The 134,435-nt window shown below is 49.1% G+C and overlaps 1 protein-coding gene across 7 annotated transcripts; it reads left to right on the forward strand.

Annotated features, from left to right (window-relative positions):
* Positions 1-12,365: 12,365 nt before the first annotated feature.
* On the forward strand, positions 12,366-111,673 carry PAX7 (paired box 7). Of its 7 annotated transcripts, none has more exons than XM_057416256.1 (11): positions 12,366-12,499; positions 12,604-12,869; positions 14,702-14,937; positions 15,561-15,690; positions 16,698-16,832; positions 60,480-60,679; positions 74,604-74,769; positions 75,148-75,350; positions 99,905-99,970; positions 106,972-107,218; positions 111,149-111,673. In XM_057416256.1, the coding sequence occupies exons 2-11, from the start codon at positions 12,785-12,787 to the stop codon at positions 111,262-111,264; spliced, it is 1,584 nt and encodes a 527-aa protein (XP_057272239.1). In that variant the 5' UTR covers positions 12,366-12,499; positions 12,604-12,784; the 3' UTR covers positions 111,265-111,673. The 7 variants fall into 7 exon arrangements, with proteins under 7 accessions (XP_057272239.1, XP_057272241.1, XP_057272240.1 ...); XM_057416258.1 differs by having other exon boundaries at positions 16,704-16,832; XM_057416257.1 differs by having other exon boundaries at positions 15,564-15,690.
* Positions 111,674-134,435: the final 22,762 nt, after the last annotated feature.

The following is a 134,435-nucleotide window of genomic DNA, read 5'->3' on the forward strand; positions in this document are numbered from 1 at the left end:
GGTGGGTAAAGGCACCATGGCCAGGAGGGCACCAAGCCACCCATCTCCTCTGCTCCATGTATGGTCCTTTCGGACACAGTTTGCTGCCAAGCCCCTGGTGTACCCAGATGCTTCACCACATGCTTGTACCATTAAAAGGTCACTGCTCTACTCGTAATGCTACAGAGGGACTTGAACTGGAGCTCCATCTTCAGTGGTCCAAGAGGAGCAGCAAGGATATGGCAGCCTACAGGTGTGCCAGGCGCTGCAAAGGGGTGGCCTTAGGGGCAGGAGGCTCAAGGAGGCTCTCAAATGCTCCTCCATCCCTTGATGGAGAGCTGTGTCCAAGCTCACAGCTCTCGGACCACCTGTTGATCCTATATGAGCCACAGCTGCAGGTATGTGCATCCCTCAGGTAGCAATATGGGACGGTGAAAGGACATCAGGCTGGAGATGATGGGCACAGTCAATGAGGGGCTGCGAACCACCACTGAGGAGGTCAGCGGATGTACTTGATGGTGGTTGAGTTGGCACGGGAGACAGCTGGATGGACCAGCACATTTCACCCCATTGCTCATCCCATCACCCCTCTCCTTGAGGATACCAGGGGATTGGGACCCCCCCGAGTCAAGAGGGGAGCTGCCAATCCTCCCCCTCCCCATGCTTCCCAGCAGGACCACACGGGTCCTGCCTGCTGCTCACCACAATGCCGTGCTCATTGCACAATGGAGACCTTTAAACATCAAGGCAACGTGACATTTGGGAAAGGAGAGATCTTAATAACACATCTGAGCTTCACCACTCCACCCTGTCAGAAATACACTGTGATTTATCACCAAAAGTGTGAGGACAACATGGTGCAATGCCGCTGAAGTCCATAAGAACAGATGCCAGGCCCCATTCCCATGGCATCCCCTACAGTGTTTATTAGCAATTGATTTCCGATTCCACTCTCAATGCATTGCTTAGAATAATCTCTTTTGGCTTCACTGGGACTGGGCGAATCCTGCCATAGGGGAAAGGAGCATTGCAGCCACTCCCAGGCTGAAACCAGCTCTATCCACAGACCTTTTTGAGTTACAATATAGTAAATACACTTCCAAGTGCAGGTTTCCCATATAGTAAATACACTTCTTTTGCTCAGTGTTGTTCTTTGACCCAATAGGTCTTGTCTCACTCAGGAAAGCATCTTTCCAGGGAGGTGGGGTGAATTAAGCCTTCATTTCAGAGTGCTTTTCTACATGTATTCCCAAACCTGATGTTGGGGGGGAGAGCAGATGAAATGCTGGGCTGAGTCACCTTCTGACTGCAATAAATCAGCCAAAACAGCTGATAACAAAGCAATCCTGCCTTCTAGATTTAAAAACTTGGGAAACAAACAGATTTACAGGGAGCAGCGGGATGCCACGTGTGCCTCCATGGCTGCCCTCCCTTCACTCTCCTTCATGCCCTGCAGCCACAGCATCCCTACCTCCAGTGGGCTCCCTCCACTGCTGGGTTCCAACCGCTTGAAGCACAGCTTAAATCCTCCTGGATTTCAGAGGAAACCCTGGAGGCATCCACAGCTGCTGAGTGAGCCGGGACAGAGACCCAGTGTTCTGCTGAGCCAGCACTGGGTGAAGGCAGGGTTCTTGGCAGGGCTCTCCGGTGCCCATGCAAGGTCTATGTGGGTTTAGCAAAGCCCAGGAGCCAGTTTTAGAAGGCTCAGCTTAAAGCTGCACCCTGGTTTCAGGCTTGCTCTATAGCAAAGAGGAATGCAGCAAGGTGCTGGGTGCTTACGGCAGTGGCACAACCCCTCAAGGTCAGCCCAAAGACACGCTCCAAGCAGCCAAGGGTCACGATGCAGATTTGCATCACCTTTGCAGTGCGTTTCTAGGGTCTGATCCATCAGAGCTTGAAGGCTTGAGGGAAGGGGGGGAAAACTTGGCCAACCTGAGGCTTTCAACGCGCCCAGGAGCAGAGCAAGACCAAGCACGAGGCTGGTTTCCATTCTGTGCAGATCCCGAAGCCTTCTCCTCCGAGGATTTCCACCCTTTAGAAGTTAATTCCCCAGCAACTTCAGTTTAGAGCAATTTGCGGTTCCCATTACGCCCGCTGCGCTGGGCGATAAGTGTGCGGCTCCGTGGCTATCTGGCTCTCTCCAGCCTGGGAAGATAGCTCTCCCTCTGCCCACAAGAGCAGAGGTGATGCTAGGGAAGTGAGGCCATGGATTATGATAAGGCAATGGGTGGTTTTATATGCTGAGCAGCCTTGTAACTTCCCTCCCTTTACCCAGCCCGGCGCAGGCTATTTTCCATGCTGCTCTATCTCCTATCAATAGGAAACAGTCAAGTGCAGCCAGCACGTTAGAGCAAAAGACCTTTCTTTTACAGATACTGCATCTTCCAAGACTAATGTAACCATGGGCTTAAAAAATTGGCCAGGTAATGGCTTCAAGAAAATCCAAGTCGTGTGTCGTGTCCGTCCCCCCTCCCCCAAAATAAAGGGTCCTGAAGACAGAACAATTTTAGTTTTAAGGGACAAAAAGTGAAAAGAAATAGCAATTTCACCATTCCAGGAGAAAAAAAAGGGATGTTAATTGAAGGGATGTTAATTTGTTTTCCCTAATGTTGAGAAGTTGTGAATGTTAAATATCTGCTTTTAGGAGAGGGCCCCCAACCCTGCTTTCCATTACACCGGGCATCCATCCAGCCCCAGTAACTGCACTGAAGTCAATGGGTTACTTTGGATTCGGGCCAAAATAATTCAGATCAAAATCTCCTCCTGTGTTTACGTTATGGGGACCTGATCCTGCCCCACTGCTGCCCAAGGAGTCAGGTATTACCATCACCATGCCCTCTTTTACATGGGCACATCCCTTCTCCTGCTGTAGCAATGGACATCACAGGCTGCAACAGTGCCAGAAACAGGAGACCACTCCTCAAATACTTGAGCAGATTGAAAGCAAAACAGTTAAATTACCTTCTTTCAACAGCTTGTCACCTATGTCAAGTATTAAAGCAAAACAATTGATTATGGAGAGGAACTAAGAGGGAAGAAGAAACCCTCTGCCCTCCTTCCTAATGGAAATTCAGGAAATGAGAATTGACTCTTGGAAAGAAATACCCTCCCGCCTCTTTTACTGGGTTTGTCAGGGGATATTTTCTCCCTGCTTTACAGGGCATTAGTGGCCAGATTGTCTTTCATCTCGGGCCCCTGAACTGGTCTTGACTAAAAGAAATCATGTTTAGAAGTCAGCATCAATTTCAAGCGAGCCCCCGCAGGCTGCGCACCGAAGGGGCTCCTCTGAGCCAACATCCACCCTTTGCTTCCTTACTGTTAAATACAATAAATAATCAATACAATACAATAAACTCAACACTTCCTCAGATCTAAACCAGTCTGCAAAGGGCCTCCTGAGCTTTGTACACAGTTCATATCTCACCATCAAACTCAATGAAGTCAAGAGCATCTTGTATGTGCTCCGGTACAGCAGCATAACGCAGTTCAGAGACCTGGCATCCAGGTTTGGCTACACACAAGCAAACCCCTGAAATATATGGACTCCATCTGGATTAAGAGGATTTATCCTACAGATTGCTCCTATGGACTCCATTAGCTGCAGAGCTCACACCAATGCAAGCCCCACCAGGGCTCCAGATCCAGGTTTTTGCATTAGGGATGGGGAAAACCCACCCAGGGAATACGCATTTCTCAGACCAGGGTTTTTTCCTCCCCCCTTTTAATGTTTTGTCTCACTGTGAGTTGGTGCAACCACTATTACAGGATGAGAAAAGAAAGGCTGGGAAAGCACATATTAAAAGGGAGACCAACCACCAGTCTCACATTAGAAAAGCAAACAGCTCCATCTGAGTTTAGCAAGGTCTCACAATAGTATTCAGAGAAAGCATCTTACGGAAGCAGGATGTATGGGAAGAAAACAATCCTCATCCCAAGCACTTCTGGATAGAAATGGAGACAGTTTTCAGGCACCATGTGCACCAACAATACAACCAAACACAGCTCCAAGAGCTCTAAAGTACAGCTCTGCTCTTCTCCACACAGCACCACCCAAGCTCATGGCATTGCATTGAGCTGAATTGAAATGGAAATCGCAACCTCCTGTTAAAGCCCTATAAACCAAACCAATATGGGGACGTTTTTCCACTTTAAGATAATACCTGGCCTTCAAAGGTATCACCTACAAGGAACAGCTCGGCATTGCTGAGAGTCTTAAGCCTGCAGAGAGTAGCAGGGTGCAGGGGTAGCGTGGGCAGGGGGTGGCAGCCCTTAACTTAGTAGCTAATCAAACATTTTCCACCCTATTGTGGCAGCCTCCTCCCACCTCCTGACCTTTTTCCTCTTGGAGTAATTAGAAGCTACCTGGTGGGAATGAAAGAGGGGAATTGGAGGCTTGCTCAGTGGGATTTAACCTTTTCTTCCCCTGGGCTTGGCGTTTCTCTCTTCCTTAACGCTGGAAGCATCCCACATTGAAGCTGGCTTTCAGGAAGAGATGCTTCAACCTCGTGCAAATCAGAGCAGGGAAATCAAAGAACCATCAACGTCCTACAGAGCTTGTGCACAAGACAGCAAGGAGAGAACAGAATTATCACCCTGCTTTTACTAAAAGGTCCCACCGAAGTTAAATTAAGAGAGAAAAAGTAAGAATTAAACCAGTTATTTTAAGGCTAAAGCCAAGTCATTCAACCAGGAGTTCATCATCTACCACCGCAGCTCAAGTTTGCAAACCAGCCTCCTTAGGAGTAAATCATGCTTAGTAACAACAGCTTGCATTGGTTTAAAACCACCTTGTTTCAGGCTCACACTCCTCACCCAGGGATGTTTTGATTAATATACAACTGATGTAAGAAACATCCCCAAGGGGCTCAGTCTATTCCTGCATCCACATCTTTATCTGCAGTGCTGATGGAACACCCCAAATTCCCCCCTAGCACAGGGCTCAGAGCAGAAAAGGCCCTTTCAGCCTCCCTAAGTCCACTTGTAGAGACTTAACCTTACTTACTACTGCCTTACTCGCTGTCAAGTCACTTCACACAGCATATTCCTTCACCTCTGCTGCTCTATCAGCACGAACCTCCCACCATCCATCTCACACCCTCCTACAGCAAACTACATAGCACCTACCTTGATGCTGAAAAAGCCAATGCGAAAACAAAATGAAGCTTTCCAGAACTTGTGAGATTTGATCCCTTCTATTCCTTTACGTACACCTTGCTTTAAGTTTTCTAACAGCTTTACAACTAAGTTTGAGGGCTATATTAGCACTCTCTGAGAGTCTCCTTCACCTACTTGTACTCCTTATGAAGGACAAAGCAACTGAGCCTATCTCTAATCAGCTCCATGAGTAATCACACATGGAGCTCACACAGCCAAAACGTGTTGGCCCACCTTCTATAAGATGGGATCCAGAGAAGGCTCCAGCCCTATAAAAGTCAATGGTTCCTCAATTTCCTTCCTTTATTCCTAGGAAGCATCCTGGTTAGCAGTCCCCGGTATGTGCTTTTATCCTCCAACCTCAGCTATTTAAGTAAGATAATATTACTACATTGGGTTGCTATGTGTGATCCAGAGGGGTTTTCCCTGTAGTGAAGGTATATTATGGGGATTTTAATTCGCAGTGCTATAATTAAGCACTAAGAAAATGTTTCCAGCTCGCTTATTTTTTCCTTTATATTGCTATAACAATGCATTTATGCAGTGTTATAGTTGGCAACAAAGCAGCTCCACTTATACAATACCAGAGCTAAATCTCTGACCTCAATTGAAACAGGAAGAAAAAGCAGATACTAAAAAGCAGATACTGCCCTCAGATACTAAATGATTTTAAGTGAAAGGCTTTAAATGAGAAGGTTCTAAGCAGTCTGACTAACATTGGGGTTACAACCCAGCAAGCAGCAAGCCTGATAGAATCATGTAACGTTTCCTGAAGGCTGATATGGTCTGTGTGAGTCCTGTGTTATTGTTATTGCTTGATTTCTATCAATATGTGGGTTGGCTGAGTTGTTCCTGCTGTTTCCATAGAGCATCGGGTAAAGATGGGCTGGTTTCAGAGCACCACATGGTTATAATCACCTTCTGCGTTACATAGAGATGTGAGAAAACACAGCCCTGAACTGCTTCCTTTATTCAGTACCTGTCTGAATCAGTCTGTGTATTAATTCCTCTTAAGGAAAGCCTTTTTGCATCAGAAAGGGAAGCATCTGACACATTCAGGGAAGTCTGGTGCCTCTGAGCAACTGGTGTTGCTAAAATCTGTATGTTTAGTGAAGCTATGCCTTAAAATCTTGCCATTTCTTTGCCTTCCTCATGGAAATCCAGGGTTCTGCTGCTGTCTCAGCTTTCCAATGCAATAGAGGCCAGGTCTTACCTGAATATACATCACCTGGTGAAAGAGGTGAATTGTATCTGCAGCTGGGATCAATACTTAACCTTATTGCTCCCAGTTAGGGTGAAATACCCCAGCTGTGAACCGCACTGGGACAAAGAGAGCTTCTCCTGCCCATCCCTTTCTCCTCTGCAGTAACAGGAGCTGGTGGCTAACAGTGCAGTGGCTTCCAATCCAAGTCCTTTCAGGACACAGGTGAGCTGGGAACTATAAGGGAGAAGGGGAAGAAACCTTTGCAAATGCACTTTTTGATCTACCTTAACAACTGCTATAGAGAATTAAATGGAATTCATTGCTGTGATGAAGGAATTAATGGCAATACGGAGAATCAGGCTCAGGTAGGAGACCAGAATCCAAAGAAGGGAATAAAGCCTTGAAATTCAAATGGAAAAATTATTATATAGGCATAAAGGGAAGCTATTTTACACCTGTAAAACTAAATGTATAAATACGAAGCAACCGCTCCCTCTGGGAAGAGCGGATTGTGCTTTTAATTCACCCAGACAAATATGCAGCTTGGCTCCATCTGATTCCTTCCATTTCAGGGAAGACCAAACCAAACCTTTGTGTTCCCTCCCCTCTGTGCTCACCACTTCTTCCAAGGACTTCTTGCTGCTGCAGTGGCAGCATCCAGGGCCAGATGAGGCTGTGAGATACAAGCCCTGGGTTCTGGTTAACCTGGTTCTCCAAGCTTGATGCCCCCCTTGCCTACATAAAGGGCTGCCTTTACAGTGGATTCAGCTCCCAGAAAAGCCAGACAGCTGTGGAAGCACTGAGAGTGGCTGTGCTGTTAGATCCAGGCATCTCTGTGTGCTTTCCTTACCCCCCAGTGCAAGGAAGGAAGAGTGATGTCTTTATGGGGGTGAGAAATGTTCTGCCCCTTAGTACTGGAGTGGGACTAATCTGGGAACAGGTGAGTTATGAGCCAGATAACAGGGGATTTGGCTGCATATCCAGTGTGGAGGCAGCTTGAGTTATTTGAGGGCAGGTGCTCTGCTCTCTTTTGTCAATCCATCTTTAGTGTGCCTGAAGCTGGGGGTTTTGAAAGGCACCTTAAAATCATGACACCCCCTTATTCCCATCCTGTCTTCTTTCCTCTTACAGCATGTCGGTCCCTGGGTGCCCAGGCTCAGTTTTTGCCCCTGGGATGAGCTGCGTCCTTCCCACCTCCTCCAACAGCCCATTCCCTTGAAATATACCATTTGCAAATCCCCTTTTGCATCGTCATTGTGCCCCAGCAGCAGCTCTCGCTGTGGCCAGGTCCTGTTCCAGGGTGTTATTTCTAACACTGAACAAATCAAATACATGGAGAGAAGTGTTCCCCTTGTCTCGAAAACGCACATGGAATGGGAAGCGAGGCCGGGAGCAGGAGCATAGGAATCCCGTTGTATGCAGGGAAAACCCAATTAGTGTGTGCACCCTGACAAAAGTAGAACTGAGCCTTTTAGCAAGGAGTAGTTAATCTTCTTTAGAGAAACTAAGCAGGGACTACCAGTGGAACAGAAGTTGGTGCGGGACTGTTGAATATCTCTAAAGCCACTTAGAGGTTCAAAGAAGGAACAAGGCCATTGCCAGCCTGATTATTTTGATTTGTTTAATGAAAATACTCTGCTCATTCCATAGATGTTATGCTTTGATAAGGTAATTGTTCAAGGGTGCAGCTTACATCCTAGTAATGCTGCACCCTGGGCAAATTAAACCTGACCCAGTGCAGAGGCAGATCCAAGGAGCCCGGTGGTGTTGTGACACTCAGCCTTTTGTTCAGCACCCTGATGGGGAGCGGGACTGGGGGAGTTTTAGTCTTGGATTTGGGTCTTGCCTTCCCTGGATAAAAGAGACCTGAATTCCTGTTGCGTGCACGAATGAAGAGCAGGGTTAACCCAGATCCGTGCGGAGCTGTAGGGTCAGCGTTGATGGTGCAGGAGCACCCTGCATTGGGGCAGAAGTGCGAACTTTTCCTTTGGAAATAGTCCTGGGAGTGGAAACTGCTTCGTTCCTGCTCCAGGGCTTCAGAAAGGGACTTCTTTCCTCCTTCAGCAGTGAAGTTAAGAGCACCTCTGGCAAATAAGCAGAGCCTTGCTCCCCCAACGAAGAGGAGGAAGGAGGAGAATTGCAGACGAGCACCCAACCTGAGGGCCGTGCTAGGAGCTGGGGAGCCAGGCAAAGACCTTAAATCTCCCTTCCCTGTCTTTGCTTCTTCGAGCCCACCTGCAACCAACAGCAGCTCTTGGCGATGAACGTGGTTCATTTTTACCCCAGGACACATCTGGGGTCTTCTGGGACCCGGAACATGGGAGGGCTCGTCTGCAGCAGCGGGCCGGGGATGCTGCGAGAGGCTTGAGTGGGATCAGGCACCAACTGTCTGCACCCACATCCCATCTGCTTCGTGTCTGGGCTTTAATGGGAAGGAGGAAAATTCATTCCTTTGGATTTGGCTTCCCCGGTCCTGGAGCCACCTTTTTAACCAAGCAGCCCGTTTTTCCTGAGCCTGCAAATATTCCTTTGCTCCCTTGTGGGTTTCCTGAAAAGAACCCCCAAACACTTGAGGCTCAATGTGGTGCTTTTCTTTTCACGATCTGTTCAATGGTCACCTAAAAAGAAAATAAATGCAGAATTCCCTCCTAAATATTATCCTAAACAGATATTTTTTTAAATCCACGGTTTTCAAGGTGGATTTATCGCCCTTTAAAGAGAGATTTATTGGATAATCGCTTAAAAAAATAATGCTTATTACTCCGGGATCTCAAATGGAAAACCTTCCCACATTAGTAATCTGCTTGTAATTGCAGAAAGTAGCAACTTTTCATTAAATCATTCATCCCCGGGCGGTTTTCCTTTTGCATCCTACTTGTGGAGGGGAGGAGAGGAAAATCGGGATCAAAACCTGCAGGTTTTAGTCGCCCAGATGAGACGCGTTTGACTTCTAAGGAGATTTCATATTCCTGGATCCGCACGGCTCTGGAAATGGGATGGCATCCCGAAAAAAAAGAAGAGTGTGACTTTCTCTTGAGGAGAATGAGGAGGACCAGTAATGGGTGGTTGGGGCTGCTCGCCGCCGGCACAGCGCTGATGCTCCGGCGATTTTAGGGACAGGTTTAGCCAACCTGTGTGTATCTTTCTCAAGTCGAAAATTGCCCATAGAGCCCCCTTTCCCCCCCCACACCGGGTACTGTCAGCCCCCTCCGAGGAGGTATCCGACGTGAGGAGCCACTTCCTCCTGCAGAGGATGCAGGGGATGGATGCTGGGGAGAGATGCTCCTAAAACATCAAGCCAAGTCCATTCCCTTCTGCTTATGAGTTGGCTTTCAGCGGCTGCTTCACAAGCCGTTTCTCCAAAGGGAATAGCGATGTACGGCATTTATCAACCAGAAACATACCTTAGGAAACCATGGAGATGGGCAGGGAAAGGGGGAAAGCGGGGAGGAATTCTGCCCCTGTTCCTTTAAGCAGTTACTTGCTCCTTTCCTGATTGATGCTTGTTTTAATCTATTGCTCGCTGCTCCCAGGAGAGAAAAGAAGGGGTCTCTCTTTTGTGAACATGGGTAATGAAGCAGAGCACGGGGGGAAAGGGGGAAAAAGAGGGGGAATGTTAAAGATAGGCTAAAAGAGGGGTTCCCTGTTTCTCTGCTGGCTGCTTGGGTGCGCAGGTACCACCCGGCCCCCCGATCCGCATGTGAAATCGCCATTTCACCCCTGCACACTCCTTAATTGTTAGAAAAATGATTTGTGAAATTGCTTTCCAGCAGGAGGGTGAGTGTGTCCCCTCCGTCCCCCTCTGTGACAGCCCCGGTCACCCCGCGATGCCCCCCGAAGCCCCATTCGGGGCTGCTGCCACACGCCAGAGCATCCCTGGAATTCAAAGCAACACCAAAGAAATGACAAAAATCAAAGTAGCTCTTTGCGTGGTGGCTGGAGGAGAAAGTGAAGGGGTTTGCCTGAAAGTGTCAAATCTTACCCCAGTTTGGGGAGGGAAACAACTGCTCTGTTTGATGGGGGAAGGCAGGGACCGGCCCCGGCTTCTGCGGTTTAATCTTTCCCCGGTGCTGGGAGAGCAGAAACGTTGAATTCCCAACTTTATTCCCAGGCTTTTTCCCCCCGTTTCATCCGAGCAAATAATTGAATTACGGCGGCGCTGGAGGAAGGCGCCGGCCGAGGGGCTCCGCTACGGTCCCGCGCGGCTCCACCCGCGGTTTTCCTGCCGAAAACTTCGGGAATGCCGAGGTTTTGGGGAGGAGAGAGGCGTTCTTTTCGTTTGCCGGAGCCCCGAAGTCGGGGCAGCGCCGGGGCTGCGGAGACTTTGGGAGCAACTCGACACCTTGGAAAGAATTCCAGTATTGCGGGGATTTGGGGCAGTTTTCCCTCTGTCCCGTCCGGTTTTTGGTTGTGTTTTTCTTTTTTTGGGGGGGAGTTTGGATGAATTTTAGGCGTGGAACCGGGAGAAAACCAGCTCGGGGCCACGCAGCCGGGGTTAGGCTGAGCTTGGCGGCGGCGGAGGAAGAGGGTGAGGGATGAAGATGTGGCCGGACTGGGAGGGGTCCAGGCAGGGCTTTAATTTCAAAGCAAAACCCAGCCCTGGTGAAGGGAGGGGGGGATTAGGGGTGGCGATGCCCTCGAGGGGGGACAGGGAGGGGGTTTAGGGACCGCATTTTGGGTCCAGCCGGGTCAGAAGCTTCGGTGGCTGCTTTAACACCCCCCCCCCCCCGTATACCCCGGGATGTTTTAGGGGAGCGGGGGGGGGAGTTTCCAGCGGTTTGCACGGCGAGTCCTTTTACAGCTGCAAACAAAAGGGGCCGTGAGCCCTGGCGTCATGCCCCGCTGCGAGGAGGATTCCTGCCCCGCTCCTGTTTTGGGGGGAAAACATTGGCTATTTGTTCAGCTCGGCCCGGCGAGCGAGCGGGCAGCGAGCGGGAGAACCGCGGGGAGCACCGGAGCTGCCCCCCCTAAACATCCCCCCCCATGGTACCAGCTGAGCAGCTCCGAGCCTGTCTCTTAATTAAAGATGGGATGTTAATGAAGGAGGCGCTCAGGGAGATACCTGGGGCTGGGCGGAGGACGTGGAGGGGGCTGCTCCCGGACCCGGCCGGGGGGGGAGAAGATGCTCCGAGCCCGGGTTCGAGCGGGACAGGACGAGCCGGCTTCCAAACTACGGCCGGGAATGGGGTGGAAGGGGGTCCCACGTCGCCTAGGGGGGAGCGGGCTGTGAGGTGGTGGGTGCAGGGCTCGGGGGAAAAGCTTGGGGGGGGAAGGTATTTTATTGTGTTAAATTTTAGTATTTTATTTATTTATGATATTTTTTAATTTGTTCGTTCTAGGTATGAATTTAATATTTATAGATTTATTATTATTATCCATGCTATTATATATATTATAACCCACCCCTTCCCCGGGCCGGTCTCACCCCGTTGGGACGCGCACTAATGTTCAACTTTTTTAGGCATCAAAAAAAAAAATCAATTTATATAAAGAAATAAATAGAACAAAATAGAAAAATGAACACACACACACCACTTCCCTAAACTTTCCCCTCGCTTCTTTCACCCCAATGTATTTCCAAACCGGGGAAGCACCCCCCCTTACCCCCCCAGCTTCCCACCCAAGGGAAGCCGAGCCTCGTTATACATAACAATATCTTTAAAAGTGATGCTAATAAATAAAGCGATCCAACCGAAGGCGAGCCCGTTGCTTTCCCTGCGCGCTGGGAAGCTCCTGCCTCTTATTGGTACCCCCTTCCCCGGCCGTGGATAAAGGAAAGGAGCCGGAGCCTATCGCCGCCCGCCCCCCCCCCCCCTTCACCGCCCCAACTTCGGCGCTTTAACAACTTCTAAACCTTCCATCTGACGTTCTCCCCCCTCTCTTCCTCCTCCTCCTCCTCCTCCTCCCCCCCCTCCCTTCCCCCCCCCCCCCCAATACCAGCATCCTTTAAGCGACAGCACCAACCACTTAAGGAAAAAAAGAAGCCAACAACAAAATAAGGGGGGACTCGCTCCCCCCTTCCCCCCCCCCCCCCCAAGCCCAGCCCAGCTCCGAGGCAACTTGGGCCGCGCCTGCCTCTCCCGGCAGTCGGGTTTACATTCCTGCGGAGCGCCCGCTCAGGCCGGGCGTGACATAGCCCTAAAACTTCACGAAGACTCGCTGGTGGGTGCCCCCCCCCTTCCCCACCCCCCACCCCCCCTCGTTATTCCATATATTTTTCATTTTGGACCCCCTTTTGGAGCAAAGATTTCTCCCTTGTTTTGCAGCCGCGGGCTGGAAGAGAAGCGCTTCGGCTCCGAGGAGACGCATCCCAGCATCCCACCCCCTCCACCCCGCCCCGGCTCTCTCTCGGCTCTCCCGGGGCTCAGGGGTACCCCCTCCCTTTCCCCTCTCCCCTCCCCGGTTTGAACCGGACCCTCTCCGCCGCCCCGATCCCTCCCCAACGCCATGGCAGCTCTGCCCGGGACGGTGCCTCGGATGATGCGCCCGGCTCCAGGGCAAAACTACCCTCGGACCGGCTTCCCGCTGGAAGGTAGGTCCGGGAAAGCGCCTCAATGAACTGCTCCTTCCCCAGCACCTCGGGGGGACCAGGGGGAAAGGGGGGGGGGGTCCCGGCCTCAGCATCCAACTTCTCCCCAATATTCAGCTCCTTCCCGCTGTAAACGCTCCATCCCTGCGAAATTACCGGGATTTGCTTTATTTCCCCCCCTATTTATATAGTAGTTTCAGGCATCCCGCAGGTTTAGGGGGGCAGGTTCCCACGGGTTAGTTTTTCCTTTTCTTTTTCTCTTTTTTTCCCCTTCTTTTTCCCTTTCTTTTCCCCCTTCTTTTTTCTTTTCTTCCTTTTTTTCCCCTCTCTTTCCTCCTTTTTCCTTTTCAACCCGCAAATGTCCCAACGCTTCCACCATCCCGCAAAGGTGGGGAAAAGCAACCGAACTGGTCGTGTTCCACTTTTCCAAGGGGAAAATAAGGGCGGAAAAAAACCAAACACCCTTAAAGTACACTGTAGCCAGGGTCTCCTTGGCCGGGGCTGACGAGGGGACAGGGGGGAACTTCGTAGCTGTCACCTCGCCAAGTGTCATCCCAATCTCGCAGCGCATCCACTTCCCCATCATCTGCTTTCCTTTATTATATTTTCCCTGCGTTATGGGTTATTATTTCCAGGCATACACCAGGAATTACATATATGTAAAAAAAAGGGCAAAATCCAAGCGGGACCCTTCTCCCCGCATTTATTAAACAGGGAAATTTCCTCCTGACCGTGATCAAGTGGCGAAACTCAAACCTGGGCAAAACCACGCAGGCTGCAAAACACACAAGCTGGGGGGATTTGGTGAAGTGCTTTTCTGTAGCAAATGAAGTAAAACAGACGGCAAGGGAAAGGATCAAAGGATTACAACAATATTTGCACAACATGACTGGGAATAATGAAAAGAGAGAGCGGCCGGCGGTTTTAGTACCTCTTGAATGTAAAATTGGCCACTCGAGTGTTATCTGTCGATAATGATATATCCAGGGAGTGCTGGCCGAGTGACTTGGAATTAGTGGTGCATGATTCTTGTTAAATCGCGAGGCAATTTCTGGAATCGACTTTTCTTTGTATAAAGAACAGTCCCTCGCCCCCTCCAGCCTGCCCGCAAATTACCCAGCTGAGTTCGCTCCCCCTTTTTTCCCTATGTTTTCCTTCTTTTTTTTTCCCCTTCCCGTATTTTCCAGCCTGTGAAATCATCTTAATCTGCAAGATCTCCATTGCGAGATATTAAATACATTGGGGAGAGGGATTAAGGAGCCGCCGCTCCGGATGGGAATGCGCTGGACAAGGTGTCGGGGAGCCGCGCTTGTACCGCGCTTGTTCCGCCTTAACCAAACCCCTCCAAAACCACAGGAAAAATCAAAAGGGACAAAAGCCCCTCGAGGGTGTTTCCTGAGGTTATTTCCCGAAAGTTTGCTTGGAAGCAGCTGTAATTCGGAACAAAAAGTGGGGTGGGTTTTAGGGGGGAATGGGAAGTTTCTTTAGGGGGTTGCTATGCGGTTTTCAACCGTTCCTTACTCCAAACGTTAAAGCCTTTAAATCAGAGGTGTGGAATGACAGGAATTATATAGAGAGGAAGACACGGGCTCAGCGGCGTGGTGGGCTACGGGCTGGTTCAATTTCCCCTCTACCAACGGGAAAAGTCTTTCCCCATGATAAACGCGGAGGCTAGGGGATGGGTGAGAGGTTCCTCCCTTCTTTGCAAGCTTCAGCACCCCCGAGAGAAGCCGAAGGTGCGGGGAGGGATGTGCCCCGTTTTGCCGGATTTTCCCCTCTTTTAACTTTTCCCCTCCCAACTGTTGGGATGGTTTTTCCCCTCTTTTGCTCTCCAGTCTCCACCCCGCTGGGCCAAGGCCGGGTGAACCAGCTCGGAGGGGTGTTCATCAACGGCCGACCGCTGCCCAACCACATCCGTCATAAAATCGTGGAGATGGCCCACCACGGCATCCGGCCCTGCGTGATCTCCCGGCAGCTGCGGGTCTCCCACGGCTGCGTCTCCAAAATCCTCTGTAGGTACCAGGAGACGGGCTCCATCCGTCCCGGAGCCATCGGAGGCAGCAAGCCCAGGGTGAGTGTAATGCTGGGGCCGAGCTGAACCGCTCGCCTTAGGTTACAGTGAAGGTTTCTTCAGGGGGATAGAAGTTTCTCAGGTGGATACGCAGGGAAAAGAGGGAGGAGAGGGAAGGGCTTTAATAAAGCTGCGATTTGCAGGCTCCGATGGGTAGAAACTGGCGCCGAGTTGAAGGCTATGAATAACTTAAAGTGATTCGCTATCCCCCTCCATGTGCAACAAGTGGTGTGAATTCAAGCATTTGCTTCGGCCCCGGGGTTGTGGGCAGGAGGAGAGCTGATGCTTTAGAGAATAATAAATCGCTGGGTGTACATAAAGCATCCCCTGCACTCCCTCCCTGCCTCCTTCTCCCATAAGGCTCAGGATAAACCCATCCTGGCTGGTCTCTGCGCTCCCCAGGGACTCTACTTAAAGGGTGGCCAACATTTGGCCTTTTCCCTGCTTTCTTTTCCTCCTTTCCCTTTCAGATCCCTATTTTCAGGCCCCCCAGACTAGCAGCCAGGGTAAGGAGGATTGAACCGAGCTGAGCAGCTTCTCTTTTCAATTAAAAGCGCTTCTTCTCTCCCCTTTCCCTCTCTCTGCACACGCGGGCACGCACCGGTGTCCCTTGATCACAAAAGCAGGTTGCAACTCCTGACGTGGAGAAGAAAATCGAGGAATACAAACGGGAAAACCCCGGGATGTTTAGCTGGGAGATCCGAGACAGGCTCCTGAAGGACGGGCACTGCGACCGGAGCACTGTGCCCTCAGGTGAGAAGGCAGCTTGGCAAGAAGGACACCCCGATTCCCATAGGAAGACGGAGGGAATTGAGGATTGCCACCATAAAATGTTTCCAGGGGCTATAAACATCTTCTCGGCCTTTGCTTTGATAGAGGAGAGGGGAAAATAAATCACCCCAAGCAAAGCCACAGCAGCAAATAAACATCAGGGGGGTTGTGCCCCGGCCACCCTGCGGTCTGCTGGGAAAACAAACACAAACACAACGGTTTTCCCAACTTATCCCAACTCCCATGAAAGCAGGGAGGGATGTCCCGGTGCAGAGGGAGCCTGCCTGGGTGCAGCCCCCAAATCCAGGGTTACAGGGACCCCGGTAGTTCTGTTGGGATCTGCTTGCTCAGTGGGGGTTGCAGAGAAGCATCTCCATCAGCAAGGGATCCCCATCGCCCAGGGAAAGCGACCTTGTATCCCGGTATCGGGCCTGCAGGGATGTGCTTGGGGTCTGATGAGCTCTTTAGGTCCTGTCTGTGAGCTCCCCTCTATTTTTTGGGGGGGGGGTGAGCCTTCTCTGTAGGGCACATCTCCCCCAAAGCAGGACAGGGCCCAGGTCTGAACTCAGCTTTCGGGGTCCAATTTGGAGCTGGGGTGGAAGCTGGGTATTGGGGACCTTTTCCCTGTCACAAGGTAGGCTGTAGTCCAGGGGGTGTATGCCTCAGGGTATTGCACTGGCTGTGATGCTCTTGGGGGTTGTTGTGCACAAGCGGGTACTGCTCACGCCGGGAGTCTCAGGGGGATAGTGATGAGCGCATCCAACTTCGGGTGTCCACTTTAGCAGCTCGGTGACCTCAGGAGTGTTTTGGAGGGCACAGAGGACCAGGCATGGTTGTGTACCCCTGGGAAAAGGGGGTGTGGATGCCCTTTGCATGTGCGCAAGGCCTCCTGCCCAAGTCCTGCAGCCCCAGCTTGGGTTTTCCCAGCCGGCTGCCACCTCGCTTTCCCAGGCAGCTTATACTTGCCTTTTTGTCTTTGACTGTCTGAGGTTTAGTGAGTTCGATTAGCCGTGTGCTACGCATCAAATTCGGGAAGAAAGAGGAAGAGGAGGACTGCGACAAGAAGGAGGAAGACGGGGAGAAGAAGGCCAAGCACAGCATAGACGGCATCCTGGGCGACAAAGGTAAAGGCGGCCGCGAGTGTCCCAGGGCTTGGCTTGGAGGGGACATTGAGGAGAGGGGACATGTTCCCCCCTATCAAGAGTAAGATGGGATGATGGCTTCAGAGCCTCTTCTATTTGTCCTGTCTGCAAGCGGAGTCGAGGGTGCGACGCAGGGCCCTGGAGGGGATGGTGGTACCCAGCCCCTCGGGCTGCGGATGCTTCCCCAGGAGGAAGAGTTGCTGGTGGTTTGCTCTGGATTAATTATATATAAGAAGGGAAAGGAGATGGCTGGGGGGTGGGAGGCATCTCTGATTCCTAAATGAATTTGTTAAACAGATTTCTCTCCTGCTTTCTAAGTGGTCCCCTGAAACTCCAACTGACAGTTGACCGATTTGGCCAATCAATATCAATTAGAGGAGCCGGGATCGGCGCTGCCGCAGAGCCGCCCGCGCTGGGAAGCATGGAGGGGAGATGGGGAGTCCTTGGATGGGGGGAATAGGGGGTCTGAACCCCCAAATCCCATCAGGGGCAATAAATGTGGCGTTCCTGATGAAAGACATGAGGCCAGGTTGGTGTGAGGGGAAATCTCGCTCTTGTCACCTCCCATGTTTGGCACTTACCTTGTGGGAGGAAAAATGAAACTCCTTAAAGGCTGTAAATGTGAGGGATGAGGCGCGGCAACGTGGCACTTGTCATCTGCTTTTTGGCGAGCTCGGTGGGGGTGATGACTCCCTTTCGCCCCCCCCAAAAAAGAGGGAAAGGCGTTGGTTTTAGGGGGCATTTTTGAGGTTTATCGATGAGGGAAGTTTGGAGCAGCGAGAGGGAGGAGCTGGAGTATCGGTTTAAGCAGAAAATTATTCCCTTGTGTAGCAGAGCTCAGCGCTTTTGGGGGGGGGAAACAGCAATTATCCAAGTCTTGGGGATGGGCTTCAGGAAACTGGGGTTGGCTGCTTTCTTCCCAAATTGATGGTAAAATAGCGATGGCGGTCGGAGTTCCGGGATGAGAGGTATTTTCCACATCCCCAATCCGGGTGTGGGAAGCAGCGGGGGAATCGCTTCCAAAGTTTCTCCCTAGCCGCAAAGTTTTCCCTATTTTGGGACAATGCGGGTGAGTGGGGAAATATCGGGAGGGCACAAAAAGAAAAGCTTCTCCGTGTCGCCATCAAACGTTCCTGAGAGTTTTAAATGAAGGTGCACAAAAGGGGTTTATTTAAGGATCCGATCCCCCTTTTTTTTCCAACCTTGAAGATGAACTTCACTTACAAAGACCTTCAAGTCTATTGAAGCTTTATAAGTAAAAGATTCCTGACCACAAAAGCAAACAGTAGAAGAAGAGAAAAAGGGGGAAAAAAGGGGAGGGGGAAAAGGGGGGAAAACCCTGGGCTGCCTTAAAACGGGAGTAAAGGGATGGGGGAGGGAGGGCTTGTCTATTCTCATTCAAAATTCGGCAAGGAGGAGAAAAAGTTTGGACAAAGGGCCGAGGAAGGGAAGAAAGGGAGATAAATTATTCAAAACTCCCTGCTGTTAGATAGTTTTGTAATATTATAGGACCGTCTGTTGGAAAAAGGGGAGCCGTTGGACGTTGCAAAATGTTGCTTGTGATTTGGAAACAGGCGATGCTCATTTGCAAATCGGGGCTATTGTGTCCGCTAAAAGCTCCCCCCCCCATCACTTCGGGGTCACTTTATATATGGGGGGGGGGGGGAGGAGGGATTTTGGGGTTCGAGATTAATTTTATTCGAGCCTCATCACTTGAAAAAAATGCAGTTTTTAAGATCATTGATTTACTTTTCTTGTCCGTGCGCGTTTTCCCCGTCACCACCCCCAAAACTCAAACGCGTAGGGATGGAGCTGGAGGCTTTTGATTCCTTAAGACCAGGCAGAAGCGCGTGACAATAAGCAAACCGAAACGCTCTCCCTTCATGGGTAATATCGCGGACAAATAAATCACGGTCCCTCAGTTCTGTGTGAAACCAGCTCGGTTTGAATCCAGGGCAAATTCCTGACGCCGGAGGCCGCGGAGCGCCGCGGTACCCCCGCAGCCGCGCTCCCCTCGCGGCCCTTCCGATAAACCCCGCTTTATCCCTAATATTTCCAATCCTTTTTTTTTCCTCCTTTTCCATCGCGTCCTGACTCTTCTGATGGGAAATTTACCCCCAAGAAGCTCCGGTCTGGGGGCAAGAGGGTTGGGAGCATCAACCGCGGCAGCGGGATGGAGCCGGCGGCTGCCGAGCGCTGCCGCGATCGCAGCAAGATCCAACGCGATTAAAAACTAACCCTTAGAAACTGATAATCATGAAAACGAAACTCGAATTTACCGCCGTCGATGCGTGTTTTCACGTCCGGAAAAGTTGCAATGGCCCCGATTAGGCGAACGGGTGATTTAACTTGTCAGATACTCAGGGGCGGTGAATGTAGGCTCGGGTTTGACTTTTAGTTTTGGCTCGAAACTGATCATATTCTTTAGAGATGCGGGTCCCTCCCCATCCATTTTCCTTGGGAAAATAAAAACACAACCGCGCTCCTGCCACTTGCTCTCCAGCTCCGCTTTTCCTGCTCGGCTTTGGGTTGGGTTTGGGGGGTGGGTGTGTGTGTGTGTGTTTAAACGCATTTGTATTATTCTCGCGGATGGGGGGAGAGGGGAGAAACTTTGTTTTGGCCTTTTTCCTCTTGACAAACGCCTTTGCTCCATTTGCGGGTTCTCCTTGCGGGGAGCCGGAGGAAGACAGCCCTAAATGCTCTCTCTTTTTAAGTGTTAAAGAAAGCTTCCACCCTGCGCCTGTTTCTTTCTATCGTCTGCTTGGCATTTAATAATGTTAAGACTTATTAGAGCTGGTAATGAAAACTGTGGCTGTTGAATAGGGAGCTGTGTTGGAGAAGGGTGTAATAGCTCCAAGGCATGCTAAGAAATGTATTTATCCCCAATCAGTACTCACTCTCTGAGTTCCCAGCACAAACGTTAAGTTGAAGGGTTTTAAGGCAGATTAAATTGAGCCTTTATTTCTTTGCACTTTCATCTTTAAACGGCTCACTCCAGCTCGCCCTGGGCATATATTCATGAGGCTTCACTTTATTTTTTTTCCCCCTTATTTTATTATTTATTTATTCCCCCCCCCCCCCCCATCCTTGTTAAAACCGAGTTATTATTATTTGGGGCTGTTGTTATTTATTATGACTGGGGGGGGTTATTAGGGAGGGACACGAGTGGGTGATGCGCTGCTCTTCCGTGCTGTTCGATGGGGATGGAGGAGGAAAAGGGGGGAATCTGAGCACCCCCAAATCTCAGGGGGTGCTGGGGAAGGTGCTCAGCCTTCAGTGCGGGAGGAGCAAGGAGGGGTCTCATTCTGGCGGCGTATTAATTGCAACCAGACGCGGACGAAAGGGGGGAGCTGGGGTTATGCGGGAGGAAAGGGAAGTTCAGAAGTGTGCCGTGTGTGTGTCCCCACCATGCGTCACCCCACGATCACGAGTGGGGCAGCCGGTCCTGGTGCCCCTGTACCGCCGCGGGATGTGGGGCACGATGCCCGCGGAGGATGCTGAGGGTTCTGGCGGTGCTCGCAGGGTGCGGGGAGGGGGCGCTGGGGGGGCCCGTTGGGTGATACCTGGGCTGAATTCAGGGAGTTTTCATTCATTTCCTTTTCTTCTTCATTTCGCCAAACTCCGCTTCCCGACGCGGAGTGGTTTCCACCGATCGTTGCTTCGTTCCCCACCCGCGGGATGGGGAAACCCGAGTGGGAAAACCGGGAGGGGGGATTTTTATTGCGGATGGGAACGGCGTCCAAGTGTGAACAACAACTTGAAGGGGGCGATATGTGGACGTTTGGAGGTGATAATTTAATTTCGTAGCGGTCATTGATACTTATTGGGGGGGGGGGTGTGGATACAGAAGGAGGCTGGACTGGCTATACAAGGTCCTACAAATTGAATTAGGGGGAAAGGGAGAAGGAGAAAGTGGGGAACCCGCCTCCGGAAAGGCGTTTTGCTTCCCAAGCTGGGATGGGGGGAGATGCGGAGTCAATTTATCAGCAAACAATCTGCATTGATTTAAAACCAACAAGCGCTGTCTCTGTAAATGTATGTTTAGAAGGGAGCTGGGGGGGGGGGGAAGGAAGAGACACTTCATCAAATCAAGGGATTACGAAAGGTTGGCAATCTAATCAAACAGAGCCCAGGCGGGATTTGTGAGTGTTGCGAGTGGGATCAGCTCTAATAATGGGGGGCAGGAAAGAGATAGGGTAGTGTCAAGCAATTCATTGGCTTTAGGCTGAGTTATTCTGTGCATATTTCAGTGAGAAGAGGGAAAAGGAGGAAAAAAAAAAGGGAAAAAAAGAGGCAGGGAGAGGGAGAAGGAAGGGGGGTGGATGTGAGCACACACGGAGCTTACATGGCACAAAAAAAGCTGAGACAAATGAGGTACAACAATAAACACAGATAACAATTACAAAGGCAAACAGTGGCTTTTGGGAACAAGTAGCTGCAGAACCTGGTCTACATAAACAAAGTAGGCAAATGTTTGCAAGATAAACTCCTTCCTAAATCAAGTGTGACGGGAAGGAGAGAAGAGAGGAGGAGAGATAAGGTTGGAAGGGGGAATAAACGAGTATAATCTAATACAAGACGTTTTAAAAAACAAACTTAAGACAAGGATGCGGGGAGAGAGGTTCAATTATACAGTAGGGAGTGAAATAATATAAGGGAGATGTTTGTGATCCAGGGTTTGTTTGAGGTTTTTTTCTTTCCCTACATCATTCCCCCCCCCCCCCGCTTTGCTTTGGGGGAGAAGAATCAGCTCAATCATAGACCGAGGAATAGGAAAGGGGAATGCTGGTAGCGGAAGCGCTGGCTGGCAAGTGGGGTGCCCGGGGTTCAGCTCGGATGGGAAAGGAAATACGTTCGGGACGTTATAATCTCCAATTCGAAGGTGGACGGCAGATTACATTGCCCTGGGAGGGGTAGGAAGCAGACATTTGGCGATGCTGGAGAGATGAATGCCGTGATAGGGGCGCAGAGGAAGGAAGCCGTAAAGGTCTAGTTCTAATCCGAGGTTTCGCCCGTAATTGGGCAGGAGAGAGAAGGCAGAGATTGAATTAAGCGGCAGGAAAGGCTGTGAGGGGAACGTGTGATCCAGGTGTGCGCGGGGGTTATTCGGAAACAAACAGACCGCCCCCCCCCAAAAAAATAGAACCCCTCTCTTAACCCCCAAATAATGTAAAGAAATAGTTTAAGGCTGTGTTGGGGCTTATTCTCTTTTATAAAGCCATGTATATATGGCACTCTCCAAATGAGAATTGTATATAAGAGGGGAGAGACGTGTCTGCAGTGTGGTTAAAGGAATTAGATATTTACCAGTTTGAAATAAGCCTGGTTATAAAAAAGAAGGGGGAGAGAGAGAGAGAGAGAGAGACTGAAAAGATGAGACGGGAGAACACTTCAAACGAATTCATCATCTGGAGTGGTGAAGGGGAGATTTAGAGACAGTATTGGGAAGTTATTTAGATATTAATAACATATTTTCCTGAGGCGTCAGGAGTGCCTCCATACGCACTTTTTTCTCGCAGCTATTTGGCTGGGTGAAATATGGGAGACCCAAATGTTGGGAAGAGATAACACAATCAGCCTAGCCCTGGTCCTGTGACTGCATCATAGCATTAAACCCGGATTAACCTCCCCTTTCTCCCCCTCCCCTTCTCCCAGTTACTTCCCCCCCCCCCATCCCAAACCCCCCCCCCGCTCCCCTCCCATTCCAAGAAGCTTTCCAAATTTTTCAGGGGAATTTACATGGCAGGATTTTAAAGCACATATAACACTGGCCTTAAAGCTGTAAGGTTCTTACTCGAGCATTAGGGTAAAGCGGGGGGGGGGGGGGAAGTATCTTTCTAAAAATTACGTTTGCTACAAAAGAAATAAGCAAATAAGGGACCCTCTTAGGACCCGAGCTTTGCAGATATTATATATTTATAGAGCCTATTAAAAAGGAAGAAGAAAAAGCCCGTTTCACTGCCACGTTACTTCTGGTCAGCAGCGGGTTTTGCCTTTTAAAATGGTTATTATTTAACCTGAACTTCAATCTGATTTAGGCTCTGGTGGGGTTTTACTGGGGGAGAGAAGATGCTGGGCGGGTGGGTCCCAGGCCGGGAAGCAGCGAATGGGGATGGGAAGAGGGATCCTCGCGTTCCCGGGTGGGAGCTGCCCCCCGGGCACCGCTTCCACCTCCCTAGCTCGGAGGATGCAGATGGAGCATCCAGAGCCCTCGGGGGCTGGATTTTGGGGGGCTCCTTGTCCCCATCTCCCCTATCAACCCAGGAAAAATAGGAATTAAGGGGTTGGGAAGCGCAGGTGCAGCTTACGGAGGGAGGAGAGGTTGGGATGGGGACACGGCTTTGCGGCGTTCCCGGGGGTGGGAGGTTTGCTGCGTCCCTCCCCACTCCCGGCATCTCCCCATCTTCCCCAAAACCCCTCCTCTTTCCCAGCTCATCCCCACCCGGGGCTGGTACCCACCGGGGAGGGCTCGCACTTGGCATCATCTTGCCACAAAAGAAATTAGATGTCAGCTAATGCCTGTTTATAAAGACATTTGTCATGTGGAGTTGGGAGAGAAGCGGGGAAGAGCTGAGGGGGGCGAGAGCCGGAGCTGTTCTCAAGGCAGAATATGAAGGTGCAAGTGATGATGATATTTTGGGGGCACGGTCTGGGACTGACCCTTGCACTTGAGCAGACCTCAGGGCTGTCGGAAGGGAGAAGGGGGGATTACAACTCCTTGGAGAGGGGCTGTAACTCCTTGGAGGGGGATTGCGACTCCTTGGAGAGGCTGGGAAAGAGAGAAGGAGGGGAGGAAAAAAAAGAGAGAAAGAAAAAGTAGGTGAGGAAAAGTAGAGGCAGCTTGAGGAAATTGAGAAGCTTATAGTCTTTGATCCTTGGATGCTTTTCCTTATCAGAAACATTTGTGGTGACACCGGTACAAAGGAAGTTCATCATATTACAGACTGCTAGGGCTGCTTGCAGGAATCACTGTCTATTAATTAGCAGGCGCTCTGTCTTGTGGGACATACCAGATCTGAGGCTACACATTACTTGCTTGGATGGCTCTGGGTCCTGTGATGAATTGTTGTGCAGAGCCGGTGCTGTTTATAGGCTCTGCAGGGACGGCCGAGGCACGGGGGAGGCGGGGAGGACCCTCGCTTCATTCATGAAATATATCTATATCTATCAATCTATAGCCGGGGATGGGGGGGAAAGGGGTTGCTCATTCATGAAGCCTGCAGCTGAGGACACATTTTAGCCCATCCATTTTGTGCGTGGCTGCAGGTCCCGGCCGGGCTGCGCTGGTCGGGGATTCCCGGAGGGGTTTGCGCTTGAAACGAGGGGAAATAGAGTCAAAAAGAGAAAGAAAAAAGACCAGCCGAGTCTTCCTAACGAGAAGGCGAATGAGGCGAGGAGGTCGCGCTGGAAGAGGAGGGTTTCCCTTCCCTCAGCATCCCACGGGATGCTCCCCTCTCATCTCCACCTGCCTACGTGGAAAAGGGGCAAAAAGTCTTTTTGGGAAGGAAAAAGCTTGGATTCAAAAGGGAGGGTTGCCTTTCCTATGGCTGGTGCCCCCCCCCCCCCGGCCCTGCCCTGCTGGAGATGGGCTGGGGGGCACGGAGGATGCTCTGCACTCCATGGAGGATACTCGCACCCCATGGAGGATGCTCTGCACCCCAAGGAAGATGCTCGCACCTCGGGGCTGGGGGGGCTCAGAGGAGGCAGGGGAAGCACGAACTATTTTTACACCCGCTGTCCCCTTCAGGGTGACTGTCCTTGCCCTGGGCTCCCTCCTTCTCTTTGGAAGAGGGAGGAAAAACCCTTCTTGGTTTTCACTCGGCTCTTGCTGGCTGTTTTTAGGTGGGTTTTTTTTGGTTGTTGCTAAAATTGGAAGGCAGCACTCTGCCTGACCCTGGGGAGGGGGCGAGGGCAGGGCCGCGGCTGCCCCCCCCCCCCCCCCCCCGGGGGGGTGCGGGCAGGAGAAGGGGGGAGACAGCCCGCAGCCTTCAGTGCTGCCTTTGTCCGGAGACCCTAAAGCCCGTGGATCAAAGTGACCTGGTGGCATCTTTAAAAGAGGGCGAGGAGAAGAGGGGGGAGGAAGTTAGGAAACTGCCCAAATCCAAGGGAAGGAAGAGGGGAAGGCCAAAAAAAAGTGTTATTTTGCTATTTCCCAAGGGAAGGGGGAAAATCTGCCCCTGCTCTGCTGCCATTTCCCTCGGTGTCCAGACCTGGACCGGAGGGGAATGTCCGGAGCGACAACAAGCCTCTAATATGTATATATGTGTGTATATACATACACATAGTATATATATAATTTTTCTTTCGTTCCCATTATAGGGACGAATTGATTTACATTCTCATTGGGAATTAAAGGCGAGCGAGGAAAGTTGCCTCGACAGGATTGCTGCTTTCGAGCAACTCCCCTCCAAGTAGAGTTATAAATACCCGGGTGCTTTTCGCCTTCCTTAAAGTTCGAAGGGGCTTTAAATCGCCCGTGAAACTTCCCACTGTTAAACAACTCCGTAAAGATGATGATGGTTTCTTTTTCCTTGTGAGAATCAGCCCAAGCAGAGCCTCGCCTTACTTTATATGCTTTATATGCTTTAATAAGCATCCACCGGCTGCTTTACTTTGCATTTTTAAATGTATAAGCGTCTTTAAAAGAAGAGGGTGAAGGTACAAAGGACACTGCGATGTCGAGGGATATTCAGGGGACAGTCATGTTTAAATTCGCTACAATTGTCTCCGGCACATTTGATTGCTCGGGAAAAAAAGAGAAAGAAACATTGACATGAATGGGAATGGGGGCCGGGGGGGGACGACGGGATTAATAGCCCCCAGCCTTTGTATGGTGGAAATTATCCAGGAGAGGGTACAGAGCCGGAGCTGGGGATTTTAAAGGAGTCTATGGATATATAAATACATATATACCCACATAGACGCGCGCCTGTAGCAAAAAGCTTGCGTTTTCCAGTGGGATTCGCTCTTCTCCTGTGCAGTAACTTAGTGATTTTGAAATTCATCCCCCACTTCTCAGGAAGATGCCTGTTTGATGCTAAATAGCAGCAAATTGAGCTATTTGAAGCCTCTTCTTTTGGTTGTTGTTGTTTGAGAATGGGAATCTTCGGGTTGTACCTTGTTGCTCTTGTTTCTTTTTTCCTGGAGTTTTCCCCTTAATCTCCTTCCAGCCACAAACCCTCCCTTGTGCGTGCGGCTGAATGTGCTCGCAGTGGGTAAACTGCGATTTCCATTCCTGAAAGTGCAGCAAAAGGAGGAGAAAAGTTTTCCTTTGGGGGGGGTAACAAATGGGGTTTAGTTTTAAACAAACAAAATAACGCAGTTCTTGCCACCCTCTTCATCGGAGACGGGGTTGCCAAGAGAGAAAGACGCTACAACCCCAGATTAAGACGCATCTAAAGGACGAAGGGAACCAGGATGATTAAATCCAAGTGATGTTTAGGGGGGAAATTAGATATATAAAGTCAAAATCTCCGTGCTCCTCAAGGGAAAATGCTCAGGGGTTAATAGTGCAGAGATGGACAATCTTCCCTGTTTGTGCTTGGCAAGAGCAAATCTCCGTCAAGGAGCAAAATAAGGTGGTGCTTGTGATCCATGGCTGAGGAATCAACTAACTCCAGCGCGAAGCAGAAAGCCGGGTGGGTTGAGAGTTCACTTGCAAAGAGTCAAGTGTTCCCCGCGGAGCAAAAACTACCCCCGGCAGCAGGAAAACCTGAATAGTGGCAGGATTTTTCCCCCTGCGAGGCAGGGAAGGGGAAAAGTAGAGCCGAACCCCCCGCTCACTCGCTGTGATTTGCGAGTTTTCGCTCCGATTTTAAACTTTACCCAGGCTGAATTTCATCTTTTTTGACTCTTTTGCCACCCCCTTCTCTTTTCCCCCTCCTTTTCTGCCGGTATTTTTTTGCCTCGCTCTGTTTTCTCCCCTTCACCTCCTTTTTTTTCCCCTCTTCTTCACCCCCCCCTTTTTTTTTTTGTCCGCCTTTCATTTGAAGCGAGGCTTTACAGCTTGCTACACTTTCTAAGTGCATCAATAGCCACTTTAGAAATACAAACAACTTTTAAAGATAAAATAACCAAACCAGAATGGGACTTTCAATGGGGGAATAGTTGTTGTCCTTTACCATGGAGTGTGCAGCCGCCTCTGCCTAATCCAGCTTTCATTTTCACCGACAAATGCCAAGAATCTATATCTGTCTCCCAACCCCTCGGGAGCTTGATTACACGACAAAAGGCTGCCATTATCCGCAGGAGAAAACAGGGAGGGGACAAGGGGGCTCGGGCCTCTGAGGATGAGGGCATCTCCAAACTATTGACTTAGTGGATGAAGTCAAGAGCAAACACGCTGAGATCTAAAAGGGGGGAAGCCGCTGGGAGGGGGGGAGATGCTCAGGGAAGGAACGGAGGGAAAGCAGCAGCAGCAAGTCCTTGAAAGTAGCGCGGAAGGGAAAGGAGAGGGTTTTGGGGGGGATTAATCCAGCTGTGGAAAGGTTTTGCCCCCCCCCCCCCGACCCAAGAGCAGGTTGACTGGGGAAAGCTCCCATTCCGACCCCGTTATTCCCATCCCCGCCCTTGTCTCCCCTCGTGGTGAGATTTAATTCCTTTTTAAAGCTCTTCTCCACCTTTCCCATAGGGAATTGGGGTCTTTCCTTCCGCTGAGAGAGGAAAAAAAGGAGGTAACCCCAAATCGTGCTTCTGGTGGGTAGGAATGGAGGGTGCGGGGTCCCCATGCAGCTGAGTTGCGCATCCTCCCCCGGTTAGCGGTACCCCGATATCTTGTCCCCCCCGAATCTGGGGGGCATGAGTAACACCCTCCCGCTGCCTTCGGAAGCGGCGGCCGAAGTCTGCTTTTCTCCCCAAACTGGGAATAAACTGGGTCAAGGTCTCGGCTGCGCGTTTGGCCGAGGAGCCGCGTTGCTCTCCGGGCTCGGCCCCGCGGAAGGGCTGAGAATTAAGGGCTGCGAGGGATGGGGAGGAAGGCAAATAAACCGCCTGCCAAGCCTTCCTGGCTCTGGCAGGGGGGAGAAGTGTCGTGTCCGTGTGTCTGTCCCCGTTCCCATCGCTGCTTTCCAGGCTTGGCTGCCCGCGGTTCGCACGAACCGCCGCAGCAGCCGCTGCTGAGCGGGGTTTGCAGTCCAGGCTCATCCCGGCCAGTCGCGGACTAAAGTTATGCCAGCCCTCTGTAATTTATCTGGGACACTTAGGGAGGAATCCTCCGGGTGAGGGGAGCCCTAGAAGCGGTACCAAACGAGTTCCACTGGCCTTAATTACTCTTTAATCAACCTAACACTGCAGTCCCTTTAAAGAGCTGCTTTGGGTGCAAGAGCTTCGGTTAAGCATCTGCTTCCCAGCCGAGGAGCCAAAACCCGGCTCCAGTGTAAGGGATTTAAAGGTGTGGAGTGTATGTTTCGGGCTGGGCCCTGCGAGCATCCCTTTTGCTGTGTGCACAGAAGTATTAAACAAAGGAAGAGGGCGGCTGGGAGGTGGGAAGGACCTGGAGGATCCGCTTTGTAGTTTACAAAGGCACAAAAGGAGCCTAAATTCAGCTTTGGAGCAAAATTCATCTTTGGGGACAACGGTATGGGTTTGCGGCGCTCCAAACCCAGGAATGGGCTTTTTTTCTCCTTGCAATAAACCCAGCCGAATAGTTTATTTGAGGTTATTTTCCTTGTTCCCTCCCTTTCTGATATCTAAAGGCAGGCGGTGAGCCTGCTGTTGGCAGCGGGATGCTGACCTAGGGCCGGGGTGCTGAGATTTCCTCGCCGACACGTTGCTTTGCTTTGGGAAAGCTGCACGGCTTTGCTGTCCTATGGACAGTTCAGTGCCTGGCAGGGAAAGAGCAGCTGCTGGGGGAGAGAATAAGTGTTAGAAGAAAGAAAGAAAAAAATCCTCGCAATCTTGGGACGTATATAATCTACGTCTCCCTGAATCCCAAAAGGCAGCGGGCCCGTCTGTGTGATTTATTTTTACGCTAGCCTAGTTTGCATCCCAAAGAAGTAAACTGCTATTTTTAACCACTGGTTTAAAGCTTAATTAAAAGCCCCTAAACTGATTGTTTTGAAAATTGATTTCCAGGACTGGCCCCAGGCGCGTTCCGAGCCAGGCGGCAGCCCCAGCTCGCCGCCGTTAACCCCGGAGTGCCCGGTTCGGGTGGCCAAGGGGCCACCGGGGTCCTCACGGCCTTTGGAAAGAAAGATCCTTTGTTAGGCCCTGCTGCTGGCTTGCTTGGGTGGATCTCCGCTGGTTTCCTGGAGTTCCGAGCTTTAATTGAATTAAGGGAAGCTCTGAGATGCTCGGGACAGCAGGATGGGAGAGCGCTTCCTTTCATCCGCACATCTCAGGGAGCGGACCATACTCCCCTTCCCCCCGGGGGTGGTGGGTGCAGGAAAGCAGGGCCACACCATCTCCAAAGGTGGGCTGGATAACAGGGTTTTTTTGGTGCCCAGACACTTCCAGGCTCCCTTTTTCCCACCCATCTGGGCCCGGACAAGCTGCTGCCGAGCTACCGCTGTAATTATCTTCAATCGCTTCCCCGGGAGAAGGGGCTTTACCTGCCTAAAAGGGGTGAAATGAAAGTTGGGATGAAGGCTTGAGGGGCGGGGGTGTGGGGTGGGAAGGGAAGTGGCATTTCAGCCCCGTAATTAGATGTAAACAAGAATAGAGACGGGGCTCGGTGGTCAGACAACTTGATTGTTAAGGGATTAACACCCAAGTAAACCAATAAAGCTCCGCGTTGCTGGTTGAGAGGGTGGCGGGGCTGTGTAAGACTATCGAGATCTAATGTGTTATGTTCCTCCCCCCCAACAGTGGGGACGCCTCGGGGGCACCCCAGCAAGTGTAGGAGCCCGGTTTTTAAGGCTTTTGGCACAGGTTTGAGTCGTTAGTGATGTTTCTGCTGCCTGGGAAGCGGGGGGTGATTCCTTTCTCCCCTTCGGGGTGCCTCATCCTTACCCGCACCTGTCCTTACCCGGCATCCATCTATTTTTTCCCATTTCCTCATTTATTCCCTCTATTTATTAGGGGAATACGTGAGTTAAATGGGATCTCCCACCCACCCGCGCGGGGCAGAGCACTCTTGTCTATCACCACTTCCACACGTGTAAGTAGGACGGCTTCCTTTACACAAGGGAAACTCCAGGTTCCTTCAACCCTTTAGTTTCTCCATCCCTCCTTAATAATAGCTTAGGGAAAAAATTACAAGCCTTCAGAGCCAGCTCGACCAAAACCCTCCTGGGCGTAGCTCTCCAGGTTTGCCTCCAACTGGGCTTTTGTCGCCGTTTCTTTTCCTCCCAGCTCGCCCTCCGTTGGTATTTGTCCTCCCTCCCCTCTAGCCCTGGCCAGACTTTGAGTGGCTGGAGGAGTTTAACCTTTGGAAAAACTACAAATAAAACGAGATCTGGCTTTAAGTGATGCGGTGGTACCTATAAACCTGATTTCCATGGCTTTCTGCCGGCGGATTTGGGATTGAGAGGTACCTGAAAGGCTCAGAGTCAAACTGAGTTCAATAACTTGAGTCTGTTTTGTTTTCCTCCATCTCCCCAGCTTCCAGGGCTGTCTTTAGGGCTAATATCGGAGCACTCTAGGGTGTGGGTATTTCTTCCTCCTGATTGCAAATAACCGAAAGATTAGCACCAGCAGCTGTTTGGAATTGGAACAATGGAGAGACCTAGGAAGTGGAGAAATTGAAAAAGGAGAACCCCCCTCCTAATCACCCAGCTCAAAGTTCACCAAGTCAGACGGCATGACTTAACGTGACCTCCACCTCGGCTTCGCGGGCCTGTTTGCTTATACGGAGGTCGGGGGGAGGCAGAAAGGGGGGGGGGGAAATAGAGGGGAAAAAAGGGGGGATAACGGGCAGTGTAATGAACTTTCCTACAGCGCCGCGAGGCCGTGGTGTGGCTGGATGCTCCTCTCTGGCCGCCGGGTGCTCTCGGTCCTTGTCCCGTAGGGTGGGTTTCAGGGGTTCCTTATCCACCCGGGGGGAGTGAGCCCCGTCCATCCTCTTTAGGGGCAGCCCCTAGGTTCGCCCCTTCTCCATCCCGGTTTTCGTCCCTGCAAGAGGCGCTGGGGATGGGCTGCTCTCCCCGGCCAAACCCCTCTCTCGGCTCGCGGCATCCCGGTTAGGAGGACCAAGGAGGGGGGGTCCTGCTGTGAGGCAGGGGGTCGGGCTCACACAGCAGCCCGGCCCTGCGCTGGCTGGTGAAGTGTGAGAGCGGCTGAGCTGTCAGGAGAGGGTTGAATGGGATCCCCTAATGGATTTGACTCGGAAATCTCGACTTGACCAGTTTTTTCCTCTTTAAAACAAACTCATTAAACTTGTCAACACTCATTAGGGCCTTAAAACGCTGAACTGGAGTCACTGGGGAGAGCGGTTGGTGGGGGGCTGCCTCGGGAAGGAGAGGAGAGGTGGGGGGGAAGCAGCCCAGCATCGCCTCTGTGCCGGGCTCCCCCGGCTTTGCGAGGCGGGAGGAAGGGGCTGCTGCCAGGAAAATAAACGCCTTAAAAGAGAAATCAAGGGAGGAGAGAGGGAGCCGGCACGGGGAGGGGGCTGTGCCTTGGAAATAGGGGCATCTCCGCACCCCCCCGCCTCCGGGCTCGCCTACAAAAGAGGCGCCGGGGCAGGGGAGGGTTCGGCGGGCTGCGGGGGGGCCGGGCCAGAGCCTCCGGCTTGGGGACGCTTCCCTGGGATTTGAGAGTGTGTGCGGGGAAATATATCTGCTGGGCTGTGATTTCAGCAATTGCCGAGGGAAGAGGGAGAATGGGGGGGAACGGAGGGGGAAAGGTTAGAGCCAGCTTTCAGCCCTAAATCCCCTGGAAATGAGCCTGGTCTCCGAAATTCCTTCCCAATCCCCCTACCCCAAATATTTTGAGAGCTGTAAAATTAGTCGGAGATCGTCTTAATTCTGTCGTCAAGACGAAAATTGCTTTCGGAGGGGTGTGTGGGGCAATTAAACGTTGCGCATTTCCCCGTCTCTATTGAATAGAGGTTTTGTTTAGGGTTGATTCAGATTTCTTTTAGGGGTTTATTCTGATGCTTTTCAAGTCTTGGTTCGCCTTTAAGGGGGAAAACCCCACCCCTATTAAAAAACAAAACCAAAACAAAAAAAACCCTTCGAGACCTTCTGTTATTCCCCTCTCTGAGAATGAGAACATCAGCTATTCAAGCGTATTGATGAACTCCCCCAAAAAGTTTATTAAGAGAAGCGAAAACAAAAGGACTAAAGGCCGCAGGCAACTGGACAGACAGTTTATAAACTAAGGTCCCATTGTCCCCCTGAGGCAGATGCATGAATACCTCTGAATGGGTCCCTTTGGAGTGACAAGATCAAGCCAGACAACAGCATGTTAAAAGGAAGGAGCGCTGTTTCTCTTTCTCCAACCCAAAGATCTGCTCCCCCTACTCCTCCTGCATTAATGTACATCTGCAGGGGGAGGAATAAATAGCTCCTTAGGATCTGCGGCCTTCGGGGTTTTTATTCTTCCACCCCCAGCACCGGCTCTTTGCACCATATGCTGCAGATCAGCGCTTTCTCCGCAGCCTCCAGCCAGGCAGTCGCCTAAAATGATCCCCAGCAATCGCAAACTTTCTTCCCTCTTTCTCTCTTCCTCCTCTTTATCTCCTCTTTCCTTCCCCCTGCCGATGTTCAAATCGCGATTTACGGCCCTGCTTGTCTAAGAGATCCCTCGTGGTCAATTAGGTTTGCACAGAGCAATTTCACTAATAGGCTTTGATGGATTTATTTGATTTTATTTTCCCTTTCCCTGGGATATCAGCCTTGTGCTATCAAGATACGGTGCTGGGGAGAAACATCCCGAGCATCCCTATGGAGAGGGGCTGGGACAGCAAACCTGGCAATGGGTGCCTGGCAAAGTCTCCAAATGAATGCTGTGGTCCCCTCGCTTTCACCAATGGCTCCAAACTCCAGAAGGGGACGGGGTTTGCAGCGTTTGGGTAAATTTAAGTAATACCAAGCAGCTTTGGTTTCTTTTTTTTTTTTGTTGTTTTTTTTTTTGGTGTATGAGTGCCTGGTTCTCCCCCTTTGCCTCTTTCAGATGTTTTCGACCTTGGTTAAGGTTAATTCATAGAAGTTTCGCAAAGCCTTAGAAGGGGAGAAGGGCTTTATGTGCATTTGCAGTTGATGGCACTCTAGCTTTGAGATCTCGGGGAATTTTGTTGCCTGGACAGTGAGAGAAATAGGGAAAGAAGTGAGTTTCTCCTCACTTTGTCGCTGAAATAACTTCTAGAGGTGCAGACTGCACCAAATAGCCCAAGCAGGTGTGAATTTGAATGCAGAGGTTTTTCCAGCCCACCTAAACACCTCTGTCCTTGCCTTCACATCCCAGCCCTGAACGTTCATGGGTTCCCACTGTCTCTGCTGTCACATGAAGGGGAGCCCTCCGAGGTGGGAGTGTCTCTGGCTGCTGCAGTGGCTGCGAGGGCATTCTGGGGGCTGATAGCTCATGTCTAGCTGATTCCTGGTGCTTGCAGAGCCTGTCTGTACACTCCTTAACAAGAGACAGTTCCCAGCGCTGGGTTGGGAGGTCAAGCGACGATAATAACAATAAAATTACCCCCCTTTCCCCAGCCTCACCTTCCCCTCCACAGCGGAAGAGTTGCTATTTCATGGCTGGCTAAAGCCAAGCTTCCCTCAGGGGGGTTACACAACTTACGACCCTCCTAACCTGTACTCAGTGCCTTCCAAAAGGAGATGTGCTCCTGGAGAGGTGACCTCAATGGAGACGGAGCCACAAGAGCAAAAACAACCTGTTAAAACCCCCTCAAACCCAAACCCCAAAACAGCAACAGGGAGAAGACACACTGAGCAAAAGGAAGAAATAACAACTAAAGCAGAAGGATTTCCCAGCTAGGGAAATACCTGCTTAATCAGCTAGAGCAGTGGTTTGTAGGGAACTGTAGGAACCCAACCCGGGGTTTTAGTGGCAGTCTTGGATTTAACTCCTTGCAAGGAGGACATCAGCATCAGACAAGCATCCCCATCTCCAGCTGCGGCAGGTGGTGGTGATGCTTTTCATGAAGGGATGGTGCAGTGATGGCATCTTACTGCCTCAGACCAGCTCCAGAACAAACCTATGTATATACTTAGTGCCAAACCCTAATTTTCAGGGAAGAAGGATAATTTGGTCCCATGCTAGAACGAATTAAGCCTCTGACCCTTCAAGCAAGCACATATTTGATTTTACTGCTACAAGTAACCCCGTTGGCTTCAATGGACCTACCAATGAGGCCAGGGTTTTGCACCTTTGGAATATTATGATTACTTCCTTTTGGGAAAATGCACCCTAAGGTACATCTGCCTCAAAGCATCACAAATGGGGCCAGGGAGAAGAAAAAAAGAAACAGATGAGGAGCTGACATGATGAAAGACCAACAGATTTTGGGTCATTCCTGTTCCTATAGTGGCTCCCTGAGGCATTTCAAAGGCAAAAAAAAGAAATGGGAAAACACAAACACATAATCAAACCAAGGAGGCAGTTAACCAGGCCAATCCCTACAATCCCAAAGTCCCATTTAGCTGCTCGCAGGATTATCACTTGTTGCCGATTCAAAACCAGCAGGTGTTGTCAGCTATTTATGACCACTGTTATTTATACGGTGGCACTGGTGTGCCTGGCGCTCAGCAGCCACGTCCAGATGAGAGCCAACCTCTCCCCTGAGAAGATACCAAACGAAATTAGACTTAACACAGCATCAGACGTTAATACACAGCATATGAGGGGAAAAAGAGAGGTTCAAATCCACAAAGATTGTACAATTGCCAAGCATTAAATCCTGCACCTGCTGGATTGTTAGTTCCCATTTGAGAGGAAAAGCAAAAGGAATAGATCTGTGTTTATGTGCAGGGAATCTGTGGCATGAGGGTAGGGACCAAGGCAGGGCATCATGGATGACTGTTATTTGCTTTATGGGTCAGTACTGAGGTTTGCAGTGGGTGTTCAGTGGTGTAGGGATGTGTAGCCAGAGCCAGCTCGCAGCGCAGGAAAGAGCCAGGGATAACCGAAGTGAAGCAGCTTGCCCAGGTTTATCAGTGGCAAATCCAAGACTGGAACCTAGTGTAAAAATTACTAAGCAGAGCCCCATCCAGAGCCTTTTTTCTTCAAAACTTAGTGGGTTTATGCAGGAGAATGCCCCTGGTATCTGCAGGAGTTTTACCCAAAGATTAAATATGGACCTGGAGATTTGGCTTTTTCTTTTTCCTTTTTCTTAAGAGGCAAATCAGCTCACAGAGCAAACAAGTAGATGCACCTTGGAAATAAAACACATTTCCAGCTTAGGCCTGCAAAGGCTTACGTTTGTGGGCGACTTTATCCAAATGAGTCATCCCATCCCATGTCTGTGAGAGGATTCCCCGTGTAAGCAAAATTGACCAATACGACATTTATAGGGATTGGGCTGGGCACCGGTAAGAAGCATTCCCCAGCTGAAGGAGGCTGTGCGGGGAAAGAAATCAGCCCTGCAAAACTTCAGCAGCCTCCTCCCATCTTCTGCCTGAAAGACAAGAGCCATGAACCAAGGAACTGGTCACCACTTCTCTGGCAGTGGTGTAAAATGCAAAGTGACCCCCTGTAGCTGTTTGAAGAAGGCTGACCCTGTTGTAAAGCTCCCTAAACTGCACCCCCCAGCAGGTCCTTTCCCCCATCCTCTCCTCCCCAGTGTGTTTTAAATGATTTTGGATTTTAATGCAGGGCCTGGAGCTCATTCCTTCATATTCATGGCATCAAACAAGAGGCTGCTGCCCCCAGCTGGGTTCCTTGAACTTAGAAGCAAAGCTCTCCTCAATATTACCTTAATTAATTAACTAAAGAGACAATGGCTTTGGAGGTGTCACCTCTGTTTCCAGGGAGGGGGGCCTTTTGACAGAGCCCTGCCATAAACTAATTCCCAGTTCCAGCAAGGAGTCCTAGGGGGAAGAGTTAAGTAACACTATTTACTTGTTTACCAAGACAATTTATGTCATATTTGTTTTTCCCCACCTTCTGTCTGCAGCCCTGAAAACTCTGCTGGGGGTGCAGGGGGAAGGAGGAGGAGGAAAGAGTATTATTTGCATGAACCATTGAAATCAAAGCACATTCCCATCTGCAAAATCCCACTTCACAGCTTTTGGTATCTTCTCTTTTTTTTTTTTTTTTTTAAGAAAATAATTTAATTTACACAAACTTTTTGAAGCTTTCCAGGTTCAATATAACAAATCGGAGCTTTGATGCTTTAAAAGTGCCATAAAGAGCTACAGGCAACATCACAGTTAACCAAAAATATATATATTTAAAGGCTCGTGTGAGCACTTGTCTCTCTTCTGAATGTTGTGGCTGCTTTTATTTTCATTTCCAAGCAAGCACTAAAGAGATGTTTGCTGGTTTATTCCACTCAACAGCAGGCATTTTGTATTTTGAAGAAGCAAGAATCATGCTTTAAAAGGTCACAGTGAAATGTGACCAGCTGGAAAATCTATCCGGGAGCACATGAATTATATACCCACCGGTGCATCATTACTGGAATTTGGGTCACCATACACCAGAAGAAGGGCAATGTGGTTGTGTTTTAATAGGTAAGGAAATTAAAGTGCAGGTTGGACAGATATGTCACCTGATGGGAATTCAGAGTTAAAGGAGGAACAGAACTGTGTCTTGTGGAACTCCCTCGTCCATCTTCACAAATCATCTCCATGCTGAGGCTCAGCCCACTCATGGGTCCAATTCTCAAATGGCTTCACTTCATGGAGGTTTGGATTTGAGGAAGGGCTTTTGGTGTCTGGGGTCTGGGATCCACAAGCGCTGAATCTCCCATTTTTTAATACACTTCCAGGTGTAGCATTTTGATTATGTGGCAAATGATTCCCCCTCTGTCCAACTGTGTTGGTAAGAATCATCCATTCCAACGCATCTGAAATCTCACTAGGACTGATCTAGAAAGATGTTCTGATGTGCAAAGAAAACAGGGTAATTCATAGGAGATTCCTCATTTGGATGGGAGATCCCTTGCTCAGACTAGAGAACGGATCAGCTCCTTTCTCCCCCCCCCCCCCCCCCCCCCCCCCATTTTTCGGTCTGGGTTTCATTGCTCAGAACTTAGGTTGGTGCATGAAAAATAGGTTTGTATGTATTTCACAGCTCTGGGGCATATGAAAATGTGATCACTCATAACCGCATCTCCCAATTTAAGGCATGCAGTTCTGGAGGCCTAGGCTTAGCCCCTGAAAATTCAGTCCTTATTGTCTCATGTCCCAAATCTGCAATTACTTATGTCTATATTTAATCTTATACATGTGTGTACCCTCATGGTATGAAATACTGACATGATTAAGAAGATACTTCCACTACCACCTCCTATAAAAGTGAATAGCTAAAGAAGGGATGGTTCACTCAGCAGTAAGCGTTCCTCAGAACATGGATCTCTCTCTATACTCGCTGTAGCAGAGTTGTGCTCACACACAAGGTTTAAGGGAGAGATTCTACCATAAACCAGTGTAAACCAGTGAATTTGATGGACCTACTTTAGCTTGTACCAAATAAGGACCTTCATTTGTTAATTCTAGATACTGATTTAAGAACAAATCTGATTTGTATTTCACCACACCAAGTTAGTTCATGTGCAGATACGTGACCTGGGCTTTGCATATGCTGTTGGTTTTGTTGAAAGACGATGGAACTGAACCACGGCTCTGAAGACTTAAAATCTGGTTCTGCCACTGGGTTGCTTTGCCTTTGACTGAGCTGCTTCACCTCTTCATGGCTCTCTTTCTGTTCCCACCTCTGTCTCATCTGACCAGGGGTAGTCTCTTACTGCGCATTCATTCAATGTGTAGCACAATGGGGAACCAACATGACCAAGCTGTCTCATTCTTGAGATAATAACAGAGAACACCGCTGCTCTGGTTTAGCTAAATGTTTCCTGAAGCTGGAGGATGTCTAAGAAGCCTTTAAGTGCTGCAAGAGCTGCTGTTGATAATTCAGTAGGTCAACGTGAACCAGCTTGGGACTTAGAAATAATGAAGATGACATGTCAAGGCTTCAAGGAGATCATCCTTAATAATTATTGATCCCTTAGGTCTGCTTAGAAGATTAGGCTGTTGCCATTTTGGGTGTTGAAGAGTCTTCCTCATGGGAAGCTGCCCTACTGCAGTCAGACTCTCCTCTTCTTGCTTGTTGCACTAGCTCCATAGCAGTTGGGATCTGCAAATGAGCCCTTTCTACAACTCACAAGGTGATGTGCAACTTGGTGATGTGCAAGGAGTGTGTTGATATTCTTTGTGAAGTTGTGTTAGTGTTTCATGATCAAGGTTATGTGTCACGGTGAGAAGCGGTTCATTCCTGTCTAATGACAACAAGCAGTGGTATCAAGGGAAAACACAGGCTGTCAGTGATTTGTAGGGGGCTTGGCTGGCTTTGATTCCAGCATTCCCTCTAGTTGCTTGCATGTTCTTGCAATTCAAGCCTCTGATCTTTGCGGGGGGCTTGGAGGGTTGGGCAGGATTGTCTACTTGAAACGCATTAGAACAAAAAGTGACATCATTGGCGCCGGTGTCACTTTGTCCCTCCTCTCTCTGGGAACTGTAAGCCTCGATTAGAGTTGTATGACTTTACAATTTCCATTTCCTCACTTCCCAGTCACAAATATGACAACAGAGCAAGTGATGGTGCTTCAACAGAGGCAGAAAACACTTCCGGTGCTGTTGGTCAAACTGATCTGAGTCCATGTTCCCCCAGAAAATGCAGTGGCACAAGGGACCTGCAGTAAAAATTGATGGGCATACGCCTATCCCATTTCTTTGACACCTTCTCTTTGATCCTGATTAAGGCAGAGCTGCCCATGAAAACAGGGAACTTACAGCTTATTCTCCACATTACCGGGACTACAGAATGATAATTGCTCAGACCTCTGGGTTCAGGACGTAAGTTGGATTTCCTCAGGGCTCACCTGAGCCTGACCTGCTCGGTGCACATAGGATTTCGGTCTGGAGCTGAGCCAGGGACCTGAGGCAGAGAGCAGCTCACTGCTAGGAAGAGGGCAGTAGAAAGGATGTCTTGTGTATCAGAGAAGCCACCTGGCTCCCTTTACCCAGGCGGCACTGCCTGTGATGTCCCTTTCAGAGGGGCAAGAGGGTGAAGGGACTGGAAACACTTCAGAAATGGAAATGCCGTCCATTTGTTTATAATTTCATCCCCTGACATGTAACCTGAACCTGATGGAGTCAATAAAGAATTAAAGCTCTGCATGTTTCCTATCTCAAAAACACTGGAGCAAATCCAGGCTTCTTGAAGGCAAATTATTCCAAAGAGCTGAAAGGAAAAGCAGAAAAAAAACAAGCTTGACTTTCTGTATTTGTTTTTTTCTTCTTTCCTTTTCCCAAAGTTTTGATAAAGTGCCCGTATTTGTTCTCCCCCATCAATGGGCATCCAGTGCCTTTTCAGGAGCATGGCCAGCGAGCTGTGAAGCAAACCCCATGATTTACAAATAATGACATTTGTTCAGAGGAGTTTTGAAGACAGAAACTGATTCTGGGAATGAAATCCCTCACTCTGAGGAGGAGTCTCATTAAGGACTTTTCATTTTCCATTCTTTTCTCAGGGAGAAGAGTTTTCTGCTCATAGAATCTAAGTTAAGCAACTGGGGATGAGCTTACTTGTTGCAATGATGCAGTTTGGGTTATTAAATAAGCTGTGAATATCTTTTGCCATTAGCATTCCTGCACAGGGAGTTATTCTTTTAATGTAGGGTATAATCAGCTTACATAGGGTAAAACTGACCGGGCTGTAACTCTAGTATGTGGATTTTGCATGCCACATATTGAACAGTCATATGGAGATAGAGGTGTTGATTTGGCCAATGAAATCAAATTAAAACTAGTTATCATGTAGGACAGTGTGATGCTGCTCTGTCCATCTCTCCTTGCTCAGTATCTCCAATGGGTTTTTATATCCAGCTCCTGCCAGTGGTGAGCCAATTCTTTTGAGGCGTTGCCTGAAAATTTGTCTCTCTTCTACTGGAGTGCACTGGTTTAGATTGGGAAGAAAATACACCAACAAACCTACGTGCTCAGGTTGTAAGATTTTAGTGCAGATACCATGCTTTGGGTTAGGATTTGTACAGCTCTGGGTAGAGAGCAATGGAGAGGATGGTAGTATTCTGGCAAATCTACACACATGTATTATGTAAAGTAACAAAACTACAACTTGTGGGACTCTGAGCCTACGTGATATATAAGGAACTGTATATCTGAGATACCTCCAAGTGAGATTTTTATGTATAGACTATACATGATCAAAGCATACATATAATTGATGATAGCTAGATAGATAGATCCGGGAGTAGGGAATTAGCAGGTTGATTGCTCATGCCCTACCTTACCCACGTTATGTCCGGGCAAAGTGATCAATAGAGAAGTGGTTGCCAGCAACTGCTCTCAGGGCACAGCAGCTGAGAGGCGGCCCCAGGGAAATGCAATTCAGATCCCTGGACCTGCAGAGGAAGGAGGGGTTGGTGTCCTGGCAGGACTTTGAACAGCTTTGCACATAAGCCAGGTCAGCTCTGTAGCCACTAGAAATCAGAGGAGCTGTGCTGAGACAGATGATATGTGGGTTTGCTGTACTCCATCATCTACCCATGTACATCCCTTGTCGGAGCTGAATTCTACTCCCAGCTATAACCTTCGGCTCTGAAAACAGTGGTCTGGCTTGGTGAGGCTAAGAGGAAAATCCAGCTCTTGCTCCTTCCAAACAGTCAGACAGCAGGGACTCTCCCCTTCCACTGTCCTAGTGCTACTGATCCTCTCAGCTCCTTCCAGTCCCCTATAGCTTTCTTGCTCAGCCAGCTGGAAGGCTCCCAAGGATTTATTCCCTCCTGCCCTACGGATCTAGAGGTAAGGAGAGCATGAACCCACTACACCCCTTTTTGGGGGCCAGCCTTGCCTTTTCCCAGCGCCAGCCATGACCCCCACTAGCACGCTTTAAACACAGCCTCTCAGAACAGTAAGGGTGCTTTGGTTGGGTTGGCTGTTTTTTTTTTTTGTTGGCTAACTTTATCAGTGCCCGAGCACGCCTTGAAGTGTCAGCTTGACATAATATGTAACAGTAATTAAGAAATAAGCCTCTTGCCCGGTTTCACAGCAATCATTTAGCTAAGTAACTACCATGGTCCAGTGCCTCAAAAATCACCATTAGCCCACGCCACTTATGGCCATAAAATTTCTTGTTTTCTGCTTTTCATCGGACTCACCCTGGAATCTTCGTTTTGCTTTATTTATACATTTGCACTCAAACAATGGCAATAAACCCATTCCCAGAGTGTTGCAAATCAGAAATTTGTCCACATTTTTTCCACCACCTTCCTGGGTGAAGCTGCCTTTTGCTTGGGAACGGCGGTGGCTGGAGGCAGCTGGGAGAGGGGGGAGCAGGGTGTCGCCTGGAGATTGATCGGTGCTGTTGGAAGTCGCTGGGATGGGGCAGAGAGGGGGAGCCGGAGGAATCTGGCATGAAAAGGCAGTTTGTGGTGACAGGAGTTTCTTTTGAAAGACCTGATTGAATCAGACCTGAGGCGGGAAGAAACGGCTGTTGCCTTCATTGAGTTCTCGCTAACTTTTCCCCCCCTCCTACCATCGAGGTTTTCAGTCTGGGCTTTTTTGTTTTGTTCTGTTTTAATGTGTCCTATACTGTTTAAGCTGGAAGGAATAACCACGAGGTCCTGCCTGCAGAGTGGGAGAAAAAAAAAAGATCAAGGACATCTCACTCAGTTCCTAGCAGCCTGTGAGACATATTTTTAACCATTCTAAACCAGTGGACCGCTCATTTCCACAGTGATTTTTAAACCCGTTCCCTATTAGGCACTTAGCCTCCATAAATTACGATTGCAGACAACTCAACGGAGCAGATCAGGATGCTGAGACATGAACTGAGTTGTCTTCATTGGCATAATTTATGGAGAAAGCTGCTTGCCTGGCCTTATTTCTGCACTATCTGCAAACTGCCTTTCCCTGGGGATTCAGCTGCGATCCACGCTCCCAAACACAGATGCTAAACAGTTCTTTAATTAAACAGAAGTCTATTTCCCTCAGTATCAGGCTTGCCCCTTTACCACTGCATCTCCTGCGGGCCAGGTTCAGGTTTTACTGGGCAGTCGGCTTAGAGTAATGACTGCTCACTCAAGCAAGCGCCAGCTGGCATGATGGAGATTTACCCCCAGTGACATCTGAATTGAGCTTTGAGTAAATGCCCTCGTATCTGGTCCCCTCGACTTCAGAGGGAGTTTTGTCTGAATCAAAAGAAATAGGGATGGGGAGGGAAGAAAGAAGATTTTAAGACTTAGCGGTTGGTGAAGTCGGATTTCCCTCTCTTGTGGCATTTGGACACTGGGGAAAGCATCAGGACTTAAACTGAACTATCGACTTGAGAATGAAAAATTCCTCCTGGCAAGCACAGCCTTGTGCTGACTGACGTGTGCAGGAGGTGACCTACTAAATCTGGGTTTTATTTGCTGTTTTCTCCCTCCTTGCCTTCTTGGTTATTCAAAGTTATCCTTCTAAAATCCACCTTCTCCTCACGCGAGCATCTCTCTTCAGGGACCCATCAGAATCCCGCTCTTCCTGCATAAGGAGCTGTGTAATCTACCCCGATGAGAACCGCCTGTCCTTGCTGCTGCACCCCCAGCCTTTCACCCTTCTTTCCTCTCTTCTTTCACCCCTTGTGAACCATTTCCCAAATCTCAGACTTTAACCCCCAAAACTCTTCTTGGTTTTATCTGGAGTGCCCCCCATCAAGCTGCCATCAGCTCCTGGCTGCCTGCAACCCCTCATCCCACTGCAATACGCACAGCAGCCAGAGGTTTATGCACAGAACACAAACTCTCCCTCAGTGAAACAGCGCATATACGATGATATAATGTGAGTTTAACCAATCTGCCAGGGCCCCTTCACCATCACCCTCCAGGTGTGGTGCGCTGAGGGGGCTGCGTGCTCTGCTCCCTCACAGCAAACGGATGCCTTAGGTGCTCCCATCCCCTTTCTGCTTTTGGGCTGGAGGGAAGCTACAGCAGAGCCCTGCCTTCTTTCCGCTGAGGGGAAAGGGACTTTTTCCTACCACCTCAACCCCTCTCCAGGCCACGGCGGCCACAAGTGCCCGCAGCAACAGCCGCTGCCAAAATGGCTACGGGGCACCTCTGGTACTCCTCCTTCTGGCACCTTCCACCACGCCCAGGTGCCTGCTGGGTCCTGATTGGCTGGGATACCAGCAGGAGGCGGGCCTCCCGGGAAGGGAGCCAATGGGAGCAGAGCTACTTACGCCTCAGGTGAGGAGCTGCGCGCCAGGGGCAGTCTGTGCGTAGCCATGGCGGGCGGTGGCCGTGTGTTGGTTCGTGTGTTAGGGTTAGCTCTGATTAACAAGTCAGGGTGGCTGTGGTGGTGTGAGTCATTGTGGTCAGCTCACACACAGCGCTGTGGTGCAGTGGTGAGGACAGCAAAGCAGATGAGATGCGATGCGGTGAGGTGCTACGCCAGCAGCCTGTGGGGACCCGGCGGCCTGCTGCTACCTTGCCAAGGTCAGAGGTCTTCTTTGCAGCCTGTGCTGAAATAGCTGCCTGCCTCCAAGCAGTGCTCCCTGAGGTGCCTGGGTTTGTTGGTGCATTGGTTTAGCCCTTTCTGTCCTTCCCTTCACGTGCTGCTGTGCTCACATATCTATACAGCCCCAGGCAGTACTGCAGCCCAACGTTTGTGCTTTGCAATAAAAGCAGTGCACAGTAAATACTACATTGGATTCAGCCTCTAGTTCTATCCCCAAAGCACATCACAGGGACTGGGTTTGCTTTTTAATGCTCTCTGAGGGCATGCCTCACTGAGAGCTGATATTCATGTGCCCTTCCATCCTTCTCCATCCCTTTCACTCCCGCTCCCTCACCCACCATAGTGGGGCAGGGCAGCTATTGGTCTGTTTTCCAGTGCCAGCATTCAGGTACCACCACATTCCTGCTTGTCCTTGTAGGCTTTCTTGTCCAGGAAAAACTGCCACCACACGACCTGGCTCCTGGTCCCATCTCAGAATTTGGCAGGTGCACAACAAACTTACATGACTCTACAGCAGCAGATCCATGGGGAGGGAGAGGCTGGGGCAGTCCATCCAACAAAAATAGTGGAAGTGCAGCTGAGTTGTTGTTGGGTTTGTTTCAGAGGAAACTGAAGGGTAAGAAAAACCAGCCCCTTCTTACTGAGCTCTCTTAACTTCTTCATCTCTGACTGATGGGCAGAAGGAACCATAGGAGGCACTTTTCACTTGGGGAAGGGTCTGCCCACAAACAGGTTTTCATCCAGATGGACATGTGGATCAATGTCACTACTTGTAGTCACCCTTGCAGACAATCCCGATCAGTTATTTCACAATGTCACTGCTGGCCTGTGCTGACAGATGTTCTCATCCCCAAGGACTTTCAGACTTCTCTTGCCTCTCCTTTCCCCTGTTTTTTCCCCTCCTGTTTCATTTCAAGGTCCTAGCACATTTCTGAAAGTACATTTCTTGCCTTTAGTCATTCCCACTTTTTCTCTTCCCCATCTAGTGACGAATTTTAGGTTAAGAAGGAAACTTTCCCATCGTTTGTCAGCCCACCAGGCATGCAGTCCCCTGTGTCTCTCTTTCTGCCTACACTCACACCTGATAAGTGACAGCTACCTTGGAGCAAGGCTTTCTAACTCCTGAACATTTACTAGGATAAATCCCGCTTGTTGCCAGGCATCAGCAGAGCCCACTGGGTCAATGCTATGACACATGATGAGTGCTATAAATGCCACTGTCAGTGGCACTTAGAAGTCATAGAATGCACAAGAATAAATGTGCTATTTTTATTTATCCCTTTTGTTACTTACCCCAGTCCTTTTTCTGTTCTTTGTGTTACCAGACTTTTAGGTACCAAACACAGAATATGTAATCACATAAGAAGGTTCATGTATTCTTTGTATATAGTTTATTAACCTTTATCATGCTTTTTACCATCTTTAGGTGTGTGCCTTTGCTAGTAAGACATATGTATTGCTATATTTAAATTTCCCGGTCTGTTTGGACTCACTGAGTACCAAATGAAAGCATTTGAATACAATTTCCATTCTGTCCTGCATTAAACCATGATACATCTCATAATTTGCTTATGAAACAGGGCTTAGAGACTAGTGCTAAACCAGTGCTTTTTAAAGACAAAACAATTTAGTGAGCATCTTCACGCAGTGAGTAGCCAGGGATGAAGATCAGTAGGGAGACTAAGGCCTTGTTTCATGAATATGAAAGCTTTTCTAATAAAGAATGGCTCTTCATGACCTTACTTAGATAGCCTCTAATTCCTCTCAGACTTTCAGGTTTCATAGCAGAGTTTTGCTGGCAAGTAATGAACTGTTTGTGGGGTGTCCCCATCTCTTTATTTATGTCAGTGTCTTTCAAATATTGACTTTGTATTCTTGGGAGACTTTTTCCAGCGCAGGTTTTCAGGCTCAGGTTGTCTTAAATAGCAGCAGAACTTTTGGGTACTGACCCAGTTTGATCCTATGTGTTGAATTACTATTTGTAGTGAAAAAAGGAACCCATGTTTTTGCACAAGTCAGCCATGAATTAATGGCACAGGGAAGATTACTCTGCACTCAACAGAAGTAATGGTGCAGGAGAGAATTACAGAGCAGCCAATGGCTCCGCTGGGAAGGATCCAGCATGGGAAGCTGTCAGGGGCAGGAGACTGGATTAAATTGACTGTTTATCTCTCTTGTTATAAAAACTTCTCTTTGAATGCGTCAGCAGAGGGTGACATTGTGCAGGTTTGGGAAATATCTGGAGTGCCATCAACAAAAACTTGGGAGTCCCAGTGTTTAGAATGGATTAAAATTTAAAGCGAGTAAGTGGCATTTGGTGAAAATTGGTGACACGTTATAAGGAATTATTTTAATGTACCATTGCTATGGGCTAAAAAGTGCTTTAAATCTAAATAGAATTATTTCAGTGCCTAATTTATTTTGTTTGAGAAATCCCATGTAATTATTTTAATATCTAAACTGATGCACCTGATAGAAGTTTGTAAATGTTTTTGATGGAAATTTCAGGGTTTTTGGAAGAGAAACTCTTCTGCCCTCTGGGAATGAAATTGATCCAAGTGAAATTCTGCAAGAATATAAAATCATACAAACGTTAGATTGTCAGGAAACATCTGTGCCTATCCTATGGGGTTTTTAAGACCCGTATGGATGGTTGTTATGAACTTAACTAAAACTAAGTGTGAATGTTTTTGTCCCAGCTGTTGAAATGTGTAACACTGGATTTTGCTGGCATTTGCTGGTGGACCAGGTACTACGCATGTTTTCAGGGCTCTGTACAGCACCTACTGTGACAAAGCTCCATGGAGGCAGCGGCATGAGGGAAAATCTTTAATAATCAAGGCAAGGGGTACAAAGGGAGCACTTGATCTCCTCTGGTTTGAGATGGGTGCCTCCACCTAATGCTAAGTAGGTGCAGGGCATGCAGTTTTTCCCAGAACTATCAGCATCTCCCCCAGATTGCAGAGACACAGTGTGCAAAGCAGCCTTTAAAAGACCCAGTCGTGGCCTGCGCGACAAGGTTCAAGGCTTACTGGAACTTCTTGAGTTGTGTGTGTGTCAGCTGTCCCCGAGCCCAATACCAAACAGGGGACAATACAGACAGATAAGATAATGGATGAGAAGGGAGTGGAAAATCTAGCCTGTATTCTGGTGGCATTTCTAATAGTGATAGCGCTGGCAGCATTGGACCGAAAAGCGTATCCAGCACAAAGGGCTGGTAAGTCCTCTCCAGCTCCCACTGTGACGCTAAAGCCGGTTGCAAATATCCAGTGCTGGGGCCCCTCACAGTGGGGAGTGGAATGGTGGCTACGTGACCTGGGGCAGCCCTGCCATTCCCAGAAAGGGGCTCAGCTCCTGCTGAGCCAACTGGAGCCCCATCCTTGAATATCCCGGTGGGGTTTCTCCCCACCGAGGCCACAGCACACCCAGGGTTGAAATTAATATCCAAGGAGCACGTACAGCTCTTCGGCTTGGGTTTTGCTGAGGTTTCGAGTCTGGGTCTGCTGCTTACTCTGCTGGGTGTCCCAATGCAGGGCTTATTTTGTGTTGTGGAGCAGGTTGTTCTGATGTTGGCTTGTCGTGCTATTAAGAAACATCCATTAGAACAAATAAACACTCTAGTTTGGAAAGGGCACCTTCCATTTCAAGCTTTTGCTGACCTGTTGGATTTGCTAGGTGGCATCTGAATGCTTTGCTTGCTGGTTAGTAGAGGGGTCTGCTTTGTACTGCAGCTGACAGCTTCAACATTGTCCAGCAGATTCGTACAACATAAGAGCTTGTTCTCTCTGGGATTTTTGAAGCATGAAATGGGAATCTTTAGGCATGGAGGAAAGTGTTGGAGTAAGAAGGGCAGGCTAATCAATTACCTGAATAATGTGTTAGAGCTGCAGGTGATACTCAGCAGTGTGGTGTCTTGCAAAAGGTACGTTTTCACCTAGCCTGGAGTTTGGGACTTGACACAGGAGTTATGCAGTACATCGGATAAAGTGCAAGGAGTCAGACCAAGTCATGATTTACTTTTGGCATTATAATCTTAAAAGGAATCAAGCAGTGACCCAGCAGCCACCTGGCAGTCCAGACATCCACATTTGATTTCCAGTATTGACTCAGACCAGTAAAAGCGAATTTGCATCATCTAGTTCCTCCTGCTATCATTTGCCCATGTTTGCTTTGGTACAGTGCAAACCCCCCATCTAATCCTAGTTATGGTCTATAGGAACTACAGAAATACAAATAACAGTTAAAACTGTTTCACACTCTGAAACACAGAGAATTTGGGCAATTCAGACAACTGCGTTTTTGAAGTGCTTTAGATTTCAGGGGGAGGTAATTTCTTAATTTAGCTAAACCAGCTTCTCCTCTCCCAAGAGGAAAATCTCCATGCTTGCACCCTGAATGTCCTCAGCGTGCAGAATGAAATTATTTACCAGCTGAAGAAGTATGAATATCAAAAGGTTCATTAAACATTCCAGCTAATTTTCTCTGGTCTGTAAAATTTGGTGGGGAAGAAGGGGTGGATGAAAGGGGTTAGGCTTTTGCATGGTCAGTGCTCAGCTTTCAAAACTGGATGTGGTGTGGAACTAACTTCCATATTACCGGGCCCCTTGAAGGGTGAGGGATTCTCATGTGGGCTCATCAGTAGCTGGAAAAATATTTTTCCTGTGACACTTTGTGCACTTGTTCTGTCTGTTCAAGCTGAGGGTGAGAATTTTCTTCTTGTAATACTTCACTGCTTGGTTTTCAGGTTGTTTTCTTTGGGTTGCTGCCCTTTGTTATTTGAATGAGAGTCATTGATACCTATTTTACTTGCTGATTTTTCTCAGAACCTGGTTTTGTTACTTGCCAATGTCAGTTCTATGTGTGGCTCATGGGATAGATTTCAAGTGCTTGCCGCCTTGCTGGCCTGCCTGCCAGAAATGAGCTCATGCCACAGAAGCTTGCATGTGTCTGCAGGTTCCAGCGCCAGGCACACAAATCCTCTCCCTTTTGCACTGCAGTAGTCATTGGGAAGCCACAGCTTGATGTTAGAGACATCATGTCCATAAGCAAGCACCACAGTACCAACTCCTCATTCTCTTGGTTTCTGCAACTGGCAAAGGGTGTCAAAACTGAACTAGAGCAAGAGAGAGGCCTCAGCAAGGATCCCAGCACCTTTGAAAGAGAGCCAGAAAATACAAGGGGTTTTCAGTGTCTTCGCAAATCACAATTTCATGTTGAAATGAAGCTGCTTCCTAATGGAGGAAGAAAATCTAATGAAATAATATGAAAACAAACCAATTTCTTTTCAGGTCAGTGAAATGTTTCTACTCCCTTAGATTAAAATCTTTTGATTCTCTATTAAAAAAGCCCCAGTATAACAGTCCAGTCAAACAGAAATTATTTAGGATTATCCTGAAATGCTCTCACCTCCCTGCATCTGGGGGATCTGAGGTTCAAACTGGAAAACTCAAGATCTGCACCATTCTAACCACTGTAGATCGAGTGGCAGAAGTACCTGTTCCTGGCTGTGACTGACAAGCTAAAACATTATTTCCATGTATTCAGTCTGTCCATCTGTGAAGCAGAGCTGGTTGAACGATGGTGGGAAATGTTGACTTTGCTCCTCATCTTGAATTCCTGAGCAAGAAGTAGTTGTGAAATGTTTCAGCTTCTACTGTGTGTCTGTCCAGGCACAGTTGCCTCATAGGATCACAATCCAAGAGGGAAAGAGATCATCACAACCTCCTGAAAGATCCCTTGTTACACTGTAAAATACCTAAAGCATGAAGTCATGTGTCCTGAGAAACACTTGGCACATAATCCCACAGACGACAATGAATCTATAGCTGTCCACCTCCTGAAAAACTCCTTTACAGGGCTGGAGACTTTGAGGCTTACTTCTGTCCTGATTGTGGCCTCACAGGACACTTGTGTCCTGCCTTCATCAGGGTGAAGGACATATTCAGCACTTCTGTTCTGGTGGTGGCATTGTTCCACCCTGCCCCTTCAGAAGAACTGGCATCTGAGACTCCAAGTATTTCATTTGAACAAAATAGGTTCTAATCTTTACCAGAAAAATACTACAGAGTTGTGATCTGAGTGGAAATGGAGGCTGTGGGCAGCATGTAGCCTTCACAGAGCCTGAGCTTGGATCTGAGCTTAATACAGCTCAGCTCTTGTGGAGTGAGCTGCCTCTTCTATTTCAGCTGGGCATGTTCACTCTGGAACCCAGTGGTGGAAGGTGTCAGCAGAGGAAAACAAGTTGTAGCCAATGCTAACAGGCATGGAAGATGACCAGTGCTTGTCATGGTGCTGCGCTTACTCTTCTGGGAAAGCACCTTGTTAGAGTGTCTGAAGTGGCAGAGAAATTGCTACTGAGCTTCAGTGTTCCGTCAGTAAAGGAGGCACTTCTGGTGCCTGGCTTGTCCCCCTGGCCTGGAAGTTTTGCTGGCAGCACAGCCGAGGCTCTGTCACTGATGGACACCTTTGAGCACTATCATACAACGAACAGCAGTGTGTGAAGAGGTGTCTGTTTGCTCACTTGCCCATACACTATGTCCATCAAGCAGGAGGCAGAATGGAGTACCGAGCAGGTACCCCAGGCCCTGTAGCAGAAGCTGTCAACATAAACCCGTATGCTTCTTGTCCTTGCCGGTGGTCAAGAATAAAAGCAAAAGGGCACTGAACAGTTACTGAGACAGCAGGTAGCAGATCCGTAATGGTGGCTCTTGTTTTGGCTGCTTTGCCCCTCACTTGTGCTAGCGCAGCCCCCTCGCCCGTCGACCTCATCTTGCTCTGAGCCACCTCCTCCCCCCTCTCCTGCCCCAGCTTATTCCCTGGCCGCTGGAGGTTTTAATATTCAAGCCGTACCTTCCACATGAGCTGTGCTGAAGAGTTGACGTGTCGGAGTTTATTGATATCACATCGGGCTGCGGAGGGCTGTCAGCTGCACATTCAGCCTTGAGCGACCCCCTAAGGTGCGGGCTCTGGCAGCTCTAAAGGAATCTGCACAAAAACGCCTTTTTGTTTTGTCCAAGGTGAGACAATGCGAACAGGGCCCTGCACCAGATGACAGGGCTGATAAAGGACCAAGCGGCGCAGGGATATCTTTCTTTCTTTTCACTCCTTCTTTCAATCCTTCTTTCTGTCACTTGCATTCTCTCCTCCCTATACTTTTCTTTCTTCTCTTTCTTCTCCCGGCTTGGTTAGCAGAGAGCAGCAGAGACAAGCAGAGGGGTTCAGTTGCAGGCGAATGTCACAGTCCAGCTTCTCAACGCATTTTCAGCTGCAGCCGGAGTTGCTGTTGGCCTGCTTGTGGGTCCTTTCCCCTAGGGCTGTTTACAGTCATGTACCTTTGGTGTTTTCTCTGTGGGCTGAAATGAATGTAAAGCTGTGAGTGTGTTAGGGGAAAAAGTACATAGGAGAGGGGTGCAAATAGGAAGAGAAAGTTGGAGGAGCTGGCAGAAGGGCAGTAGAGCAGGAAAAAAATGGAAGTAGCAGTGAAACAAGGGGATTGTGTATATACACATACGTAGTGTGTGTGTATACACATAAGTAAAAAAGCATAAACAGGAAAAGGAAGGAAGCAGAAGAGGGGAAAAGAATCAGATGTTCTCCAGGGATAGCTGCCTTAATGTCTTTTGCTGCATCCCTCTTTTCACACACATAGTAGAGGACAAAGTGAAGGAGGCAAAGTGGCTGCTCGTGCCCACTCTTACACACCTCTCGGCTTCAGGCAGTCGGTTTGACATTCAGATAAATGAAGCAGGGCTTGCAAACAGCAGGAGGAATGTGTTTCTCATGTGTGGTTAAGTGGTCTCTGGTGCCTCATTCTCACGGGCTGGTTTTGCAGGATTGGGAAAGGTTTATGAGGTTAAATTTGTTTATCTTTCCTGAAAGAGTCTTATATTGAAAGGTCTTTAACTTGATGTATCCAGCCAGGGAGGCCCTGGGCTGGAACAGCAGAGGAACTACAGGACAAGATTAAGGGCCATTGGCAGAGCTATATAGGGGTTTAGGATGAAAATAAAAGAGGGTGTTGCAAATTGGGATGGAGGAGCAGTGATAGAGCTGTGCAGGGACCCCAGGGTAAGAATAGCAAGGCAGCTATCGGCCAAGATTGAGATGTGCTGGCAGAGCACATGGGGCCCAGAACTGGAACAGAAGGGGTGGCAGTACTTCAAGTACATGAGTAGAGCTTTGCTGGGACAAAGCCAGGGGGAGCAGAGGTTGTCACAATGAGAAACTGTGAAACCTGGATTTGTGTGCCTTGCTAGGATGCTAGACATCTGAGGTGACATGTCTGTGCACGCATGACGTGCCAAGGAACACGGTGCACCAAGTGGAATCCAGCCTGGATCTGGAGAAAGGTAACTTTTGCTTAGGTATCACCAGCATCTGAGACACAGCTATGGTGCTTCTGTTTAGTCAGCTTTGGGAAAATTAGTAAGAAGTACTGGAATAGATTAGGGATGGAGGATTGGGTCTGGGATGGAAGCCTACATGTTTCTCAGGATGGAAACTGAAGTATAAGGATAAAACTGCCCAGAGGTGCCTGTAATCTGGCCAGAGAAAGTTCCGAGCATCTTTCTTGTGGATTTGAGTGTTATTTGCACAAAGGTGTGTGAATAGTACAATGTCTTTTCTATTACGGTACTGGTACCTCCAGGCACCCTCAGAGGGTGGTTGTAATGCACATGGGGAGCAGTTAGATATTGTATTGTGCTCAGAATGAGGAGGCAAACTGGCGTAACGGGCTCCTGGAGGTTCACCTCCTTACTATAGCAGCCATACATGTTATGTACTCTTGTGCTGGGGGAAAATGGGCATGGCTGAAGCACAGAGTGGGATTACAGCAAGCTGGGCATCACCAGGGTTTCCTTGCACCTCCTTGCTGGTGCTTCAACCTGGTCAATGAATGGCATGAGCTCAGTGGGTGAGGGTCAGGGACTTGAGCTCAGAGGCTGCTTGCTGGGTTTGGGCTGTACCTTATCACTGCTAAGGACCTCTGCCAGGAACAGTGCTGAAACAAAACACAGAGCTAAAGATGTACATTTAGTTTTTCCCTTTGGTCAGTCACCAGCCTCCTCTCCTCCTTCTTACCTGGGTAAATGCCTGGCTTTGTACATTGCAGGCCAGGAAATCTGTCATGGCTTTACCTGCTTCTTTAACTTTTCAATCAAGGACGTTACCAAAGGATGAGATTCCCCACCTTTAATGCCAGCAGGCTTCCAGCATCCTGGGTATTATACTTACATATATACTCTACTATATGTACTTATGCCCAGTTCTCCTGCACAGCTCATACCCTTGAGTGGGACGAGTTTGTGTTGCTCTGTCAACTTTCTTATGTCTATGAGAAATCTCTTTAAGGGAACTGGAAAGGTGAAGCTGAAAAGGGCAGAAAGCAAAAAAGGGAAAGTAAACAGTCCTTCTCCCTGCATCTTTATCCCCCTGTGTATCCCAGCTGGTCTCCCTTTGCTTCCCAGTTTTGGGAGCACTATTGATGCCTCTCTAACGCCATCGTTTCCATTCAAGTAGAGGAGCCAGCAAGCCCCTGCGGTCCCTCTCGTGCAGGCCTCTGCTGGATCCTGCGCCTGCCACAAGCACGCGGCTATGAATATTGAAGTGAAAAAGGGGCCTTTTATGGACTTCACAGATGTGCTGGGGAGTTGGGGCAGGCCTCATTACCTCGGGGTTCTTTAAAAGGCCAAACAAAAGCCAGAAGAAAGAGTGTGAGGGGTGGAGGGGGCAGGGAGGCGAGAACTAGAAAAAAGTTGAAAGAAAAGAAAAGAGGACTGGAGTTGATGGATATTCCATCTGTTTATGTTCAGGCCAGTGCTGGGAATTAACAAAGGCTGTTGGAGACATAGGCTCTCTTTTGCTCTCCCTCCCTCCCCATCTTCCTCCAAATGTTCTGGATGATTTGGTTTTGTTCACTCCTCGCAAGGAACAGAATATGTTGTGTTTTTGTGACCATGTGTCTTTGCGTGGGGGCACTGCAGCTGGTACCTACACTGCCAGACTCTGATTTGCGTTAGGATTTGCTGGGGCCCTGATGTCTCTTACTACTTTCACATGCAGAGTAGAGGGAGCCTCTGGGGCCAGATCCTTCCACCAAGATAAATGAGTCCAGCTTCTTGGCTTTTACCAGACCTTCACTGCTGTGTGTCAGCAAAGGAGTTTCCTTGGTCTATATGCATGGATTTTGAAAGAGCATCTGGTTAGGGATGCAGTTCCTCCTTCTTTGTGGGTTTGGAAAAGCCTTCATCTCGTTTAGCTTTTCAGCTTCAAGGCAGAGGTATGTTCCCAGCCTGAATAGTTACCTGGAATGGCTGCAGTTGATGGAGGAATGCAGAGTGTGCTGTTGGATATGTCTTCACTCAGTACAAGTCCTCATATTGGCAAGAGGCTTCTGCTGATGGATGACTGTTCCAAGGAAAACAGGGTCTCTCTAGCTTTTTCTTTCCAGAATCTTGCAGTGCTCCACTTGTGGTTATGCCTATGGGCCTGGTGAAAACTGAGCCCAAAAGGGTAAAGTACTAGTCCAAGAAGATGTAGGGATCTCTATAGTGAAAAATGGAGGAGAATTTTGGAGCTCTGTGCATCCAAACTGGCACTCAAACCAAAGAGGAATCGATACTCTTTTGTTTAGAGGCATATATATGCATTTCATGGCCAAGTGCCAGGTGAGATACTCCTGTATAAGAGTATTCTTAAAAGCCTCAACCCAGTCCATGAGTTATGAAGCAAATTCTGGCAGAGCTGCGAGGGAAGGGTTTGGGTGAGCACTCAGAGAGGTAGGACAACCAGAAGCAGCTAAAACCTAACGTTGCACCACCTTTGAGTCTGCAAGCCCAGCATGTGAAGTTGGGCCTCCTCCTGGGTCAACCTTTGGGATTCAGACATGGAGAAATCACTGGCTTCGTCATTCCAAGCTAGAACAGGTTGAGTTGTTCTAACTGTGGTCATCTTGTCAGCCGGCCATGTCCCATCACACATGCTTGCATACCTTTTGCATTCGCTCCCTTTTCATCCCTTAAAACTTCTGACTTTCTCCTCCTCCTCCTGCAGCTTCTCCTTCCACATATGATCTTGCTCATTTGGGAAATATCTTGCCATGAGGGAATTATCCAGCTGTGAAACACTTCTCTCTTTGACCCCCCCTCCCTTTCTGTATCCACCCCAGACAGACAGACACACACTGTCACTTCCTCCCTTCTCAAGAGCATCAGATCCACTGTGAGTATTATTCTCAGGTTGTACAGCCCATAGTGGACATTACCTCAGCCAGTCCTTTGGTTACAGCTGGCCAGTTCAGTGCCTGAATAAACCCAAATACAATAGAACCCCCCCAAACCTTTCTCTTGGAAGGCCTCACACTAATGCTTTGCTGAACACTGCAGTCCCCAGCTGAGCTATAAATGACTTTTTCATTTTCCTAGGCCTGCTCCCTGGTCTGTTTGGTATTCAAGGGCACCCCACCAACAGGCACTATCATTCTGCTTGGCCCGAATTACTTGATTAAAACGCATATCAACTATTATGGGATTGGTTTTCTGCTGCTGCTCCACACCACGGCCCTCTAAACTATGTTAAACTGTAATACAGCTGCGCAGGCACGAGCAAATGCTGGAGAATGGGGAGTTTACAGGTTGGAAAGGGGAGGGGGGGGGAAATGCAAGCTTTATGCTATGTGCTGGGTCGATTATTGGTTTTCTTGTGGCTGGGAATGTGCTTGGATGGCGGGGGGAAGGGGACACAAGATGAATCTGAAACACTTGGTCCCCTTTGCAGTCCTACCTGCTGTTGAATAGGTTTGGTGGCGAGCAGGGGTTATTCTGCACACACCCCTGCACCTTTCTCTCATTGTGAACTCAGGGCTTCATCCTGTTCCAAAAAGAGAGGGAAAAGGGTGCTCTGGTTTTCCTGGTGGGAAGCAAAATCAAGGCAATGCAATTCTGTGCCTGCAACGCTGCCACCGAGTCGCCCTTCTCACATAGTCTTGTTTGCATTTTGATGGGTTTTGTTTGCTCTCTGCCAGAGGGAAAAGCACATACTAAGAAGTGAGGGAGAGTTTCAGCTTTTGCTTCTGAAGCTGCTGACTGGCAGGTCCAGCACAGGAGGCATGAGCTGTGCGTAAATGGCTGTGTCTTAGTGATCCTCGTTCATCTCACATGCTTCCAAGGGGAGTAGGAAGTGTGAGGTGTGCAGTCCCACCCTTCCTGCTCCACACATGTGCTATAGCTGAGGCCAGTGGCAAGGATCTCACCTCTAATAGATCTTATTATCTTATAAGGCACCCACAATCAGGAGATACTTTCCCCTGCCTCCTGCTATGTGGCTCCATTTATTAAGGCAGTGTCAGGCAGCAGAAGAGTCCCATGGCAGGTGAATCCTGCCCTTTTCGGGGTCTTTAATTATCCTTCAGCATAAAGTAACCTGAAGTTATTTTGTCTACTTGAAGTTCATGTACACATGGGACTGGCAAAACATGCACACATGTGCATGTTGGGGCCACCAAGCAGGACAGCTTTGGTGGAGGGAGAGTGTTGTGAAGCCGGAAGGACCTGGTGTGGGGCTGTGCTGTGGCTCAGATCTTGCTGGTACCTTCAGAGTGAGTCTAACTTCTCTCATGCCATTAAATCCAAGTTCCCCTGGGGCTGTATTAACTCCCCAACCAGTCACCTCCAGATCTGGTTTCTGTTGCTCCAGCAGTATATGGGTAAGTTTGCTAGAGCCAGTTGCAGTACAAAAGGTACACTTCTGTTGAAGCCATTCTCAAAACTGTTCCCTTCCCCCTCTTCATCTCTCCCCTCCAACACACATTTAATTTTTAGGATGGTGCAGCTGGAAGCAAGAGAGAGAGAGAGAGGAAATGAGATGAGAAATACTGAAGGAGAGAACGTGCAGCTCCCCTTTAGCCTCTGACAAAATCCGAGCCCCACTTTAATGAATGCGTTTTCATGTCTGGTCCTGTCTGCCAATCCTTCCAGACGGCACCAAGGTGCTTCAAGACAAGGCAGCAGGTCCTTGTAGAGCATCAAGGGCTCAGTCTGAGCCTGGAGGGTCGTCTTGTGGCCGATTCCACCTAATCCTGTTGATTAATTTAACTCCAGGGCTAAGAGGCGCCCAGAAGCACTGAATGGAGGTGGAGAGGAGAAAGGCAGAGGGGGAGGAAGGGAGATAGAGGAGGGAAGGGAATGAGGAGAGGCACAACACGTCCAGGCCATAATTAGGGAGAGTTTTTCTTGTCCTTTCCTCAAGCTCCAGTCTACTTATATTTCTTTCAAACCCCTCCGGAGAGCGCTGCCCAGCTCTTACTAATTGTACCCCCATCTGAACGGGGAGCATTATCCAGGAATGTGAGTTTGTGGGCCATAATTTACACATTTCCTCATGCTAGAATGGGTCCCAGGACAAGCCTGGGCTCATAGTTGTCACCTCTCCTGTGCCATCCTGCACATGTGCTCTGCCTGCGCTCGTTTCCAGGCGGAGAAGAGAAACATTTTGCTTTATTCAGTTTTCCCCGGCTCATCCTCACTGAAGATGTGAGACTTGACACTGATCCATGCAAACCTTCAGCAAGTCTCTTCACACCGTTGTCTCTTACCCCTTGCACAAGCTGCGCTGTATCTCTGCTCCAGGAAGGTGTCTGTACATTTGAATAGCCCCCCCTCCCTCCGAACAGAGGGAAGAGCTTACGGATTTTCACACTGGCAGCTTTGCTTTCATTCCCATAATGAAGCTTTCATCTCTGTTTTTAAGAGTATTGCAAAGAGATCTGAGCACTTTGGGGGCTGCTTTCTGAGCTACAGAGCAGTTAACACTGAATAATAAAGATGGAATTGCTCTAAAAGAAACAAAATGTAGTGAGATCAGTGCACATGGCCTGTAATGCACACACTTTGCGCTTAGTTTTTCCTTTCCCTCTTCTTGCCCTGCCGTGAGATTTTCCCTTTCATTCAGCTCTCCATTCTGTTCTTTTCTGTCAGTCTTTAGCCAGTATCATATCCTAGGGGAGCTGTTTCCCATCCTTCATCACAATGAGGGGTTGGTAAGCCACACAAGAAGCTGCTGCTAGCTATTTCTTCACCTTCCTATTTACAGGGTGTTCATTGCTGTCCGTGCTGAGTCAGTGTAAAACACTACCAGCTCATGCTAATGGTTATTTCTATGGCAAATAGCCCTGTTGTGTTGGAGGCTCCAAACTGGGATTCACCCCCTGCTCATGCTGAGGGCAGTTTTTCACACAGGGATGTGTGGCAAAAACTGGTGGATGAATCCCCTTGGATTTGCCTACTGCAGGAGTCTCCTTGAGTTACTGCTGCAGCTTTGTGAACCTTCCAGTTGCACAGAAACTCCGTGGCGATGATGGCAATGGTTTGTCCAGCAGATTTCAGCTGTTTAGGAATGGAAAAGACCTGTTAGATCCTCGAGTTGCATCATAGGTAGGTAAGAGAGACTGTCCCCTGATAGTAGGGGATGTGTTAGATAATAGGCTCATACTTCAGCGTGTCTCAGCTGAAAGACTTTCTCTATTTAATGAATCTGTGTCTGACAGCAGCAGCTGCACTGTACTGAGACCAGCTGGGTCCACACATACCCTGGGATTTTGCTTGCTCTCTTGGTTTCACCTTTGTAGTCGGGTTCTTGGAGCCTTGGACTTGGCACGAGGAGCTGTGGCTGCTTTTCCCAGCTTTGCTCCTGACTCACAGGGTGACCGTAGGTGGGTGACTTCCTCCATCCCTGCCACGGTTGTGAAATGGAGATAATGCCAGTTGGGAGCTGTCTGGATAGAGAAGTTTTCATTGCAAGCTTTGGCTCTCTACCCTTTTAACCCTGTAGCCAGCACAGTTACCAGTGCTGCTGTGAGTAGGATGGGTTATTGCTTATGACGATCAGTTGTCCTCTCCCAGAACTTTGTGGCCAAATCAGGGATCTTTACTTAGGAGCATAAAGCTACTGAAGAAAGTTTGGCTGTTTTCCCTTCCAGACCTTTGCAGCAAAGAAGTGAAGTGGGGGAGATAAAACATATTATAGATCCTTATCTAGACTTTTCTTCACTTGGGGAGGTGGTGGATCCCAGGCTTGCTGTGTGAGCAGTTGGACCAAAGGAGCAGATGAGCTGCAGGTAGATGGTACATCATTGCTATCAGGTGGCCAGAAGGGGTGAGATCTTGGTCATTTTGACATCGCTGTCACAATGGGACTTGCCAAGCAGTTTGGGGCTTTGTTGCATGAGGTGTGAAAATGCCATAAAGGACAGTTCCTGTGCTGAGGAGCTCACAGGCTGAAAGTTGCTGCTAAGCATGCATACTAACTACATGAAATGTGTGTTATCCGTAAAGAAACATGCTCAGCTATAGTTAAATTACATTTAACTTAGTGCATTTTCCTTCCCCTTCCTCATACCAGCCTTTTCCCATCGTGACCTGAACCCACTGCTCTCCTTACTTCTTTTCATATCAAATATTTCCAGACAAAATAGTAATTAAACCGCTAATAGTGACTGAAGTGATTAACTTAAAGAAATTTACTGTATGCTATAGTTTTCCAGATGTGCTTTTGCACAGCATGGGACTCGAAGGTCCAGATGTGCTTGTACTTGCCCTGAATCATCTGGGACCCAGATGTGAAGGGCTGATGTTTTCAAGTGCAGATGTTCCTTTTACACCACTTGGGACTCTGGACCTTCCCTGAAAATGGATGTGACCCAGAAGCTGGTGTAGGAACAAATTTCTGCTACATAGAGTAAACCTGTCTTTAAACCATGGGACAGGGGATGCTTCTTTGAAGTCAGCAGTGACTTTCTCACTGACTTCAATGAGAGAGAAAAGGTTCTTCATCTGAAAAGATGAACATGTGTAAAGACCCTTTGTATTGTTAAACCAGAGGTAGAAGGGAAAACCTCTTAAGATGATGTGTTTCCCCCAAAACAAGCAACTCTGCAGCAGTTTTTCTGCCTCTAGCTCTACTGTAGTTATCAGAATCCTGCCACTGCATCCTCCCCATGAAGCCCCAAGCCATAAAAGCATTTTTGTGCTGCAGTGAGCTGAAGGCGATGGCATTTTGTGGGGATCTCAGGATAAACAAGTGAGCTCCGATGGGATATTTGGCTCAGCCTCCTCAAACTGCTGCCACTCCGGAGCAGCTGTTGGGGAAGTCACAGCTGCTGTTCCCAGCTCTGAAGAGAGAAAGGCAGATTTTTGGATGATGATAGTATAGAGAAAGACAAAAGAGAGGGCTGAAAACCCTATTAGTAACTTTAGGAAAGTTGTTCATCAAGAAGAACTTACAAACCTGGCTTTAATCCTGAATTAGCAAAGGTTTACCCCGAAGGAAAACTGACTTCTCTGTGAGTGCAATGTTTAACTACATTCTGGCTCTTGGTCTGGCTCTGAAAGACACAGTCAAGCCTGGTAGGGAAAAGAAGTAAGTGCGCATTTAATGAGTCTCCTATTTTCATGAGAGAAGGAAAAGGCGACCGAGGCCACATGTCTCACCTAGCTGAAAAGCTTCATGTATCACATTCTTCCTTCTCTGCCATGAACCGGTGGCACATTTTTCACTGTCCTGAAGGCAGACATAAAGTTTTGGCCTGGCTGAGATCCTCCATAGATCAACATCTGCACTGCAGGGAGCCAAGAGCCTCACATCTTTGAAACCCAAGCTTTGCTCCATGAGAGGCCCCTGGCAAACACTGGAGTCCCAGCTAACACTGGTCTCAGTGTGGCCCCTCTCAAATCCACTGGGTCTGACTGTAGACTTGGTGAATACCAATGGGGTGCCTTTATCTCCAGAAACAAGCAAAAATAGAGCAAAACTGGGCTTACTCATCCTAGCCATAGCTATTCAGTTCTGATTTTCATAGGTTGTCTTTTTACAATGTAGGGGAAACATAATAGTAGGAACCTACAGAAATAGCCTAAAGCTTGTAGATGTGTTGCACAGAGCAGAGTATTTGCTTTGATGGACCCCACCACAGTAGAACTGAGATTGCTGGGCTGCTTAGCTCTTCCAACAGCCTTTCTCCACGTGGCTTTTACGCATGCAAACCTCATCTCCTGCTTCTTTCCCACCCCAGGTAACAGGCTGGATGAAGGCTCTGATGTTGAATCCGAACCAGACCTGCCTTTGAAGCGCAAGCAACGCCGCAGCCGAACCACTTTCACCGCTGAGCAGCTGGAGGAGCTGGAGAAGGCCTTTGAGAGAACCCATTACCCAGACATCTACACACGGGAGGAGCTAGCTCAGAGAACCAAGCTCACCGAGGCCCGAGTTCAGGTAAGGCCTAGAGCAAGTCTGCCTGGTGGCACAGCTTCTTGTGTACCTCGGGGAAGGAGATGGTAGTGCTGAGGGTGTTGAAAGGTGATAACGTGGACACACTTCTCTAGAGCCACGTCCACAAGGATCTGAGACTTAAATCCAGTTCTGCACATTCCCACGTTCACATGGACTTGCAGGTAATGCCATTTGGATTTGGCCTGTTGCAGAGGTACCAGCTGGAGGGTTTCCATCCAGGTTGGGACCACGAGCCAAACTTTCCCTTGCTTGGCAAGGCGTTGAACTCTCTGTTTGCTGTTGGAGCAAATCTCTCCATTTGCCTAGGAGGAAGCAGTGCGTGTGAATGTTTGGTGTTTTAAGAGAAATCACACCATTTTCTAGCCTTGCCCAGGGGAGCAGCTCAGATTTTGCAAAGTTTGCAAGTTGTGTGTGTGAATTTTCATCAAACTTCTTTTCCCCCCTCCTTGATCTCCAGAGAGCACAAAAAGGGTGGGGGGAGAGAGGGAAGAAGAGGGGAGGAGCTGGAAGGGAGGGTTTGGAGCCGGGGGACTCTGACATCTACACGATTAATAGCCCTTGTGGGAACTCCACACAGAGACCCTTATGTCTTCCCGATAAAGGCTGGGTCAGCAGTGTGTGCAAACACGCAGAGGGATAAGTACTGTGAACAGATCGCGGGGTATAATAGAGTCCCTTGGGGAAAGGGAAGGAAAGGGGGAGGGACTGGGGATTGTGCTGGGTTAAAGAAGTGAAATGGAGACCCCAGCAGTCCGTCCTCCGTGTGGCCAGAGTGGCTGGGTTTCAGACTAAGCACAGGTTCTCTGTGCAGGCAGCAGAGGGTTGAATGGTGGGCACTGGGAGAGGAGAGAAAGAGGTTTGTGACAGGACAACATTTGATCACTAACCAGCTCCTCCAAAACAAAGCAGGCTGGTTTTCCTTCTGTGCTTCTGAAGGTAATGAGCTTGATGTGCTCACTCCAAAGCCACTAAAAGTTGTTGCTCTTTCCCCCCTGCTGTTCGGGAATGGCCATTTCGCTCTCCATACCTGGGATGTTCACTGGTTAAAGGCTTTTCCCATTAGCCGTCTTTCCCAAAGAAGTCACAGCACTGCAGTGGGTGCTCACTCACCTCCCTCCAGCTTTCTCTTGAAAGGTACTGGATGTGCCTGACTCCAGCATCCCTCAAGATTTGGCTATGGAGACTGCCAAAAGGAAATCTAGCAGGCTTTAAACTGATTCTGGTTTTGATCTCAGCCAAAAGACCATGTCAGAGTGTTCAGCACTAAGAGTGTTAATAATTTGCTAGCCAGGGAGGTCCATAGATAGATGGAGCCTGGGAAAGGAACTAATTGAGGTGACTAAGTTACCAAAAGTTGGAATGTGTGAATTCCCCGTTTTTGTTTGCATATTCTGTTTCTAATTGCTCTTACTTGTGTAGATGGACATAAGATGTTAAGGAGGAAGGATAAAGGTAGATGTTTCTGTGGCAAACAGAAAAAAAATAAGGAGTTTCCAAAGAACAGAGCTTGGGTAAGACCTTTTTATGGGGACAGAGAAACCTGCATTGATGAGGGCATGCTGGGGAGGAGGGAAAAGCCCTGAAGTGCCAGGGTGTGCACAAACCAGAGGCAGGTTCTCTGTTCCAGGGCACTCTGACCTCACTGTGACAAGGCTGGGAGGGAAAGCAGAGCAAGGAAAAACTAAATCAATAAATAAAGAGAACCTTTCCCTTGTCTCAAGCTGTGATCCTCGAATCCCCCTACTTGCTCCCAGGCAGCTTGTGTGGAGGTTCCTGCCAGGGCTCTAGTAGCAGCTGTTCTCCGAGGCACATTCCTGATGGCTTTCTCATTCCAACATCCTGGCAGAGTCAGCTTCTTCCCACCACTTTTAAGCCTGCCGCCCCTTGTAAAATTTTCTGGATATCAGAGCAGATCTTTTACTGGCTCTCAGGATCTACAAACATGAGTCAATCAAGTCCTTGTGGAAAAAGAGAAAAAGGCCTCCCCACACACACACATCCACACATGTAGCCATCCAGCAGGGAATCTTCTGCCACCTTATAGTCTTCCTCGTGTCTCAGCGGAGTTTTTAAGGCCAAGAGACGTGCTTTGGATTAAGGATGGCTGTAATAACAGTAGGGCCAGCTGAGATGTGTCTGGGTGTTAAGGGCCATGCCAGCATCTCCCCATCTATCCCATCCCCAAAAGCTTATCGTGTTAACTTGTAAAATGGGAGGCAGACACATGAGAAGTGTTACAAAAGAGACTCAAGAGCAGCCCTCAGTGTCTGGTCATTGCATCATCCAGCTTCTGGATTTCAGTGCACCCTCTCTGCTGTGCAGCCATGGGTGGACAATGCCCAGATCACATCCAGGTCTCCAAATCACAGTTCAGGTGTTGCTATTGGGCCATCTTACTGTATCCTTTCTTACTATATAGGGTGGTGAGGCACTGGAACAGGTTGCCCAGAGGGATGGTAAATGCTTCATCCCTGGCAGTTCGAGGCCACGTTGGACAGAGCCTTGGGTGACATGGTCTAGGGTGAGGTGTCCCTGCCTATGGCAGGAGGATAGAACTAGATTATCTTGAGGTCCTTTCCAACCCAAACCAATCTATGATTCTGTGATCATATATACACAGCATCCCTGCACTGGAATCCCATTTTGATAATCACTGTACAAGCACTGAACAAAACCAAGCAGGCCTGGCTATCTCTTCTCTTTTTTCTCCTCCTCACCTCTCTTTGCTCTACCACGTGAAAGGTGAATTTACCTCAGTCTCATTCCTTCTCTCTGATACCTGAACATTCACATACCATAATCAGTTCCATGTGAAAGGCTGATAGCTCTGTTAAACTTTACTGGCAGGCCTCAGAGGCTGGGTGCTCATGCAGCTGCCCAGCTAAGTGGAAGTTTGACATGTTGACAGCTAATAAAATTCCCAAGCTGCAGAACAAGAAGGGGTGGTGGTGGTGGGAGGCAGCTCCAGGCTCCGCTTTCTCATCTGCTAGGAAGATCACAGGATGGTGAGCAGTGTTTTTGCAAGGTCACTGCAGTGGTTGTGTGCTTGTGACACAGGATTTCAACATTCAGACTTCAACACACCCAGAGGTATGAGCCATGAAAAGGTTAATCCCAAGTTGAGCATAAACAGGACTGAGGCTTCTGGATGGATCAGGATGGTGGTGCCAAACCCATGCCCAGAGAGGCCACAGGTGGAAATTCCCACTGCTTTGTTTTTGTGCAAGGCAATGTCTTGACTCATGTGTCCACATTAATTGTCCAGCACTGAACAAATTCTTGCCCATCCACAAGTTCCCTTTTCTACCCTCTCAGAAAACAAACTGCTGAATGCCAAGTGTTCATGGATTTAAGAATGAAGTCTAACAGCTAAACAATTCACTCAGCTAATTTAGTGGAAGCTTTGCCTTTGATCTTGAATGTATTTTGAGGTTTTACACTAGGTTTTGCAATTATCTAACTGGTGGTGGCAAAGTTTTGATATGGGAACATACCCCTAAGTGGGATTCTGTGATAATTCTGCCTTTCCTCCCTGGCATTCCTTGAGAAGAGATGTTTTCCAGAACAACCCTTTTCTCACAATCAGTTTAGCTTTGTCAGTACAGTGTTTCTTAATAAAAGGACAGTTTTGCCTGGAAACTCTTGTGTAGGTGTAGAAATTACTTCTCAAAGCAATGCTAATGTCAAAAGAGACACCAGGTACATCAGTCAGGGTTTAGGGAGTCAGAACTAACCCTTGTCCTAAACAAGCCCATTTGTGGATCTGTTTGCCCAGATGTGTTGCAATTTTAAGGCTAGATCCAACAAACCTGTGTGCTTATTCCTGGTTTTTACTTGAGCAGTGCTGACAGAAATAGAAGGTAAAACAGAGCAGTGCATACACCCAAACTACCCTCAGGTCAGCATTGTAATCTCAAATCACTGAGACATTTGCACACTGCAGATAGACCTTAGTCGCAGGTTGAGCAGCCAATCTCCCTTTTTCCTGCTGCTGTAATGAGTCAGATGTGACAGGCTCCAAAGTATTATCTCAAAAGGCTTTCCTAGAAATGTACCAAAGTCAGTCCCAAAAAAGAGATGGCAGCTTTTGCTTCTCAGCATCATGTAGAGATGATTCAGATGGTTGTACCACAGGCGTGAGTACCACCAGCAAGTACGTTAATCCTGGTTCCTATGGACTGGGCAGTGGGTGCTCTATGGAAAGAAATCAGAAGCTCAAAGAGGTGGGTGTGTTGTGATGCTGATGTCTGTTATTATTAATCCCCAGGAAATTCCATGCACTGAGAAACCTTTATTTCAATAACAGAATTAAACCAGACAGCAGGAGTCGCAAGCCAGTGCTTTATTGATCATTTTTATGATGGATACCATTGTGATTTCTGCCTGGGAGAAAATGGCTGTTTCATTTAATAAAAAGCCTCACAGCAATTCTGGCTCTGAAATCTCGGTGCATTTCTAGGCTCCTCAGATAATCTGTATTTTCTGACACAGTTTCAAACTGTAGTAAACAAACAGCCATATTCTAGATCAGACATGCCAAATGGAGCGCCAGCAAAGAAATTCCATTCCATTTTCCTTGAGATTTTTCACAAAGCAATTCTGTTCTCGGTGCAAAGCAGCTGAAAAGCACCGTTTACAGCAGCACTCTGCACTCTAGGTTCCAGAAACACATGGATTTCTTCAGGAACTTCTCCACTCTGTGTGCTAGTGGGGACCCCAGTGCTCTGTCATTGTGCTCAAGGTCTGTCCCGTTCCCTGGTATGGTGCTTGTTGAAGGTATTATAGGGAGGGACAATGGCAGTGGTTAGCAGGTCTCCCCAGCTCCGGGTATTAACTGGAGCCATGCAAAGCTGCTGGAACCTGATGCTGTTTGCTTGGTGTTCTGCTTCACATACTCTTTGAGGTGTATCCAAACTGGCTTTTCTGAGGCAATCCCCCTCCCTTAAAGGTCAGCTGAGAATGTTTTCTTTCTTCCCGAGGCTCCCACTAGTTTACATTTCCTGTGCAGAGGGCTGCGAGGAGGTTAGGACACAACAGCTGCCCCGGGGTTCTGGCACCACCGAGGGGCTGTGCGGAGGAGCCGGGGCTCCCGTTGGCAGAGCTTGGCTTGGCACGCTGCTGTTCCACGGCGCGGGGCCAGCCGCGCTCTCGCACACCGGAGCCTCCACATAGAGAGCCCAAGGCAAGAAGAGCCCCTGGCCCTGCCAGCCCCTGAGAACCGCCGCGGTGCTGCCGCTGCGTGTGCCCAGGCACGTCGGGGCAGCCGCGGTGCGGTGCCGAGCAGCGGCCGGCTCCCGGCAGAGGTCGGGCCGGGGGTAGTGCGCTGTTCCAGCCGGCTTTAAAGAAGCGGTGCTGCAAGGTAATGCCAGCGAGGGCTGGATGCAGCCGAGGGGGTGAGGAGGGTCCAGCTGCTTCCCACCCATGTCTGGCTGCAGAAGGGTGCGAATGAGCGAGGTCGGTCGGCTGCGGTCTTGTAACCTGTTACTTTCTGTTTGCGTAGTGAATGCTTGATGTCTCTCGGCGTTGCTGCTGTTCTTTCACTTCTCCCCAGCCTGAATTAGAAATGCAATTGGGTTAAAGAGTTCCTGCTTTTTACTTGAACAATACAAACAGAAAGGAATATAAGGTGAAACAAAGCAGTGCGTACACCTCAGGGCAGCACCATGGTCTCAAATCGCTGAGACATTTGCACACCACGAATAGACCTTGGATACAGGTTCCCACACAAGCAGCCAGTACCTCAACTAATATGCTCCAAATAAGCCCTCATTCCATCTCCAAGTCACATAAAAATTAACAAAACCAAACTGCAAAGCTAACCATCAGGTATCCAAACTATAGCAGCAAGTCTTTTTCCACCTGAACTTTGGAAAAGACAGAGATGATCTCTTAAAATTGCAAGCACATCCTGTGTCTGTATCTAAGGGTTGGTTTAGAAAAGCATCAGCACTTTTGGTATTCGTAGTAGAATTATAGTAACCAGCCCCCTTGGAAATAGAAATGTCCCACTGACAGAGGACACAGTCCCAGCTTTGTAAGCCTGAGGGCATCCTGCTGGAGAGAGTCAGCGCTATTCCGCTAAGTATATTATACTTCAGTGCAGATGAAAATGATAAGCCTAATCCTGCAGTCCTTCTGGCAAAGCATTGGTGCAAATCAACAGGAATGAATATCAACTTTAGAACATGCAGCATAATTTGACAAGAGCAGCTTGGTTTGTATGTGTAGGGCAGGGAATCTATGAAACAAAGGCAGAAATTCATGGCAGAGAGTGCTCCTTCCAACTTGTTGGCTTCTGCAGCTGGAGGAATCAATTCTGCTCAGTAAGCCCTGGTTGGTTGTTAAAATTGTGGATTTTTGTGTTGAGATGCAAACCCTGGAACTGACTTTGGATTATTTGTCATATTCTGCTTTGGAACATGGAGCAGAACTGCAGCCTCATGCTCCCAGCCTGAAAAAGGCATCCCCTAAACAATGTGCTAACGATTGGATTTTCTTACAAAGGATAAAGGGCCCAGAGGCCAAAGCAATGAAGCAGATCCCAGCTCCTGGGCTGGAGCACTTGTGTGGAACACTGCGCACTCAGCTGCCCTAAATGGAAGTCAGTGAAGTTGCACTGATTTATAGCAGTGCAGTGTCTGTCCCATTGTATTCAAAACAAACAGGGCCTCCCAAAGGCTTTATGAGGAGAACCTTTATCACAAAATTTCCAGTCCGACAAGAGTATGGACCTAAATATTTCTCATACACTTTGCTCACGTGCCCTGTGCTGAACCTCTGCTTCTGTGTGTGCCTGGTAAGTGAGCAGCCAGCACACGTGGCACTGGCCTGTTCTCCGTCTCCCCAGCTAAGGAGGCTTTCTGTTTACTGGGACACCAATTAAAGAGATCCTGTTTGGCCAACAATGGAAAAGATTTATAAGAAGCGGGAGGAGGGGTTACCAGGGTGTTTTAATCTTTGAGCCACTTTCCATAGTGCTTAAGCTGTTTTTAAAAGCTCACAGCTTTTACTTTCGCAAAGAAAATCTTGATAGTGGGAATCATGTGCTGCTGATTTGCTCTTAAGCCTGGCCTATCTCTAGCTAAACAATAGCAGCAGGAAACCTACTCTCCAACATCTTACCTCCATGAGGTGTGAACATCACAGCCTGTTCTGAGGTGTTTACATGCAACTTGAACACCAGTAAGATTCGGCCTTCTAAAAAGCAAGCCTTCAAGTGGCGAGAAAGCACTTCATAAAATACAGCTGCTTTCTGAGAGTGTTGAACAGATCCTCATGTCCTTCAGCTTCCACAAGCCTCACTCATCCTCCGACACAGGGTGTATAAAGAGCTATATGGATTAAGTAAAACAGAGGGTTTGTTTTAAATTTTAGTTTAACAGAATTTATCATCTGACAACTCAATCACTGAGAAACACAGTTTGCAAAATGCAGAGCTGGAAAACACAACCTTTGCAAACATTCAGTATCAACAGTAATTTCGTTCAGTGATAACAATTTTTAATTTATAGGTATTATTAACTTATATTACAGTAAGAGGTGAAGCTGCGTCACTGGGCAGCTGTGAAGCCATGAGGTCAAACCTGGGCTTCGGATGTCTCAGTGTGACAGTGAACAGATCTATCCCATTTCTCCTGCTTCCCTGACCAGAGTATAAAATTCATAGTAACAAAGTGTTCACGCTGTGATGAGTGCTTAAAGGTAGAAATGACCTTTTGGTTGAGGAAGCGTTTGTGGCATTAATGCCAAGATTAGAAAGAATATTGCAAGAGTAAAGTGATCAATGTCACAAGGAAATCTTTCACTGCTAGCAAGGGTTTCTTTAAAAACAAAAACAAAAGATTTTTTTTTGTATAAAAAATCCACATACCACAAACTGTTTATTGAAATTCTTCAATAGAATCCCAGACTGGTCTGTGCTGGAAGGGACCTTAAAGCTCATTGTTCCAACCCCTGCCACGGGCAGGGACCCCTTCCACTAGAGCAGCTTGCTCCAAGCCCCTGTGTCCAACCTGGCCTTGAACACTGCCAGGGATGGGGCAGCCACAGCTTTTCTGGGCACCCTGTGCCAGTGCCTCAGCACGTTCACAGGGAAGAGCTTCTGCCTTATATCCAACCTAAATAGATTGTTATAAATAGCTAACACCTTCAGGAACTGGGCTGTGCCAGGAAAACTATAGGCTAAATTCATTGGATAATCTCATTTGTGAAGAGTCATTTGTTCTGCTCCACTAACCTTGTTTAATATTTATCTTAACCATCTTGCCCACAAGTAGCAGAGGCTCAGCTTTTTAGGCACTGAACCAAAGTGTCACTAGATACAGCTGCATCCCTACACACAGAAAAAAAATCTGTGTGCCTAAAATCTCTGCACTCTCCTGGGCTTTTATGGTTGTTCTGTAAAGAATTATCTCAGGAGCCTCAATGATGCCTCTTCATCAGGGTTTGTAGCAGTAGGACAAGGGGTGATGGGTTCAAACTGAAACAGGGGAAGTTCAGGTTGGAGGTAAGGAAGAAGTTCTTCCCTGTGAAGGTGTTGATGCCCTGGCACAGGGTGCCCAGAGAAGCTGTGGGCAAGGCAAGGCACTGCTGGGATCTCCACCTGTTTAGAGGAGGACCAGGTCCAGCAGGGTCACCTCTGTCCAACTTGGAAAGGGACCTCATCTGACTTAGGTGGAATTTTGTTGGTGTGCTTGGGCCATAAATGTCCACATGATGCTTTTCCACCTGGTTCCTGTAACCTCTTGGGCCTGTGAAAGCAAACACATGCTGCATCTCTTCCATTCTACTGGAGAGCAAAAGCACAACTTGGCTTTTCCATCCCTGTTTCCATTTAGGAGCTCATTTATCCCATCTATCTTTCTCCAACATCAAGTCCTGATTAGGCTGAGCAGGAACACAACAGGCTTTCTTTCCCACAGGAGCCTCTTTTGACCTTCCTTTCCTCTCCTTGTCTGACAAATTGTGGGAGCTGACCCATATCTGGGCGGCTGCAGGGATAATTCAGTCCAGCCTCATCCTGGCAGGCAGCTGCCTTTGCAGCCCTTCTCCGCTGGTTGACAACAAGTGGTTGGGGCATCTCGGGCCTGGCAGGGTTGGGTGCAGGCGTTCAGGTTAAATAAGAACCAGTTCTAACCTTTGCCCCAAACCCAATCTGGCTGGGATGATGGGCTCTTGTGAGATCAGCTGGTTCTGCAAGGCAGACAGTGATGGATTGGAGAGGTTTCTTAGTCCTGTTGTGCCTTCCTCTTCCATCTGTGAAGGTAATAGATTGAGTGATACTCTGCAGTGAGCATCTAGCATTCAGGAGCAGCGTATTCACTTACTGCACAAGGTGCTTATGGCACAGTGAGGGACTCTGATCTTACCTGCACCTTGGGCATGACATGAAGAACTTGCTTGGACATCTTTAAAGTTATTTTCCATGAGGACATTCCTATATCTCTCTGCTTCCCCTGAAGCAGTTTCTGTAGCATTTCCTGTCTAATGAGTACATCCTTTGGAAGACGATTCACAGGGACAAAAGCCCCAGATGTCTCTAGCAGGTACTAAGTGTTGTCTTCAGTGGCCTGCATTATACTTCCATGCCCTTGGAAAGCAACATCTTCACACAGTGCAGGAGCTCTTTGCAGTGCACAAATGATCACCAAGAACTTGTCTTTTGGGGAGGAAACAGGTTTCTGACATGTTGTTTTTAATGCTCTTGGGTTCTTTACACAACCCTTTTCCCCACATTTGTCCCAGCATAGAACTCCACTTGTGCAATCCAGCCCCAGCAGCCTCTAGAATGTCTCCACAGACAGACCAGCAGCTTCAGATCTTCCTCCTCTTCCTCTTCTTCTTCCCACCAGTGTGGGTTTAGCAGCCGTAGCCTTCACTCCAGGCTTAACATGGTGTAACAGGATCCTCTGGCAGGGGGAATCTTTAGTGGCTGATAAAACCTTAACTGTTGGGAAATGAAAGCAGGTTCCCTTTGAAGTGCACCTCGCATTTCAGCTCCATGCTCCAGCCTCTCTATTTTAACTACCAATAAAATGATTTATAAGCATAAAGGCCTGAGCCACCTTTAAGGCAGGGAAAGGGAAAGAATTGCTAACGTCATTTGCTGCAATGGATCATCTATTTTTTTTCTGTGGGTTAGAAATAAGGGGCAGAATCAACCTGTTTGGGCCATGAAATGTCCCTTCTCTGCATGGGAAGAGAAATCCTATCAACTGCTTTGTGGAAGGTTTCAGTGTATTTGTGGCTGGATTCTTCAGGCAGGCTCTGGTAGGAAGCACTACTTTTAAGCATGTAGTTGGGAATCTCATTTGGTGCATGTGTGTTTACTATTATTATCATTCCTTATTTGTTTTGCTCTGATGCTTCAGCTAAGAAGGAGCTCTTGCTGTGCCAGGTATGGTGTCTACTGTTGGCAGTTAGAAAGAGCCTCTATCTCAGGTGGCTGGTTGTTGAAATAAACTGAGATGTTAAGAAAATACAGGTTTTATCCTCAATTTAGAGGTGGTGATCTGATGCATGGCTTTTTTAAGGACCCAAATGTGTTGAATGCAGCAATGTTTCCACTGATTTCAAATGAGAAAAGCAATCCCCAAGTCCTAGAAGGAGCCTGTAGCACAGGTAAGAACTGACTTTGTTGATAGTCCATTCTTCTGAAAGTTAGCTTTCTTCAAAGCCCATTGTAGACCAAAGTAAGCAAGACACCCCAAGAACAGCCCATTCACAGGCCTCTTTTGTTGTCTCTACTCTGTTGTAAAAGGATCCAGGGTATCCTTTTATCCCCTTTAAAAACCAGAGGAACTACATCCCCCTCACTGGCTGGGGAGAAGCAAGACGGGAGGAGTTGAACACACCGGTTCTGACCAGTGGCTGCAGACATGTGTGTTGGTGCATGGACATCACTAACCTCACGTGGTGTAACGTAAGACAGCACAAACCTTTGCCAAGCTGTGTTTTAATCATGTGTTAGCCAAGCCAACTGACAAACCACCACGGGCATGGTGGGGATGCTGTCAGAGAAACGTGTCCTGTACCAGCCCATCTCACTCCACATGCTGCTTCTGAACTTCTAATCCCGAGTGGATTTGCCAGCATCTGGCTCTTGGTTATAAAAAAGGAACTTTCCCACCCTTTGTGATGTTGGGAAAGTGTCAGCAATCACTGAGTGGCTTTCACATTCTTGGAGTTGGGTTTCCCTTTCCCTGCCTGCATTCAGAGCTGCTTGCTTATGTCTGCCCTTCAGGTATTTTGCTTTTTCTAGGCTATTCTCAGCACTGAGATCTCTTTTTTTTTTGGAGTGGAAGCTCTTCCAGCCTGGGACCAGGCCTCTTTCTCTGCAGAGAGCAGGTTTATTTCTCTCCTTGTGTTCAGCTGCAGTACTAGGGGTTTATGCCCCTATCTGCAAAAGTGGAAACAAAGAGAAGCCATGTTCCATGCCCTTAATTCAAGACATGGATTACACATACATGCAGGAGGAAAAGACAGGTCCTGTTTGCATGACCAGGGGAAACAAAAGGTTATTTATCCATTTCTATTACTCCTAAACACTGTGCCATGGATTGGACTATATAAAAGAGTTGTGTAGTGCTACAGCCCTTAATGTTCATTCATTTCTCTCCCCTTAAGTCTGTCCTAGATTTTGCTAGTGACTTCTGGTGCCAAAAATGGACACAGGGATCCTGACCTGCATGGACTTTGTTGATCAGTGCAGATCGGATGTAAGCTGACCCATTTCTGTCAACCTTTTGGAAGGTGCTGAGAGGTTCTGCTGCTTCAGCCAGTAGTGCAGTGCAATAGGAACAGGTCTGTAAAACGACACATTTGGTGCCAAGGACCTGACATCAGCACTGTCTACATTTCAGGGGGCTTATTTTAGACCAACTCTTCCAAAGAAAACTGGGTTTTCACTGTACAATGAATGGATGTACATAACAGCATGAAGTGAAGGACTAGGTCCTTCCTAGCCAGCACCAGCTTACACACAGCCATCATTAGCAGCTTTTAATCAGACTGTTTCCATGTAGATGAGGAGAAAGAGCAATAATAGACTGATCTGAAGAGCCTCACAGAAATCAGTGTGTGAACTCAGTGTCTGGTTTTGCAGCAAGAACTACTGCAGTGCATGTGGACCATGAGCCACCACTCAGTTAAATAAGCAGCTTTCAATGAAAACATGCTGCCTTGTGAATTAGATGTACCCACAAGTGCCAGTAAGAAAAAGGCAAACCAATAAGTGACATCTGCAGGGGGATTCAATTTAAAGGTCAGAGGTACCCACTTTGAGATGGGGATCAGGTCTGAAGTGCAAGGCACATTGGACTAAGGTTCTGCTCTATCTAGGGAATGGAGCTTTGCTTTGGTTCACAAGATGTGGGGGCAGTTTGGACTCAAACCCTTGTAACCCCAGCTTCTGATCTGACATTGAACAGCTTGGAAGCCTGATGGAGGATTTTCCCCCCTGAATGCTTTACACTCTTGATTTTTGCTCCATTTTTTTTCTTGTTGCTGTGAAATTTAATCGTGTTTTCTAGACCTTTAGGCCTCACAAAGTCCAGCAGCTGCATTCTCATCTGGCTTGAAAGCTTATCCGCATACTTCTGAACCCCAAGCAGGGATGGGGCCTGAGAGCCTCTCTGATTAAATGAAGTAAACCAAGGCCAAGAAACAGCTTGAGAAGCCCTTTCCACGATGCAGAAGGCAGATTGCCCATGATAAAACACATCAGGGCAGACAAATGCATTTAGGAAAATCTCCCCTTGAGTTTTCCAGGTAAACTAGCCCTGTAGGAAACGTGAACCCAGCTTTGCATGTGCATCAATACTGGGTTTCTTATGCATTAATCCTGGGTTTATTATGCATTAATACTGGGTTTATTTTAATACACAGAGATCGAATTTGGCTGCAGTACAATCCTAGCGCACACTGCAGTGCCTCTTGCAAGGAGAGCATGTCTTAGCATACAGACAACAGTGATTTGCTGCAGAACAGAGAAGCTGAGAAACCCCTGTATTCCCTCCGGTCTGGTTCTATCTATTTAGCTTGTCTAACACTGAAACCATGATGCTAATCTGTCTATTTATCCCTTCTAACAGAGCAGCCGTGTTGCTATTATGGTACTTAATCCTTCAGCATAATTCACATAGTTGTCAGATAACAAGGCAGAATGGCCAGGTGGTAGCAATGCATCTATTTGCTATGGACTCTCTTGGAATAATACACAAGCTAAAATATTCCTCTTCATCTCACCCTGCTGCTGATACATGCTTCCATGCTCTGAGGAGTATCTTTAACAATTCTAAATGCAAGTATCCTCACGAGGAGACAGAGTGGTGGTAGCATTGTCATAGAATCACAGAACAGTTTGGGTTGGAAGGGACCTTAAGATCATCCAGTTCCAACCCCTGCCACAGGCAGGGACACCTTCCACTAGAGCAGCTTGCTCCAAGCCCCTGTGTCCAACCTGGCCTTGAGCACTGCCAGGGATGGGGCAGCCACAGCTTCTCTGGGCACCCTGTGCCTCAGCACCCACAAAGTAAAGAACTTCTGCCTGATCTCCAACCTGAACTTCACCTGTTTCGGTTTGAACCCATCACCCCTTGTCCTGTCACTACAGTCCCTGTTGAAGAGCCCCTCTCCAGCATCCTTGCAGCCCCCTTCAGACACTGGAAGCTGCTCTGAGGTCTCCAAGCAGCTTCTCCAGGCTGAACAGCCCCAGTGTTCTCAGCCTTCACCTGGGAGGAAGGAAGCTGAAGATCAGAGATGAGTTCATACAACGTCTTTGAAAGGCAGGAACTTGAAGCTGGTTTTGGCCAGTGCTGTTACTCAGGCTGTGTTTCCATCAGCAGAGCAGGTGAGGTGGGACAGCAGCTCAGAGCAAGTTACACTTGGCCTTTCCTCTCCCCATCAGGTGTGGTTTAGCAACCGAAGAGCGAGATGGCGCAAGCAGGCGGGAGCGAACCAACTTGCAGCTTTCAACCACCTGCTGCCAGGGGGATTCCCTCCGACAGGAATGCCGACCCTCCCTCCATACCAGCTGCCAGACTCCACCTACCCAACAACCACCATTTCCCAAGGTGAGCACCCATTTGCCTGCATTGCTCCTCTTCTCTAGCCCTAGATAATCCCATCATCCCTTCCCTGATTCATGGCATCCCATTGAGGCTCTTGTAATACACAGGTGGTTTTCCTTGAGTTGGGATGAGAAGGTTTTTCCCTAAGTCAACAGTTTTCTCCTCTACCTCATGGTCATTTCTGTTGTATCAGTATGTCTCGTGACTGTAGTTGTTCTGCTCAGCTTTGAAATGATGAGCACATCACTAGGAAGTATCATAGGCAACCCCTTGTTTGGGTAAATCTCCATGCTGGGATTCAGTGGAAGGAGTATTGCTGATTCCAGTTGGCTTTGGCCTTTATAAAAGAATTTACAGCTTCTTCCCCTCTTCTCTCTGCAGATGGGGGAAGCACAGTACACAGACCCCAGCCCCTGCCACCATCCACCATGCATCAGGGAGGACTTGCTGCAGCCGCCGCTGCCGCCGATACCGGCTCTGCCTATGGGGCCCGACACAGCTTCTCCAGCTACTCAGACAGCTTCATGAATGCTGCAGCTCCTGCCAACCACATGAATCCTGTTAGCAATGGCCTCTCTCCACAGGTATGTGACCCGCTTCCATTCTCTTTCTTTGGCTGACAGTATTTGGCTGGTTCAGATCCTCTGAGAGCAGGACAGGCTTCAGGCTATCACAGTGTATTATGATTAACAAGGGAGTTACTGTCATGAGCTCGTGGAGGCAGCCTGGTTAAAGCAAGGAGTTTGTTTGTTGCAGTGTCTGTCCTGAGCTCAGCACTGCACTGCCAGGGCACTTGTATCTGTTAGCTCCCATATTCAAGTTAGCACACTGGAATCACAAACCCCAGGACCAAGAGCATTGATTGGTGTTCCAGAAAAATTCCAGTGCAGGTGTGGGCCCTTCCATGGTGGGGTTTTAGCCTTGCTGTTCTTAGGTGCTTTCTTCAGGCTCTCTTTAGAAGTAGTCCATGATTTGTGGGTGACTGATTTAGAGATTAGCTGAAGCCAGGTTGTCCAAGTCTGGTTGGAGTATGAAAGCTCTATGGATCTGAGCTTACTCAAAACACAGGGATGTAGATCTGGGATTTAGCCTTGAGAAACTTAACTGCCATGCAAACAGTTCTGCTAATGCTTTCCACAAGGTCACACTAAGAGGTGCAGGTAAGCTTTAAAGGAGGAAAGATAAAGCACATCCTTGATTTTAAAACCCCTGCCTGAGCTCAGAATGGGGCACCCATGAGCTGACTCTGGCCTCTGTGCTCCAAGCCTCAGTGCAGCCACCTCTTGAAGTGCCCGGTCCCAGGTTTGATCCACCTTCTGCCAGGTATCTCTGTGGCTTTTGGGAGCTGGTGTGACAGAGAAGCACACCTCAGCAGTGTAGAGAGGTTAAAGCCTCTGTCACCAGCTGGTCTAGAGAGAGCAGAGCTTGTGCTATGTGTGTGCTGTGGAAGCAGACTTCCATTCTCAGCTTGTGCACTGAAGTCAGTGGAGATCCCAGGATATAACAGTTTTCTGTCACCTCATTAGATAGAGCCTTAACCCTTCTCTTTGGTTTACTTGCTGTAATCTGTATCCTGAAAATTAACAGCCAGGACTTGCATTCACGTTGTGCCTGCCGTCCTGGAGAGGTACCAAAGACATTTCACTTTTGTCCTCAGTCACTTGTGAAATACAGAGACATGTGAAGTGCACTATAGCAGTTGTTTCAGTGTGGCTGGTAACACTGTTTAAGACAGGAAGGGCAAAATAATATGAAACTACAAGGAGAAATTAGGTAGGCATCTGAAATGAAAAGCCTACAACTGCTGAGAGAGGAGTCCAATAAATGGGGACATTAGAGAGATAGATAGATTTTAAGGTCCAATAACTTCTAATCTGTCAAGTGTGAAAACAGACATTGAGTGTCAATGGAAAGAGGGAAATTTTGCAGCTTCTCTGAAATGGTATAAACCCCCCACTTTTAGCTTTGAATGCTCATGAGATGGAAAATGTAAAAAGGGTGGCTGGCATGAGGCTGAATGTTGCCTCAACCAGCATCATTTGTGTGGGAAATAGGGGGACATCTTTCTGACAAGGGCTTTCTAATAGCACTGGGTTGAGGAGAGGAGCAGACAGTATGGAATTCAAAGGCAGGCTGCAGGTTAGATGGTCCAGGGCATGTGATTAATTCAGATTATCACAGGTGAATTTAGCTCCACAGAGTAAGGGTGAGATCCACGTGATAAGCTGCACAAGCATTAGGCATACACAGGTCTATCATGCAATTTCCATTTCTGTAGCTTCATCATCTTCTTACTAGTTCTGCTCACTAAATCAGAGGCTCATTGAAATGGCCAAACCAGTGCTGTATCTATGCTTATCCCTATCCCAAATTACCCTGCCCCAGGCACAGGCTAGGGGAAGGTGAGTCCTGATCCAATAAGCCCTTTGTACGGGAAAGAGAAGATGCATTATCTGGCAGTCCCGAAGAAAAGAAAGCTTTGCACCCCCAAGAAGAGGAGGTTCCTACTTTCCTAATGTATTTAATCATGTGAGGGCCAAGACATCAGCATATAAATTCTTCCATTTCTTTTGTGCATAGAAAGGCTAACCCAGGTTATTTTATGACTGCTTTATATTTACTTATCTGCTCCCTTCCTGCCTAAATCCTCTGCTGTTCCTAGTGGAAGGATGCAAGACATACTCCAAACAGCATGAATGAGAACTCATAGAAATGTCCTCTTATATGGAGCAGGGTGGGTAAAAGCTTCGTGAGGTTTCAGTATGGGATGCTCTGTGTGATTTATCATAGAATCCCAGACTGGTTTGGGTTCGAAGGGACCTTAAAGCTCATCCAGTTCCAGCCCCTGCCATGGGCAGGGACACCTTCTATTAGAGCAGCTTGCTCTGCATAATTCAGCTGTCCCACAGCATTACAGGTAAACCCTCTTGTGCCTCAACCCTCTCATCCTCCTGTGCAGTTATCGGTGGCATCTGGTTGCTCTCCGCAGGGGTAAACATTAACTACAGGGAAGGAGTGAGTTCAGGAGATAGACAACAATTGGCAACTTAAAATGATGGCAATTTGTCTGAGCTGCAAACAGACAGTTCTCTGGTTTCAGCCCTCAGCAGCAGCAGGAGGGACATTTCTTTGCAGTTTAGACAAGGAGGTGGGGGCCAGCCTGGCCCAGAGCTCCCAGCATTTGCTGCCGCTCGCTATCCAGTTACCGCGGATTGGGTGTCCCAGCCAGAAAGCACCAGACGGGCTCGGTGCTGGCAGCTGAAATTCTAGAGGGGAAGCGTGGTATTTCCATTCTCACAACAGAGAGAAGGGGATTACGTCTGGCCACTGCGGGCTCCGTCCCCCCCCACGCACACGCACTTCAGTGCCCCCCCTCCTGACAGATTCCTGCAAGTTGTGCCCAGCCTTCGCGTGGGAAAGGGCCACATTTCTTGCTTGGGTTCCAGCCTGGAGCACACAAAGCCTTGTGCCTGTTCTGCTCTGCTGCTGGGTCCCCAAAGCGATTCCCATGCAGTTTCCCTAGTGTAGAGGCCATTCTGCCTCTGTTCCAGACCTGAGACTGTCGAGGAAGGAGAGGGAAACAGGGAACTTTTGTCCCCAGTTGCTTCATCCCATGTTGATGGTTTTTGTGATGCTTCATATGAGAACACCAACTTGGCTATGAAAAGGATAGTCCTATGTGCTTAAACCACTATCAAGCATGATCTCTCATGTCATACTCCTTCCTAGACCTCAGTGAGAGCCCTCAGGGTGACCCAAGCACTGATTAGTGCTGGTTTTGTGCTGGGAGAGCCTTTGTAAGATAGAAATCTTGCTCTAAGCATTGCCTGTTGGAGACAGCCAGCTTCCCAGGCTGGCCAGCTGCTGCCAGATGAGTCACCTTCCATCTGTCAGGATGCTCTGGGTGGCTGCAGCAGTCATGGATCATCAGCAAGTGGGTTGGAACCAGAACATGCGGCAACGAGGTCCCCATCGCTCCCCAAGGCTGTGTGGGTTAGCAGCAGCTGTCACAGATTCAGCTGGGCTGACTCAGTGGCTTGTAACTGCCTCCAGACTGGTGTTAATGCCTGTGCCAAGAGTTAGCAAGGGTATAAAGACCGAAAGTGAAGTTAAATCTGAAGAGTGAGTAACCAGTTAGCAGTCATACAGAGTGTGATTTCTGGCCCTGGAGCTCCTGTCTCATCATTTCTCACAAGAGTGGTTTATAACCCAGGGGTGTGGGATTTCATAAATCCGTTGTAAATGTTTTCAAGTCATTTTCATCCTACAGAGGAATCATCTTCCATTTATCTGAGAACACCTATCAGCCTCAACTAGAACAAGGCCAGGCACCAAGATGTCCTTAGCCAGGTCATGCTTCCCACTAGCAGAGAGAGCAAAGTCTGCATCCATTTATGAATTTCAGACCTGTGCTAGTGAGTATCACCCTTCACCATGGCTGGGATAAGGCTGGTGACAAATAGCTCAGTGTAATGGTAAACTCAGTATCAAGCCCAGTGACATCTTGATCAGCATCTGACATTCCTTCAAGGAATGTAGATGCTACAGCATGGGATGAGGTGGGAGGAAATTAAGCAGTAAGTGAGGGCCACATATGACTGCTTCTCTGCCATTATAATGATGGGAGATGCCCTGGGTGCTTTCCAAAGAGGAAAGAAGTTGGGCCACAGTGCATTCTCCTTTCCTGTCTAAGCCCGTCTCTTCTGCCTTTTAAAATGTCTTCATGTTCGTAGGATGTTGTCCACTCAAATTTCTGCTGCCCTTTTAGATCCAGGTCTGTATCTTAAACATATCTGACCATTCACTGCAGCATGTTGGGGTCTTACAGGGGGTCATTCAAAAGGAAAAGGTCCTTACTTTGTTTTAGGTGGCCCCTGTGTGGCTGGAGAACACATTGAGGTATAGTTAAGAGTCAGGAGTTTCCTGTACTCTCAGAACATGTTATTTCTGAGACTTCTGAATCTTTTAACAAACCCACAGGATCACCCAGAGATTAAGACAATTCCAGGAATAGGAAAAGCCAAGAGAAACTTGTTCACCATCTCATATTTGTTGCTTTAATTTTTTTAGGGCTTTCGGTGGCTTTTTTTGCTCCTTCAGCAAATTCATTCCCAGTGTAATGGCAGTATCTGAGGTCAGATTTTAAACCCTCTCTGGGTTTATCACCATTTCTTGACTGTGTTTCTGGAGCAACACTTGAGGCACAGGCCAGGCTCTGCCCACAAATTCCCACTCTAAAGTCAGGGACCTTCATAATCTCCATAGCCACAGCAGAGTTTTGCTTCTCCTGACATCATCCCTCCACTGTCCAGGCTAATGTTTTCCTCAGCCTCACTGGGCTGGGATTGGAGATCATCTGAATCCCTGTCAGGAGCACACTGATCCTGGCAGGAGCAGAAGAGCCAGCTGAGCCCTGGTTTTGCGGGGGAAAGCTGGCACTTGGGAAGGACACGATGTTAGCTGGCCAGAGGGGAGCAGCATCCCGATGCCTGGCTCCAGTGAGACAGCGCCTCCTCCATCAGTGACATGGATCCCTTCTGTCTGCTTCCTTTTCTTCCCTTCTTTTTTTCTCGTTGGAGACACTGTGCCTATAATAAGCATTCAAAATGAGTCTTGCTGGGCCAGGAGAAGGGGAGGGGAAGAAAGGGGGAGGAGAGAGAGGATGAGATTTGGAGGGTGGGGGGAAAGGAGAGAGAAAAGGAGGAGGGGGTTTAAATAGCAAAGAATTAGGGAAAAAAAAAAGGAATCTGATGCAAATCACTAGTAGAGAGAAAATTATGTGCAATTACCCAAGCGATACTGGGCAGCCGTGCCCACCCCAACCAACAAGATCTCATTAACAAGCAGAAAATAAGATTGAAATGGTGTGTAAAAGAGCTGAAAAATGAATTTGAATGCTGCATTTGTCCACAATTACCCCCTCGTTCACACATATTTTATTGCAATTTTTTTATTATTCTTAATCTTTCCATCCCTCAAAGCAGATTGGGAACATCCTGGCATTACAGTTGCTGAGGGAGGAAGCATTAAGGATTCCCTGTTTCCCTGAAAGGAGACCCTTCTCTCGCTCAGATTCGAAAGGGTTGGGTTTGGATGGATAAGGATTCATTTCTCCGGCTTATCTTTGTGTAGGAACATGTTCTTCTAATGTTCTTTAACCCCTGACGCTCTCGGGTGCCACCTCACACGAGGCGTTTTCTTTAACCTTGTCTCCTGGGTTCTTTTCCTCCCTTTTCCATCACTCCTTCCCCTTTCTCCTACCCTCCTTTTCCACTCCAGGTTTTTATCATATGGTCTCTGCCCTCTTCCCCCACTGCTGCCTCCTCCACATTCCCCCTGCAGCCCCATCTCTCTAGAGGACCACGATTCCCTCAACTGAAGTGTCTGCCCTTCAGAAAGTGGCTGATGTCCCTTTTCCAAGCCACATTTATCCCTTTTCCAAGCCAATTTTATCCCTGTTCCTTTTCTCTTCAGCCTCCCCACGACCTTGGGGCAGATTCCAGGCAGGATTTTTGGAGAAGGAGGTAAACACATGCTAAAATCCATGCCCTTTCTTTGCCAAGGGGATGGAGTGGGGGCATGGGAGCTCCAGGTTTCTCTCTGGGAGCAACTGGCTCTGCTGCGTCTGCGTTGGCGTTTTCCCTTAGCTGGGTGTCAAATGCAGCTCCGTGTCTCTCAACTTTTAACCTACGTGTGTCCCAGGAAAGCTGGGAGTTTTTTCCACTAAATTTCTTCCTTTTTTCCCCCCTGTTTAACCAAACAAAGCCCATCTGCTCTTGTCAGTTACACGCCTCTGCTCCCAGCAAGGCGAAGAGGGGAGAACAGAGCATTTTTCTCGTGTGAAAAGAGATAGGTATTTATTTGCCTGATTCCTAGTGATTGTTTCTGTTCTGTAGGGTGGGAAGGGGGAAATTCATATCTGAGGGTCCACCTCACTTGATGTCATTCTCGAGGTTTCATGAGCTTCCTTGAGTGATTTGGATGCTCTGGTCCCACTGAAGGCTGATCAGAAGCAAACAAGGCAGCATCTTACTACTTTAACCCAAACTCTTACGCTCTGCGTGGCATTGATTGTGTTGATTCCCACATGATTTCCACTCCACACATTCTTCTCTGTGTGGATTGAAAATATTAGAAACACTGAAGGATTTCAGAGCAAAGAGTTGGTTCCTGAACCTTGAATTCAATAGGAACTTTGTCATCAGCTTCAGTGGGTCCAGGATCAGCCCCCGTGGCACTGTAAACTGTGGCTCTTTGTAAACTCGGCTGTCAGAAGTACTGGGAGAAAAGGGAATAAAGAGAAAGTAGGAGAAGAGATAGAGGCAAAAAGCTAAGGAGAATGACAAAACCAATGACAGCAGGAAGAAGAAATGCAGGGAGGTGTGAGAGTGCCTGATAAGCCCCCAGACATCGGGGCAGGGAGCAGGTCTTTAAGGCACCCAGGGCTAAGACATAGAAATCTGTATCCATAAATTTTCAAATATCCCTTCCCAGACCCCACTGCTTGCTCCCAGAATGGTGGGAGCACAGCCAAAGCAGGGTGGGTGGAACAGGCATGGCAGGGAATGTCTTTCCTATGGAAATCCAGACAGGACTGGTGCAGCTTTCAGCTGTGCTGAAACACCTCTCCCCTGGGTCCTGTCTCTTTTCCACACCAGGGAGGGTAAGGACCTGACCAGGAGATTTGGAGAATTCAAATGCAGGATTTCAAATGCTTTATGATTAAGAAGGGAACTCGAGACAAGGCAGGCAGGGCAGATAGAGCAGAGGAGAGCCAGCAGCCAGCCTGGTGATGGGCACTGCTGAGCCACCGCTGGCATTCAGTGTTCCGCTGCCTGGCTTGAGGAGCTGCAATAACCCAGGGAGCTGGTGCTGAGCTGCAAGAGGAATCAAGGGACCACAGCAGGGAAAGCCCTGGAATGAGGGATGTGAGATAGAGGGGAAGCTTAAAAGGAAGGAATGCAATGAAAGGAATAATTAGGACTCAGAGGCAGGGGCATGCGCGCGTGCTCTCGCACGCCTGTGTGCACAAGGGCATCAGTGTCCTGCGTGCGCGTTGTGTGTGTGCACACCAGTGTGTGTGCCCATGCATTGTGTGTGCCTATTAACATCTAGGAAGGGTGGAACAGCTGTGCTCCAGCTGTGCCCTGGCTGGGAAAAGCCATCTCTGGCAGGAAAAATCTACAGCAACATACTTGGCGGTGGATCAGGCACTAACCCAAACCTGCCCCCTTCTTTTGTTCCACAAAGAGAGGTTGTGGAATGAGGGTTCAGTTCGGTGGCTGTGACAGAACAGCAGAGATACTACGCTGGGATAGGAGGTGGGACCATGTGTTGCAGGTGTACGCAGGTCCACTGGTCTCCTTGTGAGCCTCAAACCTGTCCCAGCTCAGGAAAACACTACGCACTGAAGATGGATACAGGATTGTGTATTAGTGCCATGCCAGGTGGATATGCTGTGACCTTCAGAGCTGACAGATACAATTTTGAAAGGGGTCATTGTTTAGTATGGCTTATTTTCTGTTTGCTTTACCATGTATGGGTGCTAACAATGCAGGAAACCCACATTGCTCCCATCCCAAAGCCACCCAGTCACTGGGATTACTGGCAGATGGGTCGCAGCATCCTGGGGCAAAGGTTGCAAGCAGGACATTTGGGGCTGAGAGGACAAGGAGGACTCTGGGGGCTGTGGAGCATCCTGGAGGGCTGCCCACAAGGTCTTTTATGTCCTGAAGCACCAGGAGAGGCTTATGGGGGAAACATACCCTAAAGAGATGTGTGAGATAGGTGTTGGGGTATTGCTTCAGCTTGCAGTGCTATCATCTTGCTGGTTGTCCAGGTGTGAGAGGGGGAACAGTACCTGACTTTGCTATAGGTGCTTTAGCAGATTGGGGTTACAGAGCTGTGCAGGGGCTTCTGTAGTGTATGGGGAGAGTGGAAAGTGCAAAGAATAGGAGATAGGGCTGTGTGTGCAACAGATGAATAATGGGGGCCTATCAGGTTGTGGGGTGCGTGCCATGTGGGGGTTTCCACCTCGCACACTGAGGTTCCTCCTGCTGCAGGGTGCTGGTTCCTGCCTCCATCAGACAGGCGTGCAGGAGATCAATTTACAGCAGGGGCTGAAGATCAGAAATCCTGGCAGGGTCTGGGCTGGGTGAGCAGTAAATTGATCAAAGGTGCAGAGGGTCTTAGCTCGCCGCAGTAAGCTGGAGTCAGCCCTTAAGCCTATCCAGTTTGGAGATGAGGGGGATCTTATTTCAGGGAATAAGTACCTGAAAGGGAGTCGTGAGCCACATAGGGGAAAGGGTGGGGAGCTGCTTGCCAAGCATGTACAGGAGAATCACAAGGGCTGCTTTGAGAGATTGAAGGGGAAGAGGCAAGACTGACATGGAGGGGCTTGGGGTGAAATTTACCCACCAAGGCAGCGCAGAGCTGAAACAGGGATGTCAGAGTGGCCCACGCAGTGGGAGCTCTCACCGTGACTCTTGCTTCAGTGCACTGCTTGGTCTGGGACCCACTGAGGTGCGGAGCCAAGCCTGGGTTGAGGCAGGTCCTGTGGGGAGCTTATCTGCAAGACTGAGGGAGATACCTGCACTGCTGCGTGCCCCACACCTCCCTTTGCGGGGATGCTCCTGATGGGGACTGGGGAAGAGGGAGAGTAAAAGCTGCTGCTCTCTGTCTTTCCCCTGAGATGTGGAGCAGCAGCGAGAGCTCCTCTCTCTGTGTGTCCCTCCCAGCTTTGCTTCTCCCTCTCCCTTCCCTTCGTTCTCCCTCTCCTCTCTCCTTCCATTTGATGTGGAGGAGAGCTGTCTGCCACTCGTGCGTCTGTACCGAGAAGGGATCAGAAGTTGCAGCGAGCGCTCGGCGCCTCTCCTTTGATCCATGTCCTGAGGCCTGCTTGACAGCGAAAAAAAGCATGGAGACAAAACGACTCAGTCAAAGTGATTCCTGACAACTGTCTCCATGAGATAAGGAAGCGCTCTGTGTCTTGGTTTTCTTTTTTTTCCCCCTTTTTAATACCGCCTCTCCGTTTCCATAAGAAGCCGAGTCACTTTAAACCAGAGGAGCCAGCCAACAGGCAAGCTGCACAGAGAACAGCCGAGCAGAGAGCGCCTGCCTGAGCCTTATCGTGTTTCCTGTCTCCCTTTCCATTCCTCTCCCCCCTCTTTTTGCCTTAAAAACCATCCTTTCCCCATTTTCCTTTCCCTCCTCTCTCCATGCTGCCGCCTTACCCCAGTGCTGCCTCAAATTATGCAGTTGCAGAGAAAGCCTGGTGCACTTGCAGGTGGCTGGGACATTATTCAGCTCAATCCCAATCACAGGGAGATGCCTTCCTTCCCCACGAGGGGCTGGTGGGGAGAGAAAGCCCTGTGTGTTATCTGACAATAACCAATCCTTGCAGCAGGCTTCATTAATAACAGGGCATTATGCACTTACGTGGTCCTTAGAGCTGTTCCCCTGCTGCTGAGCCCCAGATTGTCTTATTATTGTTTTATTTCTCTTGCCTAGTTCATGTCACGCAGGGAAGTGTTCCCCCCCTTCTTGCCTTTGGGTTGCTTGTGAGTATGAGTTTGCAAGGGCTCAGTGGCACTAATGCTCACTGGAAGAGGCAAGGCTTGGTGTGTGTGTTGGCGCATGGAGGAGCAGGATACACACCTTGGAAGGGGACTGTGTTTGCAGCTGGGCTCTCAGGAGGGTCCCCAGACACAAACAGGACAATGCAAAAGGGACGGGGAGGTGGCCTCATAGACTGTGATGCTGAGGGCAACCTGGCTTGGAGATACTTGGACCACTTCATTCAGGTGAGGAGCTGGGGGAAGGCAGATGTGGCGTGGCTCAGTGTGCTCCTGCACTTTGCCATCCTTAGCTTTGTAAAGCTGGAGGGGGCTTGGGGTCTGCCTGTGGTGACAAAGCTTGGCTTAGGAATGGGTCTAGAGAGGGGTTGTTGGCTTAGGGTGAGGGAGCAGCCCTGTGCTCTGTCTGGTGCAGGTGATGAGGACAGGGATCAGAGTTCATCCTAGCCTCTTTGCCAAGGAGTTGTTCTTCCCTCCACTCCCTGTAATTAAGCTATTGTGGTGGCTTTGCTCCCAAATCCAACTCCATTAGCATGCAGGCTGGGGGGTGGAGAGGATCGAGGGGGGACCCAGGGAGAGGAAGAGATTCCCTTCCCCCCCAGAACCGCACTGTGCTGCGCTGATAAACAGTAAATATCGGGGAACAGGATTTCCACATTATCTGAGCAGGGCAGAAAATCAAAATTTCAGTCTAAATCCGAGGAGACGAGGCTCCTAAGCTGCTCCAGCTGATCCCGACGCCGAGCCCAGGCGCCGAGGCTCAGGAGGCACGGAATCACAGGGTTTTGTTCAACAGAAAGGAAGAAAAGCAAGCAAAAAGAGGAGAAAAGGCAAAAAAAAAAAACCCAACCCAATCTTTAGGGGCTGACTGCAAGGAGGGGAGAAGAAGAGGTGGTGCAAAGTAGAGCTTTGTGTGGTGTTGAGGAGGAAAGAAAGCCCCGGGTGTATTGGGGAGGGGGTTGGATGCTGCCCATCCAATGGACTTTCCAAACGGTGGCTCTGCCTCGGCACAGTGTTGCTTTGGGGATGGACCTGTAGGACACCAACAGCTGCTGCAGGATGATGGCAAAACCTTTCATTAGCGATTAGAGTGTGCAGCTGAGCACAAATCCAGCCCCGAATTAGGAGCCACATGAGGTCTTCCCGACCCTAAAAGCCAACACTTGATTCAGCAGCTCTGTTGGGAGCGTGGATCCATCAGCTCTAATGAAGCCCTGGGCCACGCACACTGCTAATAGCATCTCTGTGCCCCGCTCCAGCACAGGAGCTACCCCAGTGGACATCAGCTTCTGCCATGGGACTCATGCTGCAGCAAGAAGGAATTGGTGCGGAGGCTGAACCGCTCTTTGAGGGAGCACAGGGCCCCCTGAGACTGAGCAGCAGTGGGGAGAGAAGGTGAGGGATGCAGCAGAGAGAGGCTGGAGGTGGTCACTCGTCCTGCAGTGGAAAAGGGACATGGTTCTACCTGCTTCTAAAGGAAGGAACCATGTATGGTTCATGATGTGTTTTCACAGTGCTTCCTGCTCTCCCAGGAGCAAGGTGGTTTCAGTGCCAGACAGGGTGAGTATTCGTCAGGCATTCAGCTTAGCTACCTGCTGTGTCCCAGACATTTTTGCATCCTTGGCTAGATCCATGCTCTGTTCCCTACATAAGACTCCATAAAAGCATTGCTTACTGCACAGTCTGTAGTGCCAGGTTTTTATCCCAAGGGAATGTGGTTCAGCCCCATTTTTGCACAGCACCAGAGGCTTTGAGCTCTCCCTGGAGCTTTTAGTCATTGCTGCTTGGAGCAGTGAAGAAGAAAAAGCAGGGACTAGGTGCAGGAAATGTTTGCTTAGTTTCTGTGCAACCAGTTGTGTTCCATCTAGAGGCCACAGGCTCAAAACACAGACAGCAACCAAATTCCTCACTCTGAGCTGCTTCCTTAGCTCTCAGTCTTTGCCCAGCTCCCATGAATGCCCATTCCCCTTTCCCTGCCTCATTTCTACACCCATCTATAAAGTGGCATCTTTCATACAAAGAATTTTAGGGTCTGTGTTCCAGCTTCAGTAGGTTTCTAGGGTAAAATCCATACCCTATAGATCCAGGGGCCATTGGTGCAACTGAACCCCCAGTATTCAGCTTTCTTACAGGCAGCGCTTACCGGTCTCAGTAACTTCAGTGCTTGAGTGACTTCTGGTGCCAAGGAAAGGAGATGGTTCTAGTTCAGATGAGGAGAAAGCAGGGGTTACAGATACCTGTTGGAAACATCAGATTCTTTCCTATGGGCAGACTGACTTTCACTTGTTAAATATGGGAGCTTACAGGATGCTGCTGCTGGCAGAGGATGTCCCAACCCCTTTGCACTGTTGGTTCAGATCTTGTTCTATACTATTCTCAGTATCCAGGCAGGTGCAGAGGGGTGCTTTTCCTGAAGTATTTGTCCTTTACCTTCTTACACAGACACCCCAAAAGTCCTGAATCCGAACATATGAAAGTCAGAATTAGGGTGGCTTCTTTCTGGTCACATCAGCTGGGTCTGAGGTCAGTGCTACCAGAGTGGCCGAGCCATTTTCCATCACCTGAGAATCTGTTCATGCATTTTAAAGAGAAGTGCCCCACATCTCTTTACAAATTAAGATCTTAATCCCATCCTTTGAGACTGGTATTTCAAAATCCCTTGGCATGCATGCAGGGCTTTCTTCTGCTGTTCAGCAGAGTGAGCACTGCCTTAGGTTTTACTGTTTGAACAGGCATCAGCACAGAGTTTTGGCCTCCATTAACGACAAGAAAGGCTGATTTAACACTGAAACGTGCTGGACTGATGTATCAAATATATCTCACCCACACACTGATGTATCAAATATATCTCACCCAACACAAACTCCATCCAGGGGATATATAGAAAGTCATGGAAACACAGAATGGTTTGGGTTGGAAAGGACCTTAAGATCATCCAGTTCCAACCCCCTGCCATGGACAGAGATGCCTCACACTAGACCATGTTGCCCAAGGCTCTGTCCAGCCTGGCCTTGAACACTGCCAGGGATGGGGCATTCCCCACTTCTTTGGGCAACCTGTGCCAGATATTTACCTCTAAATATCTTCAGTGTCTTCTTCTATCCAGCCTCTTCTACCTGAGGCACTGAGCCTCAGCCAGCTCTTGCTCTTGGTCTGTTTCCCATCGCATCCATGTCATGACACCAGCTCTCCAGCCACCTTCTCCCAGGTGATTGCCAGCCCTCCCACCTTCCCCACCAGCTACAGCCTCTTCCTCCTTCCCCTCCTAACCCAGCTCCTGTGGCTGTCCCTGCCTGTGCTTTATTCCTCCCGGGGTCTCTGAGCTGCAGTCCCTGCAAGAGGCTTTCTCAAACCACTGGAGAGCTGCAGGCTTGTCTGGAGGGCAGGAGGTCAAGCACTAGCAAGTGTTTCCATTTAGTTCCAGATACCAGCCTGACAGGTGGGTGCCTCTTGATTAATTCCCAGCTCCCCTAAATGCTCCCATCATCATGTGTTGTGGTCCTGTTCAAGCCTAGGCACAGTTAAGGCAGGGAAAAGGAGAAGAGTGGAAGGCATTAAGTTCTCTCCATTCTCTTGCAATGGGAGTGTGGCCTGAAGCAGTTGCAGATCTTCACCTCCAGCACTCATCGTGGTGGCAGTACTTTTGAGTAAAGATGTGTGCTTGGAAAGTACAGGCAGAAACCTTCAAAGCCCCAGTTCTCCCAGTTTGGCTGCTATGGTGTTGGTTTGAGCTCTATCTTCTTGCTAATCTGCAGCTAAATGTCCAGCTGAGATTGATACGGTGCAGGAAAATAAGGATTTGGGATCAAGGGAGCTTCCTCATCATCTGAGCTGAACTGAGCCTTTTGAGGTGGGCACTGAAGAGGTTTATGAGCTCTGTGTGGTATAAGGTCTGGCTGCTGGCAGGTGCCTCAGTCAGCTTGTGCTGGTTCCTGACCAGTAATGGCTATGGTAGCATGATATTGGTCATCCTCAAGGCAGCACAGTCACACCGTGGTGATTCTCCCTTTCAGACTGTTGTCATTTAAAGAGAGAACATCACCCAAATTCATTCCATTAAGAGCTCAGTCATCTGACATGCTCCATGTGACAAGTGCAGAGACAGGCCTCAGACAAACTGAATCATTCTCTGTTGACACCATGGGCCATGGAGGGATTTATTTAGTCCTTACTGGAACAAGTCTTTTGCAAGAGTCCAGATCCAAGGAGTTCTCCTTCCTTCTTCCTCATTCCCTCTTTCACACACACAGGTGTGTAGCGGTGTCCAGAAATCTCACCAGAACATCTCTGCAAACATCTGAGCTGGGGAAATTCCCAAGGTTTAAATGGCTGAGTGAATTTCAGAGAGTAGGTAAATCCCATTTACCCAGTTAATGCTGCATTAATGCTGCAAGGATGTGCCAAAGGTGTCAGTGGAAGAGCTCAAGAGAAGGAAAGTGATTTAATCCCTGGCAGTGTTCAAAGCCAGGTTGGACAGAGCTTGGAGCAAGCTGCTCTGGTGGAAGGTGTCCCTGCCCGTGGCAGGGGTTGGAACTGGATGATCTTAAGGTCCTTTCCAACACAAACCCATTTCTGATTCTCTGTTTGGGGCAGCAGAGAACTGGAAGTTGTGAGATTCATGTCCCCTGCTATTAACTTGGTTGCCCAACCCTGGCAACTACTTACTTTTGTCTTCTGTATTTTCCTGTCCATGGAACGGGGAAGGTTAGCATGGATCCTCCATGCAGGAATGCAGAGAGGCTACAGTCACAAAAACTGCAAAACACACTGAAGAGCAGAGAAGGACAAATCCAGGCCACTTCAGGTGTTACAAGCTCACGAGCAGCAAAGCATCAGCAGTGCTGAGCTCCTCAGGAAGCAGCCAGGGCCTCAACACTACTTTTTCTTCCTTAACCCCCCACCCCAACTTATTAAAATGTTGCCTGGTTCCATCTCTTGCTTATTCAAACAGTGCCAATTTCCGTGGCTTCATATCAGCTCCCAGCATCTCGCAGCCTCAGTGCTTGGGTTATGTGGGAAGAGAGAGTGGAATAAAAACCTGCAAGCCAAATAAAAGCTGTTATCTGACAGGATCTCTCCTGGGGATCTCAGTTATTAAAAAAAAAAAAAAAAAAAAGGAATCATTTTTTCTCTTAGCTGCTGTTTGTTAAATGTGCAGGAGCCATAGGCAAATTCTTGCTAATTTTGTGCATGCTTTTATCATCGTGGTGATTCACTGGCAGCTTTATCCTCCGATAAGTGGATTAGTTGTTGAGCTAAACAAAAAGGTGTTTGACAACCAGGAAGCTCTAAAGAACATATTTGTTTTCCAAAGAATGGAGCTGTGTTTGTTGCTCAGTGCAGTGTGGGGTGTTGTTGTGCATTTCATTAGCCAAAAGGAAAAGCCTCAAAGCTTTTCTCCCTTATATAAGGCTGGGGTTCAGTAGGAACATCTCCCTCCTATTAGTGGCAGGTTGTTGTTGTTGTTGCTATTATTATTATCATCATCATCATAATCATCATTATCATTTATCATCATTATTATTATTATCATTATTTTTATTCTGATAGTTTGTCCAAGGAGTGATGCAGATTAGGCAGTGGCTGATGTGGTGTCAGCATGAACATGGCATCTTTTGGCAGTGGGGCTGAGTAGCCACCAGCTTCCCTCAGGATTAAGCATCACATCTCAGCTAGACTTCTAGCAGAGCCCCATGGCTCACAGTTAGACCTGGACTTGTAGGGCTGGGAGCTAAATTGAGGGCACACAGAGATCAGTTGAGCCAGTGGATGAGAAGAGGGCTAAAATAATGAGCTTAACTTTATCTGAGACTTTCATCATTGTATCTGAGCATCTCATCATCCTGGGATGTGTTTCTCCTCATGGTACCACGGGGAAGGTTGTTATCTCCAAGGCCAAGAATGGAGGCACAGAGATTTTATCCTGCTTAAAAGTGAGGTAGGAACCTGAGACTTTGCCAAGGCCCTTTGCTGGCTCCAAATGCCTTCTCTGTAACAGTGCTTCTTATTCAGTAACTCTGTGTTTCTGTGCATTGTATGTTCATATCAGTCCTTTAGAGTCCTCCCTTTGCCATATCAGCCAAGTGCCTGGGAGATGATTTTTCCCTTGGAGCTGCAGGGAGCTTGGTGACAGTGACAGTGCTTGGAGCTGAGCTTATGGTCTCCAGCAGTGACTGTAGGCAGACTCCTCATGAGGATCTAGAACAGAGCGCTCTCCTGTTTTCAGCTCAGAGGATCTCCTTAAGAAAAGGTGGTTTGTCTGGTAATCCTCAGTGGATATTTCTTCCAAATACTTATCCAGATTCCTCTTCCATCCACAGAGCTTCACATCCACTGCTTCTTATGGCAAGGAGTCCCACAGGCTGACTCCATGGAGTGAAGCACTGCTTCATTGCTTCCTATTTCATCCTTCCTGCCTTCATCCAAGGCCTCCTTCTGGAAGTGATGGGGAATAGTCAGTTAATATTCACCCTCTCCATGTCATCCATGATTTCTTAGACTGCCATCAGATCCGCACTACCTGGGGAACCAGGAGAGGTGCTAATGGATTCCAGCGCACCTTCACCAGCAGTGCTGCTGGTGAGGTGGCTTTTTTGCCCACCATGCTTGGGCCAGAGCAGTTGTGTTGTAGTGATACCCTGGGAAGGAATGATACGGGTTTGTAGAAGTGCATTTTGTACTTGGGCAAGGATTGGAGGCACTGCTCAGGCTTATAAACCTCTGTGGATGCTCCTGATAGCAGTGGGAGATGTGTCTCCTGTGGAAATGAAGCATTTTGCATCCTGATGCCAAACCGTATGTTCTCGGGTGTCCTTTTGAAATACAGACAACCTTGGTGATAAGAACATAATCCCAGTGCTTGAAACAGATAGCTCCATCCCTCCTGACATTTGTTAGGAGCCCACAGAGCTGGAAGGATAGTCAGCCACGCCATTCCCATCCCCTCAGCTTTACTCGTGCAACAGCCGCATGCTACTCCAGTAAAGCTTGTTTTCCCCCAGCAAGGGGCTAAAAGCACCCTGAGAGCAGCCCCTGGCTGGGAGGGTGATATGAAGAGGGGGCAAACGTGGTGCCATGAGGAAGGGGGGAGGGCTGGGAACAGGTCTGTGGTCTCCAGCAATTGCTGTTCAGCTCTGGCATAGATGAAACAGGGGGGAGGAAGGGAAGCAAAGGGGGAAAGCGGCAGTGGAAGAGCGAAAGGTCCCCAGCTGGCTGTTAGTGGCATCTGCACTCAGAGTGCAGACTCCAGCTGAGAGCTATTTCACTATTTATTTACATGTAATTATTGCTATGAGGTGCAGATATTAACACTGTCAAGAGCAATTTGCCCTGACATTTTTCACTTGCTCTGCTCCCTGACGGTTGGGCTTTGGTGGGATTTTTTTCCCCTTCTCTCTCCATCTCACTGCTTCACTTTGGGCTTTTTAATCCAGTGCCCTTCCCAAGTCATTAAACTTGGAAATCTCATTGTGGGCAGAGAGGAGCAGCTCCCACCTCCCCTCTCCCCATGCTCTCAGCCCCACCACCCACCTACCAGCAGTTGAAGCATTTCCACTCTAAACAAACCAAATTTACCGGTGGCCGCGTTTTCAATTCAATGCAATCTCCAGCATTAACCTTTGCTTTCGACGCTGCATTTCAAACACACTGAAACCTGCCCAACCGTTTATTAGGGGGAGAGTTGCAAAGTGCACACACAGAAAGCAAATGCAGAACAATAGTTTTCAACGCAGTGCCCACACCAGCATCAAAATCGCAACCCAAAAGGTGGGTTGGGACCAGTGACTGTTTCCTACTGCTTTAGGCCCTATTTCTTTCCCTCCCTTCACTCTGCTCCTGCCTAAACCATCTGATTTCAATAGCTGGTGACACTTTAGATTAAGACTTCCGGCCTATGCTCCAGCCCTGACTTAATGAGACAGTTGGTGTATGTCATTTAATAAATACCAATTGTGCATTAGAACTTATTTGCCAAGGAGGAGCAGTGATGTGACAGGCGCAGCTCACCGCAGCCTGCTTTGCTCCTCAGCCAGTATGGTGCTTGTCATCGTTTAGCATTTGTTTACTCCACAATAGACCATATTCCTCCTGGCAAAGCTCCACCACTCAGTGACGCACACTTGGGTTTCATAAAGCAGAAGGAAGAAGTGAGGTGGGTATGAGAGTCTGAAGGACTATGCCATGGGGTTGTGTTTATGGAAGGAGTCAATCATAGAACCATATGGTTCATAGAACCTGCCAAGGTTTGGCTTGGGAAGGGACCTTAAAGCTCATCTTCAGTGCCTGTGCATGGTGAATTTTGGGAAGGAATCAATTAGTAATTCCCATTCCTCCATTTTATCTGCAGCACCCTCAGCCCTTGTCCTCATTCTTAGAGTTGGACCAGGCTTGACTTCTACTCTCTTCACGTTGCAGGGGAAGGGATTTGGGAATCTGGTATTTTCCCCCTCTTGCTTTCCTGGTTTGCTTTCTTGGGACCAGAGTACAAAGAGCCAGGCCCAAGGGAAGATAACCAGACCCCAAGTCTGAAACATCCAGTATCTGGGGCCTTTTGGGTTGTGTTACTTTTCTTCGTGCAGGGTCTTGTGCAGTGGGATACTCTCCTTGACTGCAGCACTTCTGTGTCATTGCGACACTAATAAATAGCGATAGGAACAGCTTCATTATCCATTACGTGTGGAAGGGACAACCCCTCATCACCATGGATGAGGGGACAGGTTGCTGGGACGTTTTGGGAAGAGCAAAATGGTTTCAATACCTTTTTGTCACAAATAGCAGGTTTTTAATTCATTTTGATCTTTCACTCAGGAGGTTGTATTTACGCTTGCATCCCTCACCCATTTCCTTCCAGTTTTGCATTTACCCTGTTCGGAAGACTTTATTTCTACGAGAAAATGTTGTTTCTCTTTTCATACCAGTTACACATCACCTTTGTAAACCTTTTCAAGAGGGACCTGTAACACAATGCAACAGCTCAGTGGTATTTTCATTACTGCAGGCTGCGTGTTTAGATGTGATCAGAGCCCAGCATGGGAACTCAACAGTTTCTATTCTTAGAGCTCTTTCCCCCCATGCTTCTCTCCCCATCACGTTTTTGTGTGTGTGGCAGTGAAACACAGCTGATAAAACTGTTCCCACCTTTGTAAAACTTTTATCTTCCAGGGATATGCTTATATACATTAAACAGCATCATAGAGCACTAATGTTTTGAAGTTCCCCTCATTGCTGTGCTTAATGTCTGGAATGAGGACATTGATCTTGGCTTTGGGATGGTCAAATTCCTGCTGCCCCATAAACTTTGGCACCATCTCGAGTGTAAACCTTTATAGGGCTCAGTTTTCCACTTGTGAGAGGTGGCAGCGCTGCTCTGCTGATAGTGCTGATGATAAATACATCAGAGCAGAGCACAGAAAGCTTTGAAAGAAGAACATTGCAGAAATAAGGCAGCTTTGTGCTTTCTACATAGGTGGGACTTTGGGGTGCGCATGTTCTGTCCTGCTGCTTCCTCGAGGGGTCTCTGGAAGGTTGGGATGCTCAGCTCTTGCTGGAGTTCAGGGGGTTGTCTCCCTGATACAGAAAGCTCCAGACTCCCAGGCCTTTTTTATGGACAGGAGGTTTTCTTCTCCATATAATGTCCAGGGGAGAACTAATCAGATGGGCGCTTTATTACCAGTGACCCAGATGCCCCCCCCAAAGCTCAGGGACCAGCTGGTACATACGTTAACTCCAGTTTTGCTCCATCTTGCAGTTCTTAAGACAGTGTTGTAGTGGATATGCAGATTTAAGAAGGATCTGTTAGGTGCTAACACTGAAATACTGCTCTGAACCCAGGACAAGGCTTAGGGCACGTAAGACCCAGGCAGTGCTCTTGGGTTGAGACTTCAGTCTTTCTGCTTTGCCCATGGATGACCTCAGCCCAGCACCCTGGGTCCCAAGGGTCCCAAGCTTTAAACTGAGGTCCCAATTCCTCTCTAAGCTGGAGGGTGCAAACCCAGTGGAGGAGATCTGTGCCCAGGGCTGCAGATCCATGCACTAAGCTCTTCCCCCAGCAGTCCTGTCTGGGGATGCTGGAGTGCAGCGAGAGCAGGGGGAGTGTGCAGGAGATAACCATTGCTGTTGTCAACGCTGCAGGGACTTAACAGATTGTGAGATATGGCAGCTTGTTTGCACGGGTGTTAACCAGCCTCTCCTGTCCCCTTCTTGTCACTGCCCAGTCCCTGCCACAGCCAATCTGTGTCCTAATCTCCATCAATTAACAAGGAACACTTTCACCCCCCTTCCCAATACAGACACCCACCCTGCAGCCTGGGATAAAGAGGGAAGACACCCCCCCCCCAGCCTCGACCCTCTCCCCCTTTTACTTTCCACTAACTCAGCGCAACCAATTAGGCATCTGACACCCGTACTGGTGACAAATTGTTTCTGTCATCTGCTTTCTGTCTTTCATTAAAGGAGAGGCGGGGGGGGGGGGATTGTGGAGGCAGGGGGGGCTGGGAGATGAGATCTCCCATGCTTAGCGAGGCCAGATACATTAATTACAAAACGGCCATTTGCAGCATGAAAATGCATTAATTAAATTTATGCAATCATTATCTTTAAATAGTCATATCTTGAAAAGAATCAGCCCTTCCTGAGCCTTCCCTCTCCTCTGCTAAGGAGCTCTAATCCCTTTTCCGCCAGTTATCTCGGGATCAGCAGTGACTTGCATGCTTTTAAACTTCTTGCATGCAGGAGATGCCGTGAAAACTGTGAGTCCTACAGGGGTGTGATGACACCTTCACATTGCAGCGAGGGGGATACAGCTCTACACAGCAAGTTAGAGGGTTTGAAGGTATCTTCATAAAAGAGAGCTCATAAACCTCAGCCAGGAGTTGTGAGGTTAATGGCTAAAGTTCTCTGCTTGCATTTGTAGAGCCATGTGCCGGTTTCCATCCCCACTTAGGAAATGTAGTGCTGTTTCCCTTGGGAATTGGATGGGGTAAGGCCCTTCCCTTTGGCACAGACACGGCTTTGCCAGCAGACGGTTCCCTTTCATCAGTGTATCTTATTCCTCTTAAAAATCACTTAGTTCAAGGTAGTAAATGATGTTCATAAGAAAGCAAGGTTTTAAACCCATGCAATTTGTTGCTCCCATGCTCAAGATCACTTCTTGGTGGCTTTATATGATATATGTAGAAAGTGTTTTACCTTCAGACTTAGCCAAAATCAAACTGTGCTGGACAAGTAAGAAGAAAGCACTGTTACTGGACCAGGAGCTTCTACTTCTACATTTCACTGTTCAAAGACTTCACCTGTTTGTGTTGTCCACTCAGATCATCATCACAAACCTACTGAGGTTCCTCAGCACACCCCAGGTTCAGGAGTGCTAAAATACCCAGGGAAGAATTCATGTCATCCCCTGCTTAAGTAAGCATCTGTAGCACCACAGGATATCTCCACTCCAAATAGCTTTTAAAGAGCTGTAGGACCCTAAGAGGGATACTTATGGAAACTCTAATCTTTTAGGGCTTTATCACTTCTGGTGAAAGATTTTGTGCTGTTCTTTATGTGTCTCCATCATTTTTAATAAATTCTGTGTGTTTTCCCCCCATCTCTAATGTCTAATGGGCCAGTGTCCAATTAGGAAGGAGCGGATGCAGTGGTGTTTGGATCCCAGCCTCACGTTGTGTTCAGTTAGGATCAGGAGCTTGGGATTAAGACTGGGTAGAATTTGGGGGTGGATTTAAGGGACCAAATCCTGCCAGAGTTCTCACGTCTGAAGAGCAGAAAGAGCTCTGGGGTTTCAGGAATGGCAGTAGACAGGAGCTTGTCCCGCACGTGAAAAGTCCCCTTGACAGTCCCAAGCCTCCTCTTCAAGAAGTGCATTATGAAACTGCAAGTGATCTGTTTGGATCCAGCACAGCATGAACTCAGTGTAAAAGTGATCACAAATAATGACCACAAAAGGCTCATTTTTCCCTGGACCATCTCTGAGAATGGACATTCCTGGAGGGAGAGGCAGAGCTTTAGTGTGGAAAAGCAGGGGCAGAGGCTGCTGAGCCAGAGCACCTCAGCTATAAGGGTAATGTGTTTTCAGCACAGATCCACACTTTCATTTCTTCTCTTTACTATTATTTGTTTACACAGACGCTGCACCTGGGTGGATGCAGCTCCCTTATCCCTAAGTTCAGATCCTATGAGGGTTTTGCGTCATGTTTGGCCAAAGCAAGCGGCTCCCTGTCTTTGAAAATACCACAGTGCTCCCTAGCAGCAGAGAGAAGTCCGAAGGAAGAGCACATGGTGCTTTGTAGGGCTGTGGAAGGATTCAGGAGCTGCCATTATCCTTTGGGTGAGGGGAAAAAGAGATCCTGACTTTAAAAATCCCTGTGGTAGTCTCAGAAGATCCAAACAGGATCCAGACAGGACCGGCGTCTGCGTTGTTCATTCATTAGGGTGAGCTGGAAAGAGAAACCCTCACCTTAAAGAATGCTCAAAGCTCCCCCCAGGAGTGCAGGGAACTGAGGGAGCAGGGAAACAAGCAGCAGAGGAGCTGGCAATGGGAAATGCTTCTGCTTTTCCCTTTCTTCCATTCTTTTGCTGCCCAAGTTATGAAGTGTTTGGTGCGAGCCCAGCCAGCCCTGCTGAACTATCAGGGTTATTTCATCTCCCCATGACCTCTCTGTATTTACCATGGGAACCCTGGAGGCATTGGCTTTGCTTAACTGGTGTATCTTACACTGCAGTTAAGCTGGACCTTAACTGATTACAGCCCTTGATTGATCAGAGAAAAGAGGGAGGGGAAGAGAAAGAGGAGTCCTAGAGCAGATCCAGGACTATCAGTGCACCAAGCAGCTTCGCCTGGGGCTGGGATATGCCACTCGGGGGACTCTTTGTAGTGCAGCTCCTTTCACATTTATAGAGGCTCCCCTCCACTCTCCAAAAAGAGAGAGACACAGAGAGAAAAGCAGGAGAAGGGGGGGCATGGAGCAGACTCAAAGGATCTCAGGAAATCTTGTTTGGAAGCAGTAAGTCAGCACCCGCACTCCATTACCAGTGTCCGCAGGGGGTTGTGATAGTGAGCGAGCACAGAGCAGCTTAGCTGAGAAATGGGGAAAAAAGAGAGAAATAATCAAATGGGAGAGAGAAATGAAAAGGGAGGAGGGGAAGGAGAAGCCTTTCTGTGAATTTGGGGTTGTCTTTGTTAGGTTCTGTTAGCGGGAGGCTGTTGGAGAGAGGAATAACACAAGTTTATCAACCAGAGTGAATTTGCTGGGATTTGGGTTTGCTGCGGGATCATCCCACTGTGCTGTTCTCCACGTCAGGCAGATGCACAGCCATAGATTTAGGGCTGATTGAGCATGGTTTTGTTTCTTTCTTGGTATTCTGAATCTCTCACCAAGCCCCAAAAGCTTTTTGTTCCCCGCTGGCCATCAGCATGTCTGAGCTTACCCAGCAATGACCAAGTAGGTGTAGAAGATACAAGCCCAGACCATTTCCAAACCCAGACCTAACCTGAGTCCTTCTGCCAGTTTGGAAATGTTTAGGAATTCCAGTTTTCCATGGTTGTGCCTTTCTGCTTTCTCATCCCAGGTGACTTTGTGAGCTCCAAAATGCCACAAGCAAGATGCATATTCCTGCAATTAGGTGTAAAGTTGCTCAGAGATGCTTCGCATCTCCACAAAGGGATTTTCCCTTGAAGAGTTTCCTTTCCAGTGTATTCACTTGACTTTCACAGAGAAGCATATTCAGAGGGAAAACAGCATCAGGATAGGGTTTGCTTGTGGTGGCTTCTGTTAAGGCAGATTACTGCCTAGAAATGAGGAGGGGGTGGTTCAGTTTGCTGACCAGCATGTTTGGGAAGCATTGACCTTCTTTTGGCTATTCTATACAAAATGTCTTAGCAATTCCAATTTAATCAGGAAAAAACCACTTCAGGCTTGGTTAACACAAGATGAATAACAATATTGATGGTTAGTAAAGCGCAAACTGCCTGTTTTCAGAGGGGAGATACTCAACAGTGCATGGAAATCAGCCCCTTTGGACAGTTTGGATGGCGAGGTGCTAGTTAGCCTTTTGGCTTGAGTCTCCCCCATTCTGGCTCTGGATTTTGCTTGTTGGTGAAACTGATGACTTTAGAACTGGGCTGCCCTTTGCGCCTAGCAGCCCATACTAGCACAGCATGTCTTTTGGTTTCCTCTCTAGTTATCCAGACTGTTAAAACCTTTGCCATCTGCTTTTATCTAAGTGACAGTACAGTTGGGGGCCCTAATGCCAGGGATGGTAGTTCAAGTTTCTAGATCAAGCAGCTTTTAATGTAGTAATTCCCATTCCCGGTGATGCCTCTGCCCTTCCCCTCCAAATTACACGTCTCCTGCGGGATATCTCATAGCCTTGATTGGATGTGTAACCCCCTGGTGCTTCTGATTTCCTGGTGGTATTTCCACTGCAAGAAGAGCCCACTCCTCTTTCCCAGACTATCCAGACTTAAGCCGTTTCTCTTACCCTTACAGCTAAGACCTTCCATTCTTTTGTATAGCTTAGAAACTTTTCTTTAGACCTTCTCTGTAATTTGTACATCTCTACAGAAGCAGGGTGCCCAAAACAAGATGCAGTGCTCCAGGTGGAACCTCACCATAGCCTTGAACAATCAGGTAATAACTTCCCATCGCCTTTTTTGCTAATCCTCCCCTTGTGCAGCCTGCATTGGTCTGCTTTGCTGCAGCTCACCATCGCATCCCGAGCTCCATCGCATCCCCAGCACCTCCCCAAGCCCTCTCCATCATAAGTGTGTGGCAGTTTCTCATCTATTAAGTGAACAGGTTCATTATAGGATACAGATGCTCATCTCCATTTCACCTGCTGTGTCCTAGACCACTTTCCTATGGCGCTGAAACATCCTTCAGGTGTTTGAAGTCACTGAAAGGCATTGATGATATTTCTGTGTTGATTGGTGACTGTCAAGCTATTCAGGCACAGGCCTACAGTAACTGTGACCACTTTGAAGGGATCTCATATGATCTGTCCCATACAAACCAGAAGGCATTCAGGCACATGGTGTTCTGCTCCCAGCCATGCTTCTGACACACTTTGGAAAGGCTCTTCACTGGCATCCACGTATTTTCCCAGGAAATGGTGAAGGTCAGGAAAATGAGACATACCAGCAATGGAGCAGCAGCAGCCACGTCAGCCCTAGTGTCCTTCCTGCTGAGGAAGAGGTTGTGTTATCTCATATAGCTCATGGAACTGTTGGAACAAGTCAGAGGAGGCCACAAGGATGATCAGGGACTGGAGCAGCTCTCATAAAAAGACAGACTGAGAACACTGGGGCTGTTCAGGGAAGAGAAGCTGTGTGGAGACCTCAGAGCAGCTTCCAGTGTCTGAAGGGGGCTGCAGGGATGCTGGAGAGGGGCTCTTCATCAGGGACTGGAGTGATAGGACAAGGGGTAATGGGTTCAGACTGAAACAAGGTTCAGGTTGGAGATAAGGCAGAAGCTCTTCCCTGTGAGGGTGCTGAGGCGCTGGCACAGGGTGCCCAGAGAAGCTGTGGCTGCCCCATCCCTGGCAGTGTTCAAGGCCAGGTTGGACACAGGGGCTTGGAGCAAGCTGCTCTAGTGGAAGGGGTCCCTGCCTGTCGCATAGCTTGGAACTGGATGAGCTTTAAGGTCCCTTCCAACCCAAACCATTCTATGATTTCTAACACATTGTGGGTGGATGGAATATAAACACCTGGCTGGATGAGGCAATGGAACATATTTCTTAAACTCCAGTCCACTGCAAAATAGACCTAGAGAGCTAAGCCACATACTCATTTATACCAGTGTGAATTCAGACTGTGCTGGCAGTCAGGGAAGTTACCCCTGTGGAAAGCTAATGCAAAGTTTGCTCCCTGGGCCTCAAAATGTAGTTTGAAATGATTTTAGATGAAAGGAACTGCTGTTACCTGGCTCAGAAGTGTGCAAGGAGGGTGAAGCGCTGTCCGGATCCTTGGCCTGATTGCAGGATCAGGTTCAATGGGTATATGTACTGCCTTGGGTTGGCATATTGGGATACAACTCAGCTGGATGGAATGATTTAGAACACATTCAAAATTAATTGCTTGGTTTGGGGAGTGCAGTGTTAGTGATTGCTACATAAGTCACTTTAGTCCTACCGAGGGGCATATTTGCATATATTTATCCTCCTTTCAAGTGAAGATCTTTGGGGAAACCTTATTTATCTCCTCCTAACTCTCTTTGGCTTTCAGTAGTCCTACAGTCACCTCTTCATTTTGTTTCCATTTAATGTATGTATAGTATAATCGCCTCTTCCTCTTCCCACCAAGTGAAAATGAATCCACAGAGATCAAAAAGCATTAACATCAGGAAGGGTTGCCTTCTGCAAGAGAGAAAGGAAAGATTAGCTGAACAGGCTGCACAATAAAGATGGAAAAGATTAAGCTGTGTCCCCCCACCAAGTAGGTAAGAAAAGTCTTGGAGCATGAAGCTGAATCAAGCACAAATGGCAGAGACCAAGTCCTCATGGAGGAATCACTAACTTGGTCCATGCCATTAATAAATCCGTAAGATCCAGCATGTTTCCCAGCACGGCCATCAGGCCCCTGGCAGACTTCCCATTCCCTAGGAAGCAGTGTAAATGTTAAAACACCACAGAAAGCTGAAACAAAGAGATTTCAGCCTACAAATGCTCTTCACGCACAATTTCCTACTGCTTTTTGCCTGATGCAGTATCACATATTCAAACTGATCGCATTTGCAGCCTTTCCCAAAGCGAGAGGATCTCTACCCGTTCCTAGGAAAGCAGGACCACAGCTTCAGAAACGCTCCTTGCTGCCCGGAGACCCTTCCTTTGCATTCTTTGGGGACCACGCAGCAGCTTCTCTGGAGTTAACACCCTTCAGCTACTGCAGATCATTTCAGCTTCCCTCGGTTCAGGACTTAGCCAGGCTCAGCAGTTTCTAAATGCAGCATTTCTCTAAGGCAGCCTCTGATTCTGGACGCTTTGTGCTGTGTCAAATCAAGTGTCCACAAACGGAGACACCACGGAAGCAGGGGTCACTCGGAAAAATGCCATCCATAGGCTCCTGCCTCCCCATCGCTTTGTTTGCTGGAGTTTGATCTCCTTGTAACACCTCAGTGTCCTCCTGGAGCATCACTGAGTGTAGGTGTGAAGCCTGCTGTGGCCAGGGCCTGATGTCTCTATCAGCTGGGTATCTTAGGAAGCCTAAAGCAAGCTGAGGAGGTGGAGGGACTCTGAGGATGTATGGCATGGTCTGGGCTGCTCTGGTATCTCCCATAGAGCTCCTGACCACAAAGATCAGTGCTGGGACAAGGTTCTGTCACAAACCTTTCTTCTAGCTTACAATATCTCTCCCTATCAATTGTCTGCCCCTTGAGCCACTCCAAACACCCCCAACCACCCCCCCAACCCGAAAATCTGACGGCCTGATTGCCCACATTGAAGGCCCTAATTGCACTTCCCTTCCCAAAGCCACACTGGTTTATCATAAAGGGTGCACATTTCCCCTGCTGCAGTTTCCATGGCCAGAGGCCCTGAGGCCAGCTCAGAAATGGAGGGAATTAATTACATTTTTTTAACTCCCCTTCTTTTAAAGTATGGGAGAGAGTGATGAAACGTCCCAGGGGGGCACGGGGGGAGCTGCAGACATGAGGGTGAGGAGGGAGGCAGCAGCAGGAGGTGAGGGGGGGGTGGCTCTTTCATCCAGGAGGGTCTTTGTGCATTAACCTTGGTCTCCCCAACACACCAGGACCTCTCCCCCATGACAAATGACCTCTGAAAAGGGTAGAAGCAAGGCCAAAGGCTCCTTCCAGCGCCGTGGCTGTTATTGACTTAGCCCAAAGTGCAAGCCCACGCCATGCCTGTGACTGATTTGGGACAACAGCAAAGGGAAAGGAGATGGGGAAAGGGAGAGAGACAAGTGATGAGAAGGAGGGGAAAGGGAAGGCTGTCAATCACTGTGATGGACAGGGAGCAGATTTCCCTCCAGATAAAACCTTACAGATGTGAAGAGGTTATTGATTTTTAGTTAGTGATGATAATGCACCAAGAAGTAATAAATTATAAGCAAGCAAGGTCAAAAAGAAAAGGTAAAAGGACTTTGCATTCTTGAAGAAGGGATTTCTCCAGATGCCCCAGACTTTACTAAGTTCAAAAGTTGCCTGGAAAATGAGTTTATCCACCTGAAACAAGAGGGTCTGCTGAGACTGGAGGGCTCATGGAGAGTTATCTGTGCTGGGTGACTGAGTAGTGAAGAGGGGATAGAAGTCTCTGGTTCACACTTGTTATTTCTAACACCTTCGTGTCCTGAGGTGGGGAAGATCAGATGTTGTCCTCTGATAAACCTGTGCAAACAGCATCTCAGGAGGGCTCAGCCTTACATTGCCTGGAAAACGCATTCCCATGGTCAACATTGCTGTAGGGAATGGTGATTTTGGAACCCCACAGCCACCCTCAGGGTTCCTCTGCAGGACTCCTCCACCCTACTTCCACGGGAGCATCCAGCAGGGACGTTCCTCTTGTAGTCACCTTCCAGCATCTCCCCTCTCCAACCTCCGTACAGTTACGTATCCATTCCCCATCATGGCATCGCCGTGGTGAAAGATTGACATCCTTGTATTTCACCATGGATTTTGAGAGGGAAATTCAGGCTGTCTTGTCCAGAAAGGGGTCTTAGGATGGGTTGAATTGCCCTTCAGAGGTGTCAGTCTCTCTGAAGAGGGATTCTAAAGGATTAGCACTGACCAGAAACGTAACTTCCCATGGCTAAGGTTAGTTGAGCTGAGTCCTAGCTTAAGTGACTTGCACGAGCCCTGGTGAACCAGTGGCAGAGCTGGGATTAGAAATCAGCCCTGATTCTGACTGATTAAAGCCAATTACTGTCTTTAGTAGGATTTGTGCAAGCGTCTTGTCTGAATCTGCAGAGTGTGAATCTGGGTTTCATTTACCAACATTGCTTTACATCCTCTGTTCTTTTCAGCAGGGCCATAGCGGAAGTGTTAATATGACTTCTGCTTGCTTTAAGAGCCTTTTCTCTTCCCTGAGTAATATAAAGCAGCTGACTCTTTTGGGGAGACAGCCAGGAGGGAGAGCACTAGAAAGCCCTCTGTTCTGTGAATGGTTCCAGTTGCCCTTCATTTGATAGAGCAGGATTTCTTTCAGCACATCCACAGTCAGGCAGCACTGCCAGACCTGGACAGCTCTGGAAGGGAGAGGAGAAACCTTTGTGCTTCCCAAGCTGGACCTCTCCAACAATAACACATCATTTGTATGTCTGTGTTTTCCAGAAGGATGTTTATTGTTTTAAACATCTGATTCTGCTTGTGACTGAAATCCAATAATGTCTTGTGGCTGCTGGATGTGTGAGTGTCCTGGTTGTCCATCAGGAAAAGCAGTGCAGGGTGTACCACCTACAGCTCAGGCGATGCTGAAGCTTTGAGGTCTGCAGCCAGTGGGATTGAGGGGCATTCGAGGGGATGCATGGTGGACCCAGATCAAAGTTCATGACCTGGCTTGAGTGGAAGGCTACAAATAATTCTGCAGCTGGAAACCCCCCCTTCAGGCTGCACTCCCATAATTGCCCTGCTGCATAAGCCTTGGGGCAGGGAGGTTTGCGTTACATCCCCACAGAAAAGCAGGACAGCCCTATTCTCGTATTAATCCACTCTGTCTTGCATATTTAAATGCAGTGTCCTTTCTTCACCCCTTCCAGTCTTTGGGCTGTCATGGGGCAGGGAGTTCCATGGGCACTTACTGCACTGTGTTACAGCTAAACAGCTTCATTAGATACCTCCAGGCTTAATCACTGTGATTAAGAAGCTGTGCCAGAGGGTCTGGAGCGCTGGAGGTAGCTTAGACTCTATCTGGAACTTATCTGCCCTGCAGGGTAGAGGCAGCTCAGCCAGTTTTAACTTCTGGGGACCAGCAGCAAACTCTGAGCTCAGTGCAGGCTGAAAACCCTGAAGGAGGAGAGGTGAAATGAGCCCTCTGAGCTCTCCGCTGCTGGCACTGCGCTGCTGGGGCAAAGCTTGTTCCCTTGTCTCTGTACCACGTTGCAGACAACCACAGTGGTCAGCGTTAGATTGATTTTCCAGGCTTTTCAACTAACGCCCTCCCCAGAACCTCCCCACTGCCTCCCCCTCCACGGGGGTCCAGCCACCCCTGCTCCCAAATTCCCCTCCCAGACAAATGCCTGGGAAGGATCTCAGGCCGGCCAAGTCGGGAGGTGGCATCACATCAAGGGAAAGCATCTTTGCAGGGCTCCTGAGTCCTTCCGGGGGGAGGAGAAGCTTTAGAAAGCAAAGACCAGCACGTAGCTGGTTATTCAGGCTAAGCTCCAGCTCCGGCAGGAAGGTGAGGGAGGAGGGAATGGGGAAGGTGTCGGGGTGAGCAGGAAGGGGAGACGCGGCTCTATACAACCCCGCTTGTGTCCTTCCAGAGAATGTATCCTCTGCACAATAGCTCACCAGGCCTCTGGTGGGGGATAAAGGGCTCATTTTACCACTTGCCAGGCTCCAAATATTTCCAATTTGCCACTTTAATTGATGTCAATAAGGTTATGCTCAATTCGGAGGGGTTCAGCCGCTCGGCATCTGAGCGCGGGCCTGGCCCCCTGAGGTGAGAGCCTGTCCCCGCTCCCCCCTCCTTCCCCAGCCCAACTCCAGCAAGATCAACCAAGAGGCACCAGGAATTCCCTTCCTTCCCTCGCCACGGCCCCGCTCCTGCAAACTCTTTCCACTTTTAACTTGGCAGCCCGGGGGTAATTTGGCTGATTGCAGAAGGCAATTGCATTAGAGCGCTGGCGGATCAGGGTCCTTGTGTGAAGGCCAGTGGGCAGCAGCTTACCCCAAAGTCACCCGCAGGAACAAATCTGGCATTTTTTGTTGCAAAAGAGGAAAAAAGTTCATCTGTTTTCAGGTCTCAAAGCAGGAAGAGCGTTTGTGTGCAAATTTAATTACATTTTCCAAGCAAGCACTCCACTGAAATGAGCCGAACCAGGACCTGTTCTCCTTTAACATTGGAGGGGAAAGAGAACTTTGACTTTTTAGTTCCTAAAGCTGAATCCGCATCAAGGCCAGAAAGGGGTTGCATCTGGTTTGGCTGGGGACCTTTGCAAACCAAGCCCCAAAGACCTTCAAAGAAAGGAGCTGTTTTCAGTGTCCCTTTTGGAAAATAGGGATTTTTTGCTCCCTGTCTTATGTGTCTCTGGGAGGGATGCTTGTCCTCAGTTCATGGCAGTATGTGCTAAACAGGTTTGTCCCAAGTTTCTTCCTTTCTCCAGTCTTCATTCTGGACAGCACTAACACTGTAACAGGACTAACACAACAGCTAACGTTGGCAGGTCAGCAAAGAAAGACCAAAGATTGAGCGTACCTTGAAGGAGCTTCTCAGTTATCCCTTTTAAGGACTCTCATTAATCCTAAGGACTAAGCGTTAGAGCCACCTCTGGGGTCTGTGTGTTGTTTCTGGTGGAAGCAGACCTTCATTCTTCAGCCTGGCCAAACCTATTTTGGGATTGTCTCTTACAATGATAGAGCACCATTGTATGTGCACTGTTGCTCCCTAGTATGCATGAAGGCAGCTGCAGACCCCCCTTTCTCCTCCAGCCACTGACATGTTGTCTCATGTGTTTCCGCAGGTGATGAGTATCCTGAGCAACCCCAGCGGGGTTCCTCCACAACCCCAGGCTGACTTCTCCATCTCTCCCCTTCACGGTGGCTTGGACACCACCAACTCCATCTCTGCCAGCTGCAGCCAGCGGAGCGACTCCATCAAGTCCGTGGACAGCCTCCCGACTTCCCAGTCCTACTGTCCTCCCACCTACAGCACCACCAGTTACAGCGTGGATCCAGTGGCTGGCTACCAGTATGGACAGTATGGACAAAGTAAGTGCTCTGATTTCATTCCCCCTGTACAGGGAGCAGGAGAAGAAAGGAGGGGAATGTAAGAAGTTATAGATATTGTATTGGAAGGGATTTCTATAGAAATTATACAATCATAGAGTCATAAAATGGTTTGGTTTGGAAAGGACCTTAAGATCATCTAGTTTCAACCCCCTGCCGTGGACAGACTAGACCTGTCCAACCTGGCCTTGACCACTGCCAGGGATGGAGCATTTACCACTTCTTTGGGCAGCCTGTTCCAGTGCCTCTCCACCCTCACAGAAAAGACCAATAAAGAAATCTGTCCATCTAGAGAATAAAAGGGCATGTGCTCATCAGACACAGAGATTGCTCCACAGAGCCTCCCCAGCACCCTCACAGTCCAGTTCAAAAGTCCCCACTGAAATATTTTAGGTACAACATTTCTATTAAAAATAAAGACAGCTTCCAGACCTGTCTCCTTCCATCTCCCAATTCTTGCTTCTCCAAAAGCCCTACAGCATGTTCACCCTGCTCAGCCAAATGAAAGCTGGGATTTTAATGCCATTCCTTCATGTATGTGTCTCTTCCCCCCCTGCCCTCCACCAGGCAAGGGCTGGGCCCGTACCCCAAGGTTTTTGCTCCAAAGCACATCAAGGCAATGCCTGTCAACTGGGCTGTGCTTCTGCAAAAGCTGAAGTGAGCCTGGAATTGTAATCCTGAAGCTAAACCTCAGCCCTGAAAGGCAGAGGGACCCGGGGAGGGTCTGTTTCTGCTCCTGAATGCTTGGGTCACACAAACACCAGCGAGCCTGGCAAAGGGCTCACCTGCTGGTGTTAAACTAATAATAAGTGTGGTGGTGTGAGAGAGTGATCCGCGGAGGGTTAAAGGTGCATCCTCTTCCTCCGGGAGCACTCCTGCTTTGCCCATAGCTTGTCCTCAGTGACCTTTCCTTCCATTTGGCTGTGGCTTTTTATTCCCCTCTCCGTCACAGCCCTTTAATGTCTTTAACTTCTCCAGCTAAATGAGAACCGGCTGTGGCGGCAGACGGGATCAATAGCTGCTTCCCCACAGCCCCCCTCTTTTTGGTTTTCGGGAGTTTGATCTGTGACCCCTTGACCTTCCCCTCGCTTCTGGATGTGAGGCTGGACACACGTGCTATTGATAAAAATCTTAAACAAATTCCAATACCATGGATTTCCAATAAAGATTCCCCTGGGCAAGACGTTAGTCACACCCATGTGTGTAAAAAATAAAGTAAGGAGGACGAGCGATGTTTTCCTTCTCCAGCAAAGGAGGAGGAAAGAGAAAGAAGGGTTTGTCTTGCTTTGCTGCAGGAATTTTCACTTGGGCCTCTCCTCGTGCTGATGAACAACTGCTCAGCAGCCCTATTTACGGTGTTATTTGCCCTGCTTTCCTGATTGCTGTCACAGCGCTCCCTTTTTTCTGCTGGACACCATTCTATTTGCCAGTCCAGTTCAGAACCGACTGGGCTCAGTTTGGAACAGGAATGTATTCCTATTAATAGTCAGGAGAGCCCAGCAGCAAGCCTTGTGTGGTTGACAGTATTAGTCCTGCCATGTCCTGTGCTTAGAGACGTGCAGGTCACTAGTGACGAAGGAGTTCTTCCTGCTGGGGCAAGGAAGGTAGGTGAGAAACCATCACACACCATCCATGGTGCCACTGCTTCCCAGTGCCAGGAGCTGAGGTCCCCCCCAGCACAGTGGCCAAAGCCAGAGCCACACTGCACTGCAGGTGCAGCACAAACCATCAGTGGCTGTTCTAAGGTGGGAACTAGATTATTGTGAAATCCCACATGTGAACACATCTGCCTATAGATACTTGCATTTACAGCTCTGCAGGGGCAGTATGTAAGTCTGCTCCACTATAAACTTTCAGATAATGAGCCCCATTTACAATAACCTCTGTGTGTGGAAACAGTTTTCATTGGTAATGAGTCCTGTCAGAGCAGTCACATACATGAAGATGCCCTTGTATAGCAAGACTTTTCCTTGTTTGGTGCATGTTGTGTTCAGCAGATACTTCAATTCTTCCTGCTTTTTAATTCTTCTCTGCTTCTTTTAAAATGCTGACCTCCACAAAACCATTTATTGATGTTCAGTTCAAATCATATATTTCTTGTTTTATGATGCAGCAAAGAAAATTCAAAACTCTTTTTAATGAGCGCTGCTACAATAAAAATGGGGGGTTACTATAATTTGGGGTAGGCTCTGTATGACAGGGGATGTAACCAGGGCTGGTAAATAAGAGCTCTGTAGGTTTGATAGGCTTTGGAAGGGACCTGCAGGGAGTCTCTCCCCCCACTTCTCACCTCATTCTCTGCTTTAGAAACCCGAACCCAGGCACACTTTCTCTCTCACATAAGCAAATAAACACCCAGAGTACTTCTGGTGGGTTTCTGGTTTTATTTTGGCTTCCACTGTGTTAAACCAACAAACTGTATTTTGACTTCTGGCAGGGGATACCCTGGTGCCTTGGAGCTCTTCCCACAAAAAGCAATTACTGGGAGGTTAGCAGGTTTGTTATAGAAGGGTGGGATTGCCATCAAATTCCCATTTTCCCAGAGCTCTGGCTTTTACTTCCTTCCCTTCCCAAGCACCCATCTGAATTCAGCCAGAGCAACAGGAACAGAGGCCCACCCCCACCCACAGTGTGGCTGAGGAGTGAATTTCCTCTTTACCTGCATCCTCTCGAAGACATACTTAATGTGGTTACTGACATATCAGGGGACCAAGGTCTGGATGAGAGCCATAGCTTGGGGGTCTAATCCTGTGTACACCCCACCCTTGAAGCTGGAAGCACCATAACACAACATTACAGAGCCCAGCACCCAAGCTGAGCTATCCCAGCTACAACCAGCTCCACTTGCCTCACTGAGCTCTTTCCAGACCCTGCAGCCTGCAGAAGCTCCCCAGCCCACCTCCCTTCAGCCCCACAGAACTCACCCTGAGCCGAGCCTGCGCTGTCCCAGCCGGTGAGGAGCAGGGATGCCAGATTAATGTGGTCCTCTCAGTTCCCAAAGGCCGGAGCTGTGTTAATGATGCCGGTGATGGAACGCAGAAGCGTGAAAGGAATTCTAATAGATATGACAAGTCTAATAAGAATTTGTGTCTGGAAGGGACCTCCTCTGGGGCAGGCGCCTGACAAGACGTTGATGGCTGAAATTTGTTTACTCATTGGCACCGATTGTACATCTCCTGCCAGCTCCTTATTAATCTAATTTGAGACATTAAAGCTAGTGAAAGGGAAAGACTTTGACTGAAGCTCAGCTAATGAGCAATGTCACCATCCTGCCCCTGGTCCTCTTCCCCCTCAGACCATGGGGCAGTCAGGCGAGCTGGGATACAGGTTAAGCATCACCTCAGGAGTTATGGCTGCTGTTTCTCACCCCGATGGAGATAAGCAAAGCGCTTTCCCTTAGGAAGGGTGGATGGAGGCAGGCAGCAGAGCTTGCAGAGATGAGTCAGCACACAGCAGTGAGTCAGATTCAAGCCTTAACCAGCCTTGCTGAGCTTCCATTGGAATCTCTGGAGTCATTTACACCGAGTGCAGGAGTTGGCTTTGCCACTGTGAGATGATACAGGGAGGTGAGGCTGGAAGGCTTATCCCACTGGCTTTCTGCTCAGGCTCATCTTCAGGCAACTGCCTTGGAAACACCATTTTCAATGGCAGAAGTAGAGTTTTAGCTCGAAGGCCTGCAGCAGCACACACAGAGAGCACTGCACATCAGCTTAACCCCAGCAGCATCTGTGCCATCAGGTATTTCTGGCAGGACCATCACTCATTTGCAGGACCCTCATGTCTGTGACAACCACTGCACTGAGTCTGTTTGCAAGCTCTGTTGGTTACACACCCTTTGATGCTGAAAGCCTCCATCCACTGCATGCTAACGTTGTGCTGTTTTCTCCCCCTCCTCTTTTTTCCCCTCTTCAGCTGCTGTTGATTATTTGGCCAAGAACGTGAGCCTGTCCACACAGCGCAGGATGAAGCTGGGAGAACATTCAGCTGTTCTGGGCCTCCTACCAGTAGAGACAGGCCAAGCTTACTGAAGAGTCCGACTGTGCCAACAACCCACTCCAGCAACTTGGTAGCACTGGAGAAACACCACCAGCCTTCCAGGGATCTACCTGTACCCAGACCCTGCTCCTTCCCAATTCCCTTTCACCTTGCACCAACTTCAGCTGTGAAGGAGACGGGAAAGAGGGGAAAGGCTCTCCAAGTCTCCAGCTCCTCCTCATTCCAGAGGCAAGCCTGGCCTCTGTGACCTGACTCCTCCTGTGGCCAGAGACAATGGGTTGGGTACATTTATTAATCCCAAGTTCATACGCTCCCTCTAACCTACCTGGCCATGGCATTTTGCCCATGCTTAAGGACTATCCATTGATCTAGGTAGTTGGCATAGTCAAAGCCAAAATGATCTTTTTTTCTTTGTAAAAATGAAATGTTTTCTTTTGTTTCCTTTTCTTTCCATTGCTGTAAATTTGGTGAATGTTGTATAGGAAAGAATAACCAAGCTGATCATTAAGGGTGATGTAGTTCGGGACCACAGAAGACCTATGGACCAAACATAAGAACTTGTTTAAAAACAAAACAAAACACCACAAAGACAAATGAAACCCATAAAACATATGTTAAAGTGACAGCAAATTCCCCCCCCCCCCCCCCCCAACTCTTCTGTTCTCACTGATGGCTTCCTAAAGCAGGGCTAAAGAAGGCCAGATTGCTGCTACGCAGGGGCAGGGTGTAAGTCTGTCCAGCCTGGGACCTTTGGAAAGTGTAAATGTAAATTGCTGCATGAGGACTAGAAATTATGGGCACAGGCACGAGACAACATTTACATTTCCTCTTAGGGACCAATTTATGACTATCACTGAAGAGACACGGGCATCAGATAGCAGCAGGGGATGCGATAGCGGACACTGGCCTTGCACACACAGAGGAAGGACATCAGATACACCCGATCACGTTGGAGCTTCTGCCCATGCAGTTGGGAAGGGCAAGGACTGTCAGTGGCCCTTCCTTCACTCAGCAGGAGAGAAGCTGGCCATGAGAACAAAGACAAGAGAGGGAAGAGTCAGAGGTGTTTGTTAGCTGCCTGCTTGGAGAGGGTCAGTGCACAGGGCCAGGTTCTTCTACAAGTAAAGGGCTACCTGAGAGAAAATGGGGCTTGTTCTCGAGGTACTTTTCCACAGCTGCCTCTCACTGAGGGATGGATGTGGCTGTGGAGTTAGAGGGGAGATGTCTGACAAGTCTTTCTAGCACAAGGTAGGAGGGAAAGGTGCTCTCAGCTGCAGCGTTGCCCCTATCTGTACTGCAGGGAAGGATTTACTGTACCAACAGCAGGAGAAATGTGTGCCTCTGTCCATCCTCCCAGCTCTTCCCTATCATTCCGCGTACTATTCCATACAACTCAGTCTCTCCCTTCCTTCTGCTTTTCACTTTGGTGGTGGAGCATTTCTCTCTCTCTAAGCCAGATCTTGTTCTCTGGATTTATCACCCCAATTTGCTGTAGCAGCCGGTGCTCTCGCTTTTGTATCGCCTCACAAGTCTGCTCAGCGCAGTGCGCAGATAAAAGCAGCCAACAATAAGAGGTTATTGCTAAGGCCTGACCCACATGAGTTTTGAAATAGATTCCCTTTTGCATGTGGTGATGATCCTTGATGATTCTTGAGCAGATGATGTTTAATACAGACTTCTCCCTCCTCACCTTCCTGTGTTGAGAGGCTTCAAGAACATGCTAAAATGTGACCTGGAGAAGGCAAAGAAAGCTGCCCCTGATGTAACAGCCTGATGCAGAGAATCTGTGCGAGCCAGGAGCTGATGTGTGAAGTCCAATGGCAACAGGCAGGACTTAAAGTCATCTACAGACTGTAAGGGTTTATAGTACACTTATTTTATATGTCTGCTTTAGGTTAATGAATGTCTGCTTTTGTCCACTGGTGATAATGGGGGACCACGTGTTATGGTCTAGCATATGCTCCTGAGTTCTTAAAGGAGATGCTTCCCTTGTGCTCTCTTCTGTTGCTGCTGCTGCTTCTGTTCTTTTCATATAATCTCCCCTTGGTTTTGCAGCTGCAACAACATTTTTCTGGGGAACTCTCCCCTGCCTTTCCCCAACACCATTTATCATGAGCCGCCAAGCCACTTTCCCTTGAGCCGCACGGGCAAGTACCTGTTCTGACCAAAGCAGAGGTTTGCTGCTTACGTAGCTCAGCATCCTATCAGAGTCACATCTGGCTTCCATCAGCTGTGCTTTATGGCTGTGACAGAGCCTGCTCGACATTCCTAAAGCGTATTAATACACCAGCTTGGCCTCTCAAATGTTTCTGTGCAGGGCAACGTGGGCATCTAGAGGCCATGTTGCCATCCTTTATTCTCCAGAGATCCCAATTCAGCCTCTGCTTGCCCAGCTCTATGACACGTACAGCTTCCCTTCTTAGTTGTAAAAGACTTTTCTTGGATCATGAAGCTTTTGGAGCACTTGAAGCTTGGATTCTTCTCATCCTTTCTCAGGGCAGTATGTAGCACCTACAGCTGGGTGAGGCTGAAGGTATTGATTCCTTGAGGTGGCTGAGACCGGTCCCATTCCCTGGAGCGCTCTCCCTGCTTTGTGCCACTTTGAGATCTCAGCAAGCAAGAGCTGATCTAAGGAAGAAATCCCTGTTGAATTCCAGTACTAACTTAAATGTCATTCCCAATACCAGTAACCCTCAGCCACACCTGCACTGGGGGATCGAGGGTGAGATGAAGGATTAATGACTGAAGTACCTGTTTGAATTTGCTCCTGTCTCTCAGTCTCATTCTGCAGCGCACGATTTTCTTGTGTGCCACTTTTAATAGTCTTTAAGAGGCCAAATGGCCATAATCACCCTGTCTGGGAGCACCTTCAGATCTACATTCCCCTTACTACTGGAAGATGGAGGTTGTGGATGGTGAGTGCTGACCCCGTATCTACCCCAGACAGTTGCAATCTCTTCTTCATAGTGAAACTTCTGACCAAATGCATTCCTAGCTGCCTGCTAAACTGGAAGGAAAGCTCAGTTTGTCATGAGAACTGCTTGTCTGCTACTCCTGCTCTCTTCTCCCTGCTGGTATCTCATCCATCCTCCTCTGTGTGCACACACATCTCCCAAGCATCCCTCAACAGCGGATACCTGGTCCGCACCGCGAGCACGTTGTTGAGGAGAGCTTGAGCTGAGCTCGGCCCTGCGTGCAGGACCCCAGGAGTGAAAAAACATTAAAAAGAGGGAGCTCTGTAGAAACTATTTGCCAGTTACCTTCACTAGGAAGTCCATGACCACCTGGGCACTGCTGTAAATAGAGTTCTTAGAGGAGTATGGAAACGGCCCCGTGCTAGCGCAAATAGCTGTTCTCTGACCTTTCCCTCGTGGTCGCACTTTGTACATTAGTTGGAACTTTGGTCATGTGCTGTATGTTTATAGGAAGTTGACATTTTTTATACTAAACCCCACAGTGAGTGCCGTGCTAGTTATAAAAAAAGATACAAAAATAAGGGGGAGGGAGGGGAGGAACTGTAGAAATTTGCCTATCGTGTGTTTTCAAAATACATTCCAGAGTCTTTGGGGTGGGATGGGTTTGATTTGGGGATTCTTTGGCTTTGGTTGTTTCTTTGTTTTGTTTTAAGGTATGTTCATGTATGAAAGTCAAAGTATTTTTCGATTGGGTTTGGTTTGGTTTTTGGATTGCCAGCCTCGGCTCTGCTGACAAGAGACAAACTCAGCGGGTAGGGTGGGATGGGGAGAGGGGGGACAGAACAGAGGGAGGTGCCTTGGAGGCGAAACAAAACCGTGCATGGAAGAGTAGCAATCAGCAGCGGACAAGTGTTGGACAGCAGGACCCGGAAGAACATGTGGGTGCAAAGCAGACCAAATGGGGACTGAGCAGATACTCAACTACTGGTGACTCTGAGGGTGCCTGGCAACCCCACAATCCTTCTGCACCTCATCCAAAAGAACCACCAAGGGAAGGGATGTGCTCCAGAGACCTTCTCTCAGGTTGGCATTTCTTCCATGCCTGCAGATGAGAACTGACATCCTTGGGGGGACAGGAGAAGCTCCGAGTGAGTTCCTTTTACCTCCCCGTGCCCCTGCCCTCACCTCTCAACACCATCCTGAGGCCACCCAACGGACATCTCCTCACTGTGTCCAGTAACTCAGCAGATTGGCTCCTGTCGCTCAGAGACTTTGTGTATTTAATGCTTCTAACTCGTCATCCCTAACACCTCCATATACCCACCTGGGGAGTATCTACATAGCACTATAGGACATTCCTTATTCTAGTAACTGCGGATATGTTGCTTCTGTGTTTGACTCATAGCCATTTTGCTCCATGTGTATGCCTGTGCGTGAGCCTGTGCGTGTGTGCCTGCGTGCGTGCGTGTGTATATATATAATCGCACCATAATTTATTCAGCTATATGGAGTAGTCTTAGTAGGAAGAGAAACTGGTTTTGCTTTAACTACCTGCTGCCTGTAGGTGTCTCTCTGTAACTCAGGCATAACTGTTATACATTAAAAGAGAAGGAAAAAAAAAAGGATTAAAAGTGCCTTTGGGTGCTTTGCTTGCTTTAACCGGCTCTGCGGCGTGCCAGGAGCACGGGGGGAAGCCGGGAAACCCAAACTGTTCACACGCACATCCAAACAACAGATGGTTTTGCTAAAGAAGCAAATCTGCGTGCTCCAATCCCGACCGAAAACGTGGAAAAGCCACATGAATGAGCCCAACATTCAGTTTCCCTGTGACTTTTCACAAGGGGAGAACAGTCTCCGGGCCTGTTCCAAACACAACTGGTTCTTTATGCACGGGCCGGGCTGGTACCGCGCCGTAACGCCGGCTCGGCGGGCACCTGGCTTTCGTTACACGCCAGAGCGCGGCGAACTGGTTTGAAGCTCCACAGAGGAATACATGGCTCCGGGCTCCAGGGATCGGGAATAAAGCATTCTGCCTTGAAACAAAGCCCTGAATTCAAACGCTGAAGTTCCCATCTGAAGACGTTTTGGCTCTCTGTAAAATAAGTTGATCTTCGGCCAAGTTGTGCTGGATGAACATCCGCACGCAGAAACTAATTAGATGCTTTGGTTTCATTTTCTGCTTGCCTCTGAGCAGAGAGACAGGTCCATGGGAGCTAACCAGCTGCCCAGACCCAGCTGAGATCCCCCTTAGATAAGACACACAGTGAGATGATGTCCCGTTGCTGCAGAAGAGGCAGCATCCTGCCCACCTGGAGGATCCCACCAACCCCAAAAGGCTAAGCAGGGTACGGGGGCTTTGGCATTACAAACTCTGCTCATTCCAGAGTCCTGCACCTCACGTGCACTCCACTGGTCATGGTGAGCTTCAGAGTTAGCACTGGGTGAGATCTTCCATAGAATCATAGAATGGTTTGGGTTGGAAAGCACCTTAAGATCACCCAGCTCCAGCCCCTGCCACGGGCAGGGACCCCTTCCACTAGAGCAGCTTGCTCCAAGCCCCTGTGTCCAACCTGGCCTTGAACACTGCCAGGGATGGGGCAGCCACAGCTTCTCTGGGCACCCTGTGCCAGCGCCTCAGCACCCTCACAGGGAAGAGCTTCTGCCTTATCTCCAACCTGAACCTCCCCTGTTTCAGTCTGAACCCATCACCCCTTGTCCTATCACTCCAGTCCCTGATGAAGAGCCCCTCTCCAGCGTCCTTGCAGCCCCCTTCAGACACTGGAAGCTGCTCTGAGGTCTCCACGCAGCTTCTCTTCTCCAGGCTGAGCAGCCCTGGTGTTCCCAGCCTGCCATGTTTGCCCTGCTCCCCTTGGCTCTATGACTTTGAAGCAATCCTGAGCCAGTGCCCGGAACCCTGGGTTTAGGCAGGGACCTTCGCTGGAAGTTGTGCAGTGTCCTCTGCAGTCCTCTGGACCCAGCAGCACTCAGAAGCCATTCTTAGTGCCCAGCAAAGCTGCCTTCAGGTTGGGTGGGATATAGAAACCCAGGACCGGGGGCTGCCTCGTGCCTGGCTCAGGGCTGGGGCAGCTCTGGGCATGCAGGGACTGCCCAGGCAGAAGCTTTGATTGCTGTGAGGGTTACCCCTAGGAAGTGTTCCAGGTGTTCCAGGTCTCCAGATGGGGAAAGGTTGGGATGCACAGCTCCTGCACCAGGGAAAGGTTGGGATGCACAGCTCCTGCATCAGGGAAAGGTTGGGATGCACAGCTCCTGCACCAGGGAAAGGCTGGGATGAACAGCTCCTGCACCAGGGAAAGGCTGGGATGAACAGCTCCTGCACCAGGGAAAGGTTGGGATGCACAGCTCCTGTAGGGGAAGGTTGGGATGCACAGCTCCTGCACCAGGGAAAGTTTGGGATGCACAGCTCCTGTAGGGGAAGGTTGGGATGCACAGCTCCTGCACCAGGGAAAGGTTGGGATGCACAGCTCCTGCACCAGGGAAAGGTTGGGATGCACAGCTCCTGCACCAGAGAAAGGTTGGGATGCACAGCTCCTGTAGGGAAAGGTTGGGATGCACAGCTCCTGCACCAGGGAAAGGTTGGGATGCACAGCTCCTGCACCAGAGAAAGGTTGGGATGCACAGCTCCTGCACCAGGGAAAGGCTGGGATGCACAGCTCCTGCACCAGAGAATGGTTGGGATGCACAGCTCCTGCACCAGGGAAAGGCTGGGATGCACAGCTCCTGCACCAGGGAAAGGTTGGGATGCACAGCTCCTGCACCAGGGAAAGGTTGGGATGCACAGGGAAAGGCTGGGATCCTGCACCAGGGAAAGGTTGGGATGCACAGCTCCTGCACCAGGGAAAGGTTAGGATTCCTGCACCAGGGAAAGGCTGGGATGCACAGCTCCTGCACCAGGGAAAGTTTGGGATGCACAGCTCCTGCAGGGAAAGGCTGGGATGCACAGCTCCTGCACCAGGGAAAGGTTGGGATGCACAGCTCCTGCACCAGAGAATGGTTGGGATGCACAGCTCCTGCACCAGGGAAAGTTTGGGATGCACAGCTCCTGCACCAGGGAAAGTTTGGGATGCACAGCTCCTGCACCAGGGAAAGTTTGGGATGCACAGCTCCTGCACCAGGGAAAGTTTGGGATGCACAGCTCCTGCAGGGAAAGGTTGGGATGCACAGCTCCTGCACCAGGGAAAGGTTGGGATGCACAGCTCCTGCACCAGGGAAAGTTTGGGATGCACAGCTCCTGCACCAGGGAAAGGCTGGGATGCACAGCTCCTGCACCAGGGAAAATGCACAGCTCCTGCAGGGAAAGGCTGCACCAGGGAAAGGTTGGGATGCACAGGCACCAGAGAATGGTTGGGATGCACAGCTCCTGCACCAGGGAAAGTTTGGGATGCACAGCTCCTGCAGGGAAAGGTTGGGAAGCACAGCTCCTGCACCAGGGAAAGGTTGGGATGCACAGCTCCTGCACCATGCCAAGGGCACTGTGCTGTCAGAAACCCCTTTCTTGGTGATAATTCTATGGATAATTACATGGAATGGGGAGTCTCTCTCTGTGGAGGAACTGTAACCAACTTCAGCCCTCAGAGCAGCAGCGTTAGCCCAGCTTCCTCGCTGTGTCCCGGGGGAATTACATTTGGCATCTGCAAATTTAACCCACACTGAAGCCCCCGATCCCACCTTGGACCCGCACTCATCATCAGCACTGGATTTTCACCCCGGAGCCCGTGTGTTTGGTAGTGGCCAAGCCACAGTGCACATTCACACACGGAGGGGTTTTAGAGGAGCACTATACCAGGACAACGCCATTCCCAGCCGCATCCCTGCTTTTAAACGCATCCTAACCCGCTGATGGAAGGTACCAGCTTTGTGCTTCCCCACCAGCCCTCCCCGGGATGACTTTGCTCCAGCAATGGTCACGTCCAGGCTCTGCCGCTGTTGCAAGCGTTTCAACACTGCCCTCAACCGTTCCCCGAGCACCTCGGCCTCCCTCCTCACGGCTCAGACCTTATCTGAGGAGCGCAGGATATTTCCCAGGCCTTGCCAGAGCCGAGCCGTTGCCCTCTGAAAGACATCAAGGGCGCAAGCAAGCCCCACGAGGGAGCTGCTCAGCCTGATGGAGCTCCTGCTACAAGCATCACCGGTCAATTACGGCTCTAAGCTGTCATCAGCTTTAATCTGCTGATAAGAAGGTGATAAATCAAATTCAAGTCAATCCGACACCAGCTGCTAACTTCTGCATCCTGCACGCTGGGGCTGACCCCGGTCGCTGCATCACATCCGTGCTGGTCCCATGTCATTGGACTTGACCTGAGGTGCTGCACACAGCCTCCTGCACTTGGCAGGAAGGGGCTGCTCCTCCATCCCCGTGGGGTTTAATGTGCACGTTTCCACCTCTGCTCTTCGCTCTGGTGGTTATTTCTTTCACTGTGGTTTCACACCTACTCCCTCTGGCTTCCAGCAAACCCCTCACAGCCCAATGCCATCTAAACCATCGCCCAGGCTCCATGCAGCCCTCCTGATCCCCCACTGCATCTTCCTCTGGGGCTCTGCAGTTAGCTGCTGGAGAAAGCACGGGACCAGTGTGACTCCAAGTGAGCAGAGACACAGAGCATCTCTATCTCTATCATCTCTATCTCTATCTCTATCATCTCTATCTCTATCTCTATCTCTATCTCTATCTCTATCTCTATCTCTATCTCTATCTCTATCTCTATCTCTGTCTCTATCTCTGTCTCTGTCTCTATCTCTATCATCTCTATCTCTATCTCTATCTCTATCTCTATCTCATCTCTATCTTTGTCTCCATTCCTACTCTATCTCTATATATCTACCTCTACATCTTCATCTACATCTGTATATCTATATATCCACATATCTATATATCCATATATCCACATACCTATATATCCATATATCCACATATCTATATATCCATATATCCACATATCTATATATACATGTATCTATATACCTACATATCTATAGCTATAAATCTAAATCTAGATATAAATCTAAATCTAGATATAGACATAATATAAATATAATATAATTTACATCTCTATCCAATCTATACAATCTATATGGAATACATATCTATATCTATATAATACATATCTATAAAACCTATATCCATTGATAGATACATCTGTACATCTCAGTGCTCTGGGTTTGGAGGGCAGAAGCACCTCGCACGATAACTGACCCTTTTCTTCTGAATTACTCCAAAAAGAAGAACTTGGATGGATTTACATTATTTTCCAGACTTTCTCATCAACATTTTGCACAGAGGAAATACGAGGAATAGATCCAAACGTTTTAACTGTTGGGGTTGTTTCTGCTTTTCCCTTTTTCATTTTCAAAGGCGTGAAGGAGAAGAGATCAACCTGGATGCAAAACAAAACGGTTTTGCATTTCTAAACAGAGATTTAAACCCTTTTTTTTTCTTTTAGCTGAAACAAAAGAAACTGCAAACTTTCTCTGTATTAGAAATGGAATAATTACAACCATTGGGAAAAGGTCGCTCTTATGAAAACTGGGCTGTGCTGAAGATGAGAGAAGAGCCCTGCAAGGTGGGAATGCTGGGAGAGCTTTCCATGGGGTTTACCACTCTGGTTTGTGTTGATGCTACATTGCAAGGGTGATCCTGGGACTGTAGAAGCGTGCAGGTGAAGCCTAGTTTGGGAAAGCCCCAGGGGAAACCTGGAAGATATTCCAAGGCACCAGACCCTGCTCTTTAAGCATCACACCAAGACCTAAAACCTGCTCCTGGTGTTTGCTCAGCTCCGGTTGGCACCGTCCTGTGCACATTGGGTCCTGCTTATGGCAGGAATCCGGATCACTGGGAAATATCAGCCTTTCCCTTCCAAATCCAAATCCCTGGTGAAATGAATTCCTGTGTATAGCGGAGGCAAGCTGTTGGACAGCAAGGCAGAGGGGCTGCGGGTGCATGGCCGCATCTCTTTTGGGAGGACAATTCCTCCATGCTCTGTGTGGTACCCGCTTCTTCCCACTTCAATCCCTTATCACAAGCAACACCTCCTGCCCTCGGATGCAGGGCCCACCTTGTATTCCAGCTGTTGAATTCCCAGGGATTTCAGGTATTCACACCTACTAAATCCCTCTGATGCACCAGGGAAGATTACAAAGGAAGCTGTAGAAAGCCCGTGACACCCACACGTGCATCCGTGCATCCCTGCCTGTGCCAACAGCATTCTGCTTCCCCCATTCCCAAGTTTTATTCCTTGGGGGGTGTTTGCTTGGCCTGGAGGCCAGGCCCATCCCATGACCTGTGTTTGGATCCCTTGTTGCTCATCTCAGGGGCCACAGCTCCTGTCAGGCAGCGGCTGTGCTGGTGAATTTGGCTCAGCAGCCTCCAGCTTCATGAGCGATTGCTTTTCAGAATAGGTGTAGAGAAGTTTATGGTAATGGGCTGTGGACCTGCATCAAATCAGGGTATTCTGAGCAGGGAGAGGTGTATGAAAGGGAATTAAATGACTAAAAAAGGATTTCCTTCGGAGGCCCATTTCTTTCTTTTTTAAGGATTAATATAATTAAGATCCTGTCCCGGGCAGGCCACGTCCTCACCCGGTGCGAACCAGCCTGGAATTTTAACTGCTTGTGCTGATTTACACTGAGCACTGAGCTCATCCCGCATTCCTGCGGCATTCCTGACACTCCTCCCTTAATGCTGCGCATCCTTGGGCCGGTATTCCCAGCGTTTCTCCTCCGAGATGACTTTTTGGGGGCTGTTTTCCCACAAACGCTGGGCACCGGGGGTGTCCTCGGCTCTGGGGCTGAAGCAGGAGTGGAAGGTGAGGAGGCGGGATGCAGGCACATCCATCTCTGCCTTCCCAGGAAAAGGCAGCCCAAGGGAGCAGGATCGCTGGCCGTGGAGGGCTGTGGGATGCAGCTGGGGTGCCCAGAGGGTGGCTGTGATTCCCTCCATCCCTCTTGCAAAGGGAGCTCGCATGCACAGTGAGCACAGGAGAAGGCAGGAGGTCTGGGCTGTTACCAGACCTTGGACACCATGGTTACCTTCTTGGACTCTATTTCCCCTCCTGCAGACTCTGGGCATCCCTAAATCACACCAGGGATCAAAGCAGATGCCAGAAGAGACAAGGCTGCGACTCACTGTAGGATAGGACATCCCAAAAGCAGGGGCTGGACGCAAAGTGACCTTGTACCTCTGACACCCTGCACCTTAAATCTCAGTCAGTGCCAGTCTGTCCTCGTCCCTGCCCGTGCCATCCTTTGGGCTGAGGTTTATTTACAGGAGCTGCAGCACAAAACCTCTCCCTTCCTTTATCTTGTCCTTTCCCTTCCCTCATCCTTTATTCCCCAGCAATAAGCAACCTCGAGGTGGCTCGCTCCCAAAGACATAAAGAAGGCGGACTCCCGCCTGCTTTCTGCACGTCTTTTGTATCTACCCAGGCTAATTATTATTAATGGCAGGTCGGGGTTTATTTCAACTGGGAAGCAAAGAAAGGAGCGAGGGGGAAGGGGAGGGAAGAGGGGGGGAAAAGGGAGAAAAGAGCCAGAAGAAGCCCACAGAAAGTGTTCCCATTTCCCGAGACATCGGCAAAGCTTTTATGAGTCTAAGTGGATTTGTAACAAGCATTGCAGCTGCAGAGGAGGCATTCAGACATGGAGACAATTTTACTAGATAATAGACTATCACGCAGGATACAATTTAAATTAAAAAATGCAATTTTCACCTTGAAATGAACAAATGATTACAATTTCTATACAAATTAAGGCATTGAGGCGCTCTTTCAGTAGTGGCACCGGGCCATGAAATATGACATAATTACCATGAAATACATTTTCAAATATTTTGATTTTGGGGCCGCTGCTTTTCAAACACACAAACCCGGCTCCTCCGCGTGCGTGGGGGGGGTGGGGGGGTGGATGGGGGGGGAGGCGGCATCCCACCTTCTGGGGGAAAACACATGAAAAAGAGAAGAGAAACTACCCAAAGATGAAGCCTCCCCCCCCCCCCCCCCCGCCTTGCTCTTGACTCATGAGATAAAATTGAAAGAAGAATCAGACAGAAAGAAAAGGGACGCAAGCGAAAGGCTCCAAAGCCTCCAGATTTATCTAAATTACTACGCTTATCTGCAAAAATCACATCTGCTGGTTATCTGCCAGCGCCTCCCCCCCCCCCCTCCCTGGAAATGAGCGGGTTTTATTCCTTTCTTTTATTTTTTTAATTATTTTGCCATTATTTTCTGTCTTTTTTTTTTTTTTTAACAGGGGAGCTGCAAAACTGGGGGAAATGGTGAAGGGGAGGGAGAAGGGAAGGAAGAGCACCAGGGAAGTTGGCAGGAGCTGGGAGGCTGCTCCAGGTGCAGAGGAGCTCTGCTGCTTTGCTTCAGCCAGATTTAACCACTCTCTGTGCCAAGGTGAGGCTGGGATTTCTTCTTCCCACCCTGCAGTCAAGGAAACCTCCTGGGAGGAGCAAGCAGGGGCTGGAACCGTAAAGCAAACACTTTGGGTAGAATTTCATCACAGGATCCCAGCCTGGGTTGGGTTGAAGGGACCTTAAAGCTCCTCCAGCTCCAACCCCTGCCACAGGCAGGGACCCCTTCCACTAGAGCAGCTTGCTCCAAGCCCCTGTGTCCAACCTGGCCTTGAGCACTGCCAGGGATGGGGCAGCCACAGCTTCTCTGGGCACCCTGTGCCAGCGCCTCAGCACCCTCACAGGGAAGAGCTTCTGCCTAAGAGCTCATCTCAGTCTCCCCTCTGGCAGGTTAAAGCCATTCCCCTTGGCCTGTCCCTACATCCCTTGTCCCAGGCCCCTCTCCAGCTTTCCTGCAGCCCCTTCAGGCACTGGAGCTGCTCTCAGGTCTCCCCTTCAGGAGCCTTCTCTTCTCCAGGCTGCCCCAGCCCAGCTCTCTCAGCCTGGCTCCAATCCTTCCTCCTCAGTGTTCCCCTGGTCAGTCCCATCAGCATCCCATAGCCAAGCTGTGGTGCAGGCAGGTTTCTCACTGATGGCTCTGCAGCCCATAACCATTGCTTTGGGTGTAATAGAGCAACTTTCATTTGTAATATCCACCCCTCCCTCTCTCCACAACTGCAGCACCTCTATGGGCAATGGGCATCGTGCTGCCACAGTTCCAGTCTTTGTTGCTCCAAGGTTTATGGACCTTGATTCGTGTTTCTGAGCTATTTTTGCTCCCAAAATCACAAGCACAACAGTTGCTTATTGAACATTCCCACTCTGTGATGGGCGTTCAGCACAACAGTATGTCAGGAAGGAAGGAGCTGGGAATAATGTCCAATAATCTCCTATCAACTGGTAAACTCAAATGATTTTATGGCAAAGAATCACAGAACCATTTAAGTTGGAAATGACCTTTAAGATTATCAAGTCCAGCCATTAACCTAGCACTGCCAAATCCAAAACTAATCCATGTCTCCAAGTGCCACAGGTGGCAGAGGGGAGCATCCTCTGTAGCTGCTCATGGCCTACCATGGGGGGCTTGGGCAATGTGAGACAGCCAACAGCTCCTGAATTATCCAAGTGGGGTATTTGGGCAGTGCTTGGAATCATGGTAAGTTATCCATGAGGAAATTAGGGTATTTGGTGGTTTGGGTGCTCACGGATAAGGAGAAGTGGAGAACTGTGAGCTTTTTCTGCCCAGCTACCTCTGGCAGGAGCAATGTGGTGACACTAGAATTGGCCAGGAAATGATTCCCTGCCTCCATTACAAATACTTTTATACTAATATTTCTTTTTTATTAATATATTCTTTTACTTTTCCCCATCTTCATCTAGAAAAACTGCAGTTCTTTGTATTTAATAACAAATACCTAGTATAGAAACCCAGATTGGGTTGGGTTGGAAAGGACCTTCAGATCATCCAGTTCCAAGCCCCCGCCATGGGCAGGGACGCCTGCCACTAGACCACGTTGCCCAAAGCCAAATCACAAGCTGTTACCCCAAGCAGAAGAGTTCTGAGCATTGGTTTTAACATCATCAATAACTTCAGCTGAGAAATGACTCTGAATTAGGTGAGGAAAAGCATTTTAACAGTAGTTAGACCTGGCTGTTTTACACTGAGGACCTCCTTTGCAATAGCTCCTGTGGGCTGGGGTTTGTCCTGCTGCGGTCACCACTGAACTGAGTTTGCATGGCCGCAGCTCGTCGCCACTGCATCCCAGCCACAAAATCCCCTTGTCTGTCACCTCACGTATGGGGAGCAGGCAGGTTCTGAGCTCCTGTAAACTGTTCAAGTAGAACGGAACCACTCCATACCTTCATGTGGCTTCAGTGGAGATGAGCAGGAAAGCTGGGAAGCTGATTCTGTTTCTCTCACAAGGCTCTGCCAGCAGTGTGGGTGCAGTCCTAGCTAGAAATAAGATGCTGGGGTGATGTTGGACATTCAGATGTGCAGGGGCCTACAACAGGAGTGAGCTGAAGGCTGAAGTGAGAGCAGCTCCAATGCTGGTCTCTGGAGCTGCCTGGGAAGTTGCCTTTAAACCAAGAGCTGAGCTCTGCAGAGGGGTCAGCTCCATGTGACAAGGTAGGGCTGAGATGCAGGTTGGGTGTGTGAGAATTTGGCTGGATGATGGCATCTCTGGTAATGAATTACTGCTCTCTGCCAGCATCTGGAGCTGGATGTGGACCTGCTTTTCCTGCATCCTCATCACAAGGTGCCCATGGGCTCCCCAGGGTGTCTATCTGTAGACATGTGTTGGATGATTTGGGCTAAAAAACAACAGAAAACATACATAGAAAGTAGGTTTCTTGGTACAGAGTAAAGCTCCTCCAGTTCCAACCCTTGTCCAAAGACAAGGACACCTTCCCCCTAGACCAGGTTGCTCCAATAGCTTAGTAGCAACGAGCTCTTGAGCTCTGTTGTCATCTGGGCCTGGCGGAATCTGAGTGAGGTTCTTTGTGAGGGAGACGTGGGGCAGGTCTGTCCTCGGTGGGGTTTGCTGGGTGCTTGAGGAGCTTTGGGCTCCATTTGTCCTCCAGCCGTGCTCCGCAGGCACCTTTGCTTGGCTGGGGAATCCTTCCCTTGCAGCCACCTCTTGCTGCCACCACCAGCAGCTCCTGCAGCGTGGCCCTGAAGGGTACAGGGAGCCAAAGGCAAGAGAGGTTCATTACTGTTATTATTAAAACGGCATAGCAATTAATGGTAATTAAGAACGATAACGCTCCAGGAGGGGAAGCACAGCGGTGACGCTGATGGGTGCTGGCAGCAGCGCCTTGCCTGCAGAGCAAGGGTGTTGATGCTGCTGCAATTCCTGGCTGCAAGTCTTAACTTCAGGAAGGACCCAGGGGCCTGCAGCGATGGCAACTCCTCCGTCCTCCTCTGAGCAGGGGCTGCAGCACCTCCTGTATGGAGCCAGGCTGAGAACACTGGGGCTGTTCAGCCTGGAGAAGAGAAGCTGCGTGGAGACCTCAGAGCAGCTTCCAGTGTCTGAAGGGGGCTGCGAGGATGCTGCAGAGGGACTCTTCATCAGGGACTGGAGTGATGGGACAAGGGGTGATGGGTTCAAACTGAAACAGGGGAAGTTCAGGTTGGAGATAAGGCAGAAGCTCTTCCCTGTGAGGGTGCTGAGGCGCTGGCACAGGGTGCCCAGAGAAGCTGTGGCTGCCCCATCCCTGGCAGTGTTCAAGGCCAGGTTGGACACAGGGGCTTGGAGCAAGCTGCTCTAGTGGAAGGGGTCCCTGCCTGTGGCAGGGGCTGGAGCTGGATGAGCTTTAAGGTCCCTTCATCCCAAACCTATCTATGATGTCCCCAGACAGGCAAACTTTCAGCGGAACTTAAGCTCATCCATTCCTCTCTGTTAAAACAAAGGATGCTCCATCTCTAGGAAGGCCACCAGGGACCAGAGCAAGCTTTGAGGCATCTCCAAGCAAACCCTCACCTCCGAGCCCAGACTTTCACTTGGGTTTTTGGAAATCCTCCCTGTGCCTTTAAGGCTGGCCCCAGCTGGGTTTGCAACGGGGCTGAAGAGCCTGCGAAATTAAGTTATGTGAGGCTCCTGCAGCTGAACCAGATGCGCCTAAACCCAACCTCTTTATGTATTCATGAGCTGTGTGGAAGAGAAATAAAAGGATTCATTACCACGCAAACTGTTACTAATGACATGTACCTGGTGCCGAGCACCTCTGGAAATCTAATGCGACACACTGGAGGAGAAAATGTATTCGCTGCTCCGAGGCCGGCGCTGAATGGAAAATTTCCCCTCCTTGGCCCTTCCTCATTCTGCATTCACTAAAAGCAACATTTACAATTCTCCTGCCATTATGTCCTACCAGGGCCTCTGCGCTGCCCGTCGCGACCTTGAGATTAGCTGAAAATTGGGAATGCGCTGCCATAGCGGAGGTGGGGAGGGTGGGAATCGTTGTGCTCTGCCTCCTGCTTTGCCACTGAAGGAAGGGTGAAAGAAAGAGGGAAAAGAATGGAAACCCCCCCCCCAAGGCTGAGCTCTCTTCAAGCAGCCAGCAGGGAAAGGTGGAGGATGCGGGAGCGAGAAGGGATGGGAGACAGGGATAAACGTGAGCGCACACAGTTCCGCGTCTGTTCACAGCCCTTGGTGGATGCTCTTCTAGACAAGGTGTTAGGAAAGAAACTGCTTTCTCTGTTCTTGCCCCACATCCCTTTCCCAGTCAGTTTATGGGATGCCTGCTCAGCGCTGGCTGTGCTCTGTGGCTGGTGATGTATTATGTTTGGAGCCACCGTGCTTCAGCATCACCCATAGGAAACTCCTCATCCCTTCAGAGGACCTCTGCCATGCAGCCAGCACGGAGCTGAACTTGAGGCAAGCTAATCCCAAGCTGCTTTGCCTCTTCTTTCCCCAGCCTGGCTGCTCCTTTTCCCACTCCCAGCTCTACTTGGGGGCTTTCTGCAAGGTTTCATCATAGCCGCATGGTACTTGTTCAGCCACGGGTTGACCTGGTCCCTGGGGAGGTGTGCGGAGGGACAAGGGTCTCTGCAGTGCTTGTATTATTCCTTAAGTCTGGATGTGGAGGGTAAATGCTCCTGCAGTGGAAGGAGAAGGGGCTTGTTGGGTTCTGTTCTGGCATCCCTTGGTGCTGCTGCAGCTCCAGTGCCTTCAGTCAGGTCATTCCTGGGGTATCCCAGAGCTGGTCCCATGATTTTCATGCCAATTAACTGAATGAGATGCACAGTTTAAAGAGGGGGTAAGGAGGGTATAGGTATAAGGGATGGGGTGGCAGGAGCCCAGCAATGGGGCGTGCAATGGGGGGAGCCTGGCATTAGCAGGACAAAACCACCCTCCCGTTTGCACCATTGCAGCTCCTGAGTTTGAATCAGCATCTCAGTCAAGTGCAGTTTGTTGGTGCTGGCTTAGACCCTGCTAAAATGAAGGTTGGTCTAGAGCTGGTTTGGATTCCGACTATCACAGCCTTGAGGCTTTCTTGTGCCTTGAAATGGGTGTTACTACAGGGGGAAGGGGCAGCAATAGTGCCATGATCCTGTGCCTTTGCTGGGGAATTTTGACTCTTCAGAGCCTGCGTCTCTTTTAACAGAAAACAGACACGTTCTCTGTGGCTTAGGAAAATGGTTTTGGAGGAAATCACCTTCCCTTTTTCCTCTCCATCCCTCCCTTTGCCCATTTCTGGCTCTCTGTACCTCCTCCTCCCTTTTCTCCTCTCTAAATCTCTGGCCCTGCCTTATTCCCTCCCTGCCTCAGCCTCATCAGCCCCGTCACTTGTCAAGTTGCTTCTTATCCACTTCATTAGCCCCTGTTCCCTTGTTTACTGAAGGGCGTTTGTATTAGTTGGAGAGCTTTCTAATTTAATCAAGGTTAGAGATGCAATTCCAGGTCTTGTTTGCCCAGCACGCTGGCCCTGCTCTGATTAATTCACAGGGTGTCAGATGTGCTGTTCTGCTTTGTTTGTCATCTTTCCCATCGCCTCCTAACTCCATCCTCCCTGTTCCAGGTGCACAGGGCTGGGAAAGCGCTGCTTGGGATGGGGAGACCGAGCTGCACCCAGGTACAGAGGGACAGGGCTGCAGGGTGGCCTGATTTCTGTCTGCCTTGAGGTTAATGTGTCATAGCGATGGAGGCAGCCTGAAATGAAATGGGTGTAAAAGGGGGGATTATGGGACCCTGAGGTCTCACTGTTAAGAGCACGTTTGCCCCATGTTCATGGTGGGAGCTAAACCCCCTGTTCATGTCCCTCCATGTCTGGGAGGTGAACCCAAAATGAGCTGCTGGGTGCTCCTCAATGTGAGCAACCAGGACTCAGCTGGGGAAAGCCATTGGCTGAAGGGAGGGTCTAGAAACCCCTTCCAGCCCAAAGCAGGGGCATTTGCTCTGAGACTCTTTGCAAGTCACAAGTGTGTCCCTTTGGTTCTATCTCCCCAAACTGGCAACTTCCCTTGCCTAACCCAACATCTCCCCCTTGTCTGCAGAGAGAAGGGAGGCAAAAAAATCATCTCCATCATCGAGGACCCCTCTGGGAAAACCATCCCTTCTCCCTGTGCCCAGTGTAAAGACTTCTCTAACAAGAGCAGGGGATGGGCTCCAGATCATCAGCAGCTGCTTCCATCTCTGCTGCTGCTGCTGTGATGCGAATGCAGTTAAATGAAATGGTGTGTATTGTAACCTTCTCCAACCCACCTTTCCCAAGGCAAGCTCAGCCTTCACAGCATCCTGCTGCCTTCTTCGTGCCTCCCTGGACAGCAAGTTGTGGAAGGGAAAGGAGGGGATAAACTGGGTCAGATGGGTTTTGTGTGTTGAGCACGGCAAACACTGCGAGTGGATTCCTCCTTTCTGGAGTGGTTTGGTGGCATCCAGCCCCCTTGGTCTCGTCCCCTTTCTGCCTCTCCCTGGCCCTGGACAGACAGAAGGAAGGTGAGGGGAGAAGTGAATAAACCAATGGCTTGTGTCGGGGTGGAAGAAGGGAGCTGGCGAGAGCATCGCTGCTCCCATCCCTGCAGCATTCCACAGCTGCCCAAAGCTGCCTCCTCCTACCTCAGTGATGAGGGAGAACGGCAGAATCCCGGCTAGGGACCACCCCTGCTGCCCTGCCAGGAGTGGGAGAAGGAGGTACCCAGCCCCGGCAGGGTGCTTTGGAAGTGTTGGCATCCTCCCTTTGGAAGTGTTGGCATCCTCCCTTTGGAAGTGTTGGCATCCTCCCTTTGGAAGCGTTGGCATCCTCCCTTTGGAAGCGCTGGCATCCTCCCTTTGGAAGCGTTGGCATCCTCCGTTTGGAAGCGTTGGCATCCTCCCTTTGGAAGCGTTGGCATCCTCCGTTTGGAAGCGTTGGCATCCTCCCTTTGGAAGCGTTGGCATCCTCCCTTTGGAGGAAACGTCACAAGCTTCCCCAAATCCCTGAAGCTCCTGTGAGTGCAGGCAGGGGAGAGAACAGAAACCAGCTCCACTGCAACACCTGTACCGTGCCTCCTGCAAGCATCTCTCTCGGCCAGACTTCAGGTGAATTTGGTCTGAGTAACGGTTGGCAAATGGAGACGGGGCTCTCCGAGGAGCTCAGGCTTTATCTTGACTTTCCTGGACTGAAAACCCGTCTGCCCATTTCTGTCCCCACCACCAAACATATGGATCATGCTGGGTCCCAAATCTGGGATAACAGCTCTCGGCTGTGCCTAAACCTGAATCAAACCCCGGGCTCCATGTGGCTGTCAATGCAACCCCGAATCAAAGCCATACCAGTGAGACTTTACATCTGTGTGCTGCCTTTCCCTCCCCTGAAACCCGATGAGTTGAGGGGGTTGTGGCAAATCGCTAATCCAAATCATCCACTGCATAGGCTTGGGGTCCAAAGCTTCCAGCAGCAGTCCCTGCTGGACTGAGCTTTGTTCAGACCTGGAGACATCCTCTGAGCTCCCAGGCAGCTATTTCCCTCTTGCAGAACAGAAACGGGGAGCACAGGACGAGGAAGAGGAGGGTTATGTTAGTAAAGCGTGTGTTAACCCTCGTGTTTCCTTCCCAAGCTGTACCCGCTGTTCCAACCCATGGGATGCAGCCACCCTTCTTTCTTGACGTGAAGTGCGCCCTGGGCAGGAGTTACTGTGGTGTCTGCATGAAGAGGCTCCGTTTCCATACTTTGGTTATTGACTGCATCTTGTGCTGCAGCTTTCTGTAGTACAAAATGAGCCTAAACCATTAAACCCCGATCCGGTGGCATTCAGCAGGAGTATCGATAGCCTTGGGAGAGAACTGGGGCTTTGTTTGCCAAGAAGCATCAAAGTCTTATTCCACACAAAGAAGGGCATTGCCTGGAGGCGCCGACAGCTATTCCAAAGGTCTTTGCTGTGTGCTCAGTCCATTTGCAGGACCTACTTTGGCCTCAAGCACCCAAATGTCTGCAGAACTGGGGAATCCAGTTTGAAACCAGTAGCCCTGGCTGTCCCTTGGCTCCCCTTGGGGGAAATAGGTGGCTTTGCACCATGATTCCATGCCTGAACTACAGAAATCACTGTCTGTGATGCACTGGTAGAGTTCCTCAGTGGCAAAACAGGGATAAGCTCACTGAAATAGCAGTCCTGGGTAGCTGTAGGAATGGGGCTCGTGGCCATTGGCTCTACTTCATTGTACTGGGAACCTGTGGAATCCCTTTCCTCCTCAATTCCCTATCTATAATACAGGGATAAATCCAACTTTCATCTGTTATGGGGCAACAGCATGATAGCACTTAAGACTGAGATGCACTGATAGGTTTAATGAGTAATGGGGAGGTGCCAGAGGCTCACAGATGTGGGGTCTTTGTCTGGGAGTTGCAACCCCTAAGAGGTATAGAAACATATGCCCAGCGGTGATGTCCTCAGCCTCACCATACAGGTAACGATTGCCGTGAGAGGGAAAAGGAGAGTGTAGTTTAACATCTACCTTGGAACGGTTGGAATTCCCATCCCCAAATACAGGGATGGGGAAGGAATGGGTTAACAGGTTTAGGGAAAAAGGGTGTGTGATGGATGGGGCGCTGAGGCTCCTTGTAGGGGCTGGGATGGGTGGCCTGATCCCCCCGTAATGAGGGAGGAAGAGTGCTTGATTTGAACCAAGGGCTGTGCAGGTCAGGGCGAGGAGAGGGGAGGGGAAAGCAGAGGAGCGAGGGGGCCGCTTGGATTTCAGGGCTCTCGGGGAAAAGCAGAGCCCTCAGCTATTTTCCCAGGCTGCGAGGAGGCATCGCAGCTGCCTGCCCCTCACCCGGGGACGGGGGCAGGAGGGAGGCTCTGAAGTGGTGCCAAAGTCTTAGCGCTTCCCGATGGAAACGGGAGGTGCGGAGCAGGAAGATGAGAGCCTTCCCGGCAGGCAGCTGCTCACCACATCGCCCTGCCTGGGGAGGAGGCAATGGCAAGAGCATCTGGCAAGTCATCCCCCGTGGTTAAAAGGAGCTGCGGAGGCAGCCCCGGGCTGTAAATGCAGGTGTTCCCCGGGACTTAGCGCCTTCCCCGCGGTAGTAAATCAGCCCTGCTACCACGCCGTTAGGGGATGAGGATGCTCAGAGCCAGCAGGTCCGGGAATGGGCTTAAAGGAGCGGATCCCAAGCTGTGGTGCTTGACGTAGATCATGTCCTAGTTGGGATTCAAGGGCTTGGGGGGCACTGATGTCCTTTGAGAGGCTCAAAACACACCAGCTGTGGAAAACTGCCAGGCAGGTCCCCTTTTAGTAACCAAAGCAGAAGGAAAAGACAATGATTTTGCCTCCTTCTTGCCTCTTTTCTCCTATATTCAGTTAGTCTTTTCCCCTCAACAGGGAACTGCTCCAAGCACCGTCCCACTTGATGTTAAACCCTTCTCTTCAGCGGTGTGCAAGCTGGTACAGCAAGCAGGATGGCACCCGGAGGCTATGGAGCAGGCAGAGAGCAGCGGTTTGGATGCAGATGGCAATATTTTGTTGTGGGTGTAAACTAAACCCCTTGGTTCTCAGCTCCTCTGAGCCAGCACTGGTTGCTGTTGGGGTTTTAGCTGCTTCCCCATCCTTCAGCTGGTTCCCGATCACTTCACCCCTCAGCACCTCAAGCCACAAGCTTGTGTCTTTGCAAGTCCATGGCCCGTTTGGGCACGAGGCTGCAGGTCCTGGAGTCAGCTTCTTGGGCATCAGACCTGATTCAATCAGTTCCTATTTCTGAGAGCGTGCAATCCGCTTCCAGCTCGGCCCCACAGTGTGCGCTCCACTGCTGCCTCTGACACATTTACTCCGTTCTAATCCACCATTTGGTGGGGAGAGCTCATGGCAAGCACAGCCAAAAGGGGCTTTTCTTGCTACAGGGAGGCTATTTCATCAGATCCCAGAATCCCAGCCTGGTTTGGGTTGGAAGGGACCTTAAAACTCCTCCAGCTCCAGCCCTTGCCACAGGCAGGGACCCCTTCCACTAGAGCAGCTTGCTCCAAGCCCCTGTGTCCAACCTGCCCTTGAACACTGCCAGGGATGGGGCAGCCACAGCTTCTCTGGGCACCCTGTGCCAGCGCCTCAGCACCCTCACAGGGAAGAGCTTCTGCCTAAGAGCTCATCTCAGTCTCCCCTCTGGCAGGTTAAAGCCATTCCCCTTGGCCTGTCCCTACATCCCTTGTCCCAAGCCCCTCTCCAGCTTTCCTGCAGCCCCTTCAGGCACTGGAGCTGCTCTAAGGTCTCCCCTTCAGGAGCCTTCTCTTCTCCAGGTGTGTACTTTGGGCTCTGCTTTAAGGTCACTGTAGCTGCTCTGTGCACTAAACAACCCTGTGTAGAGGATCAAGCAATCACATACTGTATCCCTCTGCCTCTGGGATGCAGAGACCCTTCCCCGTGCAGCATCTCCACATGCGCCCATCCCAGATCATTCCCAGCGACTTGTCCCCACCTCAGCCACGTCCTGCCCTCGCTGCCTTCAGTCCCTGTGGGAGCTGTCGTTTCTCCAACCCTTGTGACTGCTTCCAGCTTTGGAAATGTAATTTCCAATCAGCAATCCATCAGCCTGGCATGGCTGGGCTGTAAAAACATCCTCGAGGCCTCTCCAATGCCCCTGTCTCAATAGCAAGGCTCCTCTTGCCCTGCGGGGAGGATGCTCGCCCGTCGGGGTGAGCCGCTTTGTTCCTGGGCAAGCGTAACCGAAGCCACCAGAGCAAATCCCAGAGAACAGCTTTGCACAGTGGGACCACGGCCAGGAACAAGCTCCCCAAGGAGAGGGGAAACAAAGAGTTTGGGACACCGGGATAAACTTCCAGCCCAGCCAAAGCGGGGCTCTCCCACCAGGGCGTTGCTTTGACTTGAGCTCAATACCAGCAGCATTCCTGATAGGAATTTCACAGAGCAGCATTTCCAGGGTACAGATTTGCTTGTGTTTGTGCACGAAGGAG

The sequence above is a fragment of the Pezoporus wallicus genome, unplaced genomic scaffold, assembly GCF_028554395.1.
Source record: "Pezoporus wallicus isolate ANWC-B61680 ecotype Strahan unplaced genomic scaffold, APGP_CSIRO_Pwel_v1 contig_14547, whole genome shotgun sequence".
Lineage (NCBI taxonomy): Eukaryota > Metazoa > Chordata > Aves > Psittaciformes > Psittacidae > Pezoporus > Pezoporus wallicus.

Coding starts and splice junctions, on each gene's coding strand:
- PAX7 (XM_057416256.1), top strand. CDS start 12,785: ATGGCAGCTCTGCCCGGGACGGTGCCTCGGATGATGCGCCCGGCTCCA. Junction 14,938..15,560: donor TCGGAGGCAGCAAGCCCAGG/GTGAGTGTAATG, acceptor TGATCACAAAAG/CAGGTTGCAACTCCTGACGT. Junction 107,219..111,148: donor GTATGGACAGTATGGACAAA/GTAAGTGCTCTG, acceptor TCCCCTCTTCAG/CTGCTGTTGATTATTTGGCC.